General features: G+C 38.5%; 3 protein-coding genes across 3 annotated transcripts; 1 reads left to right on the top strand and 2 right to left on the bottom strand.

The window, feature by feature from the left end:
• Positions 1 to 2,553: 2,553 nt before the first annotated feature.
• slc17a6b (solute carrier family 17 member 6b) lies at positions 2,554 to 13,787 on the bottom strand (the record flags this gene model as incomplete). The annotated part of the gene is made up of 12 exons (XM_079245656.1): positions 2,554 to 2,895; positions 4,103 to 4,230; positions 5,049 to 5,159; positions 5,534 to 5,666; positions 6,579 to 6,728; positions 6,931 to 7,073; positions 7,777 to 7,863; positions 7,968 to 8,055; positions 9,132 to 9,246; positions 11,041 to 11,159; positions 12,025 to 12,280; positions 13,714 to 13,787. 12 exons carry the CDS (start codon positions 13,785 to 13,787, stop codon positions 2,554 to 2,556), a joined length of 1,746 nt encoding a protein of 581 aa, XP_079101782.1.
• A 3,426-nt stretch (positions 13,788 to 17,213) lies between these two features.
• On the bottom strand, positions 17,214 to 43,858 carry ano5b (anoctamin 5b). The gene is made up of 20 exons (XM_079243477.1): positions 43,612 to 43,858; positions 32,228 to 32,289; positions 29,978 to 30,082; positions 28,919 to 28,987; positions 28,466 to 28,750; positions 28,134 to 28,253; positions 27,627 to 27,742; positions 27,381 to 27,515; positions 25,370 to 25,475; positions 24,201 to 24,261; positions 23,750 to 23,901; positions 23,573 to 23,647; positions 23,258 to 23,483; positions 22,976 to 23,154; positions 22,338 to 22,435; positions 21,614 to 21,744; positions 21,232 to 21,437; positions 20,861 to 21,027; positions 19,114 to 19,219; positions 17,214 to 19,003 (listed from the first exon to the last, which is right to left on the bottom strand). Exons 1-20 carry the CDS (start codon positions 43,685 to 43,687, stop codon positions 18,779 to 18,781), a joined length of 2,700 nt encoding a protein of 899 aa, XP_079099603.1. The 5' UTR covers positions 43,688 to 43,858; the 3' UTR covers positions 17,214 to 18,778.
• A 4,404-nt stretch (positions 43,859 to 48,262) lies between these two features.
• igdcc3 (immunoglobulin superfamily, DCC subclass, member 3) lies at positions 48,263 to 109,673 on the top strand (the record flags this gene model as incomplete). The annotated part of the gene is made up of 14 exons (XM_079247151.1): positions 48,263 to 48,317; positions 53,819 to 54,124; positions 84,904 to 85,048; positions 85,142 to 85,272; positions 86,167 to 86,304; positions 89,801 to 89,959; positions 94,978 to 95,143; positions 104,242 to 104,489; positions 105,843 to 106,007; positions 106,310 to 106,498; positions 107,610 to 107,714; positions 107,860 to 107,995; positions 108,130 to 108,340; positions 109,548 to 109,673. 14 exons carry the CDS (start codon positions 48,263 to 48,265, stop codon positions 109,671 to 109,673), a joined length of 2,280 nt encoding a protein of 759 aa, XP_079103277.1.
• Between the last annotated feature and the right edge of the window lie 34,506 nt (positions 109,674 to 144,179).

Below are 144,179 nucleotides of genomic sequence, written 5' to 3'. Positions count from 1 at the left end.
CTGTACAGGGGAAAGAGGAGGTACATGTGGTTAAGAGGAGAAATGGGGGTCCAGCGACTGAATATAAGACACAAGTTCAACTGAATGCAGCGGGAGGAGAGACAGAGAGAAAGAGGGGAAACAACAACACATGGTCAGTGTGGACCACACCAAAACAAAACAGAAAGAGGAAGAGCGTCCGCTTGTAACACAGAGCTCTTTTTATCATTCTCATCTGGTGAGCAGCCCTGTCACAAACTCTCTGACTTTTTTCTTGACAGAGATCTTTGTGTTGGACTCTATTACTATATTTTTATACACGGCTTTTTTTTTTTTTTTTTCTTTACAAGTGTTTATTTTCTACATTTGTTATCACAAAAAACACAACTTTTAAACAAATGTATAAAAAAAAAACTGTGACATTATGATTGTTTATGACCAGAACTGTTACTATGGATTTATTGCTTTGTACACTGAGTAATGTTAAATGCCACCTGCATGCTATTGGTTCCTCTCACTGGAAACCACGCTGCTAATGGTCTGTACTACCTTGAAATATCAGATTTCTGCTAAAACTAACTCGACTTTTAATCTTTGGTTGATTGTGCAAAGAAATTGAAGCATAAGTAACAGTTTCTGCGACAAAGACAAAAAAGTTAGAAACAAAAACGTAAGAAAAAGACTACCAGTTTCACCTTGTTCCATGCATAAATACACATCCTCACACATTTACATTGTGAAGTGCTGACATGACGTCTCCACAGAAAAGTGACACGTTAAATAAAAATTGGCCCCCTTCAGTCTTTGTCAGTGTATTAAATGCGCATTGAAGACAAAGCAGGTCAGATGACTGTTGTGTTCATTCGAAGCAAGAAATTCAAACACTTTAATCTTCAAACTTTGCAGTTAAAGGCAGGTCCTTTCTTTTTATAATGATCTGTAAAATGTCCCTGGAAACTTCACACATTAGTAATTCCCACTTCTGCAAGTTGCCTGTAACCATAAAATGAACATGTCTTATTTGGTCTAAGTTTATGCAACGTATAGCAAGTGTGAACGAATATCAATACTTGTTTGGGACGCTGATTTCAAACTGGCAGTTTACAGAAATGAAGCTTTTTAGTGAACCAGTCATCAACTTTTCTATAAGAAAAGGACAGCTTGTGGATTGTTTTGCCACTCAGATCTGTCAGTCAAATCTGATCAGCAGCATGAGCTGCATGTGTGTCATTTCAGTGACGTACTACTGTGATAGTACACCGTCTTGAGCTTTTACGCTAACCATATTAAAACAAAAGTTGCACAATGAGAAAACTGCTTAAAATGTTTCAAAATGACACCTGAAATGTACTTGATGTGCAAGCTAACTATTACCAGGATGACAAATGGATCAAACCATAAATTAACTGAACATTTGGGAGTTAACAATTAGGCATTGAATTTTGCACAAATCTCTTTGATTGTGTAGATATCTACTTTACCCTATAGTACCCCCACTCCACCCCCCAAACATTATTAGGTTTGCAGAGCTTCATACTGATTCTCATACTGTTTTTGGTTAATCACCACAGTTTTTGCATTGCACATACCCTTTTTTTAAGGCCATGTGTGACCACAAATAGACGGTCTAACAAGGTCTAAATTTAATCATATATATTTACTTCATAATATCTCTTTTATATTCACTTTAAGAATGCATTATCGCTACTACACTTGTAGTCGCTGGACTATATGGACTATATTACCAGGAGCGGAATATACATCTGAGATGTAATGAGCTGCAAAAATCAAATTCTCAACTGAAGTTGTGCACAGTTAAATAGATTACAAAGCTAAAATAAATAAATAAATAAATAAATTTATATGACATTTTTTTTCCTCCTACGCATGTGTAACTAAACAATCATCACAAGTCAATGTGCAACTCGTCAAATCTCTACACTAGGTCACTTATATGTTCAGGACTTTACACACACTGACACAGGTGATAAGAAAATAAAATAATTATATTGTGCATTGAAAGGACACTACTCTGAGTGCATTCAGGGGAGATACAGTACAATCTATAATCACAGAGTGTCTAGTTTCTGATTACTGTGCTATGCAGTGACATATCTATATGCTGACATGGTTGCTTGTAGGATGTTGTTCTGTAAGTGTGGACCTGACAGTCCAAGTGTCAGGTCTGATGCAGCTTCTATGTAGTCCTACAGGCTTCAGTACAGTTAGGAAGCCTCGACTCAGTGGATGAATGTTCACATTTACACACAATTGTACTCCAAATAAATATATATCTATTATTAATATGCATAATAGTACATTTACAGACTGCCAATTTGATATGTGCTACACCTCTATTCATCAAATATCTTCATTTTTTATGTATATATTTGTCATTTTTACATTTAGTTAATAACATTTTATTATTTTTTTGTTTTGTTTTGTTTTAGAATTTGTGCAAACAATACAACGATGGATTGTAGCTTTTCTTGTTTCTTGTTTGTTGTTATGACTAAAACTGATGCACACTCAGGAAAGTAAGTCTACTTGTGCGTCAATAACTGCGTGTTTGGTCTAAGAGTATCCCTCATCCTGACGGTATCCATAGCCTCCTCCCTGTGCTTCCTCCTGAACATACTCCTCTGTCTTCTCCCAGCCAGTAGCCCAGCCTCCGTTCACCTGTGTGGTGGCCCCATATGTTTTAGCTGGACCCCCAAAAGCACCATAACTCTGAGTGATGTCGCCTGTCTCCTCTGCCAGCTCGTCTTCATCTATGAAGCCACACTTTTCCTCGCTGGTCAGTTCTGGGTCTGCCCACGGTTGTTTTTCTCCAGATGCAAAGATCCCATAGAAGACCACACCCCCATAATGCACAAGAGAGGCGATCAAGAATACATACTGCCACTCCTCTCGAGTCTAAAGAAAAAAAGTGAAACATCACCAACAATTATTAGTTATGTGTAAATTAAACTCACCTAAAACTAATAGGAAAAGTTGCTTATTAATATATTGCATTTCCATGTATTCATAAGTGCTAGTTTGAACAATTATTAATATATATATATATATATATATATATATATATATATATATATATATATATATATATATATATATATATATATACATATGTGTGTGTGTGTGTGTGTGTGTGTGAATGTCAAAACATTAGCTCCTCTGCTCTGCCACATTTAACTTATACTATGCACACCCCTGTGATGTTTCTCCACCCCCTCAGTTTTCCTGCAGTTTTTCTACTGGCCAGCAGGGGGTGGCTCGTTTAATTTCAAAAAGATATCTGATTACATCAGGTATAAATGTTAAAAATGACCCTATACAGCTCCTTTGATTTATCAACCCAGGAAGGTTTTTCTTATTGATGTGTGCTCTACAGTAGGTCACGAGTAGTTTTAAACATATAATGGAGATTATTTTATGCAATATAGTCCCACTAGAATTAACTGGGCAATAAATCAGAACTTCAGGGGGCGTAATTGTCTAGCTGGTACCATATGGACAAAACAGAGTCTGTGGGATCGTAGTCAGATTCACTGGCTCCTCTCCAGATCAGATGGCACAACTTAAATACCAAACTCAAGGCTATAAAATGAATGTCTAGCCATTGTGGCAGCAGTCACTTCTATTTTATCTAGTTTAAATCAGTCTACATTTACATTACTTTTTTATACACACTAAGATATCCCTGACCATGTGTTTAGAAAGACTTGGTGGTGTAACAGTTATTATTAATTGAATCTGTTATTATCTTCCTTCTGGTCCATCATAGACCGTGTTCACCTTCTGTTGTTTTGATATATTTTCATTTGCTTGCAAAAATAAATGAGAAGTAAAACTCTGTCAGTATTTTTTACCATTTTCTGAGCCAAGGTACATTATTTTCCCTGAAAAGAACACAGGGCACAACACTAATTGAAAATGTTGAAAAATGAGACTCTGTACCCTAAAGTAACAGTTTGAAGTTGTTCTTGTCAAAATATCTTGAATAAGATCCATTTTTCATGGCACATTTGACAATCTCTCAAGGCACACTAGGTTGCCACAGCACCATGATTGAAAAACACTGCTCTATGTAACGTTCATTGTTCAGAGCTTAAGGTGTTACCTTGTTCTTTGTCATTGCACCAACAATCAGTGGGCAAACCATCCCAGACAGGGTTCCAACACCATTTGAGATCCCCATGAGGATGCTAGCGTAGCGAGGAGCAATGTCCAAGTGATTGACATTAAAGCCTGATGAGACAAAGGTAAGATAAAATGAACACACTGATTAATTTATTACTTAATTGATAAGGAAGTCCAATGAGCCACAATTAACTGTTAAATTTACTGTACAGAGACTGTGGCTCAAGTGAAAAAAAAAACCCCAAAACAAACAGAAGCAGGCCTCAGCTGCAGATAAAAGCAGCAGGGATGGTGACCATCTTGTTGCAAGAATAAGCATCAAGTCGCCACACATCTTCCTCCCCCACTCTGAATGAGTGAGTGTCCTCATGTGCTGCTGCACACTGCCTGCCTGGTGTATCCCCCGAGACAGCTCACACTGAATTATTAAACACTCCAGGCAGGAGAAAGATTGAAAACAACCGGCAAGAAAACTGATTTTGCACACAGTCACAGACCTGTATGCTCTCTAACAAAGCATCAACATAGAAAGATCTGTTGAACAGATGAACAAAGAAAGCAAAGAGGTTCAAGTTGAGGGTTAGTAGTTGCTGCAGTCAGATGTGGACAGAAAACCCTTACACACTTCAAATTCTTACCTTTCAAGTACCAGAAAATCAAAAAAAATTATGCCAAGAAATGAAGTAGAAATACTAACAGATAGTCCACAACCCACCCCCCTTGATACTTGACTTGTAGTGTCCTCTTAGATGTCCCAGATCAAAGATTTGACCAAAGCCACAGGACAACATTTATCATTTCAATTAAATGGCAGAATGACATATATATATATATATATATATATATATATATATATATATATATATATATATATATATATATATATACATATATATTATGTTCTAGATTAAGAGACTGTTTCTAACCTGATATTGCAAATCCACTGAAGCCCACAGCCAGCACGAGGAAAGAGATTGCCACTCCTTTGCTGTGGGAATATCCAACCACTAGCAGCAATGTGGCCTCCATGCCAAATCCTAGCAGAGAGACAGTGGGTCACACAGACACACATACAGACAAATGAGCTCACAAGCATACACAAAGCCCACAGGCTGCCTGTCGTTACAGTGCCAATTGAATTAAGCGTGATACATGCTCTGCACTCAATTACGTAAGTGACAGATATGAAATCAATGCACGTCCACAAACAGTGAGTCAACATGTGTACTGAAATATTGAACAAAAAGATTTTTTACCAAAATAAAAATAAAATCATCTCTCAAACCCTTTAGGCTGCAAAGAGCAACCAGATGAAACACCAACATGGATGTGACACTGTGACAGTAACACCCTGTAGCTGTGCAGAGTGAGGTGTGGAAATCTAAACTCATCCTCAGCTCAGACTTTTCACCTCCACAGTTCATGATTTTCCTGACATTGGTGGTTGAAAGGATGTTTTTGCTGCGCAGGTGATCAGCCAGCTGGCCACCAATGGGCACAATGATGGTCATCACCAAGTGTGGGAGGGCAGAGAGTATGCCAACCTGCAACCGCAAACACAAAATCAACCACATGGAATGCCACTCAAAGCGTTTTAAAGGACGTGAAAGTCTAAATCCTTTTTAGAATGTAGTTGGTTTAATCATTTTCTGTTATTTGTAAGTTTCTGCCAGCTTCTTAGTGGCCAACATGAATTAGTAACCATAAAAGATGAATGTAGTTTCAGAGAAACCTGCTCTTATAGTTTATATCACATGCTTGAAATGGGCAAAGTTGATGTTGCAAATGTCTTTCTATCATCGATGAGCCTTCACCATAACAGACTAAAGTATCACTGCAACTTGCTTTGTAACAATAATTAAATTTATATTTGACATTTTGATAAGTTACAGTAACCAGCATTTTCTTTCCTATGTAATGTTCTGCATCAATAAAACCTTTAAATTTTGTGTTTGTAGGTTGTGAGAATATCCCTTAGGTGGTATTTTTGCTCGCATGTGGGAATTGTTTAGGTAGCTGTGCCTTTTGCAAATCTTTCAGAATTCAGAGACTCACCGTCGTGCAAAAGCTAAACTATATAAACAAAAAGTCTTCAGCACCATTTTTTTTTATAAATGGTAATGCTTCATTTAAATTTGATCATTTTCACCTATGATTGCAGTTACATGTGACTAATGTGTTATGTCAATAAAGGTTTTTCAAAGTATGAAATTGGCAACACAACCCATTATTCTTGTGTGGAAAATCTTAATTTCTCATCATTTTTTTTTTTTTTTTTTTACTGAGGGCTTATTTACCATTGTTTTGCAAAGCGAGATTCACAATGTATCATTCTAAGGGCAAAGCAGATTATGCTTAGCTTTAAGGCATCTGTTTCTGAAGCACTATAGGCATGTTTTTAGTTTATCAATGTTTACTATTTGTCACTTGTTACCTAACTTATGTTGCCAGCTCACCTTGCTTATCTCAAAGCCAAACACTTCTTCAAAATATGCAGGCTGGCTGATCAGCAGCAGGTAAAATGTCCAGCTCCTGCAGAAGTTTGCCACAATGATTGCATAGACAGGCATAGAGGTGAAAAACTTCCTCCAGGGAGTCTTGAATTTCTGGAATAGATTCATATAAAATTTTCATTTGTATGCAGAAATATAATGTGCATTTAAAATATCATATTCTCTCTTGCTGGTGTAAAAGACAAGGCGACAGCATTGTGCTGGTGCTTGTAAAGCCATTTTTAAAACAAAGAACTGGAAACAAATCATATAGGGTGGAACCATTTGTCTCATTATCGAGATGATGCCCCCTCACCTCTGAAGGACCCGTTAGCTTAGCGCTTTCTCCAATGCTCTCCTCGATATAACAACGTTCCTCATCGGTGATGGATGGATGTTCAGCAGGACTCTCATAAGACACAAGGATCCAGAACATATACCAGAAAATGCCAACGCATCCTGCATGTTACAAACAGAAAACACATCAAATCTTTAGTTTTTCATCGATCAAGTCCATCAGTTTTGACCACAAAAGTAAGAATGCACTTGTGAAAATAAGGGGAGTGGCAGGATGGTAGGGGATGGGGAAAGGAAGCTGAACCTCACTCTGTTGTGTCTTTGTTTTACTCTGCAGTGTGCATGTACACTCTACCTACGAGTACATCTATACTTATATGTGTGCAGATGTGCATGTACGTGTATATATGTATGTAAAGGTATATGTGTATGTGTATGAATATATTTATTTTAACCTCTGGTGGGTCTTGGGAATTCATTATCGATCAAAAAACACAATAAAGAAAAATGTTAAAAAAAACAAAAAAATAGTAAGAATGCAGAGAATGTGTTTGCCATAATCCCTGAGAGAACAAAATGCAGACAGCAAAGCTTACTGTATCCAGTCTAGAGGGAAAGATGGAGGGGGGATATGTATTGACACACCAAAACAGCGCAGGAAGAAATCAATACACAGTCTGCCTGGATAAATCTATTTGACTCTTGCTGGACTCTTTCACTGTCAAACTCATAAGCTTTAACCAAGCTTCAAAATACAAATACAGAATCTGTATTTATTTTGTCTTTTTATTAATTAAATTGCGGTTTGCTTGCATGACAATATATACACAGTCATGACTTGCAGGTTCTTATCAGTCGGACTCACCATAGACATAGAACACTGAGGACCATCCTGAATACTGTACCAAGATCCCAGCCAGAGGCATTGCTATCACAGCACCAGCATAGGAGCCTGCCATACAATAAGATAAGAGAGTCAACATGTCCTGGTTAGAATAGCAACATTCCTGTTATGGAGCCACTTTACAGATAGAAGACTGAAAAATAATCATCTACCACAGAACGAGATGGTGGCCAGACGACTCCTCTCCAGTGGTGGAGCCCATTTACTCCAGATACCGTGGCAAGCTGGGTAGGTCACACCCTAAACACACCACACAAAATCAGTCTGTATGTGTTTATCAAAACATTGAGGGTTTTTTTCTTTTTCATTCTTATGCATCCAGATCAACCATTTGTTTTAGAAGCGTGTGAATTCCAGTAGCCTGTGCTTCATGTTGAACATGAGGAACATTCCTTCATTAGTTTACACTGAGTTTGTACAGAATAAACAGAACTGTGCAGCAAATAAGGCTTTCAGAAGCACTGCGATGATTCACCTACCAGCGGCATTTTAATGCCACAGGAGTACTATTCCAGGAATAAATCAAAACAAACATGTATCTGAAACAATGAATGGCTAAAAATAATTAACATTTTCACCCCAGTAATTACCATTAACAAACAGATTATCTGATTAGTTGTACATGGAGCAAAGCAGGCATGCAGATATTTAATGTTCATCAACCACTAATTTGAACAAACTGTGCAAATATATTTGCATGTTTATTTTTCAGCAGAATACTGCAGTGTCGTCAGTCTTTATGGGGTGACATTTCAAATTTCAAATCAGGAAATATTATTACAAAAGATAATTATGAAAAATTCAAGCAGCTCGTAGGCATAAAAAATGCCCTACATCAGGCCCACTAATACCATATCTTTAAATATATTTATTTCTCTGTCACAGTATCAGGCTGAAGTATTCTTCATGAAAATAAACAATTCAGCAGCATTTCCTAAGTAGGGATATTCTGTGTGTTGGGTTTCACTATGAAACCTGAGAGATGATGTGTATTGTATCAACAATTTTGCATCCCATCCCTCTGTACAGGAGCACTCTACTGTTGTGTAACCATGAGACAAAGTGTGACAGAAAAAAAAAAAAAAAAGCTTGATTGTCCTACAAAAGCAAATTGTGGAGGCTTGGATCAATACAGCTCATCTCATATTCCCTCTGGCTGAATGTAGTCTGTGTTGTTCCTTTGTTTTTAGTGAAACTACCAAAAGCTGAAATGTATGACTTTTTTTTTTTCATTTCTTGTAATCTTTAAACCAATTGCAAACTTATTTTCAACCAGAAGTAAGCATGTTCCAACACAATGAGATGGTCATTCTTACCTCTACCAGTCCTTGTAATATCCTGACAAAAATGACACAGCCGTAGTGGACTCTGGCAGCCGAAGGAATGAACATGTTGAGAGTTGAGGTGAGGACAATGGCCGCACCAAATACCCTGTAAATATCATAGAAATGTGCTTGAATAAATAGTTAATGCTTTGAAATAGGGCAATAAATCTGGCTGTCTTTCCTCTTCAAATAAATCTTTCGGGGGATTGTGGGGAGGGTTATTCGAAAAAGATGAGACCTTGGGGTTTTTTAATACATTTTGCAGAGAAATAAAATTTAAAAAAAAATCGTCCACTTTAGATGTCTGTTAGTAATATCATTTACACTGACAAGCGCACGTATGGACGCATTTTAGTGCCTTCGGACATGATTCGCCCTGTAACACACGCGCACTTATGCCGTCATAGATATAAATATTTCAAGCAGCAACGCCCTATTAACAGTCATCCTGGTACGCATGTGTTGCTTAGCAACTGTTCTCACTTCTGTGCTGCTCCATGATTTTTCTTTCATCATGGACGTGATTAAGTTTTAAAATTGACAATAAAAACGACAATTCATAAATGACTTGATGCAACATTTGTATTATTTTAACACTTCTAATTGGGCTTACTAATTATCTATGGGAATAAAGACTCCTACAGTCAGTACTATCTGTCAGCCCCTTGTTTAAAATCAGGCTACCTGGCACATCAGATTCACAGCTACAAGGTGTAAGCTTAAAGGAGAAGTTGCAGAAACAGGAAGAAGCAACACATTTTAATTAGTAATAAGAAAAAAAAATAGATGCTTCTTTACAAATTCATCATGACTCTGTACAAGAGAGCCAAGGCCATAAACACCAAGCTGTTTCTTATTTCTGGCACGTTCTCCCGCCCCTCTCATCTGCACGTGGGGGGCGAGCCCTAATCCGGTGGCGACTACTGCTGGGCACGAGACCAAATGATTCGATTACACCCTCGTGTCAATCAGCAGGATGAGATATATGCAGAATGTCTGGAGGACGATATCATTGAAGCGAGCTAGAGGCCCGAAATGAAATAAAGATTAAAAGTAGGAAGGGTGGACATCATTTTTTTTTTTTGTTGTTGTTGTTGTTCTGTCAGAGCAGTTTTTTTTTCTTTGTACATTTTCATTTATATTTGCCTGTTGATAACTAAATCCATAGCCCTAAACGTCTGTCATAATGATAGATTATACAATGTTTAGGCCTCTTGGTAAAAGCTCTAAACGTTTTTTTTTTTTGTTTGTTTGTTTTTTTACTATTGATAATTGCCAGATAGTAACCATGTAACCTATCAAATTTTAAGCCTTAAGATGTACACAGTCATATAAATTTTGCTGCTTACAACGTGTAGTAGCCCAGTAATTATAAAACCTGACGCAATGGCAGTGCTTATGAGAATTAAAGCCTTTGGCGACCAGTTGGGGTCTGGTGTCCATGCCCTGAGGGAGCGACAGATTAAACCCAGTTTCCCCAGGGAGCTCATTAACAGGTGGCAGAAAGCCCTGACACCAGGAGCGACATGCAGGCCTGCCAGCCCGCTTCCCTCACTGTTGTCTGCCGCTTTATGCACTCATTCCCTGCTTACAGATGGGAGCTGCTCATTCGTTTCACATTTCAGTTTTGTTTCACTTTGTCTTGTGTTTGGTTCGGATTTTCTTTTTTTTTTTTTTTTCTTTTTTTTTTTTTTATCAGCAGCAGTTCAAGTGCATAAGCTATTTTCATTTATTTCCAAACAAATTTAAAGGTGAGAAAATAAAATAGACCTATGAATGAAGGGATATAGGCTACGCAAATTGCATTCTCATCCTTTGTCAGCAATCATAAGAATGTTAACGATTTATCTGCCAAATGAATGCAGCTCCGTTATGGTAGGAGACTGGGAGGGTCGCCTACCTATTTGCAGCCAGCCTTGAGGAAATGTATCCTCCCGGGATTTGCGTCACGATGTAGCCCCAGAAAAAAGATCCATGAATCATTCCCACCGTCTCTGGATCCCAATTGAACTTGGCTTTCTGGTGGGAAAAAAAATGAAAACGGAAGCAGGAATTAGGAAAATGATAAATGAGATGGTTCATATTCAATTTTTAACCACTATAACTGTGTTTTTACCAGTTAACAGTTTCTGCTAGAGGTGGATTTGTTATTAAATGCTTAAGCGACTAAAATAATTTACTCTGCATCGATCTGATCCTCCACATATTCGTCTATAATGAAATTATATAGGCTTATAAAGATGAAGGAAAGACAAATAGACTTGAATGATCTTGCGGATGTGACTTCAGTGCAAACGTATAAGACCATTTTAACACATATAATCTTTGGTGCATTTAAATACTCGATTTCAGCATCCTGTTCACGGGACTTTTCAGCTTTTGAGCAGGAAACTGCTTGACGTTACGTCAACAGACTAAAAAAAAAAAAAAAAAAAAATTACCTATAGACACCATAATAATGCAAATAGCTGCATATAACGTCATCCTAATTCTTCAAAATGTTCCCATGCACCAGTCTATCAAATGATAATCATCATTATCTTAATAACAAAATAAATAGATTTAGGCCCAAAACCAGCTACAGTGATGACGTGGTAGGGCCCAAAGAGCAAAGGTTGGTCTCTTTCTAAAACGGCTCCAGTAATTTTTTTGCCCACATTCAAAACTTAATGACTCCACTTTAATCATTTATTATTTAGACAGAACATTTTGTGCTAATTTTACAGCAACCCCTCAATAGTATGGTGGAAATAATGTTTTTTGCGTCCTTGTCATTTTACTTGGGAAACATTTTGTTTAAAAAAATAATAATAAAAAAAAAAAAAAAAGAAAAAAGGTTAATGTGGTTAATGTGCGTTATACCAAGCGCATGCCATTGCCACACCTCTTTAATGATGATCTTGCCATTCTGGTGGATGGTGCTGTTGTTGACCATGCCCACAATGGCCACGCCCAAGTTACATCGGATGCCGAAGGAGATGCAGAAGCCCAAGCCGCTCATGATGGCGATGATGTAGCGGCGAGGCAAGCCGAAACATTTGCAATCACACAGCGGGGGTTTCTTCTCCGCGGCCTCCCGAGGCCTCCCATCCTCTGTCAGCTCGATCACCTCCCCGGTTTTCTGCCTCCTTTCTATCACCCTGCAACAGCATGTGAGGGAGACTCTGTCTAATGTGTTCCCTCCAAAATGAGGGAGGCCTTAAAAGCTATTATTTCATTACAGATTAAATATTTGCTGCATCGTGTGTCTGATTTCTTGTTATTGCCTGGCCATGAGTGCACCACGCAGTTCTTCAGCATTATCAAATAACTGTACAGGTGGCAAGGCCTCTGGAGCTGCAGGAGCAAGGAAGAACACGTTTCCCAGTATTATAAAGAAGTAGTCCCGAATCTTTAAGATTCAAGTCAAATGGCTGAACAAAAAAAAAAAAAAAAAAACACGAGCAACGAATAAAAACCCAAATGTTCATCCGACTTTTTTTTTTATACAGAGAACAATATAAAGAGATGACAGAAAAGCTGAAGTTCGCGCGGAAAAGCTGAAAACGAACCAACATATCAGCCACTGTACCGCATTGCAGCAGCCGGTTCACTTTCATGCTCATTAGCATTCAGGGACACAGCAGCAGCTCCAGTATGCAGACACCAGTCTGTGGGCTTTCCTCAAAACCCTTTTTTTTTTTCCCTTCCAGGAAAATTACGTTTATTCCAATGACACTGCAAGCCGCCTCCCAAAATTACACATGAATAATAAGGATAAAACGCACACATTTACTTCACATACATCAAGAAAAACCCTAAACAAAACATGTAGGTATTTAAAAAATACAACAATATAATAATAATAATAATAATGTAAACTGGTCTAACATTCAGTGAAACAAAAGTCCTAGAAATCAACATTGTCTCATTTTCAGGAAACATCTGATTTATATTTACAAATATAAAAAATGTCTTCACTGTACCATTCACATTTATATTTGGAACATGAAACATGAATGTACAGTAGGTCTGTTCAGAAATCGGTATGAATGTGAGACCGTTTATTCAATTGCATACAAATAATCTCTCAAAATCTCTAAACTGAAAAAATCCCTGTCAATTATGTCCATCGAAATAACCAAATATGTGTTTTAATGTTGACACGGATCTCAGATTGTATTATTTACAGGAGACGCCACCACGGCAGACATGATATGAAAAGCTTCACTAAATGTGAACTGTTGGGGGAAAAACGTGCGTGGCCTGCACCCCTGTAAAAACCCGTCTGCCAATAACGTTCATGTATAGGCCCCTTATCAGGATGCTGTGGCATGCAAACCCCCTGCAAACACAACAGTCGCGCGCGCACACGCAGACACGCATGCACATTTTGATTGCATAATGTTATTCGCACTTCCAGGGGCGTGACTAGAGATCCCTTAGTTTTTATCAGTTCAAGGTGGTTGTGAATCCACACTTTTGATTTTTTTAAAAATCCAGCATTTAAATGAATACATTTTAACTGAGACAACTCGTTAATATATATATAAAAAGAACAAATGAAAATAAAATAAAATAAACACGTCCTTACCTATACATATGACCCAGGGTCTTCCCTGCAAATTCCTTGACCCCTGCCGAGGCTTTGGTCTTCATGGACTCCATATCCAGATATTTTCTGTGTTGCTTTCTTGCTTTTTGAAAATGCTTTTACTGCTTCAGCGTCATGTTACAGCGCAGGATGGTCAAGCAGCGACTACGACTAAAGCAACAATCCAACTTACAGTAAATGAAAGCCCAGAGGGGCGACCAATCGACAGACGATCCTAAATTTTAGTGCCAAGGTGGGAAACACCGTAAAGATTAAAAGACCTTCTCACAAAGAACAGAAACGAAACGAGTTAAGCGCCTTCATCTACCTCCGGCTAATCTCCTGCCTGGCGTACAGTAGCCGCGCCAGAAGTGCCATCACGACAAAAACCACGGAAATACAGAGCCAGCGTCCAGGAGCAGTCTGGGTTTGCAGCAGAAGAGAGGGAAAGGACAAAGGAGTTAATGCATGGGGTTGAAATAAATAATGAAATCAAATCAAATGGCAAAGATCAGAAAGCAAAGGAGCGTGTTTGGAGTAGCTTCAATAAATCAAAGAGGGAGTGAGGCTGGATCGTGTCTCCTGTGGTGCGCGCAGGTTCTTCTGACGTCGTGTTCAGCACCGAGGTCAGCGACAGCCGCTCCGCGTGCAACATCTGGCCAGCTGTTCAGCAGAAATGTTGGCCAGAGTCAAAATACGACATGCTGGTAACAGATCAGTCTGCTTAAAATACGTCATTTAATAAAACAATCGAGCGTGGAAAGGGAAAAGGGGGAATAGTTCACTGGGTTTGTATCGTGTGAGGTAGCCTATAATGAAAACCGTTTCTTTTAACTGTTTGATTGTCTTTTAATGATCTATATGAAATCATCTTCCAGGTAACAAAAGAAAGAACAGAAACCCATAAATAAAAAGCTACAGCTCTCCCGGGGGCGGTACTATGGAAACCAAATGATCAGGAGACCCCCCCCCCCCCCCCCCCCCAAACACACACACACACACACACACACACACACACACACGCCATTCCACTCCTTCTATTCTACAAGCTTTTCTCCCCAACGTAGGATTTCATTAATAATTTAAACATCTCAGCAATTCTCATGCCCCGACAACCAGCCTGGGAAGCACGAGAAACATTGGAAAGACATCATTATTGTTTTTATTTTCCCAGTTTGCAAGTACATGATGTAATAACCTCAACCTTTCACAGCTGCTAATACAATGCCCCTCCAATAGTTATACCACTACTACTACTACTACTATTATTATTATTATTATTATTATTATTATTATTATTATTATTATTATTATTGTTGTTGTTGTTGTTGTTGTTGTTGTTGTTATTATTATTAACTATAATACTTAAGCCTGAAATCTTGTTAAAGACAAAACCTAAGGGGAGAAAAAGAATTGCTTTTCTTGTCATTTGTGGGTATTGGACACCACCTGGTGGCTGCAAATGAAATATTTACACACACAATTTTTGTGACTTTTAATCTTTTATATAGTATCTTTGCATGTTTTAATAACTGTGAATTGTAGTTAATATTTATTTTTTTGTCTTTTAGATGCATCTTAAATCTAAAGTTCCCATTTACTGTAGAATGACGTTTTTGTATCATTTTTGAGGGCTGCTGTGCAGAATTGTGTGTTTTCATATGAAGCCTGTTGCTCCAATTGATCTAAAATGTGAGATTAATGAATAAATTACAGTTAGGATAGCTTGAAAGCTTGAGTCGCATCATTAGTTCAAATGTGCTGACACACTTCAATCTTACCAACTTAACCAGTGAAAGCACCTAGAAAGCAGCCAGCTGAGCTGATTAGCTATTTTTAGAAAAATGTTTTCTATACATTCCATACATAGCTGAATTATAGCCTGAAAGATGCTGAAACCATGTTTGTCTGTTAGGATAAGAGCTGAGTTTTTCCAGTCTTTAATACATGACTGGTTGCTTGCTTCTTGTATTAAGTAAAGGTCTAATCTCCAGTTTACCCCAGTTTGTCTGCTTTAATGCAGTATTATTCAGCCAAATCAGTTTGTCTTATGTTCTGTAAGGATCTTTAGGAAGACTGGTTTTGTTTTTTTTCTTCTTTTCCATATCAGGAAGACCTTCACCTGTCTGGGATTTACCTTTGTTGAGTTTTCTACCTTTAAGACTAGAGCCAGCTGCAGATCCTGGATGAGGAGCTTTACTTTGTTTACTTCCAGCCACTTGTCACTTACCTGCCCCCAAGCCACTCTACAATCCTAACTTCTCAGGAGAAAAGCTCATTTATGTCTGAAAAGAAAAGTCAGACTGGTCAGTAGTTTTTTGGTTGTTGTTGTTTTTTAACCATTCTTTGATGTGAAACTTGTCTCTGACTTCTTCTCAGATCATTTCTGGGGCTTCAACAATTTTTTGTAACTAATAATTGGACAAATACAACCACAATCTCTTTTACCTTTTGTAAATAATTATCCTCACAAGTCTGTTTTGGGACACTGCAAATATGCTGTGAGAAGTCCTGTATGGGTTCTTGCATGAATCAGCACGATAGTTTACAGGTAAAAACTTTGGACACGCATGTAAACATCCATCCATTCATTTTCTTGACTGTTCAGTCGAAATAAGGATTGCAGGGAAACTGCAGGAGCCTATCCCAGCCTATTGTTGGGCGAGAGGCAGGGTGCACCATGGGCAGGTCATCAGCCCATCGCAGGCATACACACATCATTTTCAAATTTAATCAGCAGGCATAACCAAACGTTCAAATGTTGAAAAGTGAAATAATGATAATGGTCAAGATCTCTGCAAAGAACAAGGCTTCATTTATTATTGCAAGTTGAAACTTTACCATGCAAACAAAGATGTTCTAACAAACTCTGCTGCCTTCTCTGATGGAGATGGAGTGAGCTGCCGCTAAACTGTACCAGTGTTTTACTGATAAAGATGGTGAATTCTGTTGATAAATTACAGACGATCATCTGTCTTTTCTATCAGCAACAGTTCAAATGTTCTATGTGATGGTAGTCTTGTATGTAACCTGGAAATCTGTGAACATACGTATATATTCTAAATGACTTGTAAATGATTGCAGTGAGGTTTTTTTAAACAGCATTTTACACAACCAACTAGATTTGGATGATTGAGGACAATTAGAACAAAACACAAACCAAAAACACAAGTAATTGTTTTGTCTTTGTTTATTGAGAATATTATAAGTTCAACGTTCCTGTTACACTGACTTTAGAATGTAACAAAGTATGAACAATTCATGCACAAAACACCTAAAGGTACATTGCAAATGACATACAGCAACAACAAATAATATGTAACATTTTTTTTTTATTTTATATAATAAATTTGCCTTTACAAAAACATACAAAAACAAGTAAACGCAGATGTTTAAGGCATTTTAATTATCAGGAAGTCCTCATGCATCTTGCAGGATTTAACTGCCTGAACACATCTAATGTGTCCAACAGGTGATGCTCAACAACATTCATCCTGAGAAAACTGGGTTTAGGTTTAGATTGCCATAGATATCATGCGGATAACTTCAATAATTATTTAATTATTTACTTAGTAAAACATGTAGCGGTTTAAACATATAAACAGAAATTTAAATTTAAAAAAGGTACTATATCTTAAGAGCAAAGTATATACTTGTGTGCAGCAAAATGTGTAGACATTTTTTTTCACTGATTTAATCCCTTCCCAAAGTATTTTTGTTACTGAAATGTATTTGAAAAGCTGCAAACTTAAACTGTTATGAGATCCTTTTCACATATGGAGATTACAAAATAATAAATCACTTCTTGTAAGGTAATCAGTTAGGAAGATCTTTAAAATTAGGATTATGTAGAAGCTTTAAACACAGATCAGAGGTGGATCAGTAAATATAAAAGAGTTGCTGTAGATAATGCAGATATAAAGAAGAATTTTTTTTTTTCTACTGGAGCCCTTCGATACCAGCTTGATGATATGAATTACAATCTTTACACTGAATTGATGCATGTTGCAATGTATCCCAACAAAAGCTTAAGTTCTTCTTTCTGTTTATCTCTAAAGTAGTGGTTACAGCAGTTTTTCTGTACACGTTGGGGGCTGTAATGATATTAATGCCAAATTGTGCACATACAGGGTAAAGCCAACACATGTTCAACCTAAACCCACCTGCAAAAAGTGATTGCATGAAATACAAGATCCATGCAGAACTGCCAACGTTGTTGCTCAGGTATTCTTATCTTTTGGTAGAAGTTTAATCATTGGTCCCATAGCAGGTTGGCAACGCATGAGCCTGTGGCTGCTGAACCCAGGCTGGAATGAATGGGAGTAAGACCACACTGCTGATAGTTACAGCTTCACTGCAGTGTGAAGGAGGTACTTGGTTTTCAAATGCACAGTTGTTTTTTTTAAGTTGTCCCCCGACCCAATCCCCAAAAAACACACTTAAATACTATAGGAAAACATACAACCTTATAGCTCAGCTATAAATCAGAGAAACTGATAATCTTTTAGCTACCAGTCTGAAAGTAAACATAGTGCACATGTTGAGCAAAAAGCTCCTTCTGGTGTTTTAACTTATATGTTGTTGTCTACATTTGTAGTTAAAATAAGTGAATTTTCAATGACATTTTCAAAACTGATAAAACTCAATGAAAAGGCCAGTCCTGCATGATATATTATTACATAACTATCAGCTTCTTGCAAGGTACTTACACTTAGGTTCACATGACAACACCATACAATGCAACTCTACCAGCACACTCAAAGGTTATCAGCATATTGGAAAAAGGTAGAAACTGCATGTGCAGGTTGCTTTCTACACTAACATCTTCCAGCATTTTCATGGCGCAGATATCTATGATAAAAGCAAAATGTTGATTTTTGAGCTAAATGAAAAGATATGCTGCATTGACCTTTTTTCTTTTTACCCCTCTGTATAGACAGATCCTAATATAGGAGCACATCTTGGCAAGCAGTAGCATCTGTTCAACTTTGAAGAAATAGTGTTTTTTTTTTTATTTCTAAGGCAAAAGCCCTTAATGTCCTCTATTGGCTTGGTCAGTGAGAAGCTACAGGCACTCAGACAGCATTTCATACTTATCAGGTGTCACTGACACTTCTGACTGGGGCTCTGTGATGAAACTAGCACTCAGCTGGAGTTTGAGCTTCTCCACATCGTAGTCATGCAGGTACTCTTGTATCAGGTAGCGTTCCCGTTTAATCCGAGCATTTACATCTGATGGTACATCCGGGATCATCCACGCCACAAAAAACTTCACCACAAAGACAACATGCTGCAAAACGATCAAATGGTCAAGACATAATCAACTATTCATATAACATTAATCACCATTTATTATTGAAGTGGAGAAGCAAGAGGAGAGGAGAAGGTTAAATGTCTTACCTCCATGATAATGATGAAAGCCATTTTGGCTGCCAGGATGTGCCAGAACTGCATGGTGTGTGTGTATTCACTCTGGTGACCTGGAGGGTAACGGTAATCCCGGTATCTGCAAAACAACAATCAGTGATGTTTAATCACTTCTTTTGCGTAGAAGCAGCTGGGATTGGCTCCAATCCTTACATTGGAATAAGCAGGTTTTAGAGGAGGGCCGGATATTTAATATAATCACTAAATTAAACAGGTTATTGGTAATTTAACTTGATGTCTTAACCCTTTAGGTGCCAAGTTTTTACAGTTTTTAAGGCATGTTGTAAATAAGAGAAAATGTTGAAAAGAAATCAGTTTATGATGGCAGTGAAACTAGTCATATCACTTTGTATTGTGGCATTACAGGTTGGGGGTACCAGTGATCAAATCTTAGTTTCCACGGTACCAAGTTGTCTCATCAAAACTGTCTGTTGCACTTCCTCTTTTTTAAATACAGCCGGCTATCATCATGGATATTTCAAGTGCTTTTTTTGGACCAATCCTGCTCCCACAGATGCTTCAGTGCTGCGTTTGCACTCGTGCTGCCTCTACCTTGGTTAGATAAAGTTTCAGATTTATCATCTGCTACATGTGTTGTTTTGGGTATGTTATTATTACAGACAGAGATGTTGCAACAAAGCATCACTTTCCTCAGGAAGCACATATTACCCTTCCCAAAGTGTTTCAATTTGTTGCATATTTTCTCTGTAATCCACTGTTTCACCAATTATGAGCATTGCATCATCAGCTCCGTATGTCTTTCAAATGTGATTTTATCATATACTTTGAATAGACGCCTTCTCCTTGCCTGTCACATTGGAGATGCACATGTCTGCCATCTAGCGGTGAGAAGTGGTAACAGTTTTAAGTTGTTTCTGGAGATGTGGCCTGGTGATGGTGTCCAGCCCTGCTCTGTGCTTGGTGGGCCTGCTAGGCCCTGAAACTTGGGTTTCTCCCTGATACTTCAGGACGTGGTCGAGGTCTACTTGTAAGTGCACGGTTTATCGCATGATCACACAGGCACATTTACCTGTACATGCCCCTAAAAGGGCTCCTTATTCCATCTGCTTCCTCCAAAAAAATGTTTGTTTAGTATTTGTTAAGTTTCTCTGCAGGTATGTTTACAACTGTTGTGCTCTTGCATATCATTATTATTCTACTTTATGTATCCTGTATTACTGTAGCAGTTTATTTTTTGCAAATACTGTGCCTAAGCTAGATTTTTTTTTTGGTTGGCTGTTATGATTTGTATTATATTAAATTTTCCAGATTCGACTTGTAGGGGAGAGCTGTCGTTTTGTTTTCAGGTTGGGCAATTTCTCCTTTTCATGTTGAAGCCGATTAGAAGTTTGTATTCTCTTATTTTGGTGGTGAGGTAAGTTCTTTTTTTATTTTGCAGTTCGGGGTATTCTGGATCTCCCTGACACTACTGAACCTTCCTTTATTTAGGATTAGAGTCAATAAATGCATGGCTATCTCCTTATTGTCATCTTTTGGAGTTGTGTTACTTCTCCTTCATCAGACCTGCTATAGGGACGTAACAACATGATATATTTCACAAGACAAAGCAAAAACATTATCAGGTATTTCTTAATATTTGACTCAAACTATATTCATTCAAACTGTTAATAGAAAAATTGATTTGTGTTACTTTAAAGTTGCTAAAAGGATAAACAAGCTTGACCTACATGCATAAAAAAAGCTTCTTCAGCATTAATACCTGCAAGTGGTGGAGTTATAAAACCAGCTGTCTTCTTGCATGTATTTCAGAGGCCGGTATATTGACAGGCTGTTGTTCACATAACCCCTCATGCTGGCATCACTACTGTAGGCATACAGATACACCAAACGGGGGATCATGTCTGAAGTGAAGGCCATGATAAAAGCCTGGAAAAAAAACACAAATGGCCATGAATACAATGTTTGACAGTCAAGTAAAACTGCAAGTTTGATGTAAAAGTTATTCCGAATATGAATTCTTATGAGATTAATGGACAGGTCACGATTTATGACACAGGAATGAGTCTCTATTTACGTTCATAGTCATTCGGGATTTTGTTTATGTTACATTTATAAACTAGAAACACTCACGTTTGTAACAACAGATAAAATGGCCACTGCGTTAAGGATTTCCTGCCACGCTCCAATGTTACGGGCTTTAGATGCTACTGGTCGCCTGAACTGGGTGGTAAACTTCCAGGCATCCACTCTGATTTCAAGGATGTTGTTAAACAAAGCCAGGAGGGGAGCCAAAGGGAAGGAGGCCACAAACAGGGTGATGAAACCAAACTGGATCACTGTGTTGACACAAAGAACATCCAGTTAGAGAGACTCAAAAGAAAAGAAAAAAAGTGAGACCCAGGAAAGCTGAGGGTCATCAGGTGACATTTGCTAATCAGCCTGAAGAGGTGTGACGTTTACCATTTCAGCTGTCAAACTATGAGCAAAGCAGCAGAACCAGAGAGTTTCTCACCCATCTCCAGGTATTCATAGAACAAGCCCAGCTGGCTGAAGTTCAGCAGGACGTTGTCCTGCTCCCAGCGGCTGTAATGGTTCTCGGGATTGTGCCGCCCGCCTCTGCTGCTCCACCAGTTACGCATCAACCTATCAAGAAGCCCACAATGACAAATAACTTCTTTAATCAACACAAATTTAATGGAATTAAAGCTTAGAGCCACTACTAAATCAGGAATAGCTACACAGTCCACACAAACTAAAACAGAATATAAACATCCTGAAATTCTACTAGAAGCTAGAAGTTTGGTTTCCAGTATGATGAAGGTGACAGAATCAGTATTTCTCAGGGAAACACTGAGAAAAAGTGTTTATTTGGTTTCAATCTGTCACGCAACACTAATTTCTTCACACATCAAAAGATCTTTACCTGCCATGAGCTGATAAGCTTTCAGAAGTAAATACTAACTTCTGTTTCTTGAGATACTCAGAATGATAAGATTATTATTTATTCATACTTTATTCTCAACCTGCAAATCTTCCACATACTGACATTGGATAAGCAGTGAGCTGGTAATTCTGTGAACTACACTCATCTTTTTTTTTTTTATTGAGCATTTTTTGTGATGGAATAATTCAAAGTAAGCTTCAAGATAAAAAAAAATAAATAAATAACATAAGTGAATAAAAACTGACAACAACTATCTGAGGAATGACAAGGAGTTGAAATTCAACGGACTCACGGCAGCAGAGCCTCCTGAATGTTCCCCCATAACTGCTTCCCAGCCATGATGATCACCAGCTGTGTGGTCAGCTCTATCAGACACCCTCCAGGATCACACTAAGACAGGAAGACACTGGATTATCTACAACACCGTTCCTTTTAATGTAATCTCTGCATTAGATTTTACATCAGACGAGCTGTGTCCACAAATCCATTCTTCATTCTTCTTGAACATTAATTAATCAACACCACATCTTAAATAATTTAATGTTTAAATCCTCTTTCAATTTTACACATCTTTATTTTCAGTTCATGTTTGTTTTTCTTCTTTTTTCTTCTTCTTTCATTTTATTATTCATAATTTCTCATGTAGCTTGTAGATTAGTTAAATAAACATTCATATTAACATGACTAAACATTATCTGATGTGTGATTTTCTTGTGTTAATTTAAGCGAGAACTCTGCGAATTAGCATCTTAACAATAACTGATTTATTTGTATGGATTAGATTGTGGTTTCCTTTTAGCCTATAAAAGTAAAGGAAGGTGTCATAAGGTAAATATATCCATTATGAAATATTAATATAAATGGTAGGTGATAGCACTACAGTACAATATGGAAAAAAAAAAACCCTAGATTAAATCATCTAAAACTCACCTCTTCATTCCTCAGTTTGCTCCACTTGCCAAACATGAAAAAATATTCACCAGGATAACCCACAAACTTGCCTTTAAAGAAGGCCACATAGAAGCATGAGGAGTAATAGTTAACAAACTGGAACAGAAACATCTTCATCGTCAGCCTATTTTCATATTCTAGGTGGGTTTTTGGGATTTCTGCAGGAGAGAACAATGACAGCTGGATGTTACAATCAACGCTGAATAGTAGATAAATGTTAAACCTCTTCATTTTGGTTTTTGATTGGTCAAAGATCTTCACCCATATCAGTGATCCAGATGGCCACCCTTTCATAAAAGAAGTTAAGGATCATGATGATGACAAAGTTTATGCAGGAGGCAGTGACTGAAGTCGCTAGCTGCGGAGTGATGAATCTTCCCACCACCTGGATCTTTCTCAAAGGGTCTTTAATGACACTTGCAAAGGTTGCATATACAGACAGCCTGTAAGCTATCACCCCAATAATACAAGCAACGATCAGAGAAATCTGTGGAAAGGACAAAGAAGCATAACATCAAGTTACTGTCAGTTTATGACTAGGCAGGTAGGTGCAGAGACAACTGAACTTTTAGTTACCCAGAATAAAACAGTGGCTGAGGAGAGGCAGAAGCGAGCACACTTGCTGGTGAAAGGGAGATACGGCTCCATTTCCTGATAAAGATAAATCCTTCTTTTATTTATTTATTTTTTTTACATCATTTTGGTTTACAAAATGCAAGTTAAGTCCACGTGTGACAGCAGGTTGTAAAGCACCTGTGTGATCTTGTTGAGTCTCCTGTTTTTGCATCTGATCTCAAACTCTGGGCGGATTTGAAGCTGTTGCTGCGCCTCCTCAAAGTCCACTAAATCCCACTCATACTCCAGCCGAGCCTGCCGCCGCTTCCAAAACTCCAGAAACAGAGTTACTGTCAAACAGTTACAGACAAAACATCACCAAAGCAATTTACTATATAATGAGTGTTTGCGTGGACTTCCATCTTTATAACCTGTTGCTTAGGTTACGTTTCTGAAGAGTAAAACATTTTAGCTATTTCATGACTCACTCTTGGCCTAAAATCTGTCCTTCTGCTGGTGCATGACAACATAACTGTGCTGGCAAGTTTTTAGAAGGTCTGAAGCAGTGTGGATAAAGGTGAATGCTTAGGTGTGAAAAGGTTTAGCTGTGAAAATCTGTCCCACAGAGGGGGGCAGAAGACACACTCACCCCAAATCCCCATAAATATGGCGAAGAACACGGTTCCCTCATTATCAAACAGATGGGATTGCTGGATGAGAGAACATGGAAAATGGTAAGTTCCACAGAGGATCAGAGGAAGCAGCATGCTGGCTCCAACCAGGGGGACATTTCTGTTACTGCAATTTATCTCATGTATGTTTCATCAATCAACATTGTGGAAGTGAAGCTGTTTAACGTTGTAACGTGTTTAAACTGACATCGTCCATAGACACAGAGAACTAAACACACATAGAAAACAGAACAAAATGACTAAAGATTCTCAGAACACGATATTAAAATAGAAATAGTCAAACGACAACATTTCCGATGTTTTTGATGAACATGTTAATTTATTTTACTATAACCTAAAAAGTCATGCCAGGTGCTACCGTGTCTTTGGTCCCTGCTTTTCAAAATTGTTACTTGCAAATTAAGATTTCTTAACATTTCCCAGTTACATTTACACTCACCAGCCACTTTATTGGATACGCCTTGCTAGTTCTGGGTTGGGACCCGCTTTTATCTGCAGATTTATCAGCTACATATTCATGAAGTAAATCTCCATGTTCAACAGATGATTATTGGTTTAAGCTCTGTGGCATGGCCCAATATAATGACATGATCAGCAACAATAATTACACAGACTGTGGAGTTAAATGATGCTCAGTCAATGGATGACATTGACTGAGACATTTAGTGGATATTTTTTCTTTTTCAGGTCATTCTCTGCAAACAGTAGAGATGGTTGTCTGGGAAAATCCTAGTAGTTTCTGAAATACCAGTTCATCTGGTACCAACAACCACACCACATTGAAAATCACCCTAAATCCCTTTATTTCACCATTCTGATGCCCACTTTAAACTTCAACAAGTCGCCTTGATCATGTTCACATACTTAACTGCTTAGTTGCTGCCATGTGATTGGGCAATTGGCTATTTGTGTTAACAGCTAACTGAACAGGCGTACCTAATAAAGTGGCTTGCAGCTTTAGACTTGACTATCCAGCCACCGCATTCTGTTTGTATAAGTTCACACAGGATTTATAGTGTTTTTGGAAGCAAGGTTGGAACTGATGTTACTAGTACTGCATGCATAACTGTCTTTATGCCTTTAACTTAAAAAAATCTGTATTTACAATACAAAATAAAATAATTACCCATGATGAGAGGCATGTGGAGTTGAGTTTCCAGTAAGGGCACTTGTCATCACAAAGAGGACACATCAAAATATTGCCCCCAATCTCAGCGTCGCATATTTCTTTGCTGAAGAGAGAAACATAGCTTGAAATATTCAAAGAAGCTCAGAAACGCTGAAACATAAATGAAACAGAAAGGACAGCCTTCATATTCTGCATCAATAGCACGGATCTTATGATACAGAAGATACTGCCAGACTTGTGGCCGCAGTTTAGTTACATTTCATGTACGAGGATGACATTGGTTTATTGTACATAGAAAGAGCATACACAGGTTGGTGTGCGACAAATTCACAGTGAAATCCTGACATTAACCCTAATGAAAAAAAGAAAAAAAAAAGTTTTGGGGACAAAAAAGGACATTACTACAAACCAGCTGTCAAAACCTGTGCTTACAGTGTCTGCCCAAACAGAGGCAAATACCTACAAACAAGCTCTCAAACCCAGCACTGTTGTTAGCTTTGAAACTAAATGGTTACATATCGCCCAAGACATCGAGTTTATTATCCACACCGGCTTTACTAATCCATGTTAATAAAACAGTTGAATCATCTTCCCATTAGGAAGTCCTGATTCAAATTTCCATCAAACTTCTGAAGAGAGATGATTCGGTTTTATAGGCATCTTCAGTCTGCAGTTTGTGCTGCTGATGATGTGATGAAGCTAAATGAAAGCTGTTGCTCCTATTTGAGAGTTAGGAAAACACCTTGATCCTGTAAATGGACCAGTAAGTTCAAACAGCAGCTTTTAAACAATATTTATGAAGTGTGAAGTAAAACACTTTTAAACAGTGCTTTAAGTGGAACAAAATAAGTGGTGGTACTCTCTTAATGACTTGCTGTCAGTTTGTCATGTAAATATGGGACAAAAACATGGTTGATACTTATGTGTAGATCTATAAATTAATCTGTAGATTAATAGTTTTATAGCACAGAAATGACACAAAATAAACACAGCAAGTTCTAAATCAAATCCACATTTGCCAAATTCAAATTGCCATGGAGACGCTTTTATGAACTTCAAGCCTCATTGCTGGACATTAAAAATAACACCGAAAAGTAAATACATAAACCTAAAGTTCATTAACCTTTTCAGGCATGAATTAATGATAATACAATGCAACATTTTTCACATTTTTGTAAAAAAAAAACACTGAAGTGGTTTATTTACAAAAAGACCCTCCTCATACATGAATATGCAAGAAAAAAGCTTGTAAATAGGTGCCCACTACAGGGCCATTATGCATGAAAGGGTTAAAAACATAAAAAGTTCTACATTTAGACTTATTTGGCTTATTACCAGACTAATTTAACAGTGTATTACTATTACACTTTTCCTCTGTGAAATAGGTTTTTCCCAGCATTAGGCCTGGTTCATGCAACTTAGCAATATTATCTTATCTTTAATCTAGAAATAATCTTTAAAAACTCAAAATACTGACCGGCCATACGCTTAGTTTGCAGCATCTGACCTTCATTGTCTGGTGTAATAAATGACTACTACTACTGTCATCACTCAACTCTGCTCCAGTTTGTAACATTACAGCCGCAATGGTTTTTTTTTTTCTCTTCCTTTCCTCTCATTCAAAGCACGTCCACTTCAATGTAAACACAGAAGCGAGTGAACAACGTGACGTGCGGTGTGACGTTGTGGGCCACAGCAAGCGTTGTGCGTCTAAACTGATCTTAAGAATACATTTCTTTTGAGGCGACTTTTTTGTTTTTTTTAATAAAAATCAACAAATATAAGTTGTAATATGTGGTGAAGTCGTAGGAGGGTATACTGATTGCTGAAGAAAGCCGGTAAAAGTCCCGCTATGCACTACGCTGTAAAAAAAAAGTCACGGTACACAAAGGGATGAAATTAAAAAGTGCCGGTACTGCATACCGCTGCGTACCGGCCCACTTAAAGCACTAATTTTAAATATTTTCATACCTTTGTGTGGTTCAGGATGATACCTGCTTATACTTACCTTGATATGTTGTCATCGTAGCTGAGCACGCCATATATGAAACATATAAGGCCCATGATGGCTGCAAAGAATAGCATCTCTGTGTAGAAACCCAGCCAGGCAAAGTAGATCCCAATCTTCTCTCCATAATACTTCCTGCAGCAACAAACAAACTGACTCAATAAAATAATGTCAGAAAACAAAAAGCCAACAAACAAACCAAACAAAAAAAACAGAGACAATTTCATTTAGATGTAGTTTGTTTACCTGATGAGGTTCAGAGGCTGCTCTTTGTAGAAGCAGAGGAATCTGGCCCAGTGGTGGTACAGGTTGTAGCGCTCGCTTTCACATTCAGAATTTCTAGCTCGTTTCCAGTATCGACACTGCAAGCAAAAGCCTCGTTTTAACATGGGACACAGAGCAAGAGGGCTTTTATTCACATATAAAAAATAAAATTATTTAAAGTGCTTTGTGCCAATTTCTGACATCTTATGTTATGATTGTAGCAGAAATTAAGCATAAGCAAATATTTGTTATGTAAGTTATCTTGTGTGTATTAAGTTGTGTTAAAATCCAGATCTATTTAAATGGGGTGTGTGGCCTAGAAAGTATTCATTCTAAGTACTTAAAATGGAATTGGGTTACTTAATTTTTTTTTTTTTAGCTTGAAACCATAAATTATGCAGAATAAGTCCGAAACTGTAAAGAGATGCTGACAGAAGTAGCAGCTGGACAGAGACATGGAAAAAATAAAAGATAATATCATTCACTTACATCATGAAGTGGAAAAGCTGCAGTGTAGGTCCCATTACTGAGTAGCCGCTTGATTCCAGTATGGTCTTTATTTTTGCGGCCCTCGCTGTAGTATGGACAGCGAGCCAGGATATAGAAAACCTAAAAGCAAGGAAGGGATTTACCAAATTACTGAAAAAAAAAGTATTTTCTTTCATGTTGGAGAATGATTTTCCACTACTACAGAATAAACTGTTCAACATATAGGCCTACATTTCTATTTAAATCTTCCGGTCAACTACGTCATTTTGTAGAAGCTTCCTCATTTACATAAACAATTAAAAGGCAGCAAAGAATGTTTCTTAGGTGCTTACAATTCTGTTTCTCGTAGATGGTGGGAAGAACGTATCCTTATCACTGATGAGGAAGAAGTCAGTCTTGGTCTTGTCGAAGTGGTAGGTGAAATAGTCAGGCTGAGGGTGCATGATGTGGTCCGGCAAGCGAAAAGGGGACGAGAGCCACTCAAAAGGGACATCCTGACCATGTGGGATGTCACTCTCCTTGAAGGGAACTTTAATCTTTAAGACATCAGCATAGGTGGCCAGTACATCCCAAGGAGCGTGGATCTTTAAGAAGTATGTCTTGAGGTCTTTGGAGTCCTGATAAAATAAGAACAGAAGAAGAAAAACTTCCCTGTAAAGCTTTTTAATATTTAATGGAAGTGTCATGTGTCAGACCTTGGACCATCCCTTTAAGATATTTTGCAGCAGATTTTGATGTGTCTCAGCAAACTATCCACTAGATGGCGCATCTACTCTGCGACTTACAGATTTATCTTCCGTCTCCAACTCCAGACCTGCTTTCTCAAGGTTGGCTTCGAACTCTCTCCTCCTTTCCTGTAGATAAACACACAGGCAGCAAGCATTGGAGCCACATAAACTCTAGTCATCCTGTGTTTTCTGTCTGACCCAACCACATGACAAACTGAACAAGCCTTATGTGTGATCAATTTTGCAGTTTGTTTTGAGACCTTGTTGGGTCACAGCTTTACTGATTTGTCGAAAGTAAAGTCTGGAAAATGGGGGGGGGGTTATGAACATCACTGACAAAAAAAAAAAGAAAAAAAAAGCCTTTCACGTAGATTTTGGGAAGATTTAAAAGGAAGTTGTCTGACTCAACAAACAAAACAGGCCAAAACAGGTATTTTTTTCCCATTGTCTGTTTATTTGTTTGAATTTAGCCATGTTGGAGGGGTTGGAACAAGGTGTAAGCAGTTTTAGATTTTACTGTTGACCTATCTTTAGGTGCTAAGCCTACATTTTCTGTCTTTTTTACAGGGACTCACTGTTTATTATATAGAGCATTACAGCTACAAATCAACATTTTGTCCGAGGGCCTAAGTGAATCCATTCTTTAGTTCCTTTAAAAAACACACAAGGACATGAAATGTCTGGTTGTGTAGACTAAGAAATACTCCACAGCTTTGAGTTATTGATTAGTATGTGTCAAGACCATGCTGACCCTAAAAAGTAAGTGTTTTGCCAGTTGGGGAGCATTTGGGAGGTGGTTAAGTTAGATGAGGAGTTAAGACTGTATCCTTTGAACCTCCTTGCTATAGCCTCCCACATGTCACTAATAATTGCATGATTTATAGCTTACTTGTCATCTCTCTTTAAAACCATTATTCTCTTTAACCAAAAAGTCCAAATCTGTAGATTTCAGCTTGATGTGAAAGACAGCTGAATCTCACTTCCTCTTTGTCGTACCATGAGTTTTTTCACTGGGTAGAAGTTGTGCTGTGTGGTCAGCTGAATCACAGTTAGTCACTTGCAGAATGCTGAGCCATCAAGAAAAATATATAAAACTGACATTAAGCTGGTACTTACTTGTTTCTTTTCATCTTTATCATCTACATACGACAACACAAAGTCTATTCTGCGTACTCCGTCCCTGAAGAACACTGTGTCCCTGTTGGGTTGCAGCTTCTCTGTCTGAATCAGAAATAACAGCTTTCAGCTTTTCACACAAAGCAAAAACATTTTTGCAACAAACTGATTATAACTTAAATAATCTATGCAAAGCACTGACCAGAGAGACTGGAAGTTTTGAAGTTTTGTATTTAAAGTCTCTAAGACCATAAGAACTGTACACCAGCAGTCTTTTATTACAGAGGACTGATACCAGAGATATTCATTTGACATCCGCAAATGGATGAGACTAAAAACTCTTTCAAGGAAAATGTTTGTATGAAGCTTTAGATGGAAGGCATGATGACCGCATGAAAACTACCTAAAACGGTAAAGTTTGGACTTTGCAAAATAGCGGCCTTTCATTATACAAAAATAGCTGATAGTGGAAGAGAAATTTGCTCAGCATGTTTAAATTACCATCTATACTTCAGTCACTGTTATAAATCGAGATCTTAATGCAATTTAATGTCTAAAGATTCTTCCACCGATGTTGAAATGATTTTGTTTTGATGCTGCGGACATATGTGGTTTTATATACATACATGTATACATATATAAATATATATATACATATATATATATATATATATATATGTCTCAAACAATACATAAGATTCAATGCTTTTAATACAAACTGACAATTGAAACATTTGTATTTCAAAGGACCAATAGAGATGTTATCATACACAACTTCTTTTGTACATACCTGCATTATGCTGTAGTTTTTATGATTGATGCACTGCTTTATATATTATACAGTTTAATATAGCACATTGGGTTGCCTGATGTATGAGATGTGCTATATACATACATTTTCCTTCACTTTGCCTAAGATACACAGTTTTATGACAAAAGAGAAAAGAAAAATCTCTATTTGTCCATTTTGTATATGCACTGAATCCAATGGAGGGTTCCATGGTAGCTGGAGCCTTCCCCAGCTGCTATTTGGAGGCATGGCACACTCTGGTCAGGTTGCCAGTCCATTGCAGGGACACAGAATTACTACTTGACATTTAGGTTAACGGAGAGAAAGCTGAAGAACCCACACAAATATGAGCTGAATGTAAACTCCGCACAGAAAATCCCCTGCAAAGTTCCAACCAAAAACATTCTTGATGTAAGGCACTGTTGATCTTACATCTATTTTAATCCCAGAAATCTAGAACAACAAAGCTGCTTAAATAATAAAACTGTATGAAAAAACCTAAATACATGTAGTTTAAATATTCGAACAAACACATAGTTCAATGTTGGCTTTCAGTTTTCTAGAGTGGTAAGACAACATGGCAGCAGATTTTTCCACTTCTTTTTTAAGTTATAATGGTTTCTAACATTAGGTACATACTTCCCTATTTGTTGTTCTGAACTACAGAGTGAAACTAAAAATATAACTTGGAGACATGAGTGTAATCAGCAGTTTACTGAACTACACCCAGATTGTTTATCACATCCTGACATCCACTAACAAGCCTTGCTTTTGACGGGGTGTTAACACTCTTCTTATTACTCTACGCCAGCAGTTGTCAATAGTTTTTTTTCATAACTGCCCTCCACGTTGGAGGAATAAACATGCCAACACGTTATATATCAAAAATTCACATAGATAAACTATTGAATTGTGAAGTCAAAACAAACTGAAACACAATGGAATCAGCATTTTTAATTAATGCTTTAATTAAGGCGGATCACCCACTTGGTGTGTGTGTCACTGGAAATCAAACAGACAAGTAGCTCATTTCTGTCTGACTCTTGAAGTTATGAGAGAAGTTCTTTGAGGCTGCGAAGTCTTGTGACTCAGCAATCAGAGCAGTAAGTCAACAAAAGGTCAGTTAAAATCACACAAACACCTACTGACAGCAAAGAAACAAGCTAAAAATCTACAAAATAAAATAAAAGTTAGAAAAAGTTTTAAATTACTAATTACAAATTACACATCAGAAAAAGAAAAACACAACTAGTTAGAAACTGGTCAGAAGACTCATTTGGCTCTTTTTTTTCCCTCTTTCTTCAAATAAAACAAATGAAACATGACGTGTTAAAACTGGCTAAACTAGCCTGTTAACTACTGCTTCAAATGTACAGAAATATTGCATTTATTTTCTAATCCCAGTCCTGACTATGTCCTTTTCTCCATTAGGATAAGGTGTTTGATATTTTATAACTTACTTCTGTATTTCCAGGCAGTGGAGAGCTTTCAGATAATGTGTTGATGCCATTTCCACTGCTTTCTGTAAAATAAAAAATTAAATAAAAAGAAAAAGCATGAAAAACCACTAAAATACAGAGTAAACAGACCAACAAAAAGCTCAAGTTTGTATAAAAGTAAATATACTTCACACAACTTGTGACAGAGCAGGAATAAAACACTGTTCATGTTTTATATTGAGAATATTGAAATCTTGTTTTCTATAACATCCTCTTTTCAATCAGGTGATTTATGGTGACATCTTTGTACTTTAATTTGAATTTAGTAAACAGTAGTTTTAATTAGCTTATCCAAATAGTTTTTACTTGTAAATAGTTTTATTAAGTTATAACTAATACTTATATAAACTATATTTGATGTGAACAGCAGTAGATTTGAACTTCACTGTGAACAAGTGACCATGTCTGTCTGCTATCCTCTACCAGTTATCAAACATAATTCTTATCAATAAATAGCTCACAGGTTTTCAGCTAATTTTAGACTTGTCTGGTGACAACAAATGGATGCCTTCTGCATGTCTTGTAGGCTCCTGCGGTGTTATCAGCTCAGATGTGAGCTTTGTCAGTGAATAGCGGTACAATCAGCTGCAGAATGAATGGTCAAACTAGGTGTGGCAATGTGCTGTGTGTACTTTTACATTGTTGTAAATTATGTGCAGGAAACACTATTAAAAGAAAAGAAAAAAAAAACATTTTTCAAACATTAATCCTACTTTCCTGTTGACATGCGTTCCCACCCCGTGAACAAAAACAATAGTTCCAAAAATAGGCATAATAGTGTCCTCTCCACCGATGACAGGCCTAAACCGGGCTTAGCTCTGTTTGCTGTTTATGCAGTGTATGCTGTGCAAGCTAACAGCAATGTTCAACCAAAACCAGCGCCTCCTGTTAAAAGTGTTCAGCCAGCCAACTGTAGACAGATTGCAGACACCATAAACTTATCAAGAAGCTAACAAATTTCCCTCAGTCATTCAGCAGCATCAGCAAATGCATGCTTTTACTAAATTGGTGAACACTGTGCTGAGAGTGAATGGCTGCAGCACCCACTTTTTTGCACACAGCACTCCAGCTGAGCCTCCGTTTCCCTGCATGGCTTGTTCTGGTGCAGGGGATTTGCTCTTGTAGAGCTGCTCTGCTGGCCACTCTCTCCCCTATTATTCCTGAATGGTGGGAAAGCGGCTCTTCCTGTGGGGGAGGCTGCATGACGAAATTGAAGAATGGGAGGAGCTGAAGGCGAGGGTCACCGCGATACCAGAAATCCAACCTCTTCCTGAAAGAACCACGCTCAACATGCAAAGACCACAAAGAGTCCTGAGCATGCAGCAGCTTCAGTCCAGCCCCACAGGCAGCCAGCCTTCATCAGAAATGATCTTCTGATAGGACAGATCAGATCATCAGTAGCACATGAATCCCTGAAGGATTCAGAAGCCAAATATTTTTTTATCTATGAGTCTCACGGGAAGGGAAGCAGTTATTTTTCCTTCTTAATGTCTTTTTTTTTTTTTTTAACTCTGTTCTTTTGAATTTAATGTATTTGGTCATATTTCAACTCTACAAAGCCAGATATCAGAGACTGGTCATAGCAGCAGTAAAGGGCCAGCAGTATGCGAGTTAAGTCCACTTCTACAGAAAAAAAAGCAGAGCAAATGGAGAAAACCACATTCTTCTGTAGAACTCTGCTGCAATAGTTCTAATGCTGATCTTATGAGCCGTATTTTACAACCCATTTCATCAAAGTAATGACAGCTCTGCTGCTTGGTAATTTAGAGTTGCTGATATATTCGCCAGTGAGCATGCCCACTAGTGAAGTTCAAAAAGAAAATCCCAATAACCTTTGGTGGGTATTAAATCTGACTGAGGATTTTAACAAACACCAAGATGATCCTTAAACATGACTGAATTATCTCTTCGCTTTGCTTTTTTAATCTCATATCTCACTGTGGGACACAGAGATGCTTTGAATCACTGGTAGAAATTTTAACTAAAGATCCCTAATTATAAAAAAGGGACAAATTTTCAGCATTTGTGTAGTTTAGCAATAGTAAACAACAGTCTTAGACATGCAGCTGCTAATCTGTTGATCTGAGTAGCAGTTCAGCCAAGCATCAGCTAGTCTGGACCTTACACTTCTAATAATACACCTTACTGAATACTTGTATTTATTAGACCATTCATTAACTTTTGTTGATTCTTTGAGAACTCTGTGTAAACAGAAGAGATTAAAGGCATAAATACAGTCTGCTTTTACCTACTATTATGCAAAGACTTCAGATACATTACTGACAATGAAGATAATTGGAAAACCAGCTTTGAGTCTAATCAGAGTGTTAACAATATCCAGGAATCAAGATTAAACATAGAAGCCTTGTGAATTTGCTATTTGGACTTGAGAACAGATAAGTGAAATGCTGATTCTCTCACATCAAAAAGATAACTAATAAAACATTGAGAAGTTAATTACATATTTAAAACAAAATGACAAAAGTTTAAAGGGATGGAATAAAGTATAAGGTAAAGAGATATATTTGTGTCTGCTATCAGATGAGAGGCGGGGCACGTTGTTTGACAGGCCAGGTCTTATTTCCATGATTTATGTCCACAGGATCATCAATAGACTGTGTTAAAGAATATTTAATTACTGCAGCTGATATATTTTTATTTGCCTTGTTAGGATGAACTTGATCTATTACTGAAGTCACATTAATCATGTCTGAACTTTATTGTGTGAAACTGCTTTTTGTGTGTTTATTAAATGAAGTTTTCTTGATTCATCAAGTATAGTTTCATAAGGATAATATATATGATGTTTTCTAGATGTTATCATGATTATTATTCTTCCAACTTATGTCCTAATTCTATCTATGTCTTTCTTCAAATAAGCAGATGATGCTCCCCAATTCCCCAGATAGGGGCTGGAGAAGCATAGAATAATGTAATTCCATGAAGGATGTCCACTCACTTCTGAAAACTGTAAATATCTTGATCTCTATGGCGAGATGTGCAAAACTTCAAGCTGATCTTAGTTTTTGGCACTAAGTTTAGACTTGTGCATTGTAACCAATAATTTGTGTTTTTAAAATATCCTAATAAAAGGAGTCTCTATTTTTTTTTTTTTTTGCAGATATCTATATATCTGCAAAAATTGCAGATATATAGAAAATTTATTTAGAAAAACAAATTGTCAGAGCTTCCATCTAACTGGGAAAAGTATTTTCGGTCTTTTCCAGTAAAAAAGAAATGATCATTCATGCTAAAATGGCTCCTTCTATATTCTTTCCTTTATTCATAGACCATTTTTTTTAGGTTTGACATGCCTGTGTTAGGTAATTATGGGTGTTAAATAGTTTTTGCGTAAATTTTGATGATGGAGACAGAAAGAAAGTGAGGAATTCTTTCAAAAGCATGTTGAAATGTGCACTGAAAATGGCAGCGGTCATGTCTGCTCTGAGCCTTTTTTAATTGTAATCCTTATTGTTTCTAACTTTTTAATCATGCTTACATTGTGCAAAGTCACTTACAATAGAAAGGCTCATTTAAAACTCAGCAAAGAACTCAGGAACACATATTTCTGATTCTACCTGGCCAAGCAAAATTCTGTCAGAGACAACATGGAGAACGGGGCACTTCCAACAAGAGGAAGAGGTCCAGAGTATACTGAGCTGGCATCAGAAATTGCCTGAGGAAAAGGCCACACAACCCTCCATTGCCCAGCATTCTCCTGACCGACATCCAGTTTCTAGAGTCATGTAAGGGCCTTACACATGAGAGATTTGGAAGCATGACACAGGTTGAGAGAGTAGACAGCTTCAGATACCTTGGGATCAACATATCAGAGGATCTGCCATGGACTACCCACATCAACACCATGTTGAAGGCCCATCAGCATCTCTGCCACCTGAGAAATCTGTGGGACTTCTGACTCCTGATTAGGATAGGCGAAAACTTTTAAACCTGCACTGTGGAGAGCAGGGTAGTCCAAAGTTAGTCCTCTAGGGCAGCTGTCCTGCAGGTTTTCCATGTACCTCTGTTCCAACATACCTGGCTTTTATTAAATGGATCCAACAACCAATGAAGTTCAGCACAATGGCTGATTAATTTGAGTCAGGTGTGTGGGAACAGGGATACACGGAAAACCTGCAGGATTGTGGCCAAACAAGACATTCTAGCCATCGGGAGGGTGATCTTCTTAGTGGAGCTGATCATCAGAAGCAGACTCCCACAAGTTATGGATAACAAACACTACAGAATTAGGGCCACTACAATCCTCAAAGAACCCACTCAGCCTTGCCATAAACTGTCCTACAGTCCACCCTGCTGCCTTTCAGGAGACATTACCGATGCCTGAAGGCTCATATAGACAGGATGAGGAAGAGCCTCTTTCCTCAGGTCATCAGTGGACACTAACAGTTGCACATATTCATTCTCATATTGATACTATTTATATTCATATTATCATTTGCACATCTGGTCGTGTTTTTATATTGCTGTGTGTAAGCATCTGGAGCCGGTGCACAAAGCATTCCACTGCTCATTGTTCCATGTATGTTGTGTAAGTGAGAAACAGGGAATTTGATTTTATATTTAAAAATTTTTACTGGTCAGATGCGAGATGGTTGCAAGATGTGAAAGAAAATTAAACTGTTTCAGATCGTCTGCAGGTCCAGCATAGTTTTTCTGTTCAGCTTTACAATATCACTCATATGAGTTTTGAACTGTTTTCTTTGGTTAATGTGAGTCTGGTTAGTGATTCATTTTAGACGGCTTTTTAACTCTAGAAATTCTTATGTAACACTATAATGAGTGAAACTGATTGCCTGGTGTTGACAGTTTAGTGTTTGTAAAACTGAGTGTGTCACTGACCTTTGGGAGGAACAGGAGTTTCTGTTTGGGTTGGTGAGTCTCAACACTTTGCTCACCAATGATCCCTTCTCATCTTGATTTATTTTTCTTTGGTCAGAATTAATGAAAGTACTCCTACATTTAATATTCCAGTTTGTTTGGTTTGTAAGTATAGGTTTCTGGGAAGAAATTAGTTTTTTTATTATACATGTTTGAAGCTTAATGATATGTCCAAGCTACTTTCTCTTTATCTGTTTGCACTTTAAAATACTTATCTAGTGATCAATCTGTTCAATATACTGCAAGTGTTGCTGGAGCTTCTACTTCTTCTCCATGCATTTCTACATGCTTTTTATAATCTGTGCATGCATTTTCAAGTCAGCAAAATACATTTTTTCTATCTTTCTATTAGCTCTTGAATTTTCTGTTTGCAGATTTATCCACCAATATTGCCAAAGCAAGTTAAAACACAAACACATGAGAGAATGATCTCAGCTGCTGCTCCACCTCCACTATGAGGAGCATTGAAGTTCAGAAAGGAATGGCATCCTCATTCACACTATCATTATAGAGATAAGTGGGGAAAATCTACATTGCAGGTGTACAGTGAGGGGGTGAAGAAGGTCACTTGTGCCAATCCATGAAATGACACGTCAACATTAATTTTAGATTCTCTGCTATCAAATAATAGGAAAAAATCCATTCGTTCCCAACAGAATCAGGCCAAAACATTATTTACAGCACCCTAATATAGATTCAGAATCTTAATTTAATGACTGTCTTTGAATTGGAAACCTACATCAGTATTCTGCACTGTTGGAAAAAATTTAGATCTTAGATAGAAAAGATGCACTTTCAAAACTCAGCAGATTTACTTTGCATGTTGTCATGTCTATCTGCATGACTGTTGTGCACTGAAAAAGAGTTTTCAGTGCAAGAAATGATCATGTTTCTTGTCATCTATTTTCCACTGAAAAGACTCAGTTTCATGACTTTTGTGGAATTGCAGGACACAGCAGCAGATGTGGTATGAAGGAAAAGTAACACTGCACACAACTGCAGTTTGGAGTAATTTTTCTTATTGGCTTTTATTTCATTCGCTCAAGACTTTTGCAAATTCTAGTGTTGCTCTAGAAGTTAATAGCAGCCTATAAGTCATAAAGCAGACTTAGGAAGCCGTTTAGCTTCCTGCATTTGTTTTTCAGGCACACCTGTGTCCTGTCAGCCGTTTACTCTGCGTTGTGTTCCATTAGAAGATCATCGCTTCCTGGGGCCTGATCCAGAAAGTTTGTTTTCTTTGGTGAACCGAGAGCCGCTGGTGAACAATGTCAGCATTTTCTTCTACTGACCACAGCTTGTTGAGGTGGCTAGCTACGGTTGTTTGGACTCCGTCCAATTTGTTGTTGAAATATTTTGAAGGTTGTCCTGAGCTCAGAGAGCAGGGCTGATCCGCTGTCAGCTAAGAGTGCTATAATGTGGATGTTGGGCTCAGACATTTCACCTGGTTTAGTGGTTTTAGCATTTAGCTAAAACCACTAAACCAGGTTTTAGCATTGATTGGAGTTTCATTCGATTTAAAGAAAGTTCTGATTTTACAGCAAACCAGCATGCACAGGTGCAGGCCTCCCCAAAGCACCTGCAGTTGTTCTATACTTGCTTTAAGTCAAAGGCTATGGTTGAACAGTCAGAAATGACCTCCAATTGTCTTTTCCTGAGCTTGTTGGAGAATGTCATGAGGTTAGCAAAGAGGAAGTAAAGGAAGCACTGAAGTGCCTTTTTTTAGTACTTAGAGGATTCCAGCAGTTCTCTTTATGACTTAAATACTTCTGGGTAATTTCATACAGTTAAGAACGTCCCCGAACAAAACAAGACCGTTTGACTAAACCCAAAATATCTGCTGTGAAAAAGAACAAAACATAAAACATTTAACCAACTGGGAGCCAGACATATGAGCAGATGTAACCAGAGGCTGGTATAGAACAAGCAGACATTTGGATCTGGTAAACAAACTAACCTAAAAAAAAAAAAAAAAAAAAAAAAAAAAACAGCAAAGAATTCCCACAACAGAAATAAAAGTCCATTACTGAGAAGAGATGGGCACGGTATTGAGAATGTGTGTGTGTATAAAAAGACAAACGACACAGGATGACAAGTTAATGGACAGACAGGCATGACATAGCGCCTCGGATCTGTCCATACCTGAGTGCAGGTTTATCCTGAATGCAGTCAACACAGCTGGACCATCTTTAAGAACAGACAAACATTGGTTAGGCGGTAGAATTAACCTACACGTTAGAACTGAACATTCAAGATTAGGTAGTGCAAAAATACTGCTGACAACAACATCCATCAATGTGTCTCCCCTGTAGTGCCTGGTCAAACTATTATGTGGAGAATAAACTTATTAAAAGCTCAGCCCAGCATCAGATATGGGCTTTCATGCAGTGAAGAGTACCTTTACAAGTACCCCTGATAACCTCTAATGGATGCGCTGTTTTGTGTTCATCTGATTCAGTATCAACCAAATAGTTTTTACCATGACTCAAACAGGTCGTGTGGGTGTCTGCTGTTCGAAAAAAGCATCAAAAACAGCTCTTGTGTAGCTCTCCCACGTGGCAGCCATGCAGACTGCTGTGCCTCCTTCACTCAAACAAACACGTCTTTTCTTTTTCTTTTTAACTCACTTTTCCGAGGGTTGTTTGACCTTGCACCTCATATTTGCAATGCAACCAAACAGCAGCAGGTTATGATAAAATGAACCCTTTTCTCAAGGGAAGCTAAAAAAAAGAAACATGTCACAGATTGTTTTACAACCTTCCTCTAGGCAGGCGTTTGATTCATGCCAGATGGGCAAAAACAGGAGGCCTGGTTGAACACAGTGTAGACGGAAACGCAGTTTATGAAATATTCATGTGGTTGAACTGTTGACAAACACTGACAGTACACTTCTATTCTATTCTATTTTATTCTATTCTATAGTCATTTAGAAGAGGCTTTTCTAACATCTAAAATTGAGAACAACATAAGCACAAAGTCAAACAGGATAAAACATCATAATTTAGTGGCAGTAAGTCTGGCGTGAGTTCAGTTGCATACAGATGCTGGCATGTAGTATTTTTTCTTTTGTTTTTTGTTGTTGTTGTTGTTTTGTTTGCCTTCTCTTCCCACCTCACTTCAATATTCCCTTTGTTTAACTACAAGTACACAATTTCATCTCATTATATAGTATCAGACAAGTGAAAAGACTTGATTTTAATTGGATAATTAGGTAAATGTACCAAGCTCTGACATATGAAATGATGAAATAGTAAAGATTAATTTCCTATTGAAGAACTCGTGACAGGACGTAAGTCCTGATAAATTAACAGGCCGGGTGTGCATCATGCTGCAGTGAAGCCACAACATCCTGAGCTTGAGTTCAGCTTCAAAACTCCATGACAAGACACCCTCTATCTCTGACCACGCATTTCCTGCTAAGTCGGCTTATTCTGCTGTCAATGACAACCGGATAAACTACTCATGTTATACACAAGGTTTGTTAAAACAACCCTAAAGGATATAAACAGGAAGTTTGAAACCTTTTTTTTTCTTTTATGAAATTAGCTTTAGGTTATAGATTTACTTCTACTGTCAGATGCAAACAGTTTAGCATTGATAAAGCAACAGAAATACAAAGTAAGCAACATCAGTTGTGCACTCATGTACGCACGTCGCACCAGGCTTCCATAGTCACCAGGAAAACTATTTCCATTGTCATCACCAGGATATTCTTGACTGCTTAAGTAGAAACTTCCAGGAAATCCTAGACTAGTTTTAACATCACAAAAACACCACAAACAGAAAAGGCTGCATGTTGGATGACAGAGTTGTTATCTTTATAAAATGAAACAGAATTAAACATAACTAGTATGTAGTACCATGCTGGATGGCTTTGATATTCTATTAAGAAATACAAGGGAAAAAGTTTCTAAGAGATTCGGCTCAGCACAGCTGGAGACACAAATAACTTTCTTGCTCACATGATCTGCAGAATCATAGGAATTTAAAAGCATGTTAGTTTTATACAAAAAACACCCTGTACAGTGTACAAGTGTGGTTCCTGCAGGCTCGGCTCTCCTAAAACTCACTCATATAATACAAACATAGAGGCCAATCAGTGCCTTTTGTCTTTCATGTTTAGAATGTACCTGAAGAAAATAGGTCAAGATGGAGGGAAGGTATCTGGCAGCTCTGATCTAAACCAAAGATGTGAAAATACATTTTAATTCCAAACATGAAGTCTGAAACATGTCCTTATAGGTCTGGCAGGTGTACTGTTTGCCTTATAGCATTAGAAAGCTGGGCTATTCTCCATTTCTTCGTATCATGCCTCCCATCAAATGGTGTAAACCAATTACAAAGACCGTTTCCATAGCAACTCTTTTCCTCTGCTTCACCTCTGACAAGAAGATGACTTCATCCGCTAGGCTAGAGATGGTAGAATGAGATCACCAAAAGGACACTAAAAGGACACAAATCCCGGAAATAAGTAATCAGAATTAGTAACACGAAAAGTAAGAATCAGTACAGATTTATTTCCTGCATCTCACACATGAACGTAACCTGGCAACCCACTATGGTCCTGTAAAAAACAAGCAAGGTGATAGGAAACAACGAAGTACATTTGTGTATTTTAGGGGGTATAAAATAGAGCGAGAGAGTGAGAGAGGGGAAAATAAAACACAACCACCTAATTATACAGAATGTCCAAGGTCACCTGTTGTTTACCCGCTAGTAGAAGGCTTGTAGTGTCTGCCTGTAAGTGTTTGGGCAGCTGTGTACAATGTAATTCACTCAAAACACAGAGGTGAGGATCTACCCTCTCCACTGGTGTTTTCTTTTCCACGTGTTCCTGAAGGTCTGTCCTGATAAGGAATAAAGCCTCTGCCAAGTGAGGATAGTCCATTACTTTGTAGCTCACCAATGATACAGAGAGACACAGCTTTATTAGCAACATGCTAAGTAACACAACAAAGAGCTTGGGATTTCACAAAGGAGAGGGTGGCTGGAGAGGTAATTATGGTGAATCAATAAAATACACAGTGACTCATCCTGAGCGCTGCACAATACTTTTTATCTTTTATTCATTTTCTAAACTGATGTTTCATCTGTCCTGCAAGGTGGGCATGTAGCTCCTTAACTACATTATAATACATATGTTATTAAGAAAATGCCAACATGAACATGAAATACTACATCAAAATTACGTATATGTTGAATTATGTATTTGATCCTTCATTAGGAGCATAGATTTGTTTTAAAAATATGTAACTGAAGTAACTACTAAATAAAAACATTTGTCTCTCCTGTTTTAACTCTTTCACCCGTAAGAATTCTTGTCCGAGGTCAAAACACTTGATCAGTCATACCATACACTTTCTGCACCCTGAAGTCATGGTCCTGCTGGATATCTCCTGATAATTTGAGAATTTCTGGGTTTTTAGAAATGCCTCAGCTTATGTGCAAAGTATTTAAATGTTTACCTCTGCACACTCAAGTACTTTGTGAAAATGTCAGTGGAAGGGTCAGAAGGGCGCACAGGAAAAGTCGAAGCTCTTCTGAGATAACTCAGACTTAGTTTTTTTGCAAATGATTTACAATGATCAGTCAGCATGCATGAATGCTACTTACTTCATGGACACAGCTTTCTTGCTAAATTTCAAACAAATCTGCTGTTGTGGAAGTGAAGTGCGGGAAGGATTCCTGATTAGTGTGTTGTTAAGATCTTCATAGAGCACTCTCACAGAAGATCACTGGGCTGAGCTTCAATTACTGTTTTGATGTGTGAGTGAAGCCTGATTGTCTCTGTGGATGCAATCCCATTAGACACACACACACCTCACTTGACAGGGTGCAGATGGGAGAAACACTTTTATTTGTTTATTCCCATGCTTCACTTATGATAGTCTCTCTTTCCCAAGTAAAGAAAACTCAGGACAGTCTTTGTGTTGATGGCACGACTTGAACCTAAACCTGATCAGACAGTACTTTACAGTGCAACCTCAGTGAGCTCACTGACCTGGATTTCCCCACAAAGACCCTGCAAATATGCTTTGACATAGTTGCCTCATCGCTTGCCACGAGATCACGTGCTGTAACACGCTTTACTGACAAGGCTGGAAATAAAGCAAACGCCAACCAACAAAATGACACGAAGGCCAACAGCTGTAGAAATATCTAAATTGACGGGATGAGATTCAAAGATTTCCATCTCATCTTAACCTAAGTGTTTCTTCACTTTAAATGTAGGGAGATAAGTCATTAAAGTAGCCTAACTTGTAATGGTTTTATCAGCTTAGTGGGATGAGGATTACTATCTCAACATACTGTGAGCTACTTTACCAGAGCTGCTAACACATGTGCTGGAAATAAAACAGCCTCATTCATAAATAGTCCAGTTTGTCGTGAAATAAACAGCAGCAATCCTAAAACAGACTACAGGAAAAGGTGTGTTTGCGTGGAATTACCTGCAGTCTGTGGGTCTGTGGCGCTCTGCAGCTCGATCAAAGTTTCTTCTTTTGCTTTTCCCGTTATTCGTCTCATAACTGCTAACAGTGTTATGATAGAGGCTCAAAAAGAGGGAAAAAGCAGCGGAGATGCAGCTGTCTCCTGTCGCGTTTGCGGACAATCCGCCGCAAGAGCATCAGCTGATCACACACCGATATCAGCTCGTTCGATACGGATTGATAGATGATCTGTGGATCATATTCTCGTTATTACCGATTCTCAGTGAAACTGTACCCTGCTGGGCTCCCAGGCGAGACCTGAGGAAGACTGGGCACGCGTAAAGGGGAGTGGCAACGCTTTTTTTTTTCCGTCGGCCAAACTGGGAGAATATGCAGCCATCCTGGTCTGTTGTCTTTTCTGTACCAGAAAGGAAAAAATCATTTTCAAGGAGGTCGTGTTTATCCAAGCAGGTATACATGTGTACTGGGCATGTGCGCCTACCTGTATGATCAGAGGAAGACACAAACTGGGAGCAAAAAACTAAGGCGCCATCTAGTGGCCATTTGAAACCGCGTGCATGTTCGCCAACAACGTGGCATTTTGTTGCTTTTGCGTTGACAAGTCAGATCATTTATGATGTGAATACATGTTTTACTGGTGGCTAAAAAAAAAAAAAAGTAACGGATGGCAACGCTATGAACAGTATTCTGGGTTTTAAAAAATCTTCACCCACCTCCTGATAGATGCATTTTTGTCTTTTTCTAATGAAATGTAATGTAATACAAATTGGTGCTATTTAGGTCATATCCTTAGAAAGCCTAGTCACCTTTACAACATGTTGAACTTGTAGGGATTATGTTTCTGTGGAATGAGCAGTTTAGCTAAATGTGTGGGTTGTGCCTTCCAAAAATGTGGCAGAATCTCCTCAAATGTTGTGATTATATTCACTCTGCCAGCTGCTTGCCAGTGACAGATGTACGACTGGACCTTGACTGGCCCCCAACTGTTAGGCAGACATATCAAGAAGAAATTCTCGATCCAGGGGCAAAAAAAAAAAAAAAAAAAAAAAATACAAATACAAATCCTATATATCCAAAATCTGGTAACTTTATCTTAAAAAATGACAATGATCCACCCAACAGGGATAGGATTATGATGTCCAGAATTTGAGAAGTCCAGGCATCAACCCAACTGAACATTTGTGGGCCCATCATGGGCATACACGTTAAAATGATCAACACAACCACCCTGGTCGGTCTTCAACAAATTCTGGTTGAAGAATGGAATGACATCCCACAGCAAATGTGACCAGAGTCACATGACGCGTAGCCTTTTTGTGTTTACATGTCCTCTAACATGTATGGGTTCTGTTTGTGTCAGCTGGCTTTCTCCCACTGTCCAAAAACATGCATGTTAGGTTAATAGGTCACTCAGGAGTGAATGTGGGGATGAATGGTTGTTTGTATCTCTGTACTGGCCCTGTGACAGACTGGTGAACTTTCCTGCCTGCTAATTACTGGGATAGGCTCCAGCTTCACCACCACCATGAATTGGACTAAGTGGTAGAGGAAATTATGTTTTTTAAAGAATAATTTTGAAAGTTTTATACAATACAACATAATACCAAATTTGACCATAATCTAATCATATTATTGATAATAAGAAATATGGGAAAAACTAAACTGTTAGTTTTGGTACAAATTAATATCTGCAACCTTAGGAAAAGATTAAAAATATTTAGATTTGTGTTTGTATCACATTAACACTTGAATAACTTTTCCTTGTTTCAAATAAAAATTAAAATAAAATATCTTATGACTCTTTTGTTGTATTTAATCGGGTGTCATTAATATGCTGTCTCGAGTTATTTGAGGGGCAGAAAGTAAAGAAGGTGTTGGGTGAAGACAAAAAAGTAATTCTAGGAATTTAATAGCTTTAGTCTTGCATAACTATTTAGTTGTTTTTGTTATCTTCAGATAAATAAGCACACAGGTAATGTGAGGTAAAGTCTGAGTCAAGGAAAGGATTTTGTACTGAATTTGTCTTAACTGTTAACATCCTTATAACAAATTTGTATTTTATACCAAACACAAATATCCATTATGAGCATCAGCATAATGTCTCAGAGCAGCTCTAGGATTGCAGATAACTACTATCGAACCATACTTGACCAATTTGAAGTACGCTGGGCGCAGGTTAATGGGTTGTGTGACCCTGTAGATTTTAAAAGCCCCACTCAGCAGTTTAAACAAATACCAGTGATGCCCATAATTGGCGTAAACTAGCTTAATCACCGCTGTTGTTTTCAGTTGATATCAGACATCATTTTATGACTTAATGGAAGCTACAAATCCCAAATTCCCAGAATAATAAGCAGGCATCAAAGACTGTGGCAGAAAACATGTGAAATTCTGATTTTAATCTGTTTTCCTACTGACCGTGATGAAAGAAGCTCTAAAATCCTTAAGCAAAGATGCAAAAAAAAAGGAACTTTACAAGTAAAAGGCCCTAATTCAGAGTCTCTTAGGTATTGATTAACTGCAAATGTAAAATTATGTATTAAATAATGGCATCTGCAAGTGGCATTGCTACCCTGAGGCATTACTGGTAAAACTAATTATCAGTGTGTAAGCAGTATTGTCTTGTACGCTTATCTTAATTACTTTTTACGGTTCCAGAGAGCTTCCCCCAGTGGGTCACAAAATAAACCTAAATGTTTAATTAGATAGGAAATGAAAAAAATATATATACCAAATTTATATTAATCATCAGTATTTTTTGCTTCAATTTTTCTATTCATGTAAGTGATAGATATTCTGACCCAACATTTTAGAAACCTATCTACAATTTCAAGTTTTTATTTGAATAAAAAGAAAAAAACACATCATAAGAACGGTCAGAAGACAGAAGAAAATAAGGCTGTTCCTTGTTCAGATTTAGGACTGCATTAAGAGCAAATTATAAAATTTATTTGATTTGTTATTTGAGTGGCAATTAATCAGTGATAATTTTTTACTTGAATATTGTTGATATTTTGGGCTTGCTGGTCAAAACTCAACAGAAACAACACAAGAAGAGTTTAAAAGGCTCAACAACAATTAAGCATTTAAAAAAAAGAAAGAAAAACTACATTTGAGAAAACACAGCAGTAAAAAAGACAAATGTTTGTCAAAACAGATCATGTATTAAAAAAATGTTGCTTTGCTCTTTAAAGCCTTTATTTTCTGAGATGTTGGAGTTATTCTTTAGTGTAATGTTCCCGCTTTGCTGTGGGGATTACTGCAATTTTGTAGCGTTCTTATCTCTTGGTTTAATATTTTGCATAGTGTTTTACACCTCAGATTTAAAAAAACCACAAACAATTGCTGCCTCATATGTTTTTCTCAGATTTTTTTTTCTAAAGTAATAGTCTTTGGCCAGATTAAGTCATCCTGGCCTTGGGAAATGCCATGGAATTCATGTTCAGCATTGCCGGATGTTTTATAGTTTAAATTGGCAGAATTATACAAATACATGTTAATAGATAAATAACTATCATAGAAAGCAAAACAAGATGATGAACTCATATAGTACTGTTTGCTCTGCTTGCAGGAAGCTGAGGGGGAATGTGCTGGTTTTGTCCACTGGGTGGCAGTCGTGTACAAGTAAGGAGCTTCTGCTTTGTTGCAACTGTGTGCCAAGGGTCCTCCTGGCTTATTTATCATTTCAGGTTCACATGTGCCAAACCATCAGCTTTAAATAAAACACACACTCTCTCTCTCACACACACTTCCTTTATATAGTTGCACGTTTTCTTTATCGTATTTATGACACCAAACGTAAATGAAATAACAGCAGCCATGACGAATGTATGGGCAAAATGCTCCATTGATAGTATTATTCTTAAATATGCCTTTAAATAGCTTTTGCTTTTTCCTGAGTATGGACAACCAATGACAGAACAAAGATGTTTTAAAGCTACATATAAGAGAAGGCGCGGACGCTGTATCTGTGCATGTATCTATATTACTATTTAAAACATTAGCAGCCCTATTACATCATAGTTGGGATCGTTGTTGTCACTTTATTTATATATTTCTGGTCGTTTCCAGGTGCCATTATGTGCTCTGTGTTGTAAATACCAGCTTGTAGAAGCAACCCGGTGGGGGCCACACAGTGGCTGTTCTACTGAGATGCAGAGCTCAGGCTGTTTTTGCAGGTTTCTCATGCGTTGAGAGCGAAACAGTCAGCAGTCGGCTCTTTTGTTCCAAGTGCAGATTCTGTGTGCGCGCGCGCGGGCGCGGGTGTGTGCCAAAGAAAGAGAGAGAGAGAGAGAGAGAGAGAGAGAAACGGGCGCGCACACAAACACACACTACCAATCTCTTACACACACTACCAATCTCTTACACACAGCCTGAGCAGAGCAGAGGCAGTGTTTAGGATACAGCAGAGTGTGTGAGGAGACTGGAGAGACCGGGATGCTGACACACTCCTGATAGATGGTTAAAATGGCAAGAGCTTGTTCGACCCCCAGGAGCCACCAAACTGTAGCGTTGTAGGTCGGAATATGTCGTAGCAGGAGCTGGATATTTGTGCTCCCCCGGCTTTTTTTTTCTCCTAAAGAAAAAAAGAGCGCTGTTTTGTTTCCACCACGTTGTTCTCTGTCGGTACTGGGATATTTTCTGTGTTTAAATGGCATCCACAAGGATGGGGATTTTTTGGGGAATTCTCCTAAATGCTTTAATCGGTAAGTGGCACTACCTTGTTACCGGGCTCGGGGGCATGGGGGCAGGATGTGATTGGAGTGGGGGGGGCAGACGCTGTCAGCTCGCTGCTCTCCACTGCAAGCTGCTGTAAGTGCTGTAACCCTGAACTTGGCCCCTCTCCGGTGTTCGTTTGTATTCGGGCTTCAAGCACCAGTGTTGGGGCTGTGAACACTGCAGGGTTCTGAGGGGAGGATACCTACTTTATTGTTGGTTTGCATTGTTGTTTTGTTCTGCATCCTGCAGAAGTTTCAACGTTCCAACCTCTTGTCATTCACACATACAAAGAGTTCAAATGGAGATGAGTCTTTTGCTGTCCAGGCAGCACCATCATAACACATTGTAGCCACGTGTAATGTATCTTGTTTTGTTTTATTTTCCTTTTCTTTTATTTGTTTTGGTTTTAATTCAGACTGATGAACGTTTTTTTTCTCTGGCTTTGAGAAAGTCATGCTTTTCTAATAGATTTATTTAGAAGCCAAATGTTCCATCTAAAACTTTAAATTTGTCCTTTACTTTCATGAGTGGAGTTTAATTTCATATCAGTGGACTTCAAAAGTAGATAGATTTATTGACTGGTCAGTCAGTAGAGCATACCACCCTGTGGCTGGGTGGAATGACAGTGGTTATTGCTTTAAGAATAGATTAAAAGACTGTGGTTATTGCCTGCTGGGGAGAATATTTGTACAGATTAAATGTCAAGGCTGTCTCTCTCCTCCTTTTCAAATTTTCTCCTGCATCCCTTTGTTTGCTATGACAGTCACTTTCTCTCTCGATGTGGGGCCCCTTTAATTCAAAGGCTGGAGAGAGTATTGAGTATTTGCAAAGCATACCACACAGGGACCCACAAAGGCCCTGTAGGAATCATAGAGGCTTGTGGTTCATAACATGTTTCGCTCAGAGGACTGGGAACAAAAACGTCAGAAACACACACTCAGATCTGTGATGGATGCAGTTCCAATCTACCCATCGCATTGAAGAGATGAAGCTCTTTCAAGTGCTTGTCTGCTTCAGAGAGTAGATTAGGCTCAGATAAAGGCACTTTTTATGGCATTTTAAGCAGTGATGATTGAAAGTGATTGAAAGAGAGTGAAAGGATATCTGCATTTGATCTGTTGGATCTGGATTTAAAAAAAAGTCCAAATGCAACGTTAAAGAAAGGTTTTAATAACAGGATTGTTTAAGGTTTCACTGCAGCAACAACACATCACCAGTTCTGTAAAGCAAACCTTTCCCACAACAATCTAACACCAGCTTAGAAAGACGGAAGAGAACGGACAAGTTCTCATTCAAATCAAAGCTCTTATGACTATCTTTCAGTAAGGTTCCTCTCAGTATGTCTAAAAACTGCTTTATTTTAATCCACAATATTTATAGTTTATCAGTTTACAAATAAAGCTTCCCATTGTGAAAGGTGGAGGGGGGGTGTCATGCTTAACAAGCGAGTGAGAAAGACAATCATTGCAACAGCTGCCCTACTTTCCCTCCAAGTCATGGACTATTAGGGGAGGGTAAATCGAATCGAAAAATCAAATATTGAGATTTTTTTGCTTCACAATTTTAAAATAGATTTTTTTTGTTAGAATTTTTTTTTCTCAAATAAATACAATCAATCCATTATAAAAAAATGTTGTCATTTTTATTGTTTTTGTTGATCTGTTTACTTATCTTCCTGGGCATTATAGCAGCAGAATGATGGTCAGGCTATAGTGTGTTTTTTTTCCTAATTGAAATCAAGGAAAATGACTAGAGAAACAAGTTTTGTACATTTCTTTTTTTTTTAGTCTGCAAAAATCAGCAATGTCGAGTAATCGTGAGAATCGCAATTTAAATCAAATTGTCACCCAAAAAAATCGGAATCGAATCCAATCGAGACAAATATGTATCGTCACAGCTTTACTGGACTCTTATTTCTCAGCATCCTTGTGTTGCATTTTATGTCATTTTATCACTGCTGCTTCATCGTTGCTGAATCTCTATTGTTTCGGAAGCAAACTGCGTGCAGTTGTTTGCTCTTTAATGAGCATGAGTGTAAAAGCTGCAAGAACTCAAGACTATTGATTAATAATTTATCAAGGAATAGCCTATAGGAGGGAATGTATGCATCAATACAGCACACAAAATTTTCCCCGTGGCAAGTTTTTCTCTGCCAAAGAGCATAAATATCACTTTTTAGCCAGATAATATTGACTTAATATGAAATAAAATGAAGCTTTCTATGTCTGCTGGTTTTTATTATCTTACTTAAACTGAAGGTTTTCTTGTTTGATTCATGCACTTGGTCTATAAGATGGCTTTTAAAGAAATACATATTAAAAAAAGGTTTCTATTCAGTACTTAAGAAACTTAAGCAGCATATACTTTCAAATCTAACAATGGCTGCCAATGATGCTACATATGATAGTTAAGTTTCTTACATATATTCAAGGGCAAAAAAGGATTAAAGGCTAAATCTGCTTTTTATAATATTTAAGTGTCACCGTGAGCCAACCAGAGCTACATAGCTTATAGAAGAAAATAGTTTACAAAGACAACTAAACCACATATCAGACTTTTAAGATAATGCTTGGTGTTATTCCTAGCTTGATTATTACACTGTCATTGTGTGATGTGATGCAAAACAGTTGTGTCAGTATCCTATAATATCATCACCCTGGAGCCTCAGAGGAGCCTGTGGAGCATCGTGAGCTCCAGCAGTGGTGCTCATGCCTGCTAACCACATCTATCAGTAACTGTTGTGCCATCCTCACTTTACTCTTGCAGCTGTAAACATTTGTGCCAGCTTGTCACTCTTATCTTAGTGTCATTGTGAATCGCGCTTAGCTGACCCTTGTCTCTAGCTTTACTCTGGATTTCCTACATTTTAGTGTAATTTAGTAGCATTAGGGCATGTCTGTGTGTGTTTATGTCCTTATCTCATCATGAAAATGCACACTCATATAGATGTGGCTCACCCTGTGTTCCTGACATGAACCCTTGCATTGTTTTCTACAGCTGTGCTCCACAGTCCTGGCAGCTCAGCATTCACAGATGACCATGACCTTTTTATTGTTTTCTTAACTCTGTTGTCTCATTGGATCTGCCTTATAATTAGCTGCTGTGTTTGAAATGATTTTCTCTGACATTTCTCACACTGTTGTCTGTGACCTTCTACCCACCCAGAGTCCAGAATTGCATTACTGGTCACTTTGGCAACATGCTTTATTCATCAGGAAGACAGGAACACAACATCATGTTGTCTCAAGCTAATTGAAGAAGCTGTTTACTTGAGCACAAAATTAAACTAGTTCCGTCCACTTCTGATCATTTACATCCTAACACACAAAACACTGAACTGTCATCGTCTGGTTTGCTGCAAAGTGTCATGACTTTGGCTTTGAAAGCCTCCAGTTTACTCTTACAGCCTATATAAATGAAGATTGAGCCTTGTTCTTGCCATGTCTAAAATGTTCATTTCTTTTCAGAGAGCATTTTGCTCAGTTTATAAGTCTCTTTCAGAATGATCCACGCTCTGATCAAAAAATGATCCACAAGTGTGAGGCTTCTGTTTGTAATCTGCTGGCTGCTTTGTGTGAAAATCTGATCTTTGTTGGATGAAAGGAAATTGGGCTGTGTGTCCAGTATAATTTTGGAGAGCAGGAAGCTCTCTTTCAGCTAAGGGTTAAATATTTCCCCAACACCACCCCCTTGTTTTTCAGAAGTGGTAGCACTGATGTGTCTCTGGTCTCATGGTCGTTTTACTCAACGTGCTCGATGAGAGGAAAAGGGGCGGAAAGCATCCGGGAGCGAGGACTAGGAGGAATAGGAAATATTGCGTTATTCTTCATATGTGATCTTCGCAGACAAGTGTGTTGGTGACAACCTCGGTTGCTCCTAAAGGGAGCTATTTCTCTCCTGGAATTTGTGGGATGAAGCCAGAGGTCCTCTTTTTTGACCCTTGTGCTTTGCTCCCCACCGCTGCCCCCCCCTAGTCCGTCCCACCGGATTCCAGGCCCTGAGGCACAGACTGGTAGTGCTTAGTCCATCAGCAGCTGAAACATGATACCAAAGGAGCTCACTGAGCTCCTCTTTTACAGAACCCAGTCAGGTCAGGCTGTTTACGTCCTCTATTTATTGTTCTCCCACTTCCCCCTTCTTTCCCCTCAGAAACCACAAATACTGAAAATCAGATCTCATATCATTACAGACTGGAAGCATCCCCACAAATAAATGTAACCTACTGGGAGGTTTAGTGAGCGCAGCATTTTGTGTTGAAGGGTAGAAAAAGGAAAAGGAAAACACATTGATCTCGGTTTAGCTGTTGCAGGTTGCAGCCACTGGTTGCAGTCCAAACAGAACGTGTGTTAAAGGAAAAGGGAACATACGTTCTGCATGAACTCAATCTAAAACCATCAATTCCCTTGTGGCTGTAGCCTGGAGTTACTTCAGTGAAGGCTTTTTATTCATGAGGTACGAGGCCTGCTGAGCAGCCATCAGGACATAAAGAGCAGTTTTCTTGTTTGATAGTTGATTACTAATAATAATACCTGCTCCCGCCATAGTTCAATATGACCGTAAGTTATAAATCATCTAAGTTACAGATCTGAAAATGAATGTCTGCTGGACCCTAAAGAACATCACAACAAAAGCCTGAACCTAATATCTATTTTTTTTCAGATGTATTACACTTTATTCAAAGAATGTCTTTGTTTTGCATTTATGTCTGATCAGTCCTCTAAAGGCCCAGTCCGCTTAACTTTAAACTAAAAGTGACTGGATACTATAGATTTACAAACACTCCAAAACGCTGCAGTTTTTCTGCTGAAATGTCTTCCAATCTGCAAAAAAAAATGATGAGTTTGGATGAAACGTGTTATTACTATCTTTTTTTTTCTAATATAAACTCAGGACAAGCTTTTTGATAGAGATGGCGAAACCATACTGTGTACATACATTTAGAGACAGATTTACATGTATCTATAAAGTTGTGCAGCTTCTCTGCCACTGGAGACAGATGGCAGGAAAGGCCACTGGGAGTTTGGGTTAAATATCTCTGCTTTTAAGACACATTTTAAAACCTGTTTTATTTGAAAAAGCTCATATTTAAATGGATTTGTTTGGGGTCTACATATTATGATTTTGGTTTCTTTTCTTCTGTGAATTTAGCTATTTAGATTTTCTCTTTTAGTTGATCTTTGTTGATTTTTTTCCTTTTTTTGGGGGAAGTAAAGTGTGTGTGAGTTTGTGTAAGTGCGTGTGGGCTTGTGGGGTGAGGTGGTAGAACATTGTTACACTTGTGTTTGAAAGGTAACAGAAATCCTGAAATCTCGCTGTGTAGTTAATAAATTCCCACCTAACTTTTATTTCTCCACCAGAGGCTGATGATGACAGCGGATCAAGACCGTCAGCCTAAATATAGAGCTGTGTTAAACTGCTACTAACACAGGGGCTATTCATGTTCAGCTAGAGGGCTAACATCTGTGATGTGTGTGTGTCTTTTTTTCAGGTGTGATGTGTGAAGCAGAGCTCTCATTCACACTGGAGCCCAGGGACATCATTGCTGTTCAGGAACAGCCACTCATGCTTCATTGCCAGGTGGACGGCATCCCACCGATCACCACACAGTGGAGGCATAACGGTCTGCTCTTAACTCAGGATCAACATCACACCACCTTCATCAACGGTTCGCTCCTGATCGCTCACTTCCAGAAAACCAAGTCTGACGGTTCGTCTGACGAGGGCGACTACGAGTGCATGGCCCAGAATTCCTTTGGACGGGTAGTGAGCCGCAAGGCCCGCATTCAAGCAGCCAGTAAGTTCCTATACTGATCTTTTTTGGAGTGTTGATTTGTTTTTGATGCCTGTCTGGAGCTATGCATTGATTTGATTTGATTTTGACTTCAAAACAATTACTAAAATTAGTTATATGGAAAAAACTCTATTAAAGTAATTCGAATATTTTTTGCCATATTAAACGCTGCTAGTGAGCCAGTTGATAGGAATGACAGGCCATGGCTGCAGACACTGTTGTCAACTTTGGGACATGGTCGCTATATTTGACAAGTATTCAGCCCCTCTTGCATCTCCTCTTCACAAAAGTGACTAGTGACAAATATAGCAACTTGTTTAGGTGTTATTGAAGATTTGTGGAGACTGACATGAAAGCGGTAATCCCAAAAGACAAAAGGAAAGTTTGTTCTCACCAACTTGTTTAAAACCAATGTATTCTTACGGTTCCTGCTGGACATTGAACTTTATTTAAACATTTCAACTCATTATTCTTAAAATCTTGCCTTAAAATACAAGAATTACAGTTTGTAATGGTTTGATTGTTCACCTTAAGAGCCAAACAGCCTCTTACTTAAGTTTAATTAAGTTATTTGTAATGCCCACAAATTTGAACATAGTAATTAAAACAACATAAATAATCTAATTTTCGTCCAAACCCAGTCAACAGAGCACTGCTGTGCATGTAAATGCACTAAATACATCTCTGGCTGTGTAGTCATTTGAATATTTTAATACAATTCTTTGAGTTTAATGAACTTTCTGATGCTCGTCTCCAGCACTACTCAGAAATCTAAGCCTTTGATTGTGGCATTAACAAGTGCTCATGCTGAGAGTCTCCCAGCTGCTTTGTAAAAGTGCAGTAAGCTGGAGGCAACTTAGCAACCCACTCACTGCTAAAGGCATCAAGATACATTTTCTCAAGCTTGACTACCAGATCCTTCATTAGAAAAAAAAAAATTCTAGTTCATCATTAAGTTCCCAGAATTGTTGCCATGGATCATCTTTACCACATTTCTATCCCATCTCCTCGCTCGTCTTTTGTCTCACGGCACGCATTTCTAGTCTTGCTTGAAATGAAAAGCATCAGGGATGTGCACTCCCCCAGAGGCTTTAGTGATAGCGTTCTGCTCCAGACTGTGCCAAGTTAAAACTATATTTTATAAGACAAAGATGGACAAAGGCTCACAGAAGCCTGTTGATTCCTGGGCTATGTGTAGACAGGATACTGCTGTGCTGTTGTGGCCAATACAGCTTTTCCACTCAGTGGGGTACGGAGGTTAGCATGGATGTCTCTCTGACCAAAGGCAAAAGTCACTTCAGCTCAGCAGCTGGCCCTGTCAAGCACACGCAACCTTTCAAGGCCTTCCTAAAGAGTCTTTCTTTTCAAAGGTTAGCTTGAATCTTCCTTTGTTACACTCTTTTTTCCGATCCTACATCAGGGAAGTCAGCTGTATCGGGCCCCTTGTTGTTTAAAATTAATGTGACAAACTTGTGAGAAAGTCAGGAAAATAAGTATGTATAGGTTTAACAACAGAAGTTTAATCTCCTGAGGATGTTTGCAAAAGCAAACAACACAAAAATCCTAATTTTATGTGCTGTAGTTTTTTGGCCTCATTATGTGGTATCCTTCATATCATTATACCTCAATTTGAAATAGGCAATGTGATGAAAATGTATCCATCAGAAAGCCTGTTGAAAAGCTGCACACATTAGGTGAGTAAGGGCCACTGTAATCTTCATTTAGAGCTAGAACTATATTCATTATGTAGGGACACAGTTTCAGTGAGAATGGTGTTGAATGTGCTGAATAGGGACTGACAAGTGCAGACTCGCTGATGCTGTCATCCAACGTGACACCAACAAGCTCAGTCAATGACTGAGATTTCTCACAGTGTTTTTTTTAATTTTTTTATTTAAGTTTTTTTTTTTTTTTTTTTTCATTTTATTGTAAAGTCATACCAGGCAATTTATTCTTTTTTTATTTTTCTATTTTTTTTCTGACTGAAGTTTACCCAGTAGCTCAAGTTCAATCCTCTTCAGGTTTGAATTTTCCTATTTTGGAAAGTTTCTTTTCTCCAGGAGACCATTTTAAGCTTTTCACTTCAACTCGTATTGATCAGGATTACTAGAGGATTACTCCACGTCACATTCTGACCTCTAAATTTTGGCTGTGTTGAAAAGTTTATTGACGAACCACGGAATGAGTAATATCAATCATATTAAGATACTTCCTGCAAGAGTCCAGACAAGACGATGTAATGGAAAATTTTGCCATTTTTTTGCCACATACCAGTGCCTTATGTACTTGGTAGTGTTTTTAAAAATTATTTCAGTGTTTTTTTGTAAGTCAGAAAAATGCTGCAGTTGTTTTAGAAGTCAGGCTGTTGGTATTTTATGAGCTGTCTTGGTTGTTGAACATGACTTTGTTGACTCTGCCTTTGTGTCTTTTTAAGCAAATGTATCAGCTTTGCCAACTGCATTTCTGATTGGAAAATATTTATAAAGGATTTTTTTTCTGTGTGAATTTGGTAACATATTCATCATCCCTCAGCACTCAGTATTTGGTAGTGCTTGGTTTAGGAATGACTGCAGGCGCCTGATTGCTCCACAAGCGTTGTCCATGTTGATTATCGTTCATTCTGTTGGGCTGTTACATTTTAGGTCTTTCATTTAAACTGTTACGGGAGTTTTTAATCTTGGAAATAAACTTTAACTGGGTTTAGATGAATGTTGGATTGGACATAATTTATTATATTTTGGTTTCTTTTAAATAAGAGAACAAGAGCAAAATAAGTCATTTATATGCCCTCCATGTAAACATGTTTGACAAGTGTTGGTTTTTTCCCTTATCCAAGTGTTTGTTAATGTTGTTGTGCTCTTTGTGTGGTTTTGCGATCATTTGCTGCGTTATAGTTCCTCTACAACAGAGCTCTGACTTGTACCACTGTGATACAAGAGGTGGTGTGATTACTGAAGTCTCTTTATAGCCCTCCCCATAGATGAAGCCTCCATCTTACCCTTCACACTACCACCCCTCCATAAATTTTACTTTTTATTTGCTTGACAACCATTTGTGTGAGCTCGCTGTCGGGGGCTGGTGTTGGACGGACTCCCGCTGCCCCTCTAAATCGACGGTCGGTCTTAGAAACGCCTTTTTTTTCCTCACAAATGTTATCTCTTTGATGGTCAGTTTCTCTCCTTGTGCATCTTTCTTTCTTTCCACACTTTCTCTAGGACCTCCTCATTAGCTTAGGTTCAGGAAGCTTTTCATCATTTGGATGACTGACATCCTGGTACAGTGGACCCAAGCAGGGCCCCTCCCCCACAGCACAGCCACGTCACCAGGCAACACACCACAAAAGCCCCCTTGTTACAAAATAGCTTTTAGGATCAATTGAAATGAATTGCTTTTGTCCATTTGTGAGAAATTAATTAGAAGGAGTTGAAGCTTTGTCATGAAATATTTTTTCGCATGTTCTGTTCACAGAAGGAGACCGCAGCTGACCTCGTGGACCATTTTAGGAGACTGACAAAAGGCAAATGTCTCTAAATGTGAAAAGCGTGCAAACAAAAACAGCAAAAACGTGTCCGAATTTAGCTGCGCATCTTAGACGTTTTATTGATTCCTTCATAGTTTCAGCTTTATTTACTTCTGAAAAATGACAGTTTAATGAAAAAGGAAATCCCAGGAGGCTGACAAGGCTGCAATGTGGAAAGAGAGAAGATGCCTGTAAAAAGAAAAAGCTTTTGCCTCTCGTTTGTGTAAATTGAATTTTTGCAAGATTTAAATGTAAAAAAAGTGTGATGTCATGTCTGATGAGACGTTTAAAAGCTGTGCGGATGGCTTGCCACGAGCAGCTACTCAGTCTCAGACAGCAGTTAGGACCAGTGATTTATGTGGAGCTTACGTTAGTTGACATGAAAGTGCTTGTTTGTGATGTGCATGCACCCGCCTGTGTTTTGATGGCGGCTCTCCATCACACTCACACCCTCCTGTCCCCTCCCCTTTCATGGCCTCCAGTTTGGGTGAACGCTGAAGCTCCATCCCTGCATCTCCTAGAAGCTTTCTTTGTCTGCCAGCCAAACCCCACCCTCGAACTGCACCCCCCCTCCCTCCCTCCCTCCACCGCTGCCCTCGCTCCTCTTTGCTTGCATGTCATGAAGCAAATCATCCCCCTTGTCATATTGATTAGCCAAACATTATTCTGACATTTAAACATGAATGATATTTACTTTTTCTCATCATTCTCTTAAAGGGATGATTATGTTCATCCATGTTTAACTTATATATGTCTCAGACTATATCAATTAAGGAGTCATTTCTTTTTGCCATTTTACACCACAAAATCACTAGTATAATGTTCCTCGTATTTACATTGTCCCTCTCATTGTTATTCCTGTCTTGAAAACATCACAGCGTATTAGTGCATATGGGCACGGCTTATAAATACCCTCTTCCTTCTGTTAGGCAGGTATGTGGGCTGATGTTAACCCAGTGTGTTCCCTCCTGCTGTGTGGTCAGCGACCCTCCATCTGTCTGCCAGTGTGTCAGAAGGATTGAAGAAAAATAGGATTTTTTTCTTATTTTTCCCCCCCTGTACCGTTAAGGTGGGCTGAGGCAATGGGAGCTCTGACCTCTGCTATGTAATTACACCTGAAACCAGTTATTACAGTACTCCTCCAGACTGTACACCTCTCAGATCTCATTACCTGATTGTGCATGCTCCATTTGAGTTGAAACAACTTTAGATCTGTTTTTGAGATTTAGTTCAAAGTGAGTCCGTCTCCGAGCTAAGAAAACTGTAAACATTTGACGATATTATCGTATCAGTTTTTTTTTCCTGCCTGTATAAAAATTATTTTTGTCCTTTAGCGTTGTTAATGGAATAAACAACATTTACGGTTATTTCCATTAAAATATGCTTAAAGTTTTCCAAGTCTCATCTCCAGAAGGAGCATACTAGATCTCTATTTTAGTTAAAGATGGCACTGCATTGACCTTGAAGCTGTGAAAAATCACCAAGGGAAGCCACACTATCTGAATGCCTTATTTAGCTGAATGTCTTTTTATTGTGGTGGGAAAATGGACGCAATTTAAAATGGAGCTTCAGAGAGATTTACAAGCTAATTATGATTTTAGTCACTTCATTCTGCTAATTGCTAATCAAATATTAATTATGTTTTGGAAGTGAAGTGATAGTGCTGTATGGTGGGAACAGAAAGGGCATCCACCTTAACTAGCTTTGCATTAATTGCATTACTTATATTTCCTATTTAATGAGCAACAAATGCAACTAAATGAACATAAAATTGATTGCTTGGGTGTTTAAATTTTAAGCCTTGCTGCTAGACACAGATGTACAAGGTGAGCTGTAAACATCCTGTGTTATCTGCTTCTTAGTGTGAGGGTTGGTGTGGTCTCTTCAAATCTTTAAATATCTCCCTGTGCACGCAACATCACATGGCAAAGAAGCTCCTTAAGAGAAGAAGAAAGATGACAAGTTGTGGAATAGCTGGGTGATAGATATATTTAACTTTTTAAACAAGTGTTGATCTGTTTCTTCCAGGCACACATTAACTATGACATTGTTTTCATCCCGTGTCAGTTTTTCACATCATTTAATGACAAACTAGGTCATGTTGTACTCATGTTTGTTTAGCGCCTTCAAAGCAACTCTATCCACATGATAGCAGACACATATATATATATGTATGTATGATATATGTACTAAATGCACACATTCATAAACTTTGACCTTTCTCCTCCAATCTTTTAGCAGCTGCTCACAACAGCTGTGTACACGACAGCAGATCACCCCCATTATGCGCATTGAGATAATCTCTTTTAATTCATTTATCATGCAAATCACTTTTAACCCCCTGAATGGACGGGAATCATGCAAGAAATTGAGCATCTTGCTGAAACAGCCTTTACTTGCTGGACTAAGATGCTGCTTCATTATGCAAGCCATTATATTGAAACTGAGCAGACTGTGGATGAAACAAATATTATCTTAGATCTTAGTTGACATTCAGGTTCAGTGTTTGGTTTGTACTTTGTCTGACTACGTCCCTAATTCCGCGTGCGTGTTTGACTCTGTGTCAGCTTCTAGACCACCCTAGCTATTCTCAAACAAACAAATGAATAGGGGGCCTAAAATTCCTCGTGCCTGCTTTTAAGGCTCTTGGGAGGAATTCCTGAGTAATAGAGGTGAAAGGTGAAAGGAAAGAGAGCAGAGTCCAGGCTGAAGGTTGGCTGTGGCAGACTGAAGTCCAAATGTGGTTTCTTCTTTGTCCCCTCTTCAGTAAGAGTATATTCTGAGGTTTTGAGGCATTATATCACATTATTGTGAGGTTTAAGTTAAGGTTTGGCAACAGGAAATCAATATTATCAATACATTGTTTTAAAGATGGAAACACAAGTATCTGTGGGTTTATTTTGGGTGTTCCTATGTTTCCAGGCTTGACTATGGGCTTGGCAAGCTCTCGCTTCTGCCCCGTCACCGCGCTTCACTACACTTAACAGAGGCTTTATGGCCAGATTGTGCTGTTAAAATTCTTTACAGGGTCTGCACCATCCACCAATAAAAGCGCCAACAGTCCCTCATCCTGTCCTCTCCTCAGCTTTAATTTTGTTCTGCATTTGCGATAACATGGGATAGAGACAATGAGGTAAAGCCAGTAGATGATGATGTTGCTGCCTCCTCAGTTTTTCACACAGTCAGGAAGACACACACACACATAGGGCCCCTCAAACCAGTTTTCCATTTTGTTTAAGAAGGGATCAGGAAATCTTTCTGCCAATAAGAAGAGCCTGAGACAAAGACCAGTCAGTGATGGGACGGCGGCAGCTTTCCTGTGGGCCTCTGCCACCTCTCCTGCTTTAGCCTGCATGAGTGTGTTTGTGTGTTTTGGGGCACCTCCCGTCACGAAGGAGCACCTATTGTTAAATGCAGGGCGGTGGAGTGGCTGGGAACGGGCAGAGGTTATGGAGATGTTCAGCCTCTGGGGGTTCTGTTTTGTGGCAATGGCATGAGTGTTTGTTGTCCTGGCTGACTCAGTTAGCTGGCGCTGAGGCCCCTTTTGTCACTACTGACTCTGGGTGGGTGTGTTTCCCCTACCAACCCCCTCCCAGCCCCTTTCTTCTCCGCCTGTTGCAGCACTGACTTAGAAATAGAAGGGTCAAAGGTTGCAAGGGGCTGGACCATAAAGAGGAGGGGGTTCTATCTGGGAAACTATGACCTTTTGTGTGCGCTAGTGCAGAGTACCCCTCCCTTTTTTTTTTTTTATTCTCCTCCCATTATGTTTCCCCTCCTCCAATGCTGCACCTCCTGCTCATTCCCCAGTGGGGACCCATCCCCCTGTCTGATGGCCCCGGGGCAGTGGCAGTGACCTTGGCTTTGGCAGGGATATAAAGTGGCCTGAACGTGCTTCTGTATTACAGCTCCAACCGTGCCCTTTCACAAACAAGCAATGCAGCATGCTGGAGGAACAAGAGCAACATAAGCACATTCTCTCAGAAAGGACATGTATTTGCCTCTGTCATGTGTTTTCTGTTTTCCCTTAATAGTTTGTTTCAGTATTCTTCCTTAGTGAAGCTAAACTATTTCAGTTTAATGTCTCGTGACGTTAACCTGGTTGTGCTTTGCACGTGTTACATTTTTTCTTTTTCTCATCAAAATCTAACAGAGTATTTCTTGCATTAAAACAATTATTTGGCCCATATGAGAACTGATGACTGCATGCATCGTCTTTGAAGCCCTGACCTCAAAGTGAAGTTGCCAGCTTCATAATATCTTCATAACATAATACATATTTAATATTTTTTCTATCAATGCTAGGTTTTATAGAAGATGAGCTGCTTTAAGTCGGTCGTTTTATTTTTGCTATTAATTTAATATGTACATGTTTTGTTACTGCTTTCAATGTCTGTAAAATGAGGGTCTATCTTACTAACACAAACTCATTGAGCTCTACAATCTTTACTTTTTTTTCCCTCCATAGTTGTCACAGAGCCCCTGAAGTGTTTGGGGTCAAAAGCTTGTCAGACTTCAGTGTGTGGAGTTGGTCACCTGGGATAAAATGAATTCCACAGGAACCAATTAGAAGAGGTTACTGCTGCATGGCACAGGATGGAAGATTTCTGGGATGCCCAGTTTCCTCCTGACAACCTGTTTGTGGGGTCATTTTGCAGAGCATGACTTACTTTTGGGAATCTTATGTTAAAAAAAAAAAAGTAGATCATGGAACCTATATTTAACTCTTTTTTTAAATTCACAAAATTTCAGAGTAAGGAATAATCAGGTATGATTTTATGATTATTTTACACCCCAAGTCAACAAGAGTTGAGAATATCAGTTAGATTTTCTGAGTTTATCAGCTGATTTATGAGGATAAATAATGTGTTGTTTTGATAGTACACCACAACAAAAATTGACATGAATATTGAGTGTGTAGGAAATATGAAAACGTTGCAATGTAGTGAGTAAAATTGTCGGTGCATGTGTCCGGGGTCTAAAGTGATCTGGCTCTGGAGACTGGCCCTTGAAGGAGGGAAGAACATTCCGTTTTGTTGCTGTGCCATGACCTCCTCCCCCCAGCAGCTTTGTTTCCAGGGCAGTGTTCGACAGGAAGAGGGATGCAAAGCATCAGAAGACTTGCTTAGCCCTAAGAAGCATGTCTCTACCATTAGAACATCGCGGAAAACTGGTCCCCAGACCCCAGGCTCGTAATTCATTTCTGTAACATGTGCATTACCAAAGCTTAAGATCACATAAATGCACTAAAACGGGCATGTGCTCAGTCTCGTGGTCAGTGACTGTACATTCAATATTGTGACCTGCTGCTACCATGAAACAGAAACGGCGTAGTGTGCACTCCATCAACACTTGGACACTTTACTGGCACCTTTATTTCTCCATGAAAGCACCACTAAAGCATTTAATTTAATTCCATCCATGAGTGATGGAGTAGCAAGCTTGGAATCCATCTGGAGATGCTTTTTCAGTCGATGTCAGAAGATGAGATGTTTATTTTACAATCACATCCAGGAAATTTGTATTATCTGTCCAGCAGCAGTCATTAATCATTTTTATGAACGCATCTGTACTTTTTTTTTTCTTCAAAGAAGTTGTTTCATGCCATGTGTTAGTAAGTTGTAAGGTGGACCATTTCATTGCTTCAGTGTGAAAAGATGAAACATGATGCTTATAGCATAATAGCCCTCTCCATTCGCCAGTATATGGGCATTATTTGTGAGTGGGAAGACAGCTTTAGAGGGTTAGCTGGCTGATGGCCGTTTGTACGAGCTGGTGATCTGTGCTTATGTCTGACAGCTTATGGTAGCGCCCCTCCCATCCATTGCAAGGAACAGATGAGACAAGCCTTACAAGAAGAGAGTCGCTGCCACAGGTTGCTTATGCGTTTGTCAGTGGACAGCAGTTTGTTACACCCCATTTCATTACTATTAAAGCCAGTGTACCGAAAAATAAATGTGTAAATGAAGGCCTGTTCAGGTGTTTTGTAATAGCTTACTATTGAGGATTAAGAATGTAATTCCAGTAGCGAGACAAAAGAAGAAGTTACATAATTGTTGATGTGCAAATTTTGGGATTATTTTTCAAAACTGTCGAGTAAAAATGCATCCAAGCATTTATGTGGGTTGCAATCACCTGAAAATAATATAGCTGCAGCTTTAAGGTAGAAGTATTGAAAATTGTGCTTTTCGTTAGTTAGTTACTTAGTTTTTCAAATGTCAAGATTCAGGGTTTTTTTTTTTTTACCTCCATAGATGTCTTCTTTTAGACCATTGAGAGAAAATTTAAAAAAAAATTTAAAAAATGCCCATTTTGCCATTTACAGCATTCTGTCCATTGATCCTTCATGCAAATCTGTGCATAGTAGTGTGATGATGATCTTTATATTATACAAAAAATAGAGAAGACTATAAAATGAGCCTAATTGTTATTAACAAATTTATTTGAATTTCTGTATAAAAATGATGCTCTGATTTGTTTTTTCCTGCCAATTGCCCACCAACATACAAAACAGTGTTGTTTGTGGACATTGTGTCTCATCTAGAGCCTGATTTATTTAACAGTTAATTCAATCTTTTAAATGCAGAAGGATTTTTTGTGACTCATGGAGTTATTAATAAACAACTTTATATTGAAGGAAATTGTTCAAGAAAATGAAATAAGAAATATGAGCAATGCTTCATCTTGAAGGATAATGCCTAATTTGCATATTAAACATGACATTTCAGAAAATGAAGAAACAAAATTTTTGTTGCCTAAAATTCTTGTTATGCATTAAATTAAATTGGTGCCATATTTGCCTTCACTGACAACCTGAACTGATTGACAGGATCTAAACCTAAAGTGAATAATAATCATAAAGGCAAAGATTCAGTTCTATTTTACTGTTCACAGACCTAAACATAGAAAAAAAACACCCCTGGACGAATCCAAATCCAGAGTTGCTTTGTTCACTCAGAGCCTTTTATAGGTGTTTTACTGTCTGATGAAACAAATACGCAAGTATATAATATAGTGTCTGCACAGTCTTTGTTTGCACATGCTATAGGTAGCAGCAAAGACAAAGGCCTTTCATTTCTCACCCACTGTCTTGTAACACTGAGTGATAATGACAAGGCTTGCACTCGCCTTTCCTCTCTATCATGCTGTGGTTATTTTCTACCAGGATTTTGTCTTAGCATCACTCTGTGCAGTGGGCATGGTTGCAGTCTTACAAGTGTGTACAAAAGGAGATGGAGGGGGTTACTGACAGAATATTACCAGAATTCATCAGTATTAGCCAATTTAAGGGCGAGGCGGGGGGGGGAGTGTTCAGGTTTTTCGAGTCCGCAAAAGGGAAGCAATATTCCTGGTGACTGCTCTCAGCAGGCAGCCTTAATAGAGGGACGGAGGGTTAAAATAGCTGAATAAGAAAGGAATAAGAGGCAGAATATGAATATCCAGCTGTCTCGATAAGACGATGCAATGGTGACAATTTCCTCATGTCACATTACGAGCTGATGGCAATTTTCCATACATTAAGAGTTGCTGCTCTCATGATTAAACGCTCCATGCCTGTAAATAGCTACTGTCGTTCTTTATCTATCTATCTATCTATCTATCTATCTATCTATCTATCTATCTATCTATCTATCTATCTATCTATCTATCTGTCTATCTGTCTATCTGTCTATCTATCTATCTATCTATCTATCTATATCTCAGCTAGCTTAGCATCCCTCTTCCTGTCGAACATAGCTAGCTAGCTAGCTAGCTACCTACAGTGGTGGAAAAAAATATTTGACTGCCCTTATTTTCCAAACAAATGTGCCTTTGGTTGTACCAGGTACTAAAATAAACATAAAATGTTGGAAAACAAGGGTTGTCTAATTATTTTTCACATGATTGTATCTATATCTCTGACTGTCTAATGTTATGCAATAGGTTTCAGTCCTCAGTGCACATTTTTCTGTCTTAATATGTGCATGAATGTATTTACAAGTTTCTAAATAAATGCATTTGTTTGGCAGAAGCATCTCCCACCTGTCGTGTTAGTCACGATTTATGCTGGAACATCTCTTCCCCCAGTAATTGAGCACATATGTGCAGAATACAGAGTGTCTGATCTTTTCCACTTTGTCTTTTTATCCTCTATTTTGCCCAGAATAAGCTGACAACCCAGCCCTGCCCTCCATAACATGCCTGTGGTTCACTAGATCAACACTACAAAATTTCTCTTTCATTCTTTCCTCATCAGTCCATTCCCACCATCCTCAGCATAATCACTTGTTCCTTCTTTGCTGTGCCGTATTCATGCCCCCCCCCCCCCCCCCCCCCCCAACCACATCTCTGTTTGCCACACACATGATGGCACTGTGTTGCCCGGCATTGTGATTAATGGCCGCAGTTCAGCCTGAAAAATTCCCCTGAGTGGGTGCCAGTTGGCTTACGCAGAGAAGAAACTCATTACTGCTGTCAGTTGAGCTGACAGAGCAGACGGGTGAGAGCGATATTGTGCATGTGTGTGTGTGTGTGTGTGTGTGTGTGTGTGTGCGTGTGTGTGTGCGCGCATGTGTTTGTGCATGTACAAGTGAGGGACCGAAAGAAACTAATTTCCATGCATGTCAGTAAGCACATGCATGTCTGTTCACCCTTTCTATTCATAAGCCATCATGCGTGAATAAGTGTGTCCACAAGTTTTTAAGCAGACTGTAAAGTGTCTATGTGTCATAGGGCTGGTATCCAAGTAACATTGGTCATTTCTCAGAAATGAATGAACCCCCCCCCCCTCTCAGTCAGCAGCCTGCATGCACAAATATTCATCTTAAGGTCTTTAATGGATAACCTCTGTCCAGCATGCTGTTTTATCTTCACAGTCATTCTCCTTTTCAAAGTAATTTTGCGACTATGAGTTCATGGTACTGTTACACAACCTCATCCAGCGACGATCCTGGGTTGTGTTGCAACATACAAACCCGACAAGTTCCCAAGTTTTTCCATTTGTCTTGGAAATCAAATAATCATCATCTTTCCAATACTTTGAAAAATTTGAAAAAATGGACATAATTTACAAAACTAATATACGCATGTGACTCTACAGGTAAGTGATCCAGTGTTCAGGAGTAAAATACAGTTTATTATGGAGTAGGTTATGGTGTAATTAACTAAAATTGTATCTGTGAGAGCCATTAAAGAATCCAACCCCTCAACATCAAGCATGCTGGCTGGGAATGAGCAGTTGTCTGGAAAACTAGAAAAATTAATTTATTTTTTTCTTCTTTTCATCCTCCTCCTTTTCCTCATATGCCTATAATAAAACCTGCCACGGACCTCATCATACATTGATAGTTAACCTTTCTTATTCATAATTTACTGACTCTTGACTCAATCTGTGGCACCTTACAGATGAGTTATCTTTTTAGTCTATGTTTATATAGATGTTTCCCATAAAATAGCAGGCAGGTTATTATTCTGAAAATAGTGATGATCGCATGTTCATTTTTATTTAAGAGCATGTGGCAGCAGAAGAAAAATGAATTTCATAAAAATGACAGGAAAGTCATCAAAATACACATCTGCATGAAAACATGTTTGCACAACATGGATAAGCAAAGGCATGTCATCTTCTGAGAGATGATAATCTACATTTTCTAACACCACTGTGAGAAGTGACATAATGTAAAAATTAGGTGCATATATAGCACATGCTTTTGCTTTTCAGCTGCACAGTTATAGTCCCTGAGTAACAAACAGATTCATAGGCTGATTGAGCTTCATTACTGTCAGTGAACAAGTATCATATATATATATATATATATATATATATATATATATATATATATATATATATATATATATATATATATATATATATATATATATGTATATATATATATATATATATATATAAAGTTGCATCAAAAGACATAAGGAAAATGTGTTTTGTTTCTCTGTATTGTCTATAAACACTGATACAGCAGCTGCTTTGTGACATTTTGACCCACAAGTATCCAACTCTTACTCATCATACATCCGATAACAAAGATGCTAATAAAGAATATTTAAAAAATTGCTGACTTTCATGTTGATTAGGTCTTCAACTAACTATGATTTTAACAGTTGACTAATATATAAATAATTTCTTTGATTAGTCGATTAGTCACAATTATTTCTGTCACGCCCACCATCTTTGCTTCCAGTTGACGCAGCTTTTTTACAGGCTCCAGTATGTTTTATCCTACTCTCTTCATTTACGTCACATGAATGTCATCCTGATTCCCAGCCAGTCACAACATAACATCCTTTAGTAAGTTAAAAGAATGACTCCTGAACAAGTTGAATATTAAATTTAAGCTTAACAGCTTACTATTAATTTATTTTGAAACATTCAAACTTAGCTATAGTGTCATATCCAAGCTGTACAGAATTTGCCTCAAAAGGAAAACAAAATAAATTAAATATTTTAATATCTTAATTTTCGTAGAATTGCATTGAAATGATTATTTACATCTTGATAAAGCCTGTTTTGTAAGGTAAACAAGGGCCAGAATCCTTTAAAAATTTCTGAATCCAAACAGTGATCCGAATCACCACCACCTTTGCACATTTCCAACAATTCCCAAAACTTCATAAAAATCTATCCATAACTTTTTGCATGCATGAAAGCCGTGCTGCCGTGGTATGCCAACTCTGCATGGCAGACTATACATTTCACCTGTTTGAAACTTTGTTTAGCGTGAAATATCCCCAAACCTTGGAAATAGGTTGTGCCGCCGTCAGTTTGTTCTTCGTTGTTTAAACAAAGTCGCTGCACAAAATGACAATACTGCCTCCAGCACTTCCTGTGATGCTTTGCGTAATTTGCTTGTTGTTTAAAGTTCTTATACTGTCTGAAAAGCCGTGGTTGGTAAATGGCATAAGTTGCCTGGCGCAGGATTTTATTAGCAAAGCCGTTACGGGCATTTATAATGCGACGTGTCGACAATAAAATTTTACGTTAATGAAATTTCATTGTTGACGTTGTCAACTTTGTCGACTAATCGTTGAAGCCTTCATGTTGATGAAAAATGGTGAAAAAAAAACATGTTCTAACTTTCAATTAGATTATTTAGTTTCGGAAGGCATAAACAAATCTAAATTCAATATCTGTTTTAACCAGTGAACACAACCAGTAAATCCAGGAGTAGCCAACTTCTTGCCAGTGATGGAAGTTTCTTCCTGCTGCAACACACCTGACACACATCAGACCTAATCAGAGCTGGACATCTCGGCACTACTGTGCTAATTAACCATTGATTTGAGTTAGGTGTATTATGTATAGGGAAACTCTAAATACTTGCAGAAATGTGGATCTTTAGGACCAGATTGGTCTCTCCTGAGTTAACCAGTGAACACAACCAGTGGGTTTAATGGGTCTCTTACTTACTAAAGCTTACTAAAGCTTCTATCATCATCATCATCATCATTATCCACGGCACCATGCAGCTAAGGTAAACATCAATCATCTTTGATAATTTGGCAGTCATAGGAATCTTTATTTTTTTGCTTCTACTAATTATACTGACAGGTAGCTGCATCCAATAGCACAGTTATAAAAAGGTTTTTTTCAGGACAGTGTTCATTTAGAAGAGATTCAATGGGTCACAGGTTAACAGTGATATGAAAAGAAAGTTTTTCTGCACTGACTATTTGAACAAAATTTTGATATCACAAAATTCCCTTTCATAAATTGTATGCATTCATAGTATTTTGCTAGTATTTCTGACATATTTGCAATCTCATATACTATTTTGGTGTACCAAACACAAGTTTGTCATATTAAGACCTAATTTGAACCTATGACTATGTTTTTGTCATTTGAAAGTTTCCATATTTTTGATAACAGATCCACAACTGGAAGGTCAAGTTGACCAACCTTGGAACCTGCGGTTAAGAGGCACATGGAGAAAATTTGAAACACCTTCTCACTCTTACAAGTTAGGTTTGAAAAATTCTAATAACAAATTATGTCTACCAAACCAAAATGGTAGATTAGAGATTAGATAAGACGTTCATACTAATCAGCCATTAAAACAGATGCAGAGCTCATTACGGCTACGTACAGGTGGTTTCAGGTAGGAAGAGTTTAAACAATATTTAAATCAGGGTTAATTCTCTCGGAAATATTCAAATAATTTTTGTGAGAATCAGACATAACTATAATTTCAAATTTATTAAGGCTCATTTAAGTTTATTAAGATTTTGGATAATCTAGAATTTTATGAGGAAGATTTAGTTTTGTTGGGCCCTTATAATGAAAAATGTTTTACTCAGAAATCAGTGCATAAAAAGTCAATCCAAAGTGCACAAAAAGTTCACCATAACCAGTGTCTGCATTTGCAACCGTTTTTGGATTGGCTTAATGGCCACCTTTTAAAATGCAGATTTATGATAGACAGCCCAAGATTTAAGACTCTCAGTTGTCAGTCAAGTGATGGATTTGTTTATGCCCATTTTGGACAGCATGCATTCTTGGAAGCTGGATTTGTAAACCAGCATGGACAGTGTGACAGATAAATGCACAGTGGGAACCACACCTCTGAGGCCCAGTGGACCTCTTTCTTGTAAGAACTTCTCTTGTGTGTCTGTTGGGCAGAGTGATGAAGGCGTGAGATTTACACAGCCGTTTTAGTCATTTGGGGGAGCCCGGTTTTCAGGGTGCTGTGAGACGCAGTGGAGCGCATGGGTCTGTCCCGCCCTGTGTCTTTCAGATTTCCCGTGGGAGAGCCAGATGTGGGGTCATCCATCTAGCCCTGGGATCAGACCAACCCCCCTCAAAGTCACTGTCATATGGAGAGTTAATGCTGCACGCTACAGCCTCACAATACAAACCCTCACACATCTATGCACACATCAAGGTATATTAATTCACCAGGCTCATCCTCTCTCCACCAGTGACGTGTAATTGAAAAACAGCACCTAAAATAAAAGGCTTCTCGGGAGAGATTCATCATGACTTCTCAGAGTGGCCTCCCAACCCAACAGTTGTCCTCTAATGAGGGGGAAGTAATGAGAGTTAGTCAGGGGAGAATTGTGATGCCAAATGTCCATCCAGGTTTTTTTTCAGTGCCACTTCTGTCTGTGTGCCTCACTCATTTCGGGCATCACAAAGCAAGGGGTGTAGACCATTTAAGGAAGAATTTAATGGCATTTCCATTTGAATATAAACATTATTTAACCTAAACGTTTTCGAACTTCTCAACCTCTTCAACACATAGAAACAACAGGACAAGACAGGGTTTAAGTATTGTGGGACTTTACATTTGTGCAGTGAACATACAGTAAATGGGCTAAATAAATGACAGCACATAATTCATGTGGATATGAGCTCTCGCTGGATGATAGAAGAGGCATCTCATCCGTATTCTAAAGGATGCAGTTGCATGCAGAGGTTTTGGTTATATTAATTAGAAATGTGGCCTGTGGGCGAATAGAGATTTGGCATTGAGAATACATCTTTCCAGTGACAATCAGGTGTGGAAAAAGAAAGTATGCATCTTGTTATGGTACATTAGTCTCATCAATAAGTGATTTGATGATGATAGTTTAGAAAGAAAATACAACAATTATTCAGAATTAGGACATTTTTTTACCCCTGCATTGTTCAGTCTAAGTTTGTATGCATGTTTTGGGTCAGAATGTGAATTTATTCCTCCAGTGCTGAGGAATTAAATCACGAGAAAAGAATTTCATTAACTTAAAAGATTTACTCTCAGTTGTCAGGAAAGTTAAAGAAAAAAGTGGAGACACCAGCAGTCTACAGCTCAACACTAAAGGTGGTGATCGGCTCTGCTATGGAGGCCAGTCTGTACCTTAGTTCAAATTAAAATGGATTAGTACAGATGCTTTATCATTTTCAGAAAATAGCTGCATTTTGACTTATAAATAAAATGAATAATAAATCATCCAAACTGCCTTTCAATTTCTTTCCTCAAGACTGCTCATTGTTTAACTAAATTAAGGTGAAAAAGAAAAGGACATTTAAAATTTAATTTTCAAAGGATGCGCCAGCAAATAATTACCAGAGTTCAATTTGAAATGTCATATTTGAAAATTAAAATCTATTAGCAGAACGGCTTTTTCATTTCAAGGTCATAGCTGCATTATTTAACTCATAAATAAAATCAATAATAGCTCATCCAAACTGCATTTCATTTTCTCCTTCACGACTGCTCAGTTTATAACACAGCTGAAAAAACTTTGCTTCTTATTTCCATCCCGCCTCCTGCTAAAAAAGGAGTCCAAAATTCAGTTTGAATTTGCAACCTAAGCAGCACAGGAGTGTGACGTCAGTGGCCACTGTTCTTCTTCAGCCCTCAGTTTGACAGTGTTGAGCATCTACAGTAGAGGGCAGTGTGCATATTTGGAGTGACGCAGAGATCCTACGCTGGCTTCTACTGCTTACAGAATGGATAATAAAGGTTACAACTGCTTGGAAAATAATAGAAACATGTTGCTGCACCTTTCAGAATGCTTCATAAATGATGCTACCACGTTCAGAACATTTGCAGTCACATTAAAGTTTGAGGATCCAGGTCGCAGCCTCTTACAGACTGGTTGTGACCATTGTATCGTATGGAAACAATAGCTTGCTTTTTTTTTTTTTTTTTTTTTTTTTTTTTCAAGATTTTTATTTTTTGCCTGAAAATGTATAAATATTATTCAATTTCATTGCAAATTTAAAACTCAAGGATGCTTCAACTCTAGTGGCAGTATAGTGTTTAACAAAACTTAGGAACATTATCTTTGATGTATTGTAGTATGCAACACTGGATTCCTTTAATGTGCTAAAACTCATCATAAGTAAAGTAAGATACTTTGTATGAAAAAAGAAATCTTAGCATGGAAGAGGTGCAGAGTTCTGGTACTTTATATATACACTACTCGCAAAAAGTTAGGGATATTTGGCTTTCAGGTGAAATTTATGGAAAATGCAATATGTTCATGCTACAGTGATATAATATCATAAAAGTAAGACATTTAAGTAGAAGGATGCACTACTGATTTCCTCATCTCAAAAAATTCATTCAACACAAAAGGTAACAACAATGGTAGTTACACCAAAACAAAAAATTTGAACGTCTCAATATCTGGTCATGTGCCCTTGAGCATCAATTACAGCTTGACAACGACGTCTCATGCTGTTCACAAGGCAACTTATTGCATGCTGAGGCATGGCATCCCACTCTTCTTGAAGGGCAGCCCTCAGGTCATTGAGGTTCTGGGGTGCAGGGTTTCGAGCCTCTACACGACGGCTCAGCTGATCCCACAGGTTTTCAATGGGATTCAGGTCTGGAGAGAGTGCAGGCCATTCCATTTGAGGTACACCAGTCTCCAACAGCCGTTCCCTGATGATGCGGCCTCGATGAGCAGGAGCATTGTCGTCCATGAAGATGAAATTAGGCCTGTGCTGTTCATGTAGGGGCACAATCACTGGATTAATGATGTTATTCAGGTAGTATGGGCTTGTCACTGTACCATTCACAAAGTGTAGGGCAGTTCTGTACCAAGTGGACACCCCCGCCCACACTGTAAACCGCCACCACCAAAAGCTCGCCTGGTGACAACAGTGGCTGATGCATAGCGCTCTCCCTGACGTCTCCAACATCGTTGCCGGCCATCAGTTCTGCTCAGTGTGAATCGACTTTCATCAGAGAACAGCACTGAGGCCCACTGGTTCCTCGTCCAGCGTAAATGCTCCCTGGCCCATGCAAGACGATGATGCCTGTGCCTGGTGGTGTGGTCAGGTACCCGTGCAGGTCGTCTAGAACGCAGACCACGCTGATGGAAACGGTTTCCAATGGTCTGACGTGACACTTGGGTGCCTCTCACCTCTCTTAAACGTGCCTGGAGTTGAGTGGCATTCATCATCCGGTTTCTCAGGGCAGTGTTCACAATGTAGCAGTCATCAGCACGGGATGTGGCCAAAGGACGTCCACTTCTAGGCCTTTCTGTGACTCTTCCAGTCTCTCCATATCTCTGTTGCAACCTGCTGATGACACTCTGTGACACTCCAAGCTCAGTGGCCACTTCTGTCTGAGAACGTCCTGTTTGAAGCATCGCAATAGCAAGGGACTGTTGTTCCATTGTTAGGTGTCGTCTTGGTCTCATGATGTCAAAATGTGAACAGCATGATGAGGACAACTGTTTAAACACCAGCTCTAATTGAACCAGGACATTTATTGGTCAATTCAAGGATCACACACCTGCCGTGATTTTTGCCGTTAAGCTCCTTGTTAGAGAACAGCAACTTGTGCAAAATTTATTGAAACATTTAACAGTTGGACATGTGCATTTAAAAGCTTAGAGAAGATCACATTAAGTTCACCTGTACAGGTTTGAATGCATTTTAGGCTTGTTGTGAAATTTCACCCAAAAGCTGAATATCCATAACTTTTTGTGAGTAGTATATATATATATATATATATATATATATATATATATATATATATATCAGTTTCACAGGTTTCAGCGTGCCCTCCACCAGTTTTCACACTAATGTTGGAAACTGTTATACCTGTTTTCTGCTAAATCAAAAATTAAATGAATGTCAGATTCCAAAAGTTTTCCATAGACTTCAAACCGTGAGAATAAACTGGCTCTGACAGGCTCTTCATGTGGTGATCCTCCATCCTGACTTTGATGCCCCTGGCAGCATGGAAGATTGTACTAGAGTCAACACTAATCGTCTGAGTTAGGAAACAGAGCAATAGCATAAGGAGGCCGCTATTAGGCTGGTTTTTATTTGTAGGTTAATGTTATGTGTAGCTTTATTACTACATCTTTCACAAAGACATATATGTCAGATTCCAGTCTTGCTGAAGCACCGCTAGATCATCATAGATCCTCCTCCATATTTAACAGTTGGTGTGAGACATTGTGAGCTGTTAACCTCTGTCTTCTCAGTCTAACAATACGATGACGAGGTGTTATGCAAAACTGAAAATCATTTATCAGAGATAAGACTCCAGTCTTTGCGTCAATTCATGTGGTCTTCTTCAAACTTCAGCTTGACTGTCCTTTGTGTCTCACTGTAATATTCAGAGATGCTGATTTAGGAATACATTTCAGTGATTGTTTACTATGGGGTTTTGTAGCTCCATATGCTCAACAATAGAGATTGGCCAAATGTTCTAAATTTGTATTCTCTTGTATCTTTTTTTGTAAAAGTGAGAAAACATGTAAACGTGCAAAATAGTAAATTCAGACAAAGTCTGACTTAATAACTGCATCATTTGACTTCAGCTATTCATCTCCCATGTAAAAGAATGTCTTGAATATCTTTTCATACAATTTCCAGCCCTGCAGCATCAAGCAAACTTTAATGAATTACTCATTTATTCTCCATACAGGTGGTCGAGTAAGGGTAGCTTCAACTTCCAGCTAGTTTGACTCAGTAGTTCATGCAAATGTAGAGCAGGTCTGGTCGGCTGTTTCTTTTTATTTTTTATGGAAAACAAAAAATGTGCCATTTTTAGAATTACAAAGTTCATCAGCAAGTAACAGAAAGGGTTACACACTGTAACTAACAGTGAGTTCAGTTTTGGTTAATGGAGGTGGAGGGTATATGAACTTAATTTATGGTGTTCAGAATTGTAAAATACCAACATCGGGTTCTCTATTAGAAAATCTACTGGCTGAGGTCAGAGGAAAACTGGCAAGTTGAAGAAAGGGACAGGACTTCATCCCTCTGGGGCTATCCCACATTCAGTGTCCTTAATCAGATGGTAATTTGGCAGAGGGGTGAACTGAAGGGGGGGCAAAGCGGAGATCGAATTCTTTCAATTAGAGGATTTGGGGTTCCAGTAATGAGAAAGAATGCTCTTTCACTAAGATGTTTTTGTCCTCAAATTTTAATTTCTTTAAAACAACAAATATAAATGTGCAACATACCGCATGTAGATCCTGGAGGTTTTCTATACATGACACCTGTGTGGCTTGACAATATCTCTAAAACCCTGTTTTTTTTTTATTAATATGTGGACTAAACAAAGTTAATAAAAGTCTGGATTCTTTTTTTAAGGGGCTGCTTGCAATGCTGTGGCTGCTACCCAGTGGACATAATTTCATCAGATACCCATTTAAAACCATCTCTTTGAGCTGCAAAAACAAGATAAGCAAAGAAGTGTCAAGAGCAGAAATCCACAAATAATTTTTGATGCCACAGTGACTGCATCTATTTTAACCAAAAAACTTATTAGAACTACACAATGTCTCTGTATAGCTGTGCTGTGAAAACCTGAGTGTTTTTACATTGGAGCCTGGTAAGACTATATGTTTAGCCTGTATTGGCAGGTAGAAGTCATTGCCACAGATATGACACAGTAGAGGCATAGCAAAAGCAAAAACTGAAGCAAAGCAGGCACACACAAAGCAATGACAAAATGGTCAGTTTGTCTTGACCTTTGAGAGGATCAGGGAAGCTGCACATTTACCTCTGCGAAGACATATTTCGTATGAGTTTAACCAATGAGACTGGAAATTATACTGACTCTGAACATGTGAGCATGTAATAAGCATGTGCCCATGCACCTGCATGTTAAGGGGGGGGGGGGGGTGACAGCTGCACTCTAAAGTAAACAAGATTATGTGATCGGCATTGTTGGAAACACTATCTTTGGAAAACAGACAACTTATTATATGCGCTCACTGAAGCCGCCTCTCTGACCGTAATGAGGGAGAGTTTGAAGTTGTTTCATGAATTTAATGCCCAGTTTGTCCTTTTGTCATTAAATGATACAAAGGGCTCACTTTTGTGATGTGACACATCATGACCGCTTGCTACTCTCCAAATGTCCAAATTCTTGCAAGACATCAGAAAATAGCATCAGCATTGTTGATGTAGGAGAAACACTTGCAGTCCATTTCAAACTCATTTTACTTTCCATGTCACTGGTTGTCTGTTTTTTTTTTTTCTTTTTTCTAGCCCTCCTTTATCTGGTCTTCTCCCCCACCCCCCCAAGTCCTTACACTCTCTTTTCTCTGGTGCATGTCCCTAATCTTAGCAAGCCGTAACTGGGAATCATTTGAATAATCCCTTAATTTTCAGCATCTGTTGAGCTTTAATGGCTCTCTCTTTAATTAGGGTCTGCATGCTGAAGTGAGTGGAGGAGGCTAAGTGTGGAGATTTGGGGCTACTGTGTACGGAGGGAGCGCAGAGCGTGGGGGTGTGATAAAGGAGTGAGGGCTGTGGAGAAGGTGCAGGCAGAGTGCAGGGCAGCAGAGGAGGCCCTTGCTTTGTCTCTGAGGTTGATAGAGGGGGGGTCCAATAGTGGAAAAATAACTAACTAGACAGTGAGAAATGCACCATCTCCATCTTCCTGTCTTTTTGTTTTGTGTCACTGCATCTGCTTTCCTCCAGTATCTTACAAATGGATAATTCTGCGTTTACACTTGATAATGACACAGTTTAAGTGTTTGTTCAGCAATTGGCAGCCAGTGTAGTATTGTTTGTAATGAAGAACATACCGAAACCCTTTGATTTTATGAGGCATCAGAGCACTTACAATCACAATATTATCTACTGCTGTAATGCTACTGTCAAAACAAGACATAAAAATACTACATTTATCCTCATCTGTGATTGTTTTGACTGTGTTGTTGTTGTGTTTTGGGTTTACACAATTATTTTCTACCAGTACTAAGAGTGTTAAAGAAAATGTTAGGGTGGCTCAGCTTCCTTGGGTTCACTTACCATAATGTTCATCAGTGTGTTTTATTGTGAATGTGTTGCATTTGAATAGAAGCACTGATGAGTGTGTGCGAAAGGGTCGCTCATTACAGCTACTGTGATCTACATATTATGAATTTCTATTCCACATCTGCTAGTTTTTAAATCAGTGTTGTCTCTTTGGTCGCGCAACTTCCAATGAAAATGTTTATTTAGACATTTGTTCACATCCTTTATCATGATCAGCAAAGTATCATCCTTACAAGCAGGAGGGAGGAACTGCAATTCACATGAGCATGAAACGCTGTGTTCCCACATCATTTTTAAGTGTTTCTTGTTAACAAGCCACTAAATCCTCATGAGGATGCTGGATACCATAACATTTAACACAACAACCTTTTACCAATATACTTTGCTCACTTAGGCAATAACATTGACTTTATAGTGAGAAATCAAAACTAATTAGTCAGGGTCAGAAAAACAATCATCAAAATATATGCCATTTTGCTGGTTGCCTTGATTACATGGAAACAAAACACTCTAATCTTATTACATCCTGGTTCGAAGAAGTCAGTACACTGGCACCATCGCCATCATGGACAACGCTTTTTTCAAGTCCCATGCAGTTGCTCTCATGACCATAAGAGGTCGTGTATAACCCCAATGGAAGTACATGTAAGTTTGTAACATACCAGTAAACAGTTTATGCGTACATGATCAAACGTCCTGGGATCATCTTTGAGAGGAGGACAGGCTCCTGTTTGTAACCATATTTGCACCGGAACACCGATTGGATAATGATATGCTTCTTTTAGGACTATTTCTTTACTTTTTAATTTTTTATGAAGTTAATTTCAGAAGGCTGAATGGTTTTCTGATCACTACTCTTGGATTGTGTTTGGTTTACATTTATCTAACCAGCATGTTTGCCATCGACATCAGATAAATGAAGAAGCAATGTAAAGCCTTTTTTTGTGTTAGCTGTTGTATGTAGTTCTGCTGCTGTCTATTGGGACTCTTAGTAACAGCTATCAATCTTAATATATTTAACTTAGAGTACACAAGCTCCACACTATTGATCAACACACCAATCAGCAGACAGTCACACCACTGGGAAGCATAATGCAAACAAGCTTGCAACACAAGCAGAAAAGGAAGTTTTATTCATATCAGTTAGTTTGTCATGATGGGAGAAATTCCTGTTTAGCTGGAGGTATAGTGAACCATAGACATCAGTTAATACAGGATTTAGTCATTTTGTTAGCAGTGAAGGATAAGACAAAATAACAGGGAGAACAGAAGGCAGTGTGTATATGCAAATAATGCAGTTTTATGGGAGTACAAGCTCCAATTCACACAGACTCTCCATTTACAATAATTATAGATAGTCTCTTAAGCCCCTCTCACCCTTTTAATAGTCCACACCTGCATCTGCTGTTTTGACTGAGTTACGCATCCTGCCAGTAGCCTACGGAGGATCACTACAGGAGGTCGGGGAAAACCATGTCTTTTCCTAAGAAAGGAAAATCAGGCTACCAAAAAAGAAAAGAGAGAAAATTATGTGAGAAGTAGCTGCTTACTGATTTTGAGAGAGATAAAAATTGCATCACCTGTACCTGTATGTGGGTACAGGTACAGATCACAGATACAGATCTTATTATTATTATTATTATTATTATTATTATTATTATTATTATCATCATTATTATTATTATTATTATTATTATTTTATTATTTATTAGTGTTTCAGGTTCAGCAGAAATTTAGTTGGAAACAGCAGTAACGTTTGGGTTATAGAATAGAATAGAATAGCAAGTCTTTGATCTGTGATCTGAGTGATACTGTACCCACATAGAACTCTGTTTCTACTGACGCCCTTGTAGTGAACTATAGTCTGGAAAACCATTCAAGAGAAATGGGACTGATGACTGAAATGGACAGAATGGGACATATGTATGACATTTAACTGATCCATGTGCTCTAATATGCCATGTATGGAGACAAAAAAGCATCTTTTTGATTACATTGTGAGACAATGACTCATGCTTTTAGCCTCTTCAATATCCTTTGTTTACATTTTGAATACTGTCCTACCTAATGTTATTGATGTACAATATGAGATGTGAAGGATACAATACTTTGGTTTTGATAAAGTATTACACACCTACTTAGTGGATTAAAATAAAATTCAGTTACTTTTCCCTTGATATTTTTCCCTTACATAATACTTTCATATCATAAAGCAATAAAAACCATAAAAGGGCAAAGCTGCAGTGCCAGAAATAACATTCTGCCCTATAAATCTTATTATATGTGTATTGCTTAGGTGCCTTTCACATAAAGGACCAGAAGGTTTGGTTCCTGGGCACCATGTACATCTGAACATCTGCCACCCAGGCTAACGTGGCAGATGTTCTGGAAAATTGATGCTTTTACTTACATGGGCTCTGACACAGGGAGGTGTCATGGTGACAAAGCATTAAAGGAGGGGAATCCGTGTGTGTGAGTGGAAGACAGCACTCAAATGTGCAGCTCATCTTTTCGTAGGCGATAAGCATCACAGACCACAAACCAGCAAAGTGATCACAGCAGTGCCAAGCTTGGATGCAGGGGTTGGGGATGATGGGAGAGGGGGAACTCTTTGGGCCAGGGAGCCAATAAAATATCAAATGTGCATTAAAATGCCACCTTGAGGTTCCCAGCACAGGGTCTGCTATTTCAGAGGTGCCTTTTTAAATGTTGAATCTTCTATCCACACTGGAATTGCACCGTAGACCATCTCCATTATTTATGGGCCTCATTTTAATTTCACTGGTTTAGATGGGGGTGGGGTGGGTGCGGCACTCATCACTGATGCTCGAACAACACGTGCGTAATGATGTCACAGGCTGAGAGGACTCACGGGAGAGGGGTGAGGGGTGCAGTGAAGAGCAGCACAAATGTACACCAGAGGGTTGGCAGTAGCTGGAAGGAAAAAGAAGGGCGGGAAATGACATTATGGCACAGGAGCTCACTGGAGCTTTACGCCATCGCTGTATATTTGAATGGTGCTGTCCCTCTATGCGCATCATTAGCTCTGTCATATCATTGAATCTTTCTCAACACAAGGAAGGAAATCATCCGCAAGTCTGTAAAACACGTGAGAATATATCACCTGATGACTGATTTGCACACTTGTGTTATTTTGTTGTGACAAAATGACACAAGTTAGGCTTTTAAACAGTGTTAATTGTTGTAGTTTGTGTGTGTTTGTGTGAGTCTGAGAGCAAAAGAAATGGATCATTACTTTGGGCCATTAAGGAAAAAAAGCAATTCACAGTAGGGTCATTGAAATAATCACCCTTTAATATAAATTTCCTCATTACAGAGATGTGACTTCCTTACATTCGAAAAATATGTAAATCCACTGATTTTGAGTTCTGTTGAATATGACCTGTAATAAAGAATAGAAGGATTGGCAAATTAATCAATACTCATTGTTCTTTTTAGCTTGTCCCTGGCCTGTAAATGTGATAATCTATATTAACATATCTGCACTTGCATTTCAGCCTTTGAGTGTCTTTGTAAGGTTCAGAGATAAAAAGGTGCAATTTAAAGCTTTCAGACTGATTGTAATGCTTCTCTCTGTCTGATTCTCACTCCTATGGCAGCTACTTGACGGTTATTGTGAAACACACAGCGGGACAGTAACTCTCACTTTTGACGAGATCTGATTTACAGCGCTGCTACTTGTTGAAATCACCATGCTTCACATTTCCTGTCTGCGACCCTGCCTCACATTATTCCCTCAATCATTCTTCTTTTGTCGTTGTCACCAAGAAACTGTCTAACATGTGTTGGAGAAGCGATCTCCTCCCCATGCACTTGTGTATGGAATTCTTCCTATTATGCGCCCCATCTATTCTGTTCCCTATTGCAGCAATTAGACCTGCTTCATTTAAACCAGCGGCATCATGCTGGTAGTGGACACTCTGTGGTCATGTGTGAGTGTCTGTCAACATTCAGCAGTGGAAGAGTGGAAAACAATGGCTGAGCAGGTCTGCTGGGGCCAAGTGTTGGGATAAGAGAGAAAGAGAGCGCCTCATTGCCTCTTGCTTGTCTGTCTTATAGAGCATGGAAGAATCGATTTGCGTGTGTTTAGATACATGTGCTGTAGATGTGCAAAGCCGTGTTAAACTGACTCTGCAACCTTCAACAAAAAGAAGACATAGATACAACGCAGCGTAAGATAAGCTGTTTTTCTTTGACAGCTTGTGCAGACAGTTAACTAGTCTCGCCTTCTGTGTGCATTTATCTGCGTAGATTGCCCCATTGTGAATATGACAATTGTGTGTAATTTTGGAAGGGGTTTGCCAGAGGTGTGGACCTCCTAATGAAGTCATGTTTTATGCATGAAGGCCAAGGGTGGGGCCCATTTGGGGGTTTTGTCAGCGGACACACACAACAGCCAGATCAGTGGACAACATGACTGCTTGGCATAGAAACACAAGGGAGCTTTAGACACCAGTCTTCTTTTGTTCTGTAGCATTTATGTGCACAAACGTGGTCAATACATCACATACAGAGGTGTGTGTGAGCATGTGTATGCTTCAGTGTTTGGTCTATATTCTGAAACGGTACACTTGCTAGATCACATTGGTCAGTCTGACCTCATTGTTTCCTACACCTGTTTGTTTTTAAGGATGTCTCTGACCATTTTTCATCTGCACCTGTAGGGCTTTAATTCAGTGCTGCTGCACTCTGTCAGCCTCTGCTTCGGGCAGAGTGTTGAAGCAAGACCCCCTCTCACACACACACACATACACACACACACACACACACACACACACACACACACACACACACACACACACACACCGCCGTATACCTGATAGCTTAGTGGCTTTGTCTCTGCCTTGAAAATGACCTATTTGAAATACGTAAGCATCTGACAAGTTTGTGGCCCTGTGATAGACTGGCAACCTATCCAGGGTGTACCCTGCATCTCGCCCAGTGATTAGGCTCTGTGACCCTTAATCGGACTAAGCAGTTTGGAAATGAATGACAAGTTTGCAGCAATTTTCAAGTTTTTCAGTTGTAGTTCATTACAAGTAAAAGAAACTGAAGCGAATGCATTCAGTACGTGGTGAAACATTAATAAAGCCCTCTATCATCTATGCTTCATGGGGAAGTTCAAACATTTTTATGGGTAGAACTTTGTGAGTCCCAGTTGGAATATTGCAGCCATGCTAATAAGAGACAGTTAGTCTGAATTACTTCAATAAAATCTTCAGGTGTAAAGAGGGACTTTAGATAAATGAAAATACATAAGAACCAGATAAATTTGTCAGGTAAGAAATGGCCCTGCTTCTCAGAAACATCCTGATTGTAGCTGCCAGTGCCGAGAATACTGAATAGGAATGGTTGCCTCCCCTACCCAATTTGCTTTTAGCATTCAGGCCCCTTACCTCTGGAGCCATCTGCAAGTTGGAGAATCAAATCTGCTTGAAAGGTTTCATGTTTTATAAGATTTTTTTGATTAAAGATCATCGCCTTCTGCTAGAGGTATAGCCTGCTGAGGCAGTTTCTACTAAGTACTTTTCTTTCCATCCATCCTGTTTTGAGCATTTATACCATGTGCATACCTATGTTATAGTTTGTACTCCTTCATCCATTGCCTCCTCTCCCTAAGTAAGTTAGTAAATGAATAAATACATATTCTTAAAAAAAAAACAGTTTAAGCACAGATTTAGACATAATCTCCATCTTTACCAGCATGCTGAACACATTGCTATATAATGTCTCAAGTTGGATGTATTTTTACAACAAGATGAATAAGCTATTGTATATCAATGGAAAGACTGCAGATTTATTGTACTTCTACTCTGGGTTTTCTTTTAAAACCAACAGACCATTTTAAAATTGGGCAATATGTATTTCTAAAATTCTGCATTTTGGGAATCCTAAAGTAATGTTATAAACTGTAAACTTAGCAACAATAATTAGTTTAAAGGTGTAAACTCATTGGAAATGCCCTTAGGTTTCATTATCTCCTTTTCAAATGTTAACTTTTTCTATCTCCACTCAACCCTCACCCTAACTGATTGAAGTAGACAGCCACCCACCCAGAGTCTGGTTCTTTCAGAGTTTCGTTCTGTTTAAAGGAAGTTTTTCCTCCTCACTGTTGCCAGGTATCACAAAAGAGGAATTGTTGGATTCCTCTCTGTAATATTGTAAGGTCCTGACCCTGCTTTGTAAAGAACCCTGAGATGACTTATCTTATAATTTGCTGGTATATAAATAAAATTGAATTGAATTAATTTTCATTAGAGCTCCATCCATCCATCCAAAGATCTAAGGTCAAGTTGTGTTGGAGAATGCCAATCCTCTCATTAAGCTCTGAAATAGAATGATCAGCATGTTAGACTCCACTGCAGTGCTGCAGCCAAAGTGCTGCCACTCTATATGAAGTATCTGTCTCACTCTGCCTCTCATCTTCTCTTGTCTGTCAACATTCATGCTTAATATTTGCATTAACTAAATAATAGATTCTAAACTGCATTGTGTTTCTCTATAGAGCTAAAGTGATAACACATCCGTACAAAAGAACCAATACAGAAAATACTTAAAATTCAGCAAACAAAAATAGATAAACTGGCGTTAATGTTAATGGATAAACCAAATTTGTCTAGCATGTCTGAGGCTTAGATAAGCAGTCCAGTTGCTTCCTGCTTTTTCCCTTCCACTAATGAATTAATACAGCCTGAAAGTTGGAGCAACAGGTTATGAAATAAGAGGTTTGGACCCTCTTGTTATACTCCTGTAACACTGTTCAGATAAGGCTTTCTTTAATTATGGCTGACATTTAAAAGAGGGCACTCCTGTTGAAGAAAGTGGGAGAACTGAGGAAGAAGAGGGCCTCTCTCTAATTGAGTTTCCTGCTGGCTCCAGGTCTGATTGCGCCTTTGTTCTGCAGGAAGTAGATATGTGAAGTGCAACTGAATGAGGCTCTCTGTAGAGACATTGATACAGATTTAGCTATATGGCAGTGTATGTGTTTCTGCACTGCCTCTTTCTGTATTAGTATGCAATCTGAAAAAAAGCCTGACCTACATACTAAATATGGCAGAAAATCCATATGTCTGCCACAGTGCTTTATGTAGAAATAACCAACAGGAGCTAAAGCCTGTGGTGAATTTTAAACTGTATTACTTGCCTTTTTTGGTTGTTTGTCACTTGTTGATGAAAAATAAATATTCAGTGCTTGGATCAAGTCTTTGTTAATTACATTTTTACAATATTATGGTGTTATTTGTCTTGTTTATCTTTTTAGAAAGACAGAGATTTCACATTTATGCAGGTTACTATTAACAGCAACTAGTTTATTAGGAGCACTGCACTAATTAAAATGAAAGAATTTGCTGTAGATTAAAACTGTCTCAGTAGTTTATGTCTCGTAATGGAAAACCCAGATGGAGACTGTAATGTGGAGATTAAGACTAATTGGGACCTTACTATAAGTTTCGGGACTCACTTCTTTTCTGTAGGCATTCTTGCCTCAGTAAATAATCTGATGTTCCACTCTCCTTATCTGTACAGCCATGGCAGACTTCCATGTCCAACCAGAGTCCGTGCATGTTGAAGAATCTGGTGTGGCCCGATTCCAGTGTCAGATCCACGGTCTCCCAGAGCCAATCATCAGTTGGGAAAAAGACAGCCGTCCGGTGGACACTAAGGACAATAGGTATGACTAGTCTACAGCATGGCCCAAAACCCTGTGTGAAGGTGACATCTTTAAATGTGCCATGTCTCTTTTGCTTTTCTTTCGCTCGTATAGGTACACCCTTCTGCCAACAGGTGTTCTGCAGATCACAGGAGTGCGAGAGGGAGATGGTGGAAAGTTCTGCTGCGTGGCACATAACAGTGCAGGAGTAAAACACAGTACTGAGGCCCTCCTTACTGTTTCAGGTTGTTGTTTTAATGGCTTTCACATCCACATAGATTAGTATTATTGTTGTTGGTGTGGAGGCATGCAAGCAGATTTATATTAAAAAAAACTAACTTTTTTTTTTTTTTTGTAACTCAGCAATTCCGACTGACTAGATAGAGTTTTATTAACTCTATACTGGACACTTCATTAATAAATAAAAAACTAATAAAACAATGCTCTCAGATTCTGGCCAGGTTTTTTTACAGCATAGTAAATGGCATGATTGCCATCACACAACTACATGCACCAGTAACCGCATGTATTGTTAGATGTTATAACACTTCATATCATTTTTAGCACTGTTGTATTGGGCACATGAAATTTAATAAAATATGTTTGTTTATCTTGTCCCTCTAGCTTAAGGTAGAAAATAAACTTAAATCTGTCTTCTTATACAAGACATGTCTATCATAGTGATAGCAATTTTGAACTGATATTTGATATTGCAAATAAAAGACTAAAATAGTAACATTTTATTTGTTGTTGTTTTTTTTCCTTTTTGTGGAATTCATTGTGGTGTATATTGGCTGGATTAATGACTATCTACTATACACTACTTCTTACTGTGCGTTGTGAGATGATTTTTTATACATTTCATGTTGTGTACAAAATCTTTATCTGCATTCTGGCAGCACAACAATCTGGCAAGTTTACAATATAGTTTACTATATAGTAAGTAGTGTAAGTAGTGAGTGATTTTAGACAGCCACTGTATCCCTCTTTGTTTTGTCAACCTTGAATGTTCTGAGGACTTACTTAAGCTACTGTCCCTTCTCTTGATCTAAGAGATACAGAACTTAGGGAATGCAAATAAAAGGATGCTATCCCTCACGCCCATCCCCATCTGAAATGCCTCTTCCTTTCTCTTGCAGGCTCTCAGTCATCTGTTTACAAAGAGCCTGTAATCCTGGTTGGCCCAGAAAACCTGACCCTCACTGTTCACCAGACTGCCATATTGGAGTGTGTTGCTACGGGATACCCTCGGCCCATTGTGTCTTGGAGCAGACTAGGTGAGAAACATTCCAAATCTGAGGAAAGAAAGGTCCCAAAAGTTGCATGTACAGTGATCTGTAGTTTTTCATTTTGTCCATCTCTGTGTGTTTAGGGAATTATGCGCTATTGTGGCAAAGTACAATGAGAGTGTGCATTTGTGCTTTAGAAATCTGAGGGCCATCTCCTCATGCGTTAAGAGTTTCTTATAACATGGGTTTGATCTTTTCTAAGCTGTGTAATGCAACATGTACACTCTGAATACATTTCATAGAGTAAACCTCTTGTATATACATGAGTCAGTTGGATTCAACATTAAGCCTGAGGGCTAAACATTATGCTCGACTCTGCTGATAAATACATGCTTCATCTCCTCACGAAGTTTAACGTGTTTCGAAGCACTGGAGAGCCTCTTAGTAATTGCCACAAGGTACTGAGACAGATACAATTAGCTTCTCCTGCCTCCGTTGGCATTTTTTTTTTCTTAACTATCACTCAAAGTCTGTCATGAACAATTTTTCAATCTACTATCTGTTTTCTTTACCTATATTATCCTATCTGATTTGCTGTTCCAAATGTAAATTGCTGCCCCTCCCAAGCAGTCAGAAATAATCAAATTGAGGGTATTGCCTTACACAACGCTGCCAGAATGAAATGCTAACACGATGGGATTTGTGTGTATTAGATTACGGCAGGGAGGCTGGGATAAGCTGCATAATGAATCTGATAGTTTCACATCAGTCACTCCTTAATGCCAGAGTTCGTTTGTTGCTATTCATTGAACAGCACCAAAGCCTTCTAGCTTGTGCTCTTTCTTTTCTGACACTAAATTAATTAGTGGCTGGCAGAGACAAACTGATAGAGGGGGGGGATATAGAGGGTAAGAAAGGAATACACATGGTGCTAAAAAAAAAAAAGAAGAAGAAGAAAAGTGCTTCTGTTAAGAGAAAGGCCCAATTACTTTTCAATACACTTTGTTTGTGATGTATAAAGAACTACCAATAAAGCAAATCACAATCACTGGCAAGTTGAGGTGTTCTCAGCTGCATGTCACAACTGATTATAAATACTGTCTCTGCAATGAATTGCCACAAAATTACTTATTGTCTATATAACTAAACCTTTTTGATGACAAGGACGGCAAAGTTCCTATCGCTGTTTGATCGAGTGACGGTCAGTGACCATTTCAAATTTGAAGTTTTTCTGATATTATTATGAAGTTAATAGTTACTGTAGTTTGACCTGTAGTCATTTAAATCTTCACACAAAAGAAAAACAAACCATGGATTTATTAAAAGACGGTCAACATAATATGTTAAATGATAATATGAATAATATTTAAATTAAAGTAAATTAAAGTAAATTAAATTAAATAATATTTTAACATTAAAATGAATATGTTAATAAAACCAATATTAATGGTTTTACAGACCATTTAAGACATAAGTAAGATGATTGTTCGTGGGTAAAATACAAATTGTTGTTCATATTTTACTATACTGGCAGTATTTATTGATATGTATATTTACGTAAGACATCTGTGTTTTATGAAAGTTATATGGTTGTGGTATATACATATATATATATATATATATATATATATATATATATATATATATATATATATATATATATATATATATATATATATATATATATATATATATATATATATATATATGTGTGTGTGTATATATATATATGTGTGTGTGTATATATATATATATATATATATATATATATATATATATATGTGTGTATATATATATATATATATATATATATATATATATATATATATATATATATATGTGTATATATATATATGTGTGTATATATATATATATATATATATATGTGTATATATATATATATATATATATATATATATATTATATATTTTATATATATATATATATATATATATATATATATATATATATATATATATATATATATATATATATATTGATATGGATATTTAATGGCAGTGCATAGTAAACAGTAGTAGAAAGGCATTGGAATTCCTTAAAAAGTACATACTTTTTTAAAAATTCCTTTATTTCTTTTTTCTATCTAGTTTTTTTTCTCTTTCATTTGATGTAGCAAGGACCAAAATACATCAGTGAGCTCTCGACCCATTATGAAACAACCAGACTCCCCAGGTCATCTGGATCCAGCCTTTTATCAGTTCCTAGAGTCAGAACCAGAAATGGAGAAGCTTCATTCAGCTTATATGCTCCACATGTCTGGAACAATCTCCCAGAAAGCCTCAGATCAGCTGAAACTGTTCTTTTAAATCTGGGTTAAAGATCTACCTTTTCTCAGCTACATTTCAATAATTTTGATTGAAAAATCCAAATCTGCACTGTTTCTATTTTTAATAGTTTTTTATCTAATGTTCTTTCTTCTTACTTTCTTTCTTGTTTGTGTTTTTCACTTAAAATTATGCTCCTTATTAATGGTTTAATTTCACTGTAAAGCAATTTGAATAATCTCTTGTTGAATTATGCTAATTTAACTAACTAAAAGAAAGCACAAAAAATCGTTATACATTAATCCACATGCTGTCATATCTACTAGAACTTGCTTTTTATTTTAAATCATATGAAGCTCAAATGCTGGTGACCATATGGTTCTCTGACTGGTGATCCTGCCTCTGCATGAGTCCAACATGGTGCCCATCTCCCTGCCTCCCTGCCTGGCCTTTTAACACATCAAATCTGGTCCATACAGGCTTCCAGGCGGCAGGTGGAAATCATAGATGTGATTAGAATACCCCCTTGGCCCCACAGCTAATATCAGAGGCAGATTGGAGTCATTGTTGGGTTTGACACAACAGCTAGGCCAGACAGGAAAGTGCGAGCTTATCATGTAATTACAGCCAGAGCACAGAGCACACAGCGATGGACTGTGGACACAGATATAAGATTAGAAGTTGCAGTTACAGTTTCAGGTCCAAGAGTCACAGTTAAGAAATCTGAAGTCTTAACAACTGAGTGTTTTAAAAGGAAATCTATTGCTAAGTCTCTTCTGGTCAAGGTTTGTCGTTTAGAAGACGTAATAATTATTTCTTAAGACGAATGATACCTGCTAGCATTTCAGTGACAAGAATGAAAATCTCCCAATCAGTTAATAAAAAAAAAAGGAGCATATACTCCTCTTTACCGGCAAACTCTGTTACCTTCCTGTTTCTGTCTGTTGCATTGGCAGCTTCATCCCATTATAATTCTGTGCACTGTGAAAGCTGCATCCTTGAGGGAAAGAAATAGCACTGCTTTTGTCAGCCAGTGGCTGTAAACTTGCATCATATTTAGTCTTTATTGCTTGTGATATAAAGCTACTCTAATTTTCTTTGTACCCCCCTTCCCCCCCACACCCTTCACACAAACACTCGCACTTGTTAATCCCAAATGTGAATGTGTGCCACACAAATGCACCCCTGGTCATTTGTTTCATTGCCCTATATAAATTCTTTCCCATCCCTGTCAAATGCTCTTCTCTCTTTCTGATTAGACGGACGGCCCATTGGAGTGGAGGGAATTCAGGTACTTGGCACAGGGAACCTGATGATCTCAGATGTTGGTGTGCAGCACTCAGGGGTATATGTGTGTGCTGCTAACAAACCAGGGACACGTGTTCGGAGGACAGCTCAAGGACGTCTGGTAGTCCAAGGTGAGTTCCTGATAAAAGGAATGTGCCTTTTTTTCCTTTTGATTCTTTGAAAGATGTGGGATGGGGACCTGAAAATAAGAGTCTCGTTTAGTAAGCTGATAAGATGAAGCCTAACACTCTGTGGGTGGTGCAAACAGGCAGCAACAAGCAATTCTGCCATAAGCTGAAGCAGTGTTTCTGCTGTGATGAGAAAGAGCTTTGCCCCTTTGCATGTGCCACAAGTGTGCTTTATGTAGGTGGCCTTTAATTTAAATTCCTAATTCTGACCTAGTGGGTGTTGGAGATTTGTCATACTTCAACTTTCATTCAAAGCAAAAATAAACCTCCTCATTCTGTTTTTGGATATATTTCCTACCTCCCTGGTACACCTAAACCTGGTTGTTTCTGGCACACCAGGTACAGCTGGGTTTAGATGCATTTCTTAAACATCCCTGCTTTTTATTTTAGCTGTAGAATTCACTCCTATAGCAGACATCAGAACCACTGCAGCTGCAGAAGACTGAGCAGACACAGGGTAGAAAAATCAATTGTAGAGTCATAATACAAATCCTTAATAATGGTGTTCAGGCAGAGAAGAAAACAGATATTACCAAATTAATTTAAAAGCATGGCCCTTCAAGCCATTAATGTTGGCTAAACAGAGCTGAAGAACCAATCGAATCGGCAGCAAGACATGAAGCAGTCGCTGTAAAACCTTTGGTGGTCACTAAAACGCTCTTAAGAGGAAGGCGGTTCTACATTGAGGTAAAGTATTGTGTGCAGTTTGTTACATTTATGGAAGCATGTGTGATTATATCTTTCATGGCAAATACATTTTTTTGTGATTGCAAGGGCACAGATTGGTTTTCCTTTGCAGACACTAAGCAGAGTGTCCACTGGGTGACCTGATGATTAGATATCGGACTCAAGAAAAGTCAGGCGAAGGTCTTGAGACCATGTTGGTGTGAAGTGTATGCTGTAATTATGGACATGGATACAGGCATATAAAGACAACTCTACAGATGTAAACAACAAAAACAAACAGGAGGATGTGAGTTTCCGACATTCTTAATGTTGTTAGTGATGAAATTCAGCGCTGCTGGGATTCTGATGAGGGTTCGCAAATATGATATATTAAAATATTACCATTCTGAAATCTCAGAACTGGCTCTTTAGAAACTGTGGATGCTTTCAAACATCCACAACATTAATTTCAGTAATAATAATTAAAGAGTAAATCTTTGTCCAAAAAAAGGTAGAGTAACTTTTCAAATGTTTAAGAGTATCTTAAGTAGAAAAAGGGAAAAATAAAAAGAGAGAAGAGAGATACAATGGACAAGCAAATGCTACAGATAATTTTTGTTTATCGATAAATTTTAACATCCAAATGCTTAAAATGTTGTAGTTTCACAATCCATGTTTAAGAATGATCAGATGCCATTATCCCCAGCTGATGTTTTGTATAAAGCAGAGACTAAGTTACATGTTAAGATCTGCAAACAATCAGGGTCAAGATGTATAACTTTCTATCAACAATGTGTGGGCTGCAAAATAAGTACAGATCTGTTCTACTTTTTTTATTAAATGAATTACATGTTTTAAAATGTGTACATGCAGTTATGGGGCTAGGTTTCAACTAATAACTGTTTACTTTGATTTGTAACCATAATGGTTAACAAGTGACAGAAAAGTAGAAAAGGAGGAAGGAAAGTGATGCCTTTGTTGAAGAGATTGATATTTAATATGTTGGATTACTTCTAAATATTACTGTAATTTATCAGTATTGAAATAATTACAGATTATCTTTATTTAATTCGTAATATTTTTTATATTTTTAGTGATTTCTTTGCTCCAGCCACTTCTTTGTTCTTGTTGTTCTCTCTGTTGTTAGTGTATGGTATAGTTGTAACATCAAGGACAGTCACAATTTTTTTGTATGTCATACAATGGCAGCTATTATTCAATGAAACTCTTCATCAAGGCTGATTTTTAATATTATTATATTAGAGACTTTGATTAGAAAAAAAAACAGCTTTGGAAAACAGTTCAAGTACGTCGTACAGTTTAATAACCTCGGCTCAGCATTTCATTCTAAAGTAAAGATACTTATCTACTGGAGCATTTCCTTCAGCTGTTTGAAGCTCATGTTGTAAACCTGGTGTTGTTTCGTTCTAGGATATATTGTCTTGTCCTTTCTGTAGAGGATTTTAATCGTTACCTTGGAAAGATGGATAGGCTTTTCCAAAAGGATGAGGCCAGGTGTGAGTCACCTTGTGCATTAATTGTCACCAAGCAGGAAACAGCCTGCATCTGCCTTGCTCATATATTGATTGATCAAATAGACCACACTATGCTTCAGTCCATAGTGTTATTGATCCTAATCAATATTTCATTTCATCAGCTTGTCAAGTCCAAGACAACCCTTACCCTAGCAGGGACAAACACAGAAAACCATAGATGTTAATTATATGCCAGTGTCTTTAGTTTGAGTCATTGATTTGTGGAAACAAAGGTGTACTGTTAACGCCAGATAAATATGGGTGTTAGTTTTGTATCAGTATAAGAAAATTATGTTTTACTACATGTCCTTATAGAATTGGTCCATTAGGAAATAAGCAAGTTGACACCTCTTTGATTATAAAAGGGTTTCAATTGATCAACCAATTACCAATACAGAAAAGAGTCCATCTGTGACAAACTCCAGCTGTAGAATAGTGCAGACAAGAGCACTTAGTATCAACACAAATACAATTCCAGAAAAAAAGAAATTCATTTAGTAGTCTTTGGGATGTCAGAATAAAAAAAGGAAAACGACAGATTGAAGGAAGAGTCAAATCGTAAGAGACCAAAGGGACATGCAAAAACAAGATAGATGACTGATGCTGATGGTCTGACCCACAACCTTACAGATGCAAATCAATATTACACTGAGCTCCCTCTGAGCTCATTGCATCAGCCAAAAAAAAAAAAAAACAGGAAGAAGAAAAGCAGCTAGAGAGGGAGAAATGGACAAGAAAGCATAGAAATCAGAACCATCTTGTGCCAACAGCTTCTACCCTCATTAAAGTACCTGTAGGCTCCTCTGCCTTAGAGACAGAGAAATGAAAGAGTCCAACAACCTTTCTTGTATCAGGGTGGGAACTAGAGCAACAAGAAAAAAACAAACCGACTGTAATTAACCCTGACAAAATATCAGTAAAACACTAACAGACAAAATGTCAAAATGTGTTGTTTTTTTATTTCTTCATTTTCTACTACACTGCTGGTATTGTTATTGCTCTTATTAATAAGTGTTGTGTTCATCAGTTTGATGCATAAATTATTTCTTGTGGCGCCACCACATATGGTAAACAGTGTTGTATCACACCAATCATTTAATCATTCAAACTTTATTTATAAAGCACCTCTGCTGCCAAAGGCAAGACAAAGTGCTTTACATGATAAAAACAGTTGATGCATATTAAGTATAACAAGCCTTCATCCACCAAAGTAAACACCAGAGCAATTTAAAAACACAATTATTATTGTCTCTTTCACACCCGCTCAGACAGACATCCACACACATGCACAAACAGAGTACACAGTGGAGGACTGTAGAAGTGGAAAGAGATCTCCCCATAAGCTGTAGTCCTTCCTTTTGGAACAACTGAAAGGCTGATACCACAACACCTTCAGAGTTTGCAAGGGCTCATCATTTAAAAGCAGGTCAGATCAATGAAAAGGGCCATGACTATTAAGACATTTATAAATGATTAAAAGAACCTTTAAATCTATCCTAATCTATCATATAGACTAAAACATTGGACATGTGATATGAGACATATAAACAAGTGAGGAAAAACATTTTAAATTGGCAGTATGTTAAAATGTTCCAATTATACCCTAAATATATTTTATTTAATTTAAAGTTTATTTGAATAATAATTTCAATTCTTGGAGGAAAACAGTTGTATATTGTCCCACAATTAACAGTAAAAATGAGTCTTTTAAAAAATTGTAAATATATGGTTAAACTGTTTAGTTAGATCTTTTTCTTTAACTTTAATACTTTATTTACCAATAGTTTGGCTGATCACTTTAAGTTGTCATCTACAAAAATGCACACTTACATAGTTTAAGGTTTGTTATGGATCTAAAGCTGGAATTGGTCACTATATGTAATCATTTTATGTCTTATGGAGTAATGAAACATGTGAATGGTTGTAATAATCACTAAATTGTTAAAAACACTTAACAGTCTGATATGACAGCTACCCTGAATTTATCCAAATGAAATGAAAGTAGTTTAAGCCTGTTTTAAACTATTTCAAATGGCACATTCGAACATCAAAGATGACGTGGAGGTTTATCTGACTGGCTGTATAGCTTTAAAAAAAAAAAAAAGAAATGGTATAGTGTCCAGGATCTTTTATCAAATATTCATCAACATATAATTGCCACAACAGTTTCTGAGTTCATTTATGAATAAATAATTCAGTCTATCAAGTAACATATATGATTACTGGTGGAATAATTATGAATGTTGAAGATATGCTACAAAGGCAAATGCACTAAGCAAGAACCAAAACACTCGCAGATGTAAATTTAATTACATTAATAATTGACCTAAGATGGACGTTTGTTCCGCTGAATAACAGCTGACTTTCTTTTTTTTTTTTAAATTTTTTTTAAAACTACAGCCTTTTATTTGCAGTTTTAAAGCACATTAGATACAAAAAAAAGAAAACTGCTGCTGACCTCTTTCCACCTTCCTTCTTACCTCTTTTTCACTCTGTTTTTATTTAACTGTTTGTGCATCGATCTCGTGTCTCTCATAATCATGGTAATTGACCCTGGCCTGAATTATAGATTTACTGCAGTATTTACATTGTGCAGCTATCCCCTAGGTTCTCATATTTTTTCTCACTCATTCCCACTTTTGCTTTTTTTTTCGTGGACACCTCATAATCAAGCCAACCACCTTAGCCCCAGTCCAGCGCTGTGTTTGTTTGATGTAGTGAAGTTTTCTAATCGTATTCTGTGTTTCCATTTACTTTCAGCTCCAGCGGAGTTTGTTCAGTCTCCTCAGTCCATTGCCCGACCAGTCGGTACCACTGCCATCTTTACTTGCCAAGCCCAAGGTGAGCCTGAGCCACAGCTCACCTGGCTAAAGAACGGACAGGTTCTGGAGCCCGGGGGACACGTCAAGCTCAGGAATAACAACAGGTAAGAAAAAAGATCTGATAAAGGCGTTTCCTTTCCCTTCAGGAGTTCCTTTGTTCAGAAAGACAGAATGAATGAGTGCAACAGAAGTACTCTGTAAATTTCATTAGCTTTAACTGTCAGACACATTTCAAGTTCCCAATAACCATGGCTAATGTGTACATTAAACATAAAACATATGTACTTCAACGTAAAACTCAGTTTGCCTGTCTTTTTTCCAGATTTATTTATTTTTTAAGATGACAAAGAAATCAGACTATCAGCTTTTGTTACAGCACGGTACAGTAGGATTAAAGAGTTTTTCCAACTTCCTCAGTCTCATGTTGATATTACTAAAGTCCTAAATAATCCAGAGAAGGCTCATGTATCTTTACCACAATTTATACATAATCTTTTGAAGAAGTAGCAAACTATTTGTGTGATACTTTCCCACTGACAAAGAGGCCATACCAGAAGACCTTTTTATGAAACTCAATACCACAGCAATGGTGCAGGTTTAGATTTATGTCATTTCTTTGGACGGTAATTTAGTCTAAAGAAATGATCAACAGATTACAAACAGTAAAAATGAGCCACCTCTCTACCGCACACAGATTAACAGTCCCCTTCCAAAGCAGGACTCTTCTAGGAGACGTAATGAACTAGTAATGCCGTGATCATATCATATCTGGCAATATTAATTGCACTTAGCAGTTAAGCTTAACCCTAACTCTGTTTGATATGCTCGCAACACCACACTGTTGCTTTAGTCACTGTTTTCTGTATTTTGTAATGCTTGTTGTCCTAAAATGGAAATATTTAAGAGATTATGAATAATTCTTAAATACTGAGTAAGTCTAAAAGCGACTGGTGGCGTTTCATTGCCTTTTGTTCTATTGTTTTTTTCTGCAAATCGTTTTAAGGATATTACAAGCGGATGAACATAAGTTTACAGCCTTGTGCTAATCCTTCTGGATGCTGATAATAAACTGCACTACTCCATGTGTAAAATGGCTTTCTGAGTAAATTCTGTCATGGGTAACTGCACAAACAAAGTTCAATTTTCCAAGTTGACCCTGGCCTCCAGTCATCCATGTGCTGTAATAGTATTTGTAAAAAAAAAAAAAAACAAATATGAAGAGAATGTATCAAACCAAATATGCAACAAAAAATCAATATTAACACTCCACTGCAGTTACTGAATAGAGCAGACACATCCATTGCTCAAATTTACGTCTCCATACCCACTCACATCTACCAGTCTGCCTTAGCCAGACAAATGGAATGAAGGAATAACAGGAGGAATGAAGAGAAGAAATAAAAATAAAAAAGCCAGGCTAAGATGTGAAAAAAAAACGGGTAAAAATGAACAAGTGTTCATAAGATAAATGACCAGTCTGCTTCCAGAATAAATGAAGAGAGAAACAGAAAGATAGACTGAGTTCTTGGAGCATCACAGAATTTCCACTTGCCTCAGTTACATATGACCTGCGATAATATGAATCTCATGCATCACAAACTTTGCTCCGTGATTGGTTACGGAGGCAGACCTCAGCTTGAGATCTACCATTAGCTAATGAGCTCATAAACTCAGCTGGTTGACCAGGAAATGCAATCAGCCATTTAGAGAACAGAGCAGCCTAAAGTGTCTGATAAGAATGTGCACCATGTAGCTGAACTCTTTAGTGAATAAAGGGAACATATTTCAGTACCATTCATTATCAGTCTGGAACATTACAGACATGAACATGTTTAGTGGTCCCTTTCAGTTTGTGGAGTTTGTTTATATTTAAAGAATATAGATTCAGTTTTGCAGATATGCTGTGACAGAAACAAAAATAAGACCAAAATTTAGAGAAATGTATCCAGTTTAATTTCAGTTTAATGAAAATCACCCAATACTTACTTACCTGACAACAACGGTAATGAGATCAATTTGGATTTTTGCTTTGAATGTCACAATTGTAGAGCCTACATTTTCTCTGGATCAAATAAATCATTTATTTGCTAATTTATTTCCCACCTCATGGGTTGAAGTAATGTTTTCCACGTGTAGCATGAGTCTAGGTCTGCAGTGTGGACATGACCAGTATGCATGTTCGGCTTAAAGTGTAATGTTTGCTATATATTTGCACGATGATTGGTAAAGGTTTGGGGAAACATGTAGTTAAGTGTTGTTTTCTTCACCTACTAACTACCTATGTGAAACAAAATGAAAAACAGCTAAAATAACAAATAAAAATATGATTATCTTAAAGACAACTTTTATGGAAAAAAAATGGAAAAATGGAAAATATCTTGATCCACATACTGGGGCCAAAAAGTAATTTTGAATCCAATGAAACAGTCTCTCTGATTTTGATGTCATATTCATTACTGTAAGAAAGTTTTTGTTTTTTTTTCATAATTAATGCAGACTTGTTTCCAGTGTGCCTCCTCAGGCCTCTGCAGTTATATCAGTATTTTACCAAGTTTTACCATCTTTTTAGTTGCCAAAACAACATAGAACTTTGCTGATTTGTTTAATGCAAATACAAACAAATTTAAATAGTTCTATCAATAAATGACAAGTTCTAACAATTTTTTTTTTTTTTATGTTTCTAGTGTTGTGACCATAGACTGTAACTGTCCTGAGAAGACAGAAAATTGTATTACATCGAGCACAGTTTACCTTCCGCATCAAACCAAAACAAAAGTAATGAAATGCAAATAAATTTGATAGCTCTGGGCTGCACAATTATCCTGCTCTTTGTCTCTATGCATATAAATATAGGAGTATTCATGTCTACCTGATGGGGCGAGGCTTGGATCTACAGCACGATGTTCCTTCCAAAGAAATTTTAATTAATCTGTGTGGTTGGTTTTTATTATTATATGTTTGTGTAAAGATACAGACATGGACAGGTTTCTCCCCTCAGCCATCTCTCATGATGTTGACCTTCAAGAGCAAATCGGACAGGGGAAGGAAAGGGGAATCGATTGCACATTTCATTCACACACACGTATGCACACACATTAATCAAAAAGCAAGTGAGTCCGTATGTGCACAAATAGCCCCATGGTGCATGCCATCATTCATTTTGCACACATGCATAATCAAACATAAAAATTCACAAGCGTGTTGCCCTTTACTCCTTATTCACATGCATACTTCACCCACCAAACACACAGAAAGGACAAAGCTATGTGCAACACTGTAAGATGCGGTGATGTCAGAGAAGAGCAGATTGTCTTCTTCTGTAAACGGGCATAACTATTCATGATGAAGGTGAGTGCCTTATGTGCCACATCTCGAAAGAGCTTAATGCGCACGCCTACATGCACTTCCAGAGACAAGCACACCCACACTGCATTGTAAGCCCCTTCACTATCAGCCTTTGCTGACTAGCGTCCAGTGAAACATGCTGTTTGAAGCCTCTGCAAGTACTGTTGCTAATTATTTAAGGGCTGACTTTATTCTTAAGTGTCTAAAGCAGGCATGTATGATCATCCAACATCTACAAGCTGTGACCTTACATCAGAAAGTCTAACAGTCATGAGGCTGAAAGGCAGCTTGTGTTGTTTTTTAAAGTGAAACTGTAGCTGATGATGGTGTGGTGAAAGATCAAAGAAAACAATCCAAGTGTGCATGTAAGTTGCATGGTGTGTTTTATAATTAATGGCCAGCATCTGAGGGACCAGGCTACAGTGCAAACCAGTGATTTGTAGTACAATAGTTTCAAAGGGTTTTTTCCCTCTTTTCTTTTTTCCCCTACTGTCTTGTACCAATAACCTGCCTTTCTTGTTTGTGGCCCCTCTCTTCGCCCCATGTATCCCATCCTGCCTCTATTACAGGAGCTGGGGCCTGGGCATTGGCCTTGAACTCTGACCTGCCTGTAATCAGTCATATCCCTGCGCTCTTCCTTCTTCTCAGGCTGCTGACAGCTCACCCCCCCCCCTTACCACCACTCCCTATTCTCCACCTCTTCCTCCTGTTCCCTCTTTGTCCCTGTATTTTTCTCCCTTTCATTCTCACTGAATCTAGAATGGCCCTGCTGGCTTTTGGTAGGGTTCTGCTCCAGCACAACAGAGCAAACACAGCCCTAGCAGCTGAACAACAGACTTAAAACCCCCTCCCTCAGCCATTCCCCTGGCCAAAAGCCTTATCTGTCAATCTGTGAAATGACCTCGAACTGATGAGTAAATGATGGTGTCAACCTGTCAGGACAAGACAGCTTGGTTTAGGAGTTTAAGACAAGCAGACACACCAAATTCTGGCATTGCACCTCCCATATCTTTTCTTCTGTCACTCACATGTTCTTTGCAGACATCCATGGCCTCATGTTTTTGTTGCATATGTGCTATACACATCCGTGGTCTGTTGCTGCATTTTAATGCAAACCTAAATGCTTTAGAAAGGGTCTAATAGGCTGTTTTTCAATGCAGCTTATTAAACCCATTCTAAAACAAAACAGCCTTGAAAAAAAGATGAATAAATAGACCCCTTTAGATATATTTTAAACAAGTTTTTAATATTTGAAGCAAAGGGATTTTTTTCCATTAAATAAAATCCGAATTACATTGACAGTCCAAAGGACTTCCTTAGATGAATATGTTATGTTCTTCTGAATATTTGATTGTTAAAATAGACTTGATTTAGACCCATAAATAATTATTCTCTGCACTGTATCCTTCAGGTCTTAGTTACAATCATTTTGTTTGGCTGCAGCAACAAAGAGGAAGAGAGTTTATTATCTTCAGACACTGTAGAAAGTAAAAAAAAAAAACCTTCAAAGTACTGCGATACAGAAATGAAATGTGTACATGGACTGTTATGAATATTAATCTTTAAAAATATACTTTAAAAAATGATTCAGTGTCTCCTTCTCTCTTCTGATATGAATGTCTAAAGCTTTCATCCTCTAGGTTGAGAGAGAAGTTTTTACAGCACTTGTGGAATTTCACGAGCTACACATCAGTGGGATCAGCCTAAATGCATCTGGCAAGTCTGTGTGTGTGCCCATGCATGTGTATGTGAATGCCCTCACCCTTTTGAACATTACTGTACCTTCTCACACAAGCAAATTGTTGTGAAATTTCCCTGCCGTCCCTTCCCACTCTGGGGGCCCACTCAGCCCCCCGGTAGCACTGGGCTGTGCTTTTATAAAGTACCCCTTTCCTGTGTCTGAGGCATCTGGTCAGGGTGCCTGCAAACACTCCATCCATCGCTGATATGAAAGCCTGTCAGAAATGTGATGGTTGAGTGGCGAGCAGAGCGCTGGTGCCTGCTTCCACCTCGCAGGTCAGAGGTGAAATTGGTTCAGAGGAGGTGAAATACAGAGGGCCTCTTTGACCTGATAACTATCCAGATTGAATCCACCAGGGGGACTGAAGATAATAACAAGTCTTCCACCTTGCAGCCTACTCTGACTCAGATTAGAGATGTATATAACTGTATCCTGGCACATCAATTTTGAAAAAGAAATAGAATGATTAAATTTTCTATCCTACCTGCTGACCCAGAAGAAGACCTCCCTGTGCACACAAATCTGTCCTTACTAACCAGGCTGAGGCCTGTATCAGGTCTGAGTCCTGAGATGCCACTTTCCTCATGCATCATCTTCCACATGTGTCTAAGTTTACCTTTGCACAGGCTGGCATGAAATGACTTGTTTGATTTTTCAATGGATCATGAGAGCATTCTGATAAATTTGGATTTCAAAGACTGAAGATGAGTAATTTTCTCTGTGAATAATAGTTTAGGAACATAAAGAGTGAGATGTTGGGTGTAAAAATCACCTTTGCTGTTGAGCATTATTTGAAAAAAATATTTCTTAAAATGTCATGGTCAAGAGATCCTAACATAATCGTAAATGTAGTAAGCTCAGTCGCTTTAATATCTCATAGGTATTGCTAGTTGTCCCCAACGAATTATATAATAAGAGTAGCAGAGATGGTCTTGGCATGAAGCTATTTTTTACACCAGAGGGCTACATCTCCAAGTACGTTGACTTTTTTTTTTTTATTATTCTTTCTTTTGCCCTAGGACAAGCAAAATATGTGCATTTCTGTCTTAAACACCTACTCAGTATCTACAGAGGGCTACAAGGCATACATATACACATATAATGCTACCTTATGTTTCTTTTAAAAAGGAGATTGGCCAGGTGGGAGGAAAAAAAAAAAAGAAACAGAGATAGAAAGGTGAGGACAAAGCCAAGTGTGGCAGAGGTGCGATAGGAAGCAGTGTGTGCACCCATAGGTATGAGTTCATATGTGTGCATGGACAGATGAAAGGTTTTACTGATGCAGGCAAATTACATTTTTTGAAACCTTGAAATAGATTTATTGACTCCCGAGGGAGTTCCAGTGGGAGATGAATCTGTTTGAACGTATATGCTGCACATGAGTGAGGCTCTTCGATATGTTCTGCCACTGTCTGCATGTGAATGTGTGCCACAAATCTCTTCGCTCTCACTCAGTGGAACAGAGCTCTTTGTGTGCTCGACATACATAATGTCACCATTACCTTTTGGGCTGTATTCTGGTCTTTTCTGAGTTTTGAAGCAAATACATTAAATGCATTTATTTGGAGTAGAGACACCTTACCTCTGCAGACTTACTTTTAGGTAAAACATTCCCATTGTCTTAAGGCTGTTGCCACATTTTTTAAACTTCTGTTTAACCAAGCAAAACATTAAGAACGAATTTGTATTTCCAAAGTTAGCCTGGCAGCAAATTACTTTGCATCAGATGAAACTGTGTAGTGAAATTTTATGCTCATCTAGCAAAGGACAGAAAACTGTGACAAAGGAGAAAAAATTTTTTTGGTTTGTAAACAAATTAGTTCAAACAATAGTTAAATCATCTAAGGCTGATTACCCTCATTTTCGGACCATAGAGCACTGCTGACTGAATATAAGTCGCTCCTTCACTGAGCATGCAGCAGCTGTTTCCTTCTTCGACAGCCACGTCAATCGCCTTTAACTTGAAGGCTTCATATGCTATTTTATTGTGTGTTTTTCATGAAGGGGTGTGCATGAAGTGCAAAGTAACTCGTTAACCAGTAAAAATCTGCATCATTGTTCAGGCAGCAGGATTCAAATCATGTGAAAAAAAAAGTAGCAGCTTATAACCCAGAAATGACGCTTTCCTGAGATAATTATTCACGTTTTAAGACATATTGGTATTTGAAAATACCATGTGTCTATTTGTACTACACAGTAGGCCTACAGCATACACCATAAAGTCACAACTCTTTGCATGGTACAAAATTGAAAATTTATCTTGCGCTTTTTAGTTAATGTTCATATGTAAAAAGTCATAAAAGAAAACCAAGTTAAGACAAGCACACAGCATACTGTTAGACAAATACGTAAATTTCCTTTGTTACACATGCAAAGCACACATTTGGTAGCGGTCCGTCGTGCAGATATAATTTTGTTGTGTACCTTGTCTTGCGGTAGCCCAGCTTGCTAAAACTATACACATTCAAATGCTTTATATCAACAGGAACAAACATTTGGCCTAATGTCACATCTCTTCAGTCATACACAGGCATTTAAACCTTGTGCTTCATCGCCACCCCATTCTTGAGCAATGGTCAAGCATTCTGCTTTTTGAGTAATACAGCTAAAAAATGCTTTGAATTTATATTTGGAATGGGAAGACTGGGTTGGATCCGGGGCTCGAACTCCCAGCCTGTCCTTCACCATAAACCAGGTGAGTAATCAACTATGGGGAACAAAAATGAGGAAAGCTGCTGGTCCAGATGGTATTAGGCTCCTGAAATACTTCAGAGCTCAGATGTGAAGTGTAGTTTAACACTTCTTCAACATGAATGTGAAGATGGGAAATCACCACAGCTGTGACTTTCTGCCTGGTAGCTGTACCAACGACGCTGCACCACATAGACTTCAGCAGCTACAGGCCAGTGGCACTCATATCCCAGCTGATGAAGATGCTGGAACAGCTGGTTCTTGTTCATCTTTGTCCTCTGGTGAGCTCATCATAGGATGTAGTCCAGTCTGGACTGTTCCCACAGCTCTACAGGGAACAGTCCAGACTCCACTCCCCTTTACTCTCCTCACAGCAGACTTTTCACACAACACCTCCACCTGTCACATAGGGATGGTATGGAGGTACAGAGAACTGCACATCAACAAGGAGAAAAACAAAGCTGGTGGTGGATTTCCACACATAGACTAACTCCCTCTCACCGTCTAGCAATGTACTGTCCAGACTGCTGGGATAGGCTCCAGATCCTCCGTGACCCTTCATTGGATGAAAGTGTTTAAGATCATGAATGAATGGATGTTCACCTGAACAATAAACTGAACTGGTCACTGAACACTGCTGTACTTTACATAAAACGACAGAGTGGGCTTTGCCTACAGAGGAGAGGGAGGAGTTTCAGAGTGCTGGGGGTGCTCCTGAAGATCTGTTTTGACAGTGGTGGCATCAGCCATTTGTATGAATCTGAATGCCGGAGCAGCAGCATGTCTGTCGTAGAGAGAAAGAAACTGAACAAACTGATCCAGAGGGCCAGCTCTGTACTGGGGTTCCCTTTCAACCCATCCTGTAACACAACTGTTTTCTTTTTCTCTTAAATTGGCCACCATATTCTTCTAGGCTTGACCTATTTGACATAAACTGCCATGCCTCTTGAACACACACACCAGCTAAATGACTTCACAACGTTAGATGACATTTCTGCCATCCAGTGCAGTAGATCAACATAATGGATTCGAATGGTTCACTCCTCACTGGTCTTGATTTTGACTCATTCAAAAATGTGTACACTTGTTCCCAATGTGATTAATATTACCCTCAAAAATCACTAATACTATCAGCAAACAGGTGTAGTGGTTGCATTTACTCGCATACTTGTCCTGCTATACCGTGTTACCTTGGTGCCGGTATGCACTGTTGTAAATACAGTGACTCATTGAAACAATTCTTACAAGTTAAGGCTGGAAAATTGGAAAGATAATTTCCACCTGCTTAGAATATTGATAGTAACATTGCACGTAGATAAAGTCAAATATTATTGTGACATAACATAATGCATTTTCATACTTATTCTGAACTGTATGCCCTGTTTCTGTCTGTTTTCTTACCTCCACCCCATTCTGTTCTCACAGCACTCTGACGATAAATGGCATCAGCCAGGAGGATGAGGCTATCTACCAGTGCATCGCTGAGAACAGCGCCGGCTCCACACAGGCCAGTGCCCGGCTCACGGTGCTCTGGTCGGATGGACTGCCTGGTATGCCCACCCATGTGCATGCTGAGGCCCTCTCACCTACCACTATACAGGTGTCCTGGAAGGAGCCCAGCCAGAACACTCAGGACATCATTGGTTATGTGCTTCACATCCGCAGGACTTCAGGTAGGTCTGAACTGGTGATCTAGATAGTGATGTGCAGTAGATAACCTGATAAGAATTTAAATGATATAATATTAAATATTAGACTAGGGTGCCAAAGATATTATTTACATTCTCTAAAAGGCAATGTAAGTACTATTGTTCAGTGTCTGGACATGATGCATTCCTTGTTATGATGCTCTAAAATGCTTGGAATGCATTTTTTTTTTTTTTTTTTTTTTTGTAATTTTTCACTTCTGCTATACCTTGTCTATTATTTAACTATTGAAAATTTTGGTAAAATGTCACTATTTCTGTGACTTTAGTAGATTTGTAAATTAATAGTAAATCTAAAATTATATTAATTTTTGCATATGCAATTAAAGATTTTTCAGTAACATTTTAGGCCCACAGCTTTTGTCCAGATTGTTGCCCACTGTTGGCTGCATGTGGAGTAGTCTATGTGTTTATTTGCATATAGAGTGGGGGAGTGAGATCTGATTACAACTAGTGACTGGAGGCGTGTGTGGACATGCATTTTAATGCAAGATGTAAACTGAAACACTTTGAGCTGTTCACTTGTTATCACAATTCATAAGACACATGTCAAGGTCAGGTATGGACAGGACCTAAATATATATTTACTTATTACTGTAAAAATCTTTCCATTTTATACGTATGTAAAAATAAGAAGCATTGAAAATGGGATTAAAAAACAAACATAAAGACAGATATTTCTTGCTATGTGTTACATTGTGTCATACGTGTGAACTGCTGATATGACGCTCTTACATGTGCATGCTTATTTATGCATATGCATTGATTTTGTTAACGGCTTTAGGCAAGTGTAAATGTGTGTTTCAGTGTGTGGTGAGACTCATAGAGCCAGCTGATGTCCTCCTCAGTGCTGCTCTGGGATGGATAATTAAGGGCCTAGGGGGCCAACCAGTAGAACCTGCTGTAATTACCCATAGTCCAATGGATTGAGGGCTGGAGGTAGATATCAGTTATGGCTGGGTGTCTCTAAATTAAAAGTAATAAAAGGCTTTAACACATCCTGTGTAACTCCCAGTTTACCCCCTCCCTCCACCCCTGCAATTCACCCCACCATTGTTATTAAGGCTCCCAGAGCCAAATTATATTAGCTATTAACTAACTGAGCAGCTTTGATAAAACCAGCAAAATGGATAATAACTACAGATAATGATAGAGACAGATTGTATTTATCGTTTAGCTCTCCTCATACGAGTGTCCATTATTTTAATGTCTGCTTCTACTCTTATCCATCCCTTTGTTCCCTCATTTTTGTCTTTCCTTTCTCCATGCCTGGCTCTGCAAACCTTGCCACCTCTTCTTTCCACATCAATCCTCCTTCAGATCCAGTGGAGATGGAGTATGAGGAAGCTGTCAGTAAAGTGACGCTGCAGCAGGTCATTCGCGACCTGGAGCCCTCCACCAGTTACACCTTCTATGTCAAAGCCTACACATCTCATGGAGCCAGCAAGGCATCGGAGAGCATCACCGAGAGCACTCATGGGGAGGGTGAGCTGGGAGCAGACACACACGGTCACAAACAAAGCTCATTTTTCAGTCAAGCAAAGCACAAATTGCTTAGTACAGGATTAGACTAGTTACCTGCTATTACTGCTTTTATACTTTTCACTTGTTTTATTACCTCATTTGATCAGATTGAGTTTATCTTGTTAACCTCAGTTAAGCCTAAATTTAAAGCTGAATACAAAGATGATGAAATAAAGAATATATAGATCCGAACGCAGTAGATATTTAAGTGTTGCTGCCATTATGTTTTATCGTTTTGTTTGACGTTTTGTATTTTGTTGCAGTGCCAGCTCCTCCTTCCCTCATCACAAAAGTGTTGAACAGTAGCGTTGTTCAAGTGTCGTGGGAGTCTTCCTCCAAGATGGGTCAACAGCAAGGTTTCAAACTATATTACAGAAGAGCACATGCACCACTTTTTACTGGTCCCATCAACTTCCCTCGCAATGTCACCCAATACAACATCACTCAACTGGGTAAGTCATGTAGATTAGTAGTAATAAAACATTTTCCTTCAGAGGTTTTATACATCTTGGGTCTATAAAAGCTTTGCTGATAATACCCTATGACAATTTTTTTGGCATGCATAGGAAAAGACTTAAACTTGCCAAATATACAAGGAATGTACCAATTTTTTTCATTGCTGCTGATATATTAATCTTTCAGTTTACAGCTAAAGTGCAAAAATATATATTGGTTATGTCTGGTGTTTTGGATCAGGGGATGATCTTATCAATGTGCTATCTTGTCAAAGTTTTTCCAGGTTGTAAACTATATTAAAATGCTTTTCTGTTCATAATGTTGGTCCAACTTCCCAAATTTTTATAGCACAGTAATGCTTTATTGGATGTACCTAAGAAGTGGGATGACGCATTACAGAAATTTAGCAATTTTTCCCAGCAACACGTCCCTATCGTTGACTGATTCTGCATCCATCTTGCATCCTTTCCGTACTGTGAGCTCTTTCCAGCCGGCAATAGACAGTCTTAAATTTGTCTTGATCAGCCACTTTCTTTTCCTCTCTCCAGTGAGTGAGAAATGCAGCATTTTAAAGCTGAATGTTACTTAATGCATCTACAAAGTCAAGTCATTTTTAACCTTGAACAAACATAACTGACGCTCTCATAAAAGCAAATTTTGTTTGATGTGTAAGTTGCCTTTTTGAGAAACCTTTTCAAGCTACAACAAGAAAATATAACATTCTTAAACTGATTTACTAAGCAAATAAATGTTTGAGTATACAGTATGACGTAAGAGATAATAGTCAGTCAACAAACAAAGCAGCAGATCTCAGCAAGAAAATGTGAACCCCTAAAAAATCTGTAAACTCACACACATTTTTCATAGACTCCTTGATACATGTCCTGATTTGGCCATATGTTACCATAGCAACAATGCTCTGACACCTTGGGTCAGTCCTGTATCAAAACAAATATGTTTTTGTCATGCTAAATAAAGGATGACCTTAATTTTTTTTTAAAGATAAAAGCAGTAACAAATATGTGCCACTGAGAACTGGGTCAGGCTGAAATCTCTCTTAGAGCTCTTGTTGACGCATCTTTGCTCTCTGTATTTACTTCTGTCCAGAATCTTCGCTGGTCTATGAGATAAAGGTTCTTGCATACAACCAACACGGAGATGGGAATGCCACGTTGAGATTTGTTTCACTTCGAGAGGCCCTGGAGAAGTCAGGTGATTGCTTGACATATCCAGATACGGTCCTACATCACCCCATGCTTCCATGTACTCCTATATGTAATCTGTTCATTTAATCAGTCTATATAGTTTAAGCATTCTTTCCTAACCAACAACTGCAATGTGTGTTTTATTTCCTCAGTGCTGGATGGCCCATGTGACTGTGTGAAAGATGAACAGAGCAAAACATCCACTACAGGCATCATAATTGGTACCCACATCGGAGTAACCTGCATTGTCTTTTGTGTGCTGTTCCTCATCTTCAGCTACCGTGGCAGGTCAGAACAAACATCTTCACCAATACATAAAACCAATGGAAGCAGCTTGCCAGTAATTGTTAATGCTTGGGTTAATGCCTGTTGTGTATACACCAGACAAGTGTTTTATGTGTGTGTGTTTGTGTAATCCCCAGGCTAATGATGTGTAAGACAGTTCAGGCCACCCCCCAGGCAGGGCACAGCGCAGTGTCGGAATCCTCTTCCTCTTCTCAGGGGGCCTCTGGGCTCAACGGGGCTGCCAGGAGAGAGATGGAGGTCAATGGCAGTGCCGCAGGGAAGGAAATGGTCGACAGCAACGAGCTTGAGAGACTTTTCACTCAATCTAACAGACAAGATACAAGCATGGTGAGCACTGATAGTAAGAGCTCTGGGTGATTTAGTTGTTTTTATACAAATAACATGCTTCAAGGTATATGTCCTAAACTGCATTTAGATGGTTTCATTAAGGGTATAATTCCCCTTGGCACTGTTTGGTCTACTTAAGTGGACCCTGGTCTGCCTCCATGGATAGTCTGGTCTATTTGGAGTAGTGTGAACTTACATTGAGACTGGTGCAGAATAAAGAAGTGAACCCTAGTCAGTTTGAAGAAGCAGGGATGTCAGCCAACTGGAAAGTAAACTGGTTCTCTGTCCTGATGTGGAGAAAGCAACTGGACCATCAGTGGACCATAGAGAGGATGTGCTGCTCGTACTGGACCGATTCTGGCAAAAAAAAACGTATTATGTTTTAACACCAAAGTAAAAACAGAAGCCATACAACTGCAGAATTTTATGTTGCTACATTGATTACATGCTTTGAATAACCCTTTCTTGGTCCAGCCAATAAAATGAGCCAAATTTTCTATTGTTTCTTTGTTAACAGTCATTTAGTTTTAAGGCATAATGCAAATGTGGTACTCATAGAGATCTATCATGTCTTTGTAAAATGGCAGCATATCCAGTAGGGCAGAGATCATGGTCCTCGAGGGCTGGTGTCCTGCAGGTGTTTGACTCGTATCACTGGTTAAACTCAGACTTATGTGGACTGAGGGTCCCTGCATAGGGAAATCACAAAATTACAAAGTTCTTTCCAGAAATATTTTATGGATGTGTTCAGGAATTTCTGAGTGTTTAAATTCATTTCTATTTGGAATAGGATTTTTAATTCTAAACCCATCCTCAGCTTTAACTCAATCTGTAGTCAGCACAGATGTGCATATATAGTGTAAAAGTAAAAGTCACAAGGTTGAAATTATATCCCAAATTAAGCTTGAATAAAATCCCAAAGTTATTACTTTTAATATATTCTACTTTTTGTAATTGCAACTTTGTAGAAAACATATTAAGATACAGAAACCTGTTACTCAAAAAATTCTGCAATAGACATCCATTTAATTTTAAAAGCAAGGTTAGATGTTTTCTGTTTGTAATGTATTAAATAACTTTTGATAAAACATTTGTAAAACAGATATCAAGTATCTGGTCACATCTTTTGCTAACCGTCCTGTGTGTGTACAGCTTATTAAAGCCAAAATGTCCAGTGGTTACAACTTCTGTTTGCCTTTGTTTGCAGTCCAAGTCCTACATGCTGAATGACACGCAGCTGTCCACAATACCACTAGACGAGTTTGGAGTGGAAAGGGAGACACAGTTTCAGGAACATCCTGCAGCAAGACCGGCTCAGCAGGACCAAGGCTAATCATGTATGAAGGCCCATTTACACGACGCTTTCTGGTGTCCACTTAGACTTTTCTCTCACTCAGGTCGACAAGTCTTGTTTTTCAAAGTAGTTTTCCTTTTGTGCAAATATTTTTTTTCTTGGTAAGTTAAGAGGTTCTGGAGGATCTAGGACTGTAAACTGGCGTGTTTTTGGCAGGGAGGGTTTCTAGATGTCAGACCACTTTAAATGTTTTTTGGTCTTTTGTTCATTTTCTGGTGTTTGGCAGCACAGAGAATAGAGACCCCAGAATGTCCTTGTTATACAATGACTTTATTTTTAAGTTTATAAATTGAAATATATATGAATATATAAATACACACATATCTTTATCATCTATATGTCAAAGTGGTTATAAGTTATTGGTTATAACTCTACTTTTCTGTGGATGTCAAAGAATCCTGCTGCCTGCTTTCACTCACCAATGATTCCACCGTCTTACTCACAGAAGACCTCAGCCTTCTTCCAGGGATCCAGTGTATTCTATCTCAGGACTTTGTTTTGAAATCAACATTTTTTTTTATGAGTTCTCAGCCTTCATACAGGTTCTAGACTTGGCTGTGTGAACAATTCAACAAAAACCTACCTCAGCCGGATTGAATGTGTCGAGGGAAGCGTTTAGGGACTTTATCTTCCCCTGTGCTCACAATTACTTCACATACGAAGAAGCCGTTCAGTTGGAAAACTACAAGAACAGGTGCCGCTCTACCTCAGATGTCAAGAATCGTGTCTCCTCTCCTGCTTATCGACGTCAAACAGAAAAATAAGTATCCAACATGAAGCACTTCCAAATGCTGAAATTTAATGTTCTACCTCAAGATAACAATGTTAATGTTGTCGCTGTTGTTGTTGTTGTTTGTCTGTTTATTGCATAATGAAAACCCTTCTTTTCCCCATTTGTGAAGTCTTGGCTTTCTGCTGTTGTTGAATATATGGTGTTTGTAGAGTTTCAGTACCTCATACAAGCTGACAGACTGATAACATGATTTACAGTGTGTTGCAAATACATATGAATTATGAAGTTAGCTTTCTTCCTAGATGATATTTTGTTTAAAAAGTCATTTGTAATTTTGTTTTACTGGTAGTTGTTCAAGTTGAATGAAAAAAGAAACAGATATACATTGCATTGCTGATCATAACCGCAAGACTCCTTACAGTGAATGAGATGTGATATTTATTGCTGAAGTGAACTGGAAACACCCGACTACACACCTCCTGTACAGTTGGTGCTTTGACTCAAGTCTGTGTGGATTTGTCCTTCTATGGATTGAATTAATGGTATTGTTTATTTATCATGTATGTTTTTAAAGAAATACCAGTGGCCCAAACCATTGTTCTTTTTTCTGATGAAAGAAGGTTTTCAAAGTCTGATGGCATCAAATTCTCCCTCCTTACAAAAACTCAATCTCCCTTTTCCCAAAGTTTTGCTAAATTCAAGGATTCCTTTAGGAAGATGAATATGTTGTTTAGTTATTCACACTTTGGGAGTGACGCAACACACCTACATACCGCAATCTGACATACCCAAATTGTAAATAATTCATAAAAGGTCAGTATAATGTTTCCACAACTGTTATATCTGATCTTTTCAGTGACTCCGCTAATATTTAGTTTATTTTTTTTGGTAAATTATGTAATATTTCATCTAATGAAACCTTCTGGAAAGGCTTGCTTCACACTTTGAAAACCTTTGACGTAAAGAAATCCTTTGACATTTTGGAAGTCTTTGGCTTTTTGAGCACTCAGATGAGAAGATCAATATTTCTTTGCATCTCTGTTCTATTTATTTATTACTTTTTCAGTATTATTTTCTATAAGGTGGGGATGATCAGCTTAGCTTGGCTTACCTCGTTTGAAATCACTAATTAGCATTAGTATTGAGCCCAGATCAAACCAACAAGACATAAACTGGTTGGCATTCATCTCCAGCTGGCATTTGAAGAAGTTTTTTTATTTTTGTTGTGTCAGGTTCAATTTGATGAATGATATCTCAAGCTACAGGTTTGAGAGAGTTGGCTGAGCTTTGTAGAAAGGCAGGAATGAGGAGAGGAGGTAATGGTAACAAAATCCATCTACTAACACCTCTGAAGCACACTAATCAATACATCTTATTTAATGTGTAGAAAAACTGATGCATAGACCAACTCTTTGAGACAGATGTTACAAACAGATATGAGTGGTATTGATCCTCTCTTCTGGCTCTAAGCCAAAAAGGAAAGGTGTTTCTTCTTGTTTTTTTTTTTTGCCAGAATCTTCAACTACACAGTAGAAAGTGACCCCCCCCCCAAAAGAAAAAAAAAAAGAAAGTTAGATTATTCCTTTTTTTGTTGAAATTGACAGCAGCATATGTCTAACCCTTTTGCGAATGTGCTGCTGCAACATTGTTGGTCATTTTCTTTTGTCATCACATTACCTGCCTCTTTAAATCAAGCAGTAGCCTTTTACCCATCTGGTGCCAAGTAGACAGACGTGTTTTTCTTGGTTATTTACTGTAATTCTTCCCAAAATCGCAGTAGCTTTTTGTCTTTCTCCCTCCTGTTAATGCTGACTTCTTAAAGTGCTTCAGAAACACAGAGCTCATTACCATTTTTAAACTGGCAACCACAGAGAGCTGACTGAGGGAAATGGACAGTTGTTGGGTGGCTGAACAATCGCATTGTCACACACACTAAACAGGAATTTCTTTGATGCATTACGGTTATCTACCTCAACCCTGTTTTTGACCTTCTCTAAGGTCTTAATAAAGGAGACTGCAGAGTGAAAACACACTCATACTATATTTTATGAACATGTATTGTAACACTAAAACTACAAAAATGGAGGAACCTTTCAGGACCTTTAAACCATGCACAGACTATTACAGTGGCTGACACTTACTTACTTCTGGTTGTGAATAAATTACTGGCCTTTTTTTTTTTTTTAAATACCACTAGATTTTAACTTTATGTTGTGTATGGCATTTTAGATTTGTCAAGAAAACCTATATAAGCGGCGGAATAATACAACTCTGATGCACAATTCCACAATATTTATTTATTGATCATCCATTCTTGCCAAGGCTGCATTATTACCTTATCTGTACTAAACACACAGTTAGGTTTACGCCAGCCAAAACCTTGAATACTTCACATATGTGGTGTTCAAACCAAAAATAATTTCCCAGCATAAACTAACTGAAGACTTTGACTGCAGTTAAGTTGCTTAAGAAACTAGTTACCTGGAGAATAATATTCTACATGAAGGCTGTACATGTCCCCACAGCAGATAATCCGTAGTGTTTTTAATGTTATTTAACCAAGCATTACTGTACTGTTCACACAGTTTCCAACTTAGTGATCACCATAGATTACCAATAGTTTCATGCCCTCTCAGTTTATCTGTTTATGCTTCTTTCTCTGCAAATTTATTGCATCGATATTTCTTGTATTTAATCGTACACTTTGGTGTTACTATCATGTTGGAAGTGTTGATGGGCAAAAAAGAAACGATAGGTTATCAAAACAGCTGAAATGCGCCTGATTTTAGTGTCTCCTCAGTGTATATTTATCAGCTGATATTTTCCCTCCAGGGCGGCTGCAGCCTTGATCAGTGTTTTTTTGGGGGGGTTTTTTTGGCCTCTGTTAGGTATAATTTCACCAGGGATGTGTGTTGTGTGTTTTCTTCCGCTCAGAGTTCCTCTGTCCCTCATGGTAATTTAAGGTTAATCTCCTGCTGCAGGAAATTGCTCACCCTCATCAATGTGACAGGTCTGCGTGCCAAACTCTTTAACTTGATCCACTGTGTATGTGGTGCAGCGACGATCATGTTTATGTGATTAGACTTTGATAGGCCCCGTAGTCATTTTGCTGTAGAATATTGGAACTTGTGTGATTTAATGAGGTGCTCAAAGCTGTCATCACCGACTGATGCTGTAACACCATCAGCAGAGGTGGTCATACGATGCCTTTGCTGAGACAGCAAGTGAAAAGGGGGGCTTTAGTCTCACATGTTTTAACAGTCTTGGGAAGTGCTTTATCATCAAACTCTGTTCCTGTCAGTTAATCAGCCTCCTTTGCTCCTTTTCTGAGAAGCCCAGTCTTTGGTCAGATAAAATGAGTACTCAGGGACTCTCTGATATTTCCATTATGTACATCTCCATATAGCTAGCCTTCCTGATTTTCCTCAAATTCAGATTGTGATCTGATCAGGCAGATTTGCTGTAACTTTTTCTGTTAGTCAGTTAAGTAAATACTAGAGGTTTTTGAGGATAATGAATATCTAATTGTGCCATTTGTTCAGCGTTTAGCAAGTCCGGTGTAAAAACAGAGTATTTCATAGTAGATAATCTGCTTCTTTCTGTTTCCAAGGAGAAACATTAGAATTGCTATAGAGAAAAAATGTGACAACAGTAACTTTCACAATTATAAATACACTTTTAAAAAAAATCCAAATTACATAAATACAATGCTTCCCTTATATTATGGAATATTAAACTGAATAATTATTTTTGATTAAGAATCAGGAAAAGAAGCTTGTTAAAGAAGTTAGTGTGAGCTTTAGAAAGTTTTGCAAAGTTGTGATTTTTGACTGTTTTCTGGCATCTCTTGGATCGTTGAGAAACTGAATGACAAAGTGATGAGAATATCTGCTATGTGCTGCTGTAAATTTGCCCTCAGGTTTTCATAAAGTAGTGCTCCCAAGCTGGATATATGCAGGGTTTGTTTCATATTATTTATGCAGACACTATGACTCATCTGCACATGCAGCTGTCTTTTACTTACACATTAACTAAACACAGAAAACAGATCAAGTCAGCGAGACAGGACGGGTCGGCTACATGGACATTGTAAAGATTTGTGACATTTTATGGAGAGAGAGTAACTCAGTGACGAGAAGTTTGAGATTTTGTCATTTCTACAAGTCTTCACACAAATTACTCAGTCCTTTTTTCAAATATTCCTCACATTAATCAAACTATTGCCAAATGACCATCCTTATATGATTGTGAACTTCTTACAATTCCAGTTAATTCATCTCTCTGTTGTTGCACCCTGAGAACCCCAGTGACTGTACATGTCAAATAAGGCTGGGTTTCAAGATTTTTTAAGTAACTTATTGTCAAATGGTGATTTCTGTAAATGTACTTTAATGTTCAACATCAGTATTATATTTTACATACTTCTTCCAAGAAGGTGGATTGAATCCAGTGTATTTAAAGGTAGTAGACAGAGAAAAATTTACAGTAGATCTGCATGAAATAAAGACAAAAAAAAAGAAAAAAACAAAAGCCAATGTGGTATTTTAGCTCAACTGAAAAGTGTTAGTTACTTCCTTATTGGACTTGTGATGGTAACACTGTGATATTCAGCCAAACTATGGCAAAATAATGTTGTGATCTCAGTATGGTACTATTGATGGTCCTGTCTCACATTGTCAGTCTGTTTGATGGTTTGTATTGATGAAAAGAGGTTTAGTGACCTTTTTCTGTTGACAAAGTCTGTCTTGCCCTCACTGGCACCTGATGATCACCTCATCCTCATTCTGTTCCCACCTGGCATCCTGTTCAACATGAGTGACTCATGGGGGAGGGCCTGTCAGTCCTGTTACCTTTCAACATAAGACTTTTTTATTTTTATTTTTCCTCTCCAACCATCTGATGTTGAAGAGAATGTCTGTTCTTCATTGATGTTGTCAGTAAGAGGTAAAACTTCTGAAATTCCTCCAACTTCTGGTGTTCCTTGTTGAATCTGTTTTGCTAGTGTAATCAAACTTTTAACCCCTTCCCTTAAATTTAGCCACAAATAGAGTTTTTGATAAGGAAAAAATACTGTTTCTTAGTTCTGTCTGGAGAGTAAAATATTAATGTATTAATGTGTTGCAGAGCAGCTTCAATCTTGCTGCACTGCTGGGACACAGAATTAAAATTCCCTTACTGGGAGGATTAAGTCAATATATTGTCAAGATATCACAATAAGTAGGCGTAAGAATATTTGACCTGCTCTTTCCCAGTACTGCTGCAAGATTTGAACTCATATACATAAAATCGAAGAACCTGTGGGGGTTAGATTTAATCATTAAAGTAGTAAACTGAACTTGGGTGTCTTTGGTTGCAGGATTTAAACTTTTCACACTTTGTCATTGCCTCCAGTTGTGAAAAGTGATTAGAAATTACAGGCTACAAAACTTCATACAACAGCGGAGTTTATTTTTCATTACTAAGTTTGAGACGTACTAAGTTTTAATTATGTAATTTATTTTAGTAGTATTTTAGACAGGTAAAAAATGGGAATTTTATTTATGAAGTACTTTAAAAAAAAAAAAAAACTCTTGATCTGGTAGATTTGATCACCTGGGAACATAAACAAGCATTATTATATTTGGATGTCTATTTTTTATATTTTATCTACACAATAAATCGACAGTAAATGAACTTAAACAGGAACTAGCATAGAAGAATCAGTTCATTTGTTCTTTTAGTGAATGCATCAGGGTTTTCAGGCTGTATTTGCTTTCATGTTTACTGGTACTATTAGCATGAAATGAAACTTATATTTCATCTATGCAGTTTTCATTTTAAGGTCCTGCAGGGTTCAAACGTGGTGCCAACCTGACAGAAAACCCAATCCTTTACACCCCCAGTGATGTAAACGCCTGCATCTCACTGATGAACTGTTGGGAAAAGAAAAAAGGGAGCACAAATATTAAAACTTAGCTCATAGTCATGCATAATCATGTTTGTCTGTCAGTCTTCTGCCTGTCTGTCTTGTTATTTGTCTGTCTGCTGAGGTCACTGCCGATATCTGCTTTTCTCCTGCAGTTTAATTCAGGTCAATAAAAGATGTTTGAATAAGTGTTCTCAGAGCATTATCAGGGATCACTGCTATATGTCTCCACAAAGCTTTTTTTTTACACTCTCTCTAGACCAGGGTGTCACATTTATTAATGATAAATTTCTATACATATCCACATATACTGTGTGTACTGTATGTGTGTATGTATATGTGTAAAAATAGACCATTTTTAGTGGTTTGTATTGTTTTAGGGTTCATTGTGCAACACTGATTGAAGAAAGAAAAAAAACAATAACAGTGATAATAAATTAGCTCTAGTAATAACAAAACCAGACTTGGTCCTTGTTTTTTGTGCGTGTGCATCTGTATGTGTGTGTTTGGTGGAAGAGAGTGTAATCTACAGCATAGACATGCTTGCTTGCTTCCTGCAGTCTACAGAGATGCAGCAGATCAATGTGAGGCAGGCTTCTACTCTCTCTCCTCACTTTACCTTCCTCTTCTCCTGTTTGCCACATTAACTCGTGGCCTCCTGGCCAGACAAAGAATATTGAGCACAAAGCCCAGAGCTGCTTGTCGATGAAGCTTGGTGCCGGACTTCTAATCACGGTAAATCCCAACGCATGAGTGCACTTTGAGACAAAGGCAGAGTCCGATATGAATCAACTCCCTCTTTATCTGTCTCTCCTGGGCAACAACAAAAGAAAATTCCAGTTTTGTTCTGCTTTTCTGTTTGTTTTCTTTTTTCTTTTCTCCCTTTTTTTTGTCTCCTTTGACCTGCATTCCTGTCCATATTGGATACTTTACTCTTAAATGCTAAAACATATGTGCTAAAGGGGACAGTGGGACACACTAAATTAGAATAAAAACCCAACACATTACAATAACAGATCATTTGTCAGGTTTTCAAAGTCAAAACTATAAAATTCTAGTCCTACCATTTCAGGGTGTTTAATATCTTATATCATGTTTTTTCATGGTCTGCGATGGACTGGCAACCTATCCAGGGTGTTCCCTGCCTCTCGCCCAAAGACTGTTTGTATAGGCTCCAGCTCCCCCGCAACCCCGAATCAGACTAAGCAGTTTGGATAATGAATGAATGTTTTTTTTTTATGTCATTTATAGATTAGAAAGACTTATTAATTTATCATTCAAGCTTTGCACAAAAGTTTGGAGTTTTTGTGATTACAGTTGAGTTGTTTTCTTGTGGAGGAGAGGCTTTTCCAACACCTAAGGTTTGCTCTCTTTCAATGCACCTTTAGTTTTACCTCCTACTTGAGTGGTTTACATAATCAGACCATTATATAAACCATTACATAAGTGGCTTTTAACAATCTCTTTGACCATTTGAGTGCTTCTTTTAAGATCCAACCATATTCAGGGAATGATCTGTGAAAAATAGAGCATGTGGTCCAAGCTCAGAAATTTAAGTATGTTATTCTTGAGACAAACCAGCTTTTTTATGAGGTCCAGTGTCACATATCAGCTGTATAAAGGAATTTACTAGCGGGACAGAATTTAACACCTTGTTTTCTTACTTACTTAATACATTTAAATGATGAAAAACTCTTCCCTCTTCAGAGAAATAAATTCTTTACAAAGAAAATAAAGGAAACCAGAATATAAGTGAAGCAGATTCCATCTTCCCCTTAGAAGAATTATGCAAGATTTTCCATTTCTCCTTCAGCTGCTGTGTATGAGCCGGACAGTGTGTGTAAATATATGTGTGTTGAGATGTCTTTATACGGGTTGGGAGCTTTCACTTTGTGGAGGACTGCAGTGGCAGAGTGGAATTGTTCAGATCACAACATAATCTTAATATGAAGTTTAACGCTATCTCTCCATAACATGGACACACACACCCAAACACACAACAGACCAGTCTGGCCATGCGAAGCTGTGAAACTTTATCCCCGACTGGACCGCCTCAACTGGGCGGTTTCTCTTGACCCCACAGCATTTAAAGCAAGCTGAGAGAGAGGACCCCAGTTTCCCAGAGAGTCCATAGGAGGATGAAGGAGGAAGTTGGGGAGGGGGGTGTCTGTGTGTGTGTGGAAGGGGTGCAGCTGTCTTCTACCTCCTCACACCACACGCCTTTTAGCTGCTCAAAGGGAGCAGTTGAGGGAGAGGGAGGCCAGAGGTCACATCAGCCACAACCAGTCACACCCACCTACGTCTGATGTCCCCAGCCCCCCCCCCCAACTTCTCCCTCTTCTTTTTCTTTACTGTTTCCAGATTTTCCAGCCGTAACACACTTCCCAGGTGACATCTCTCCCTCACATCACAAATAATCAGAACCATCTTGTCAGCTCCTGTTTCTCTTTTAAATACCATCTCTCTGTGTTTGTGTATGTGTGTGTGTGTGTGTGCGTGCGTGTGCATGTGCATGTGTGCATGTGTTTGAGGGTATTTAAAAGATTAGTTACACTATCACATAAACAGACATTTTCAAAGTGCATTTAAGCCACATAGTAACTCAAAATTATTGGGATTTTAACACATAATTATATGGATTTTCTTTTCTTTTTTTTTCTTTTACTTCATTCAGCAATACATAATACATCAATCCATCCATTTTCCATACTGCTGCAGATCTCCAGTTCATCACAGGGCCAACACAGATGAACAAACAACCATTCATGCTCATTCCATCTCTGAGGTAGAATTCAGAGTGATCAATTAAGCTAACATGCATATCTTTGGACGAAGGGGGGAAAACCGGAGTACCTGGAGAGAACCCACGCGTACACGTGGAGAACATGCAACTCCACACAGAAAGGCCACTGTTTAAACCTCCCCCAGTCGAGGCTCAAACCGTGACCTTATTGCCAAGCACTACACCACCGTGCAGAATACGGGATAATAGAGCAACATGCAAATAAAGGTATTTCTTCAATGCTTTTTCCAGAGTTACAATGTCTATATCAATTATTATTTTGATTATTATTAGTTAGTAATTATTCAAAAACAGTCACAAAGATGACACTATGAACATAGTGTTTCTCATAACACAAAGCTTACCATAGAGCTATACACCCTATATTAGACACAACCTTTATGTCCATATTAATAAAGCCATTAAGACCAGACTCTAGTAATAAGGATTAATAATAATAGTAGTAATTTTAGTAATGGCTGCATAGTTTAAGTATAAATAAAAAGGCACATGTTCATATCTCATTTACTCTCCTGCTACTAGATATGTCCACCACCCTCGTTTTCTGTTCCCTTATTTATTTTACACCTCTCTCTCTCTCAAGCTTCGATTCATTGATAAATAATTATGAAACATGTCTTACAGTTTTTACATATTATACAATCCACTCTCCCAGTTACTAATATTAGGTGACACAGTGCATTGATGGGTTATACTGCTGCAGCGAGGGCTGGTTAACCTCATCCAGCAGATCATCTAGCAGGTATATAGATGAATGATTAACAGAAATAATGCTATCCTCTCTAATGCACAAGCTTTTTTTCATTGTTAAGATTATGAAACTGCCTTCATAAGTCATCAACATCAAGATGCAGAATGCTGGATCACTTGCCTCGTATGAACTGGGAACAATAATACTTATCTAAAAGATCAAAAATATGGTTGTTGGAATTTCATTGCTGAGTAATTCTTTTGTTCAAAACTCTAGGTGCTTAGAAATGTTAAGGTCAAGCTGAGATCAACCTCTAAAGAAAACTACTTAAACTTTTTTTTTTTAACAAGTTACACTTTTCAGGTAAGAATAAGTATGTACTTAAGCATAACTCATTAAGGAATAAAAAGGTGACAAAATTAAACATTATCGTAATCAAGAAATTGAAGTGCACATCTCATCTTTGCTAGTTTCAGTAAAGGGTCTTCCATTAATCTTCGAGCTGTTTTTGAATCTTTGTTCTTTGAGCCCCGTAGTGCAGTGAAGAGTCCTTGAACTGGAAAAGTGTGAATAAAAGGTAAACTTTTAAGTGTTTTCAATGGAATCATTTGTATAATGAAGTCCATATTTTACCGCATTTCTTATATTGAAAATATGCAAATAAACTGCCTGCTGTATAATATGCGGAGGCTGTGATTGTGTTCTTGTGGGTACTTTTTGTGCGAAGGCCAGTATGGCTGAAAACGACAATATCATTCTGCCACTTTTCCCTTTCCTGTGCTGTTGCCTGTGGCTCTGGTTTAAGATGGAGTGTCTTGTGGTGGAGGGTGACTGATGGAGAGAGTGAGCATTAACATGCTGAGGCCACAGGAGACGTGGCACTGCAAGCATTAATGGAGTGACTGTTTCTGAGAAAAGGAGCGCTGATGTGATTACAATGTGTGTCGAGGGAATCGTTCTGCTGCAGATGACCATGCAGGCAGTAATGCTGACCTTATAATACATTTATACATCTCTGAGAGATAAATCTAGTGGCCTTTTCTTTTGGCAATAAGTATACGGTTCAGATGAAGTGATAGGTAGTCATCATCTGTGATAAGTTTCTCTTCATTTATCATTCAAACACACCCACACACATGCATGCGGTTAGATTGACTACTCACCGCTTAACATGTACAATGTACCCAAGTGCCCTCTAGTAAGAAAAGTGGAGGGGAGGGGTGAGGTAGAGTGTTGGGGGGGGTTGTCAGAGAAATTGCCTCCACTGTGTTCACACTGCTGTGTGGAGCAGGACAAAGAAAGAGTGGGACAAAGAGAATAGGAGATGGAGGTGTGAGGCAGCTCTAAAAAGGAGAGGAAAGGATGCTGAAGGTGGCATTTTATGGCAGTAGGTGTGAAAATATGAATTTAAAATAGAGGGAAAAAAACACTCAGTCTTTTTTTTAATACAAAATATACATGATGTAGGTTAGCATGAAGAGTCCTCTTGAGGCTTAGTAATTTGTTATTGGCTAAACTCCTCTTGCATCAACTTTAAATTGATTTTTTGGTTCTTTGAAAGGGAAGTTTTGCAAAATAAATAAGACAAACCAGTGTTTTCCCTGGAGCCTATCCCAGCTTGATAAGGGAATACTCTGGACAGGTTGCCAGTCCCCCTAAAACAATTTAATACTGTAAAAATATCAGCTTGAACAAAAGACCATGTGTGTTTCTCCGTAGTCAGCTCCATGTCATAAAAATGTCTACCAGGCAAGTACAATTTTGGCTAAATTATGTTTTTTAATTCTGAATAAATTATTCAGAATGATAAAATTTGAAATTCAAGTATTTTCTTTCATGATTACATGAGAATTTTTCTCCTTTATTTCTGTTTACATATAGGGCTTGGTTAGGGTTCTGATTGGACAGGGGGCGGATGTGATCTAAGAGTCTCTCACTTCCTCCATCTTTTCTCTTTTCTTTTCGGCTACATGGAAGGCCATGAAATAAGAAGTATGTTGGCTTTGATTTTATATTATAATTTTTGAAGCATCGGCCCAAACTGTCATGTAAACATAACATGATTTGTAAATCAACACTGGTATTTAATTTTTGTGATATGGTGGATTGCAACAAATGTTCTGTCATTTTTTCCCAGCAGATGGAGTTGGAACAAGAGAAAACTTATATGAGCATTTTAATTCATCTTCAGTTTGGAATAAAAATTAAATCCACTTTAAAGACAGGAAAAATGACCATTTAAAAAACACCTAATTTCAAATGAAAATGACAATTCTCAGTTCAATTTAAATCCAAAGTAAGCAGCGTTTTTTTTCTTTCTTCCCATTTTAAATTCAAATTAATCAATTCCTCTTTAAGTAAGTTCTGGTTGTTCTGCACATGCTCATTCCCCTGTCCCGTCGTGATGACTCACATATTCCATGCAGTCTCCTTCCTCTCTTCTCTGGTTCTCTATCTCCTCAGCTGCTGAAAAACGTGAAGTAGTATGCTAATGTCAAGCTGGTGCTTCACAATTATAATCAAAATCAAAGCCAAAATGATTCTTATCATGTGCTCTTACATGTTGTAGATGAAAAGAAATGAAGCAGGAGGAAAGTTTATTGTTTCCCAGCAGTGTCGCATCTATCCCCTGTTCAATCAGAACCCTTCCCAGCCCCCAGACCAGCAGCACAAGCTACATTTATATAGACAATCTATCTGACTGGAATCAAGGAGACCGTAGATTCCAGCTGACATGTTGACATGGAGGCTTGGAAAAGTGATCCAATCAGTTGTTCAAACATGATGGACAGATTTAGTACAATTTAAATGCTTTTGACATGCAGTGCCTATTTGTCTGGGAAAAGATGGGTTTTATTTTTTCCTTTTTATTTTGAACTTTTTGACTGTCAAAATGCCCAATAATCCTTAAATCTTTCAGTTTCCATGAAAATCTAGTATCTGCCACATACCCACTCTGTTTTGCTGCCACTATTGTTAAAGTCTTCTCTGAAAGTTAACGTGTCACCAAACCCTCACATGGTTCAAGCATGTGCAAAAACAACATCCTCTATAAAATGATCAGAAAATGTATACTTGGTTATTTTTGCTTAGTAATCGGATTGTGAAAAGATTTACACCACCACTCTCGATCTAATTAAAAATTCTTGCTAATCAAGGCCAATCACATTAGCTGCAGTGTTTACATGACACATTTTTAATCTGATTAGAGGTTCTATTGGATTAAAAGTGCCCCATGTGAATGCAGCTAATGACCAATCAGATTTGTAACTTCTGGCTTCAAAGTGTGTAACAAGGTCTTTTTAACTCAGTTTACAATAAACACTGAACCAGTCCAGTCCTTGACTTGAACATATTTTTTAAAATTGACTTCCTGTATTTGAGTTTGATACCCTTTTTCCAAAAAGAAAACTGAGCATAAACGTTCATGAAACATAGGACAGAGGTTGCAGGGAATAATTACATAACTATCATGTGATTAATCAATCACGATTTGCATAGTATAAAAAAAAAACAACTTTTATATGTTTTAGCATTTTTTGTCTTGTGACCTGATGGTCTGCAGTTTGAGTCCTGCTCCCATACACTGCTGCAGCCATGAGGGGCATAAGATTGTTCCCTAAAGGGCCTGTCCCAAGCCCGGATAAATGCCGAGGGTTGTGTCAAGAAGGGCATCCGGTGTAAAATGTGTCAATTCACCTGTGCAATTATTCGCTGTGGTGACTTCTTCAGAGGGAAAAGCTGAAAGGGGAACAAGAACATATGTTTTAAATGGATTTTAAAGGAATATCGGTACTCCTGCTGTTACATGAATACTGCTGTTAAAAAGCAGCTGATTTGTTTAAAGCATTTGAAACAAATCTGCTGCAATAACTAACTTTGATTTATTATTTTCCATTTAACAATGTGATTAACTGATTAATCACAGAAAAAGATGTGATTAATGGTGATTAGAATTTTAGTCAGTAGTTTTATTGTTATCATAATATTAATTTCTGTTAAAGTGGAACTATTATGTGCATTTCAGGCTAATTTATTTTTATTTCTGAGCCCAGAAGGGCTGGGATTGATCGAGTTATTGTCACAAATCGCTTTATTTACTTCAGACCGACCCTCTCCGTAGGCTGTCAGATCAGCCTGTGGGCAAAACGAGTGGATTGAGACTCTTCCACATTAAGCCCCGCCTCCCGCCACTGCGCTACATCGGGAACGTGCAACGCAACTGCTTTCGCCGTCATTGTAACATCTCATAAACAGAAGGATTAGGCTAAAATGAACTCAATAAAAAAGCAAAATACAATGTCAACAGATAGCATACAGCCCTACATGTTGGAACCTGAATCAGACCGTGAAAACGAAGTGGAAAACAGCAACCCACAGCAACAAATGCAGCAGGATGTCTCTTTGGTAAACTCACCGCCATCGTTGGAAATAACTTTATCCGACGTTTTCCACCCGCCTGATGTATTTGTACATGCCCTTGTTAACCAGTAGAAGGTAACCAATCACCGAACCTTTCCCCCCCCCGGGACATCACAAGGATTTCCAAGTAGAAAAAACTCTAAATGACGCGTTTTTCGTCGCCATGGAAACCGAACGGAGAGAGTGCTGGAACTTAAACTCAAACATGCGTTTAGGTGATAAAAAACAGTGCCGTTCCAATGTCTGATGAGGATTCAACACTGTAACACTGTAGAAAGTTCAGAAAACTCGAAATACCATAATAGGACCCCTTTAAATACCTTTGTGAGCATGCATTAATCACTGCACTTGTTTGCCTCAAGTGCCAGGAAAGAAGCTGTCATGATTCCTTCAGAAAAAAAAGAGGACTCAAGCTGCGAACGGTCAAAAGGGAAAGGATTTATTCACAACTGACTACAGTTAGGAACTCAGAGGTAAGATCGACGACGATCTGGTAACTGCCAAGATGGAGTGGACTGCTTATATAATGGGGTTGATGAGGAACAGGCGTGCTTCTTATTAGGTGCAGCTGCAGGTGGAGAGGGAGGAGGAACAGAGTCACAAACAGGGAAGCTTGAGAAGCCGAAGGGAACCGTCACATGACAGGACCCCCTCCCTCAGTGGTTGCCCCCTGGCAACCCAACAGAGCGACGGCGATGAAACTCCCGAAGCATGGCAGTATCCAAGATGTAAGCACGGGGGACCCAGGAACGCTCCTCAGGGCCATAGCCCTCCCAATCCACAAGGTACTGGAGACCCCGACCTCGGCGACGGACGTCCAGGATGCGCCGAACAGTGAAGGCCGGATGGCCGTCAATGAGCCGGGGGGGCGGGGGGGGGGGGATCGGCCGGAGGGTTCAGAGGACAAGACGACATAGGCTTAATCTGGGAGACGTGAAAAACCGGATGGACCCTCATGGAAGAAGGAAGGGTTAGCCGGACAGCAGCAGGGCTGATGATCGTAGAGACTGGGAAAGGACCAATAAACTTGGGAGAGAGTTTCCGAGATTCTGTCTTCAAGGGAATGTGACTGGTAGACAGCCAGACCAACTGACCTGGACTGTAAGATGGGGCCGGAGTCCGACGACGGTCAGCAATGCGTCTGTTCCTATCCGAGGTTCGGAGAAGGGCCTCCCTGGTGTCATGCCAAACTTTACGACATCGCCTGATGTGCGCAGCAACAGATGGTACCGCCAGTTCTTCGTCAGCCGGGAAGAGCGGGGGCTGGTATCCAAGAGACACTTCAAACGGGGTATGACCATGTGCCGTGAAGACCTGTGAGTTGTGGGCATACTCCACCCATGGAAGCTGCCGACTCCAGGAGTGCTGATTTTGGGCTGCTACACACCTTAGAGCTGATTCCAACTCCTGATTAAGCCGCTCTGTTTGGCCGTTGGTCTGAGGATGAAAACCAGATGATAAGCTGACAGATGCTCCAATAGCTTGACAGAAAGATTTCCAAACCTGGGAAATGAATTGGGGTCCACGGTCCGAAACCACATCAGTGGGTATACCATGGAGACGGAGGACATGTTGAACCAGAAGGTCTGCTGTTTCAGAAGCTGATGGGAGTTTGGACAGGGGAATGAAGTGAGCGGACTTAGAAAAACGGTCAACTATAGTGAGGATGACAGAGTTCCCATCCGAAGAAGGCAGACCAGTAATAAAGTCCAGGGCGATGTGGGACCAGGGGCGAGTTGGAACCGGAAGTGGGCGCAGGAACCCTGAAGGAGACTGAGAGACAGATTTACCTCTGGCACAGACGGAGCAGGCTGAAACAAAGTCGTGTGTATCATAATCCATCTTGGGCCACCAGAAGTGACGTTTAAGAAGATGGAGTGCGTTTTATGCCAGGGTGGCATGCTAAACGGGATGAGTGGACCCACTGCAGAACCTGAGCACGGACCGCTGATGGCACATAGAGGCGTCTCTCGGGCCCGTGTCCTGGGTCAGGGTCAGCTCTGTGCTTCCCTCACCACAGATTCGATATCCCACATCACACAGGCAATCACACAGGATGGGGGCAGGATGGGTGTTGGTTCAAGAGACTCATTGTCACTGGAAAACTGTCGAGAAAGAGCATCAGGTTTGGAGTTCTTAGAGCCAGGCCTGTAGGAGACATGGAAGTTAAAGCGAGAGAAAAACAAAGACCAGCGAGCTTGACGAGAGTTCAACCTCTTTGCATCTTGTAAGTACGCTAGGTTCTTGTGATCAGTCCAGATGATGAATGGGTGAGTGGCACCCTCGAGCCAGTGCCGCCATTCCTCTAGGGCCAGCTTCATAGCCAGCAGTTCCTTGTCTCCGATACTGTAGTTCTTTTCAGAAGGACTAAGTCGACGGGAGAAAAAGGCACAGGGATGCAGCTTGTGATCCAGGTTAGATTTCTGTGACAGAACAGCCCCCACCCCAGAGTCGGAAGCATCCACCTCAACCACAAAAGGTTCAGCTGGATCAGGCTGGGTTAGGGTGGGTGCAGATGTGAATTTGTGTTTAAGTGTATCGAAAGCCTGCTGTGCTGAATCAGACCAGGAAAATGGAACTTTAGATGAGGTAAGCCGTGTAAGCGGGAGAGCAACCTGACTGAAATTCTGAATAAATTTACGGTAAAAGTTTGCAAACCCAAGGAACCGTTGCAGTTGATGGCGAGTTGTGGGGATAGGCCAGTTAGCAATGGCTTTGATCTTGTCTGGATCCGTTTGCAATCTACCTGCTCCAAGAATGAAACCCAAGAATGGGATGGAACTGAGGTGAAACTCGCATTTCTCTGCCTTAACAAATAACCGGTTCTGAAGGAGGCGTTGCAGAACCAGACTAACATGGTGCTTGTGTTCTGACAAAGATTTAGAAAAGATGAGGATATCGTCGAGATAAACAACAAAACGGTACAAATAGTCCCTCAAAATGTCATTAATCATAGTTTGGAAAACAGCGGGGGCGTTGGTGAGACCAAAAGGCATGACCAAGTATTCAAAATGGCCAAGATGAGTGTTAAACCCGGTCTTCCACTCGTCCCCCTCTTTAATCCAGATTTGGTTGTACGCATTCCTGAGATCAAGTTTGGTGAACACGGTTGCCCCCTGTAAAGATTCAAGGGCGGAAGATATGAGTGGAAGTGGGTATTTATTGCGAATGGTGATGTTATTCAACCCTCTGTAATCGATGCATGGTCTTTGTGTGCCATCTTTTTTCCCCACGAAGAAAAACCCAGCGGCTACCGGAGAGGTAGATGGACGGATATGACCATTGGCTAATGCCTCTTTAATGTACTGCTCCATCGCCTCCCTCTCAGGGCGTGAAAGATTGTACAACCGACTTTTGGGCAACGGAACATTAGAAAGGAGGTCAATGGAGCAGTCATAAGGACGGTGAGGAGGTAAAGTCAGAGCTTTACTCTTGCTGAAAACCTCCCTGAGGTCATGATAACAAGCGGGGACATTGGATAGGTCAGGCAGAGAGTCAGGTTCAGACACTGGAACAGCGTTGGTTGGGATGGCAGACCACAAACAATTGGACAAACAGAATGAACTCCATGTAGTTATTTTACTATTTGCCCAGTCGATCTGAGGGTTATGCAACTTTAGCCAGGGGTGTCCCAATAGGAGAGGGGTTTGGGGTGATTTAATCACTTTAAACGAGATCTGCTCACGATGATTGCCCGCCACAACTAAAGTGATGGGAGCGGTAGAGTGCGTAATGTTAGCAATTACCATGCCATCTAAAGCGTTGGCGATAACAGGGGTTTCTAGTGGCAGCAACCGTAGCCGTAGCTGTTGTGCTAAAGTGGCATCAATAAAATTGTCATCTGCACCTGAATCGATCATGACCGAAAGTGTAAAAGAAATCTGAGAGGTGTGCAGTGTGCCAGAAAACAACGGCCTGGGGTGTGAATGATTGTGAGAAGTCCGGCTCACCAACGTCCCCAGTCTCACTGGCGAGCCTGTTCTTTTGGCCGAATTGGACATGTGGCGATCAAGTGACCAGCCTCCCCACAATACAGACACCTACCCAGCCTGATCCGTTGCTGACGCTCCTCAGGTGTAAGGCGCATTCTCCCCAACTGCATAGGCTCATCAGACAGCTGAGGTGGGACAGGAGTACTAGCAGTGATGGGTTGAGGACGGCTGGAGGAGGTTACTGTGCCTGAGGGAGTCCTGAGCTGGGAACCACGATCACGACGACGTTCTCGAAGCCGATTATCCATCCGGATTGCCAGGGAAATCAAGGAGTTTAAGTCAGCTGGTTGATCCCTACAGGCAAGATCATCCTTTAAAGAGTCATTAAGGCCTTTCACAAAAACTCCCACAAGAGCAGCATCATTCCAACCTGAGTCAGATGCAAGAGTACGAAATTCCACCGAATACCGAAAAATCAGCTGAGTCCAATTGGTGACCAGATCGTTCTGTCATGATTCCTTCAGAAAAAAAAGAGGACTCAAGCTGCGAACGGTCAAAAGGGAAAGGATTTATTCACAACTGACTACAGTTAGGAACTCAGAGGTAAGATCGACGACGATCTGGTAACTGCCAAGATGGAGTGGACTGCTTATATAATGGGGTTGATGAGGAACAGGCGTGCTTCTTATTAGGTGCAGCTGCAGGTGGAGAGGGAGGAGGAACAGAGTCACAAACAGGGAAGCTTGAGAAGCCGAAGGGAACCGTCACATGACAGAAGCACCTCAGTATTTTATCGTATCATATCATTTATCAGAATGATGCTCACATCTCACTCGGATCTTAGCTGCAAAGTTGACAGCTTGTTGAGAGTTGAGAGTTATTATTACAGTCTAGGGACCGCAAATCTGATTTTTCCAAATCAGACTCAGATTACTTTCATATATCCATCCAAAGAGACCTCACTCTGAACATAATGTCACATTTTATCCCATTTATGTGACTGAAGAGACACAGATGTCACAATCTGTACCAGAGGAGATAGGCACAGTTATATTGAATGAAAACAATACACAGAACCACAATGATTTTGTTGGATCTGATTCCACAAGAACTTACAAACTGATAAACATGCTTTGACATGTAGTATCCATATTTGCTTCTAAAAGTGTGTGTTAAGTCACACCTTTGTGCATGCTGGTTGTAAAAATTCATACACTGTTTACACTGGAATATGATGTAAGTCAGATTTAAATAGGAATGTAAACAACCTTACAAAAAGAAAAAAATTCAGATCCGGGCAAAAGAAGAGAGGGAAAAAAAAATCACAATCAAGTCTTAAAGAAGCTGTAAACTTTGGCAGATTTTCTTGGTGAGTCAGTGTACACCAAAAGTCTGATCATTATCTGACTTCTGGTGTTATCAGATAATTCAAGTGGCCAAATAAATGCCTAAATCTGATCTTTGTCATGCTGTTTCTTAGCTGCCATTTTCAGATGATGAGAAATCAGGTTAATAATGTGGGTTACCAACAGAGGTGGCAATTCCTTGTCCAGAAATTAAAAGTCCTGCCATGTTTTTGGATCTACCTGTACATTTAGAACAGGTTTTTTCATTAACAGGCTCATTTACCTGGCAAATGAACTCTGCTCATTAAATTCAGCTCATTTGGTGGAGAGGTCGGAACAGCTGCCGGATCGGACTTTTACTTTCTGGACCAGGAATTGCTACCTCTGGTTACCAAATCGTAAATTTGGCGATGGTCTTGGCTGCAGACTGGAGAATGAGGCGGGGCTGAATATTGGATGAGGCTTGATGTTCAACCCCGCCACCTCAGTATTTTGATTGAATTAACCCTAACCCTAACTCCACGCCCATTTGACATCCAACTCCGCCCAATATCCAGCCCCGCCCCATTCTCCAGCCTGCAGCCGGGATTTATTGGAATTTTGTGACAAGCACCAGGCCGGAGAACTTAAACCTGTTACCACTTTCCACCACTAGATGGCAGACATGAGCGCTGTCCATCAGGCGTAGACCACTTGGGACCACTGTCTCTGTACGGCAGAAAGTCAGTTCAGAGTTGACTTTTCATTTCTCTCTCTTTCTGTTCATCTCTTTCTCCAATAATATTCATGGTGTCCAGCTGAAGTGTTGCTACCTGCTTGCTAGCAAGGCAGAAAGTGACCTGCACTGTGAACGTAAACTTTGCCTATATTTTGATTTTGGAGGGGGGGGGGGGGGGGGGGGGGGGGGATCCAGCTCTGATATTTAAATAATGAGTTAGATTAAGTAAATTATTTAAACGTTAAATACAGATTGTGCTGTGTGCAAGTGTGTACTTACATAATACTAAGCTTCATGGTAATTTAGAAGAACTCATGTAGAGAAAAGGAATTCACTACAGTCACCACTAAACAGTTTCCATTCCCACCATTGTTTTTTTTCATTCACTTACTTACTCTTCTTCAATATTCATTCCTTTTCTCCCCCTTTGCATTTTATCCAGCTGCCTGTTGGCCAGGTCTGGTCTGTACCTCTTATTTACCACTGTTCATCCCTATCTCTAATTCCTCCTGAGGAGCAAGGATTGGGATTTGTTTACAAGGCTTTGTTCCATCTCTATACACATAATGTAACCTTGAGAAAGTGTTGCCTAGCAGTAAATGAAATGAAAAAAAAACAAAAGTAAGATGGATTTCATTTTATTCTTTTATTGAGTTGAACATTTTGCATATTGATTTTTCATAGTCTGTCAAGGTCATCTTCCTGTTTTATTGTACAGTTGTCAGAGGCAGAGTGAAACAACAAGTGAAATATTACAGTTCTTATCTGTCAGTGTGGGTGAGATGGAGTAAACTTCGCCTGTGCCCATCTCATGCTATCTTTCCCTACCCCTCTTGTCTCCCCCTCTCTCTTTCTGGGAAAGCCATATGGGTGCACAGTATGTTGTATTAATTAGACCCCAGAGTGTGGCCGCACATCAGGGACAGAAATGATTATGCTGGAGCAGAATTCTACCTCCCAGCATAAACTGAAAGGATACAGACATAGATATATTTTAGCTTGTATTAGTGATAGTAAAATGGAAGTGTGTGTTTTTAAAGAGCGCCAAATCAGGTTTTATTGATTGGAAAGTTTATATGTCATTAACGTTAAATAAGTAGTAAAACATGGAGCATCATTAATTCATTCATTTTCTATTCTAAGTTTCATCTAAGCTTCATCAGTCACACACTTGCTTTTGAGCCCACCTTAATTATTAGATTTTCATTAAAAAAAACAGAAACTTAGTTTTCTGGAGGTGGTGAGATAACTGATCCGGTTTTCATGTGAAAATGGTCATTAACAAGATAGTAATAACCAAGCATGCCCACTGACAGCTTGCGCACAACAGGTACGTGTGCATTTGAAGTTTTTTTAACATTTTGATTGATGATTGAAGTCAGTGCGGTTAAATGCACGGTTGTACATTCAAGTTCAACTCAGCTTTTTAATTGGACTACCGTCCTTGTCCCCATCTATGTACAAAGAAGGACAATAGAGTAATAACAATAAAGTATGTCTGACATGACATTCAAGATAGTCTGTAGCTTTTAACTTTGCATGAGATTATTGTAAATGTCATCATAACTTAATTCATTGCACATAATGTTACTTGAATAATGATTTTGTCAGATGATGCTCTATTTTTAAAAGTCAGGATTTTTTTTAAACTAGGTCATTTTACAAAATATTACAAAAATAATGCAGCATATGTTACACATATGCAGGTATTATTTGAACTTCAACACCATTATGTGTTTTTGTCAATTCAATTTTGAGAATTTTTATTTTATTTTGGTTACATTACCTTAACTGTTTTAGTGTCTGACTAAAATATTGTTGATACATCCATTTTAATCAAAAATGCTTATACCCGTGAGGACATGGACACAAGATCTTATGAGACGTCCTGTACTGCTTAGCACCAGGATTCTTGCACCTGACCCTGTGAGTGTTGTGGGTTGCAGATTGAATGATGGGGTCTTGTAAATTGGGCTTGTTTCATTGCATCCTGTGTGTTCTGACTGGAATAAGGGGACTTTGGAGGCAAAGTAAATGCCTTTGAGTCTTTATTGTGTGTCCTCAAGCCATTCCTAAGCTGTTTTTACATTGCAGCAGGGCTCATTGTCCTTCCACATTTTATGACATTCCTCTTGAAAATCAAGCTGTTGTTGCTATGGAGAACTGTACTCAGTCTGCAACAATGTCAATGTGGGTAATACGTGTCTAAGTAGTATCACACATATAAATTCCAGGACTCGTGGCTTTCAAATAGAACATTGTATTAAAACAAGATGACCAGTGCTAACAACCTCACCTGTCAGTGTTTTAACAAGGTGGCTTAAAGGTGCTTAAACTACCATTAAAGAACTAAATGTCAAAGATCCATTCAGTGCCTTTTAGATTAGGACAATCACATCGATAGGCAAATTCTGAAAGTTTTCTGCTCTTTCCAGTTGATACGGTAGTTTTTTTCCACTTGTCCAAAATTGTATGTAAGTCATACTTTATTTATTTGTTACCCCAAGTGCTTAAAGGGTTAAAACATTGAGACTTTAAACCAAAGGCCTCTAAAGATTTTTATTATATTTTTACACCACATAATAGTAGGCTAAATAATTATTGTTTACCACACAGTTGCTCGAAGTAGACACGTCCAAAGAGTTCTATTGCAGCTAACTGCCTGCCACTGGGACTTGGTATGTGGTTCATTGGTATCTCTAATATTCCTCTATCCACAAACATGTGTTGTCACCATTATCCTGACAAAACTGTCCCCCATTATTTACCTGTCCCCACTTCTTCCCAGAAGTCCCACAGGAATTATTTTCCCACTATCTCACCTGCCTTACTCAATCCTATGAAACAAAGTCTACACAGGCAGCACAGAGATTCTTTATCCGATGCACAAACACATTCATATTTATGAGATTTGTTAGACTTGAGTGAAAAATTCAAGCGGGTAAGTTAGAGGCAAGTGGGAAACCAGTGGACCACTTAAAGTTTTCTTTCAGGGGTGTGTGATTAACATCTGTTAGTGATGCAGGACAGCGTTGTATTATGACTAACTTCTTTCTAAATCCCTTTTGCCAGTCTTCGAACCCAGCTGAATCAGTAAGCAAACAAGGATATTTTATGTGTGCAATGCCTTTGAGTAAGGTTTTAGGACAATATCGGGCTGCTGAGCTTGTCTCATTGACAAAAGAAACATATAAACATGAGGACTGGCCTAAGGGTCCATTTTAATCCTGTGGCACACTTAAATTGGATCATGTGGAATGATTGCTCTCGTGTTGCATCATCACCTGAAGGATGAAGGATAGTCACTCTAATGGATGTACTAACCCCTGTACTGAAACACAAGGTCCATTTCCAAGCTTCATGTGATCAAGACTCAGGTTAATGTGGAGAGATGAGTGGGCGGGTGATCCCAGGTGGAGGTCACCCTGGCTTTCGGTTTGTGTAATCAAATCAGAGGGCTGGTTTGGAGGCAAGGTGAAGGTCAGGGTGGATGCTGTTGCTGCCACACCAACCCCCTATCCACCAACACTAAGCTCCTCTGATCAATGCCCTTCTTTACCATTGACAGCTCACTCAATAACTATTACTCTCAACTAGACATGAAGTGGGTGGACCCAGCTAGACCACTAATCACACAATCAATAAATGACTATAAAATAGCAATGAGTTCAGTAGAGGGATCTTTTTGTATGAAGAGTACAACGGTAAGTGAATTGTAGTAATAATTTTAATAAAATGGCTGTGTGAGTACAAGAGTAACACTCAATCTTGTTGGTTTAAAACTAGATTTTCCTCCAAGTTTTACATGAATATTTTGTCCGGTGACCATTTTTCTGGCTCCACCTTAAAGAGTCATTACACCTGACTGGTCTTTGTCTTGTTATTGTAGCCGTGCACAGGGACTGACCTCTTCTTTGTTGTCTCACCCTATGGGCTCAATGCCATTGGTCAGAATGCTTGGTAATGTATGGATGACGAAACACACTCACACACACACTCTTGCACGTGGGTACACACACACATACATACAATATAGGAACACCAAAATCTTCTCAATGCACAGAAAGAGAAGCATTGCCACCTCATGGCCAGACGAAGTCACTGCATGTCATGGAAATCTCATTTTATGTCATTGTGAACTTTTTGAAACATGACAATGCAAACTATGTCAGAAATGACTGAGAGTTTGTTGAGACGGATCAGATAATAAGCACGATTAAAAAGGTCATTTGTGTAAACATGATGTTACTCAAGGGAAAAGTAGGTCCAGATGCTTTCTGAGGTAAACAGGTACATTATGATGAACATTTTATTAAATGCTGAACTTTATTAGACAGGACAAATTTAAACAGCTTAAAGAATATGCACTGATTTCCATGGTGGTGGTAATTTGGGTTATGTGACTTTTTTCCTCCTTTTTTTTCCCAAAAGATTTGAGATCGTCCTTACAAGCAGCATTTGCAGTTGTTTCACATCAAAAACCTTCTCAGACACCGCTTTTGGCTGGGGAACCATTTGGTCTCAGTTTTTTTATTTTGTGGTGACATCAAAAGAAAAATGTCTTCTCTGTGCAGTGACAGTGTTTGTGCATGTACCCATTTCTGGTCATCTCCATTAGTTGCTTATTTTCCTCATTTTTATAAGGCCAAGAGAATTTAAACCAGAAATATTTCTCTTTCTTTTACATTTCATTAAGCTGAAAAGATGAACATGCAATAAAGAGCTATTAATCTTAGTTTCCCTGTACTACGATCACTGGTAGTTGCTTGGTGAACGACTAAAAAAACAAGATAATTTCCCTTTTAGCTGATACAGAATCTTTGAAGACACTTTAGTACTGTATGTTTCAAAAGTTAAGTCATCCTTTGTGCATTATGTTTGATGTATGTTGCCTGCTAATAATACCATTAATATTCTAAAAATCCAGTGTCACATTATGAGTCATATTGTGATATAGTTATCCTAAATGTCATTAAATATTGCCATAATATTGTCTCTTTACACAACAGACACCATTGCATCTCTCTCACAAAGAGAAGTGGAACCAACATTTTTGAACCATGAACAAAGATAGCTGCCATGACTCTCTTTGCTCCATCTTTTATCTGTGACTTTGTCATGGTGCTGAACAGCCACAGGATAATAGATCTTTTTTTTTAATCTGCCCCATTTATGTTAATATGCTGCATCTCAAACCAGTCAAACAATAGCAAAAATCTTAGACTTGAAATTTGTTTTCATGTCGTGATTGGGGTCATTTTAACATTTTAACAACAGGTGACATTTATTCACCTTCAAGGATTCTTTTTTTTCCATTTAGATTTAGAAGTTTGATTTTGAGGCATGCAGTGAAACAATCTCTCCAAACAGTCATGACATATGATTCATTGGGTGGGATGCGTTTGTTCGTGTGCGGGAGCACATGTGTGTATCTGTGTGCATTTGCGCACTTGTATTGAACTTCAGAGGAAAGGAGCATCTAGGTCATGGGGGTGGTGATTGACTGTCTTGCTGAGTATTGCTGACGAGGGTGCAGTTTCTTAACTATGTCAATACAAACAGACCTGAATCCCACAGACTAGACAAACGGTACACACATCCACACACATACATGCACAGACTGATTGTAACAGCCATAAACTATCAGAAGGCAGTCATCAACCAGAGCTGCATTTTGCTGTGTACAGTGAACCGAGTACCAGTAATGCTGTCAGAGAGGCACACGCTTCCTCTTTGCAGTGCATGTGTATTTGTCACAACATTTAATACCCCCTCCAGCTTGCTCTTCTGCTTGTATTTTAAAGCTTTTCACTGGGGCTTTGAGAGGATCAGTTTGGATGCATGTGTCCAGAAGCTCCTGCATCCAATCAATATCTAGGAATTTGTCAGCACTCCCCTGGGTAGCTCCCCAGCAGCTCCCTGCCCCCATTCTGCATCCTCTGACTTAATCCCTCTACCTGTAACCTGTAGGTGCTTCTACAGCTACAACAAAAATCTACTGTGTTGATGTCGATTTTCCAAATGTGGTTTAGTTGCCACATTGTTTGGTTGGTTGCATCTTGTGTGCCAAATATTTCAAAATCAGAGCGAGTTGCAGCTGAACATTAACACAGACCTCCTCAATGATATTTAAAGAGAGGAATTATCCAACATCAAATATCTCTACAAACCTCCTAGACTAGCATCTGGTGTTTTAGTCACTGGGATATTAGGCAAGTGTAATCCGCTGATCAGTTTTATTTAGGCCTGGTAATCACATGTGTTTTAAGAAGTGGCACAAACTACAGGCTGGAGAGGCTGGGCTATAAGGGAAACTTTCAAAACCTTTATGTTTTAAATGATAAAAAATATGATAAAGCAAAGCAGCACTCTAATGCAACACCATAGCCCTCTGTGAGGCATGGTGGTGGTAGTGCCATGGTTTGATATTGCTCCCTACATCGAAGCCAAAACGGTCTAATAAAAATGGATTCTGAATTATTTCTGGTTTATTCTATTAATATTAAATGTCAAAACATTTGCCTTTAAACTAAAAGTTCACAGAAAGCAGTTTATAGAGTCAACTTTAAGCAGGCAAGTTGTTTAAGTTATCTTTTATAATTATTAAGTCAAAATCCTGAATAACAACCAGGAACAATCTGAAAAAAGGAGCTCGTGTGAAAGCGCCCTCTCAACAGAGATGTAATTACCTTGAATTGATGCAGAAAAGGACAGAATTTCCCTCTGCTAATATGCAGGAGTCACAACTTGCTGTTGCATTATGTTTGCCTTTAGTTGTTTTTGTCTGTGTCTCCTCAACATAATTTATCAAGGTAGATGATCGGCCTCCAAGAGTTTTTCTTTAGGTTCAGCAAAACTAAAAACTGTTTTTATTCTTCCCACTTTCTCCAAATACTTCCTCAAATGGCATCGCTAGCTCTCACTTATTACAGGTATTGTCATATTACTTCTAACTAATGAAATGCCTTCGTCAAAATCTGTTTTTTTGTCATCTAACTCCACCCACAGGAAGTGTCATTCCTAATTTACACTCAAATCTCAACTTTACTGAACTGAAGCTCTTTGGGTTTGAACATCTGGCATCAAATCGGTCAGGAAACAAAATTAACATGGTTATTTATTTGTTGATAAAAAATTATTGCTCTTGAGAATAGAAATGAAATTTACAGTTACATAGAGAGACACATACACAAATGAAGAGAATGAGCATGATCATGATTATTGAAAACATGGTTAACTGTGTCAAAAGCCCACAATAAAGGAAAGACCATCTATACTTACAGAATTTCCTTTGAACCGTGGTCTGTTGGATCCATTTATTCATAATTGTCTCCAGACACAATCCCCATAGAGATTTTGTTTTTCACAACAGTGACCGAGAAGACAATTTAGGATACTTACATATAAGGGCAATTTTAGGATAAAAGTGTTGCGGTGTAAATCTTAATGTTGCGTGTTAATGGAGTAAATCAATTAAATTTATAAAAATCCTGTAGGGACATTGACAATAATAGTGCCACAGTAACAAGGAACATTTTATACATGTACATATTCCCCTCCCCTCCCCCTGTTTCTGCTTTCTCAGTTTCTCTGTTGGCACTGAAAAGTCAGCTGTCATGAATAATTAAATGACAACATATAAAAACATTCATGCACAGATACAATTATGAGCACACATCACATGTATTGTATGTGATTGATAGGTTGACTGGTGCATTTAAAAAAATAGCAAGTAAATGAGCAAGTGAATATGTTGAGTTATGCAAGGAAAAGCAATCGCCCCTCCCCTCACATCAGTTACACTCATATATCCTCCACCTTTATTCAATTATCGTAACTATCTCCTTAGATTTACATACTGTACACAGAGAGAGTGAAAGATCTTGAATAATTCATTACGCATCACACTGGCAGCACTGTTCATATGGAGATGGGAAGGAAGGAAATAGGAATTCAAGGCTGGCCGATTCTACTTGTTAATTCTTGGCGTGGATAATTGCAGACGCTTCCGCAGCGGAGAACAAAGAGCAGCAGGTCATGCATCTACAGTCAAATGCTGGAGGAATAGATATTTTTCAGCAAAAAATGCTGAACATCTCTTTAAAAATTGTCCACAAATACATGATAGCAAACAGCACTATATGTAGTCTGATTATCCTGCAGTCATCATCAAACATGAGAAGAGTAGCTTATCTCAGAAGGACTGTACTTCTGTTCTCAAGCTCCTTTATTCTCTTTGATCTCAGCATCTCACTGTTTGTTCTCTGTTTTTTTTCTGCTACATCTTCCCTTCTCCTTGCTATCAAATGCTATTAAGAAAATGTACCATCAGCTTTGATAATAATAAAAAGAAGCTTTAGCATGCAGATGCACGTAGCAGCACATGCACCAGAGGTGGGTTTGTTGTCCACTGATTTAGATCACATCATTTCTCCTTTGGGCTGAGCACAGCGTGATACTTATATTATGACACACTCCTCCTGCCTCCCAGCTTTAATATGAGAAATATGCTGATGTCTGCCACCCATGTTGTGTTTTTCAAATTTGCATTTCAATAACTGAGGAGCCACATGTAGTTTTAGAAAAGATAATGCCTGTCAAGGACATGGCAATAACACTGCACGAGAGAGTCTTCTGGTTTTTCACTGTGCCAGTGAATAGAAATACTTTACTGACAGAGAAACATCCTGCTGCTGGAGACACATCAACAGATTGTCTGCTGCTGCTCAGTATGTATGAGTATTCATAACACAAAGTCATCAATTAGTTGCTAATGCTTCACGCCTGGGTGCCGTATATACTGGAAAATGTCTGAGGAATGAATTAGGTCTGTGTGTGTTTGCGTGTGCTTTCATGAGAACTCCTATCTCCTTTCAGGTTCAGTGATCTCTATTGTTCATTTAAGGATAAGATATTTAGCACAATGTTGAAGGTTTTAAATAGAATTATACAAGAGAGTGGGAAAGGAAGTGCACCCACTCTCTTTATTTAAAGGTTAATGCCTCAAGACAGTAAAAAAAAAGAAGAAAAAAAAAGGTCCTTGGTCTTAAAATTAGGTAAGTACAGGTGCAGGTGGGCCACAACATATTGCACATATTTCATTACCTCTTGCACGACAGCGACATCAAAATGCAAACGGCTTTGCATGGAAAACTAGCTACATCCCATGGTTTAAAACCTTGTAAAGCCACATTTAGAAGATAAAAACTTTACATAGCTGTTGGCGATGTGTTTGTTGGAGAATGGCTAAATTGTGAAGGGAATTGGCCCACTTGTCCTTACAAAGTTCCCTCAGTTCATTAAGGTTTATAAACTATGCACAGGTCTGTTGAGGTATTGTCACTGCATTTCAGTCAACTGAGGTCTGGATTTTAACTCAGAACTCTGACACTCTCATTTATTTGGTTAGTTAGTAAAATATCATTGTTCTGTTGCACAACCCATTTTTACACAAGCGTAGCTCATGGACACATCTGAATTTAGAATATGTTGCTGTTCGTGGTTCACTGAACAACTGCAAGGTGCCCCGCTTCCGTGGATGCAAAACTACAACATGAATCACCACCTCACCAGTAATATACTTCTTTGATGTATTTGTGCTGATATGCTGTTCCGCTTTCATTATTCATCATTTATTCACTCAAATGCAGCTTCACAAACATACGTTATCCGACCATGTTCCTTTTATAAAGAAGGAACTTTCTGACACTTTGCTAAACAATTCACAGTTGTCCTGAACTTTCATATTTACCATTCTAACTAAAGTCTGTACATTAGGAGATATCACTTTTAATGGTCTGATGTTGAGGTGAACTTGCTTAAAGCTGACTTTGATGTTCCCATTTGACTGATTTTTGTCACTGTGTAAAAGATGGACTCCTAATTGTTTGGAAATGGTCCTATGACCATTTTCTGACTGATGGATAGCAAAAATGTTTCTCTGAGATTGTTTCTGAAGTCTTCTTGTGCTGCAGACCAGAAAACTGCCTAAACATTTGCTATTACAGAACAAATCCTATTATCTGCTTAGAAAGTGCATTTAACTAGCATATCTTACCGACAGGTTATATCTTGATTCATGTGGAAGCAGTAAATATTTAACATTTAACAATTATTTTCATGTACTTTGCATTTTGCCTTAGATTTTTGTCAAATAAATAATAAGACAATGTAATAGCTTATTGATTATTTGAGATTTGATTTACATTGTTTTTAAACTAATGTCTTGATAGATAATAATTTGAATTAAAAGTGTGTTTTCATTTTATATACATGGCGATAAGTTCTCAAAGATGAGAAGTGTGTTAATGCAATTTATATATCTTTTGTGTGTTTGTGGTCTTTTTCAACAAAGGGTAGTCATGGCTACAGGCCTTTAAAGGGAGAAATTGGGATTTGTTTGTACTTTATTGCACTGTCATAATTATCACTGAAGTTGATGCAGTTTGTATGAACAGCACATGGAGGTGCAAGCATCGCAGTCACATTATTGTTGTCTGTTGAAAGTCTGGTGAAGGTCATTGCATAAGCAACAGATCTGCTCTCCCTGCTCCCTCTTGCCCTGCCTCCACCTCAGAATAATGACATTCAGTCCACCACATCCCTACTGACAGACTAGCTGTCCCCTCCAGTGGCCTGGTTGCCACCTATGAACTGGACACCGTTTGGATCAATTCCCCTCATGCCCTTCATTGGAACCACTGAAAAACTAATCAAAGAAGAGGTGGAGTTTCATCATCAAACATACATAATGAGAAAGGCTATATTTTAAGTCACTCAGCCCCCAAGTGCCATTTATCACAAAAACCCACTGGAGAATGTCATTTGACTTCTCAGATTATGGCACACAAATACGGCAGCATCTTTTAATGATGTGTCATGGATATCCTTCAATGTATAGTACTTCAGTGGCGCACCTGGGACCAGTTATGCTGTTACTGCCTCAAGCCATTATTCACTCATTTTTCAGGTTCATCAAATTTATTCATCCTCTACCTGGACCTTGATAAAAAAAATAAAATAAAAAAAAAAAACAGCTATCAGTGTCAATTTAATTTAAAGTATGCCTCTTTCAAGAATCAAATTTTCTCATCCCTAAAACAGATTTTAGTCTTTCACATTAAATTGTTGTCACTGAATGTGTACTGTGTAAAACAATAGAAAATCATTATGTCAGCTGGTTTTCTCAAGGCTAGCAAGCTCTATCTTTCCCTGAGGTAATAAAAGACGATCTTACAAACGGTGGCCTCTGACAATTGCAAATCAACCATGATTAATTGATCAGTATGGCCAAGGGAATATAACCTTGTTGTAAAATCAATTGGCTCAGACCAGAGAGGGACAGGAATTGACCAACTAATTTTGGTTCTTCATCTGCTGAGCTGCAAATCAAACTGAAAATCAATAAGAAAAATTAAAAGGCATCAAAGCAAAGGGAAAGATTAATCATTCTCTTCATTTCCATAGCTGCCTGTAACCACACGTTGTTCCTAAAGTGGGAGTTTGATTGTTGGACATGTGCACCTGTGATGATGGGCTGGTTTGTTTGTCTACACAACTGTTGGGAGCATCTATCCATTTGATGTTCCTCCTGAGAAGTGGCTTCACCTGAGGTGTCCTGCTAAGATGGACAGCTGGTAGTTAAGATAGAAAATGAAATATCAGGGAATAAAGAGGAGAAAATGAAGAGATGAAAGAATGGGAAGAGAGAAAGAAGAAACAAAAAGATAAAGGGAGAAATAAACACTAAATAAAATTGTTGACCATATGTTAGATGAAAGAGTCAGACAACTCTTGCACTTTAAAAAATTTAAAAAAAAAATAAATAAATAAAAAAAAACAAGAGTAATCAAGTTGCTATGCTGACTTATATGTCCCTGAAAAGACAGATTAAGACCAAAAAAGCTATGAATCAGAGCTGGTGAAAGAAATGACAGCAACAGTAACTTTTTTACAACTGCTCTACAGTTGACACCCAGTTTAATAAAGTTATATTGTGTCTGTCAGCATCCAATCAAATGACCATCCTCAGAACAAGGGATGGTTGAGATAGAAAAAAAGCATAGAAAGGCTGTTTAACTGGCTACACCTTCATTTGATTTGGTTTTCTTTCACACTTTAATCAAACAGACCGAACTGTCAGCACATCACATAGTCACATCAGTGGCTGGGGAGGATGATGACCAAAATGACCACTAAACAAGAAGGAAAAAAAGCAGGAAGAAGACAATAATAAAATCTGTTACTGGAAGATTCCACAAGGGGGAATATTAAAGCACACAATAAAGACAAGTTGCTAAATGATGTAATAAAAAAAAAAACTGCAAACATGGCAACAAAGGAGGTGGATAATATTTAGTTCATTTTTATATTGCAACAGAAACAATAACAACAGCTGGACGGTGGATGGGATGTGAAGCCTTTAACCCTTGGATGCATGAACCACCAACAATTCCACTGTTGGAGTAAAAGAATCACCCCATTAGAGTCAATGTATGTTTGCAATAAATTTAAGAAATGTCTTTCATTTGGTGAAAGATGAATATTTTAATCATGTTTTAGTCCACAAAACAGTGGTTTAATTTTTCATAAGTTAATCTATTACTTTTGATTCACATTTTATTAAAAAAGGTTAAAAAAAAAATGTCCAAGTCCATTATGTCTGTGTCAATTTATCTGTTTGACTTTGGAGGACGAACAGAGAACATTCAGTTGGTCCAGAGACCATAAGACACAAAACACACACAAAAAAAATCTTCTCTCCAACAACAAATGGTGGCTTTGTGATTTACCTAACGGGTAACTGTTTATTACAAGGAAGTTATAAATGTAGTGAGAGACTCATTCTTTACACAAAAAAGGCAGTAACTTCCTCACTAAACCAGCTAACATTAAAGTACGAACATTACTTTGTGGTCAACTAGTTAGTGCCAACTAGTTAGAGTTTAATGTTAGTATTAACTACCAAGTCATGGATGTTTGTACCACTGCTGACCTTGTGACCTGATTTCAGTCCAAATGGTAGCAACACTGATCCTGCAGCTACTTGCATATTGCAGCTGTGACTTTTTCAGTTCAGTTTTCAAGTGAATCATTGTGGTTCTTTGGTCCTCACCAGAGAGTGTATGAACACTTAGACGTTTCCAAACAAATACTTTCTGTGAAAGTGGACCAGGGACTGTTTAAAGTGGACCAAACTGCGCCATTGTGAATAGACCTTGCAGTTCCCAGAATTGGATCCAAGGCTACAGAAGATGCCTTCAGTCAGTGTTCCTGTTTTTCGGAACAATCTGCCTGCTGACCCGAAGTCTAGTCGTACTATGTCTACTTTACTCTTCTCATGGGCTTTTTCTTAATACTGCTGTGCACATGTTTGTCGATATGTACCAATGATTTTGTTTTTATGTGTATTTCTGTATTCGTGTGTGTGTGTGCATGTGTAAATGTACATAACACAACATGTACATGCATTTATATTTCTTCTTCTTTTTATGAAATGCACAATGTGTTTACATGTAATGAAGTGTGCTATATTAATAAGTATTGTCATCATTGCCATTAGAAACATTCCACTCAGTTCGGAACGTTCCCAAGGAAAGATTATTTAACCATATTCATTGCCTCTGTCTTTATAGTATAAGAAAAGTAATAATGTAGTTCATATCAACATAAAATAACCAGAATGGATGCACAATCTGATTTCTCAGAATCTGTTTGAATCGGCTCCAGTCATTCTCTGGTTGTTGAAACGAGTCCGTCAAATCTACAGTGTTGAGAGAAAACATTAGCCTTGACATACAACATACTAGAAAAGTTCATGACTCTGACGGCTAAATATTAAAAGATAACACAATCATCATTGATCTAATAAGGCATTTCCTCTTGTTTTCAACAGCTTTCCTCCTTTTGTTGTTCCTTTCAAGCTGATGTGAGTGT

The sequence above is a fragment of the Telmatherina bonti genome, assembly GCF_933228915.1.
Source record: "Telmatherina bonti genome assembly, chromosome: 1".
NCBI lineage: Eukaryota > Metazoa > Chordata > Actinopteri > Atheriniformes > Telmatherinidae > Telmatherina > Telmatherina bonti.
This window is presented reverse-complemented; position numbering and strand designations above follow the sequence as displayed.

Bases quoted from the DNA above. Each gene is read 5' to 3' on its own strand.
- ano5b (XM_079243477.1), bottom strand. From the start codon at position 43,687: ATGAGACGAATAACGGGAAAAGCAAAAGAAGAAACTTTGATCGAGCTG. The intron at 25,476-27,380 runs GTAAGTATAAGC...TTCTCTCTTCAG, and splicing joins TACGATGACAACATATCAAG to CAAAGAAATATGCGACGCTG. The intron at 23,155-23,257 runs GTGAAGATCTTT...TCTCTCCTGCAG, and splicing joins CATCTGGATCACTGATATGG to AAATCCCAAAAACCCACCTA.